This window comes from Lycorma delicatula, chromosome 12 (assembly GCF_047948215.1).
Source record: "Lycorma delicatula isolate Av1 chromosome 12, ASM4794821v1, whole genome shotgun sequence".
NCBI classification, from domain to species: domain Eukaryota; kingdom Metazoa; phylum Arthropoda; class Insecta; order Hemiptera; family Fulgoridae; genus Lycorma; species Lycorma delicatula.
In genome coordinates, this window is record NC_134466.1 from 60467231 (window position 1) to 60611409 (window position 144179).

General features: G+C 32.8%; 4 protein-coding genes and 1 long non-coding RNA gene across 5 annotated transcripts; 4 read left to right on the forward strand and 1 right to left on the reverse strand.

Annotated features, from left to right (window-relative positions):
* Nucleotides 1-6441: 6441 nt before the first annotated feature.
* Nucleotides 6442-25632, forward strand: LOC142333125 (uncharacterized). The gene is made up of 3 exons (XR_012758533.1): nt 6442-6642; nt 18492-18587; nt 25154-25632. It is a non-coding gene; the product is annotated as an uncharacterized LOC142333125 (long non-coding RNA).
* A 130-nt stretch (nt 25633-25762) lies between these two features.
* Nucleotides 25763-33423, reverse strand: LOC142333124 (uncharacterized). The gene is made up of 3 exons (XM_075380051.1): nt 33265-33423; nt 30792-30953; nt 25763-26138 (listed from the first exon to the last, which is right to left on the reverse strand). The coding sequence occupies exons 1-3, from the start codon at nt 33388-33390 to the stop codon at nt 26115-26117; spliced, it is 312 nt and encodes a 103-aa protein (XP_075236166.1). The 5' UTR covers nt 33391-33423; the 3' UTR covers nt 25763-26114.
* A 17494-nt stretch (nt 33424-50917) lies between these two features.
* On the forward strand, nt 50918-65121 carry LOC142332767 (uncharacterized). Its single transcript, XM_075379382.1, has 3 exons — nt 50918-50989; nt 53565-53714; nt 63463-65121. The coding sequence occupies exons 1-3, from the start codon at nt 50918-50920 to the stop codon at nt 65005-65007; spliced, it is 1767 nt and encodes a 588-aa protein (XP_075235497.1). The 3' UTR covers nt 65008-65121.
* An 8712-nt stretch (nt 65122-73833) lies between these two features.
* LOC142332768 (uncharacterized) lies at nt 73834-93973 on the forward strand. The gene is made up of 5 exons (XM_075379384.1): nt 73834-73891; nt 77710-77862; nt 82098-82247; nt 91394-91915; nt 92045-93973. The coding sequence occupies exons 2-5, from the start codon at nt 77713-77715 to the stop codon at nt 92897-92899; spliced, it is 1677 nt and encodes a 558-aa protein (XP_075235499.1). The 5' UTR covers nt 73834-73891; nt 77710-77712; the 3' UTR covers nt 92900-93973.
* Nucleotides 93974-117691: 23718 nt separating this feature from the next.
* Nucleotides 117692-132545, forward strand: LOC142332769 (uncharacterized). The gene is made up of 4 exons (XM_075379385.1): nt 117692-117790; nt 118474-118623; nt 129648-130533; nt 132541-132545. The coding sequence occupies exons 1-4, from the start codon at nt 117692-117694 to the stop codon at nt 132543-132545; spliced, it is 1140 nt and encodes a 379-aa protein (XP_075235500.1).
* Nucleotides 132546-144179: the final 11634 nt, after the last annotated feature.

Genomic DNA, 144179 nt, shown 5'->3' on the forward strand with positions numbered 1-144179 from the left:
AAGGGTTATGATACATCATTTTAAAGAGCATCGAAAAACAAAAGTTTTGATATAAAAATGATCCTACAACTCTGATTAAAATGAAGGCCATTTAATACCTTTGTGTACTACTTTTGTTAATATAAAATATTATTATTGAAAGAACTTACCTAGTTTATATGCCAAAATTCTTTTCTAAACGATTGTTTATATTCATATAAAATACTCCTATGTATACTGAATACGGTAATTACAAATAATCTATAAACGAAATTTGATACTGTTTTAAAAACGCCACTACAGTTCGCAAAGAAATAAATATTATTTACTGATTTGACAACGTTAATAATACTTAGATTAATAAGTTATCAGAAAGAAAATATTACAATGTCAGTTTTGTTTATTTTCACTACATCGCTTTATACATTGGAAGCAGCTAATAATATTATAAAGTGATATAATTTTTCATCAATGTAACACATAGTTTGACACTGTTGACAAAACACATTCATATTTTGACACTGTTGTCAAGTTGTTTTGACGAATAAGGCGCCAAACCGCCTGGGATGGACGTGTGAAGAATACACTTAGCAGTTACGTAATCATCACTACTCAAAGTTACCACAATTTTAATTTTTTTCCACTATATCGTTCAGAAGCCACCTTTTTATTTTATACTGTTAGATTTTTTTTTTTACTATTATTTCCTTATTAATCTGCATTAATTAGTTTTAATGTTCGAGTTAATAGTTTTTATATTAAAATACTTTTAAACTATTATCAATATAATAAATTTAAAAATGTATTTTTTAAATGTGTAATTAATTTTTTTTTTTACAAAAAAAAAAAACAAGGATTTGTAACTGACAGTTCGATTTGGTTCGCTTTTAATTTAAAAAACTCTTAACTAGAATTCTATACAGAAGAATTGAGAGGAGAGTGGAAAGAAGTGTTAGGAGAAGACCAATTGGTTTTAAGAAAAGTATAGGGACAAGGGAAGCAATTTTAGGGCTCAGATTAATAGTAGAAGGAAGATTAAAGAAAAACAAACCGACATACTTGGCATTTATAGACCTAGAAAAGGCATTCGATAACGTAGACTGGAATAAAATGTTCAGCATTTAAAAAAAATTAGAGTTCAAATACAGAGGTAGAAGAACGATTGCTAACATTTACAGGAACCAAACAGCAACAGTAATAATTGAAAAACATAAGAAAGAAGCCGTAATAAGAAAGGCAGTCCGACAAGGATGTTCCCTATCGCCGTTACTTTCTAATCTTTACATAGAACTAGCAGTTAACGATGTTAAAGAACAATTCAGATTCGGAGTAACAGTACAAGGTGAAAAGATAAAGATGATACATACAGGGAAAAATCGGAAAAGTAAAAAATCAAAAAAGGGAAGAAGGAGAAAACGGGAAAGGAAGAGGGAGGGAGATAAAAGGAAAGAGAAACTGGGAAAAGGAAAAGGGAACGTGATAAAATTAAAATTGGGAAGCGGGAAGGGAAAAGTTAAAGAGAGAAAGGGTAAAAAGGAAAGGTTAAATTTTGTATTTTTCCGTAATGATCATTTTGTTAATGCTTCTAACTTACAATTGTGTTCTTATATATATATACTGAAATCTAGCGTAGTGAAGCATAGTCTGCTAGTTAAAATTAATAAATTATTTAAAACAGATAAGAATATTTGTTTTAATAATGCGTGATGAAGAGATAAAAAAAAGTTGTTTGCAGCGGTGTCTAGCCGGCTTTCGTTGTTTTGTAAACATTCCTCACTCCACCGACTACGAAAGTTCAAGGTTAACACAGAGTCTAGTGCTTTTATAAATCTCTTACGCAATAGCAGGATTGATCTTATAAAACAATTAAATAAATTCAAAAATTTTTGGATTAAATTGTTTTATTCATTTAGAGCCAAGTATTGATTAAAAACGACGAAATGTATTTTTAAATATCTAAATAAAATAAAATTAGGCTTTACATGTATAATAAAGTGAATTAATAAATAGATCTACGGGTGTATGTACGCGCTTACACACATACTATATATATATTTTTTTAATTCCTGATTTGATGTTTAAAAAATATAGTAACACTTAATAACAAAATTGTATGTGCGCGCGCGTGCGGGTCCGTATTTACATCTACTATATCTTGAGCTTGATTACGTATATAAAATAAATATTATATGTAATTAAATAATAAGTAAAAATCTCGTTATAACCCCTTTGTATATGGTTGGCTGTTGTAGTAATATGTCCACTTATAGTTTAAGGGAAAATTAATTCTCTTTAATATTTTATCTAATTATAAGTTCGGCAAGATTGATAGTAAATTTTAAAAACAATTAAATATTAGAGGACGTGTAACCGATGGTCAAATGTAAAAAACAATTGACGGTGAAAGAAACAGTTTGCGAACCGAATTTTAGATGTAATAATTTTTCATTTTTTGTTGTTGTTTAAAACAAGTGGTTTTGTGTCTTTCGATGACTATCGATGTCGGTTGATTCCGTCTGGGCGGGGGGAAGATGGAGAAGCGCATCATGAGTGTAAACTAACGAAATTCACCGAGATGTTTTGTCTCGTAGTTAGTTATTGGCGGGAATTATCGGTAGATAGGCGACTGAATACGTAGTGCAATTACTGCCTTCACATAGTGTTTAGTCTAACCTAATCCACATGTAACGTTAACCAAATTTCATCTTTTTATTGAGATATTCCTTATTACTGATTTAAGGTGAGTTTTATTTATTTTGTTAATATTATTACAATTTTTTAAACAATAATTGGCAATTGTTTTATTCTGTGTATGTATTATTCAAATTATTTATTAGATTAAAAATGTTAGATTCCGTTAGAAATGTTAACGCCGATTGATTTTTACAAAATAAATTAATAAATTGAATAATAATAAATAAATAAAGAGAAACAACTTATATGGTTGTATTTTAGGTTATTTGGCCATTAACGGTGTATATATTTAACTAAACTGATATAAGCAAAAGGTATTTCGTGAGTGATATATTAGATATATTAAGTTTTAAGTCTGGTAACGAGAATAAATCGTGCTAAGCGAGAAAATAATTCGCATCTGTATCGTTATAAAGAATATTTTGATTGACTGGAGGTCCTGGGTTCGACACCCAAAATAGCTTACCGTTTCTTCACCGATTTCAGTTAATGTTAAATATTCATAAATGAATGTATTCTCGGGAATAACACAAAAATTTGAAAAAAATAATTTTTGATAGGAAAGAAAGCTACAAATAATCATTTTAATAAATTCGTAAAAATATTTTTAGAAATCTATCGGCGTATTTTTTATTTAACATATATATTTAACAATAATTAATCGTAAGAAAAGAAAAAAAACATCGGTAGCGAGTTTGTAGAAGGCGACCGATATTTATAATTTATGTGAGGTTCTGAGTTCGACACCGAGTAATTGTCATATATCATAATAATTATGCGTACATAGTATTTAAAGCAGAAATTATTCGTAAAAAGTACGACATATATACAACAAACAGTTCATTAAAAATTTTTATATTTAACATTTCCCGTGTTTAATTTATATTTTTTAAGCTAAATTAAAAAAAAACACAACATTGTTGAAAATGTATAGTCGATCGTTCTTTTAGAGGAAAACTATTTTTAAGAAAGATATAACGACCCTCCTTAGATCGATCGGTTGATAAATTAAGCGACTGATATACCGATAATCCTACGTTCGAATCTCGGCATCGTTTGGCATTCCTTATCGGTTACAGTTCATATAATTCTTTACGTACAATTATAAACGACGCGAAATAAAGAAATTACAAAAAAAAAACTGTTTCTTTGGCTGATCAAAGGAGTACTGAAATTAAAAAAAAATTGAAGTAACATAATTTAACGATGTACTCGTATTTTCGAAATAAAATTCTATACGCGTAATTTTTTATTACTACAAACGACGTTGTAACTTTTCTTCTCGTCGGGAAAAATCTTTGGATCAGACTAATTGCGGGGCCTTTTATCCGGAGGTCCCGGGTTCGAATTCCGATGAGGCATGGCATTTTCCTCCGCTACAAAATTGCCATCTCATCTCATCCTGTGATGCAATACATAACGGTTGGCGCTGTGGAAATGAAAAAAATTGTACATACTTTGTATGTTGTCAATACGAGTAAAATAAATTAATAAAAAAAAGCTGGTTATTTAGTGTAACATAACTTATATAAATCATACTGCATCATCTGCGGAACTGCTCGGCGACGGCTGTCTACAATCCCGTTGCTACGAGTGGTACCCCCACCCTTCACAACAGCTGTGTTGAAGGTTAAACTGCATAAAGCAATTTTAACAGTATAATAATTAACGAATTTATAATACTGACTAAAATAGAGCCTTTCGGTTCATTTTTTTTTCTCACACCACCCGGCATTTTTATTTTTTTTTTATCATTTTTATTTATTTATTTTGTATTTTAAATACACGTATAAGCAGCACGGATGTAAGTCAATAATATCGAAACTTAGTTCTTCAATATCCTTTTTTGTTTTTTTTAATTAGCTCTAAATAAATAAATTTAACTGTATGGAGACTAAATTGATTCTAGGCGAAATATTTTATAAATATTATAAATGCGATTATGTTTTGAAAAGGATTATGTTGTGAGAGTCGACCTAGGATCTTCAACTTAGATTTTTTTTAATATTGATACTCGGATATACATTACGAATTGTTTTAACTATTGTTTTTTTATCGTTAATAAACAGTATTTTTGAATGAAACTGTGTTAAATAAAGTAAAACTCTGTTTTGGGGGAAGATCAAGTCTATTCTTTAACGTTATGTAATATTTATTTTAACGTTAAGTATGTGATTTTGTGCGGAAACGAAGAATCGAAATCGCGACTTTCAATTTGTCAGTCTTTTTTTTTTTTAAACTGAGAATCGAACCTCCAGATTTTCATTATTTAAATCCTTTTTCTTTCGTTTTTAATCTTTTTACGAACTTATTTTTAAAAAACTTACATCAGAAAAATTGAACTCTGTGGTAATCAAATTGAGTTTAAATTTTTTTTTTATAACGATTATGCGTGCAATTGATAACAACTCTATAATCGAATCTTCAATTTAATTTTTTTTTTTTAACGCATAAAACTCCCTACAAGTATTACATATATGGAGTGATTCCCGAGCTGTAACCGTACCCTAAAAATTAAATATAAATTTAATACAAACATTTAATCTTCTTTAAAAAAAATCCCAATTTTTTTTTTAATAAAGGACGTTTAAGAAATTATAACGAAACGAACTGGAAATTATATGAGGCTTTAACTCGACAAATACAAAAACCTGACCTGTTCTGCTCGCGGAAACGATAATACTATTTTAATTCAATAATTTATTGTTATTAAATATTCACCATAATATTAGGTTGGTGGTTGTGTGTAGAAGTACGGTATTTCAATTCTAAAGCGAATTAAAATTTAAAGCCTGACAGGGATATGAACCCGGGACCTTTCGGATAAAAAGGGAAGACATTACTACTACACCTCGGCGACTGGCGAGGTGATTAGTTGATACGTGCTGAAGTATTAATTACCTGTGACTTTCAGTATAGTCAGTTTCACTATTGCGTTACCGAGGTGACAAATCGATTACAAAAATGCAGTGAGACGCGAAAAATTATAAGTTACTTTGTAATATCTAAGTATAATTTTTGAGATAAATCCATACTAAATGTGTGTTTGCACGTTTGTGTTCGCGCGCTTTTTTGTATTATAGACGGGCTGGGCTCTACTGTGAAATACGGTAGTCGGCTTGCTGAGATAAATTTAGAAATAATCCTTTTATATCATAACCCCCTTATGTACTAATTAATATTTCTTATGTATATTAAAATAAATGATCCTGTTTTTTTTTGTTTTTTTTCTCTGTGATAAGTTACTAAATACGATATGGTCTAAGTTATTGTAAAATTGTGTTCAGATCCTGACAGGGAATTGAACCCGACACCATTGGTGTAGCAGGCAAGCATGCTACTTTATGTGACACTAAAGTGGTGACGTAACATTTTTATTTTTATTTACGCTATTACGTTTTTTTATATTAAAAGAAAATAGCAATATTTAGTAAAAAAGATGAACGGGCGCTCTCTAGTTTTTTTTTAAATTAAAATAAAATATGCGTGAGTGTAAATTATATCCGTAAATTGAATATTAGGTAAAACGAAATAACTGAAAACCTTAACATTACAGTTTAACGTTGGTTACGTTCCTTTGTTAACTTTGTATACATAGGTTTAAGCGAAAATTTGGTTTCAATTATTATTTTGTAAAATTAAAAGTTTTCAAATCTGTAAAACATTAATGCTATACTGTCGGTTGTTATTATGAGAGGAGAAACAGTACAGTGTAGGCAATGCATTTTAGTTGGCGCGCTAATTTTCATAATTTATTTTGCAGGTTTGTTGTTCGGACGTTGTTTGAAGCTACAGAGAAATAACGTGCGTGGCAGAGAACGAAAGCTTATGGAATCTAGCGACATTACAGATGGCGTGCAATATGCAGTTCAATTTGGATCCTCGTGTCTGCGGTCATTCTTGTTTAACTATTTCTTATACGTTGTTTATTTTGTTTTGGGTGTTTAATGACCCTCATTATTGATGGAGGTAAGTTTTTTTATATTAATATTATTTTAATATAGCTTAAAATAAGTGTTATTATTTTTGTTTTCTTATCACTTACTGCATTTTCTATTTATAAGACCGGCTACATAGTATCCCAAAAATAAGCAAAAGTTACACGCTTCTTTATAAATTTTAGGTTAATCAGCCGATAAATAATTAACCAAATAAAATAGAAAAAATAATTATTGCACAATCTAAACGTACCGTACTCGTGGGTTAAGCAAAGTACGGTTAATGTGTGTATTTCATGTGTTAATATTTATTATTTCATCCGAAAGATGCGTCGCATTCGCTTTGAGAATTCTCGGCCCATAGCCCAACAGCCTGCCGATACTGCAATCTGTATCCGAAAAGTCTATCCATACGGTGCTTTTAATTTCACACTATAACGTATTTGGGTTTGCTTGCAATATGATGGTTTTATTAATTTTATTCTGTATATAGTTACTGATATCTTCAATTTCATAACTATCTGTTGGTATTGTTATGTATGCTTTTTTGTCAACACATAATTATTATTTTCATCTTTTATGACATCCTTTTCCAAAGCGAAACAAAATTTATTATTTTTATTTTCCTCGACGTGTGTTGGCGGTCATCTACCATTTGAGACCCAATTCGTATTGGCCTTTTGAAAGGTCGATCGGAGGAAAAAATGATTTTTAATCATCGAACTGTTACCATCACTTGATAATAGACGCAACATATCTTTTTACAAAAAGTAAAAAACAAAAAACGTGTAATTTATTCGGATAAAAATTCTAAACATAATCGACCGCAAATCACATCATCGTCGGAATGATATCTATTGTAATTGTACGTTACGTTGGAGTTTCTGAAATAATTCATCAGTTCTGGAGGCGGATGCGCATCGCCTATGCTATCAAAATAATCTACATTTTTATCGATTTTTCGGAAACAAACCCAATGCGTACCGCGGCCCTTTGAGGCGTCTAAATTCACTATCGAGCATTCATTTTCCCAAATCTTTTTCGGGAAAGAGTCCAACATAAAAAACACCGCGGATCGTTTTGCGATCGTACAAAGCGCGATTTGGTATTGAATTGATTATTTTTTTTCTTAGCCGTACCGTCGCATTTCTTCAATCTCAATCGATCGCCAAATTTGGATTTAAGTTTCATCGCGTTAGTTACTGCGTAGGCGGCCGCTCTTTCAGTCAAACTGCTATCCGGCGCGAGCACACGTTTCCACGCCCGTTCGGCAAGCGCTTTATCGGCTTGAGATCTTGTTTTATTATCTGAATATTTCGAATAAGATATATCGCGCAGTTTACACGCCTCATCTAATTTATTTATGCCTCTACTGCATTTTATATCACTCCTTCTTCGTCCGTTTTTAGTAATTCTACTTCCCAAATAACAAAATTCTTCTACCTCCATAATCTTTTCTGTTCCTATTTTCACATACAGTGGTCTATCTTCGTTACATTTTTTTTTCTTCGTATTTCTTCGTTATTTTTTCATCTTCGTTACATTTTGTTACTTTCGTTTTGTTCTTGTTTATTTTCATGCGGTAGTTCTTGCGTAGGACTTCATCCATGCCGTTCATTGTTTCTTCTAAATCCTTTTTACTCTCGGCTAGAATTACTATATCATCAGCAAATCGTATCATCTTTATCTTTTCACCTTGTACTGTTACTCCAAATCTAAATTGCCCTTTCATTAACAGCTAGTTAATGCTAGCTAATCGTATCATCTTTATCTTTTCACCTTGTACTGTTACTCCAAATCTAAATTGCCCTTTCATTAACAGCTAGTTCCATGTAAAGATTAAGTAACTAGGATAGGTAGAAAAATAGAAAAAATAGAAAAGGAAAAAATAGAAAAGTCCGACAAGGATTGTCGGACTCCCTTTTTTATTACGGCTTCTTTCTTATGTTCTTCAATTATTACTGTTGCTGTTTGGTTCCTGTAAAGGTTAGCAATCGTTCTTCTATCTCTGTATTTGAACCCTAATTTTTTTTAAAATGATGAACATTTTATTCCAGTCTACGTTATCGAAAGCCTTTTCTAGGTCTATAAATGCCAAGTATGTTGGTTTGTTTTTCTTTAAACAAACAGTTTTTGGTTCAAATATATATTTTGAATATGAATCGTACAAAATTATTTCGTGCTACGTATTGCTCACAGAAATCTAATTCTGGCTTTCTATATAACAAGTTACCTTTCAAATTACTACGTGAAAACCTTGAAAATCTTTGAAAACGTATCCAAAAACCAATTTTGTTTCCTCTAACTCCGGTTTCTGATAACCGATTCATTTGAAATTCATTAGGGATGTATTTTCAACAGGTTTACATCTCCCCCATCAATTTTCTTCAAAATCGGTTAAAATTTGCGTCCGGTAGAGCGGGTGAAAAAATCTTTTAAATGTATATATATGTATATAAACGTTGCAGAATCGTTTTCAGGAGACACCAAATCGTACAGAAAAGTTTGTTTCCCTCCTTCTCTCAGCGACATGCTCTTAGAAAATCTGACCAGTAGCAATAGCGATTTCTATAAATTCTTGGTAAATCCGCTACTTTCAAGTTCTCCATATTAGGGTTTGTAATAGTAGATGCGGGATGCGTTTTTCCATTATTATACAATCGTTAGTGGTAAAGCAAAAATTAATAATTGTACTAATTAGTATAAAAACACATAACCGAAAACATTAAATTGTAATTAAAAAAAAAAATTAATTCCAAGATACTTTTTTGATATGTGTAGATTAATAAATGCACGTATTAAATTAATAATATATTCAAGGATACGTATACACGCTACAATTTGTTTCCAGGCGAACAGTTTTTTTATAAAAATACGGTAGCATTCTCTCTCTCTCTCTCTCTCACTCCCCCCCTCTCTCTCTCTCTCTCTCTCTCTCTCTCTCTCTCTCTGTGTGTGTGTGTGTGTGTGTGTGTGTGTATTGTATCTGAGAGGGATAAAAACAAAAAAAGAAAGGCAGCTGAAGTATAGTTGTTAATTTTACTTTTATAAGTACAGATAAAAACATCTTATCCTATTGTCAAGAGTATAGAATAAAATCTGTGTTGTTTTGATGGTAATATTTAAAACAAAAAATGCCGTTTAGTTAATGTTCAAGGACAAAAATGAGTACGTGCTATAACAAATAAAATACATACCACTATAGCTTACAATAAAAAACATATAGAAAGAGTGGAGAGGGTAAAATGAGAAACGAATAACTGGGAGATAGACAGACGTGACTCAATAGACAGACATGCGTTTTATCTTTTTAACTGTTTTACAGTAGCAAATGTTCAGCTTTGTAAGGAAGAAATAAATCAATCTCGTTTTATATTATTTTAAAAGTTAGCGTACACGAGTACATGTATTATTAAATAAATTAAAAACTGTACCATTACAATAAAAAAAAGGTTATCAGTAAATCAAATAAATATTTACGCACGGATTTAACTTATCTTTCAACAACCGACTGCTAAAACCATACTAAGCGAATTTGAAATTTTCGAATTTCTTCAACACAAATGTTTTAATAAAATGTATTTTATGAATAATATATTCTAAGGTATTCAATTAAAATAAAAAATAAAAAATATATATATGTCTAGAAAATAATTTATAACCAAATACATTTTATATTTACCAATTTTAATTGATCAAATAATACCGTTTTCAGTCTTAGAGAACATAAAATATTCTCTTTATTAAATTTTCTTTCTTACTTTTCCTAATTGAAAATATAATTATCGGTGTATAAAACGAAAGTTCAGTTCTGTAAATTACTATTCAAAAAACAAATTTGTTAATTTTCAACTAGATTAGCAATTCTGATAACGAATGTTTTTATTAAATAATATTTTAATGCAGGTAAAAAAATAAATAAAATCATATTGAAATTAGATTCTAATTTTTATTTTAAAGTATATATTTAAAATTCAAATTTATATTTTAAACAGGGGGGTTTGAGTCACGAGGGGGTTGTTAGTGCGAGTAAACAATTGTAACATTCATTCAGAAACACCGAAAAGTAATTAAGTTCTTTTTGAATTCTTTTAAACTCGTACCAAATCCCTCAAACGAGTCGCTCGAGTCTGAGCGAGTAAACTCCTCTAATATCACCGACCGATCAGACACACAGAAAAGTAAGAAAGTTGTTTGTAAATCTTATAACGTCGTGCCGATTAAGAGACATCTCAAAGTCTCGTCAAATCGCTTACCTTTATGCGTGTCGTTTGTATAACTGAAGAATTTTCTAGAAAGGAAAAACCACACAGTCTAGGACATTATTTTAAAGTGAGGAACATTTGATTTATTTTATTGTATACAACATAGTTTTTTTTTTTAATATATCGGTTTAAAGTTAAATATTTATTTTTTCATTTATTGCTTGATGAAAACTAAATTAAAATTTCAACATGGTTTTTAATAGCTCATTGCTAGAATTTATACGATCCACTTTTTTAAATGAAATCTCGTTTTTAAATTTAAAATCTATTCTATTTAAATAATAAACTTCCAATTTACAAAATTTGTTCTATTAAAAAAAAAAAGGGTGATTTGATTTTTTTTTTTTTGATGTGATACATCAATATGGAGAAATTTTTGTATAAAAATAATTGATCAATTTTATGTATGAACTAAAATGAATTTTATAAAGAAAAGGAATATAAAATGTCTTTCATGTTTTCTATAATTTTATAGGAATTGCCTAATTTTTATATTACATCTAAGATACATTAGTTGTATAAATAGTAAATATAATTTATGTATATTGAACAGATCTGTTTTTTCTTTTGGCTACCATTAAAGGCCTACTGAAAATAAGTACAAATATCTTTATATAATGAATATCTTACAGGAACTATCTTAATTTTACTGTTTTATGGATTGAATACTTTTATTATTCCTGAAATAGGAAATATTTTTTTAAAAACTGTATTAAAAGAGAAAAATGTATTTTAATTAGTTTTGAATTAGGAAAACAACAGTAATGTGCAGTTCTATATCGTATTTAAAGTACACTCATTCTTTTTTAGTTAGTATACTTTATTTACATTTTATTTTACACAGTAAAAAAAGGTAAGTAAGTTTAGAAATGCTAGTAACTGATCATGAACATCAGATCCAGTGGAATGTTGCCTAATGTAGCCCTTGAGAACGTGGGTGTCGTGATTCATTTGGTTAATGAATTATTTGGAATTATTGCTACATAAAATTAATCACAGTTGAAGTTTTAATATCACATAATTTGTTATTTTATCTTTCTTTTCAGATTATAAAAATTGTCTTTCCCCGCTAGAAAAATCAGAATCTTTTTTTAAACAAAATTGTTGAACCAAATATTACTAGACATTCACACATTTTCAGATCTACAACATTCAATTTCTTTCTTCTATGATTCTCTAGAAAATTCTAGAAATAAATGGCAATTATCTTTTATACTAATATTTTTCATTATTGCAGATATATTCATTTATTTCTCAAGATTTTATAATGATAAGCAATTATCTTGGGTATCATGGGTTATATGACCAACACTATAAATATCTGTCCATGTTCGGTTATGAAATAACCAAATAAATATACATATATATTTATTATTATAAGACCCACCAAACTTAGCCTACACTTGTTATGCTCGCTAACATTGACTAGCAGGTGAAGCGAGTGTAGGTTAAGTTAGGTTAGATTATATTTCTACTTAACGCATGAGACCTATTATCTTTTATTTTAATTAAAGATAATTTCAAATTTATTTTTGTTTCTTATGTTACTAGTTTTTCCTGTATGTCAGTTTTAGTTAACCGTATTCATTTCTGGGTCTCTCAATTGTAATCCGATATGAAATCTTTTGTAAAGGTGGTGTATTGCATAATTAACTGATCCTGTGTTAAATATTTTGCCTAAATTTATTTTATTTTTTTCAGTTCACTAATAAATATTACCAGAATATAATACACAAATATATTCAAATCTAAATCAAACTTGTTCTAATCCATTTTCAGTATTTTGGTTTGATCCAGTACCATCTTTAGTGAATTATCCACCTGCACACAAATTTCTGAATACTGTAATACATTAAAAAGAATTTAATCATATTTTTTAATTATTTTCAAGCAACTGCATGTTTTTTATTTATTTTTGATTATATGGGTGACTAGGTTGAAAGAAGAAATAAGCACATATTTTTTTTAATTACTAATTTTTCATTTTTCTAGTGTTTATTTTCCTAAATGAATTTTAGTTTATGTTTTAATATATTTTTTAGGTAATTATTAACTTTGATAGATAAGGTTTTTAGTGGTTAAAGTACTGATGTTCTATACCTCCCTTTTCATTAGATGCATATCATATAGCTAGCTAATTATTTTAAATAAAATTGTCATTGAAATCATTTATAATTTTTCACTCTATTTTTTTATTTTCCATTATTTTATTGAATTTATTTCATTATGTAGCCAATTGTGAAAATCTCTTTAAAATTCATAGAGGAAGAGACATACAACTCCAGTTTGTACTCATTGGTTTAATAAAGTAGTCAAAATGAACATATATTGTAAGAGTTCCATTTATTTTCATATAATTAAATTTTTTATTGTCAACAACATTCTACATACTTTTAATTAAGTTTTGTTTCTAATGATATTATCAAACAGTGTGATAAAATATGAAAATTCTTCAAAATTATTCAGAATTAAAAAACTGGCTTTGAAAATATTGAAACGTTTCATTCAAAGGATGTTTCCTTTGGGAAACATCCTTGGTATGTTTCATACAAAGGATGTTTCATAATACTACAAGTGTTTTATTATGAATACTACAGTTAAATTTTGTTTTTTGTATGAATTCTCAGTTTTTTAATGCATTGTAGATAATAGGATTTTTTAAAAATATTAAGTACTTTTTTCCTAACCTTTTAATTAAATATTTAACTCTAACCTCTTTGGAAAGACATAAATGTTTTTACTTGATATTTCATATACATATTATATTTACATGCTTTTGTTTGCTCATATGTAGTAATTTTAATATTATACATACAATAATTTTGTATACATACAATTGCATGTACTTTTTATGTAGCTTAGAAATATATTAACTGCTTTATCATAAAAAAATTGTTTTACTAATATTACATTAATTAACCTACTAAATAGTTCATTCATCAAATTGATGGGCATTTTATGTATATCATTCATTCTGCTGTTTTAAAAAAAAAAAATATATATATATATAGTGTGTGTGTGCGCGTGTGTGTGTGTGTGGGTAGTGGTCTGGTATGGATGATGTTTGCTTGTGGAGATTGAATGTGTATGTGGCCACTTCCTCCCTCCTGAAGTAATGCTTTATTAGCGGTTTCCCAGGAGGTGGGATCGCCAGGGGTGGAGGTATAGTTGGTAGTGTGCAGGAATATATATTCATTTTCTTTAACAGCTTGCGGAATCTGTTAGCGAGTCTGACACTGCTTCAGCACCTGTAAATGGGATTCTTCCACCTCAAAAAGTGAATTTAAATGGATTATCAAGTATTAACGTAGAAATGCATCTTCAAAGAGATTAAATTAAAATATAATTGATTTTAAGGAAAAGGACAATAATTATTTATTATTAAATGTTTTAACTACTAAATAGGCTGTTTAAATTAAATCCAAGATTATCTACATATAAACAAATTTAAGGATACAACATTTCATCAAATTCTTTTAGCTTCCATTTAAAAAGAGCTTCTTTCTTACCCTAAATATTTTAAAAATACATGGCATTAAAGAAATTATTTTTCTTTTAATCAAATGTAATTCTAAATAAAGAGTATTTGAAATATACTGGTCTCCTGCATAGAATATACAGTATATTGGTGAGGAATCATTTTAGTTTTATCTCTAAGGCACTTTACTATTATTATCACTGATAAATTTTACAGGAATATTAAAACTAAAAATATGTTACATTAAATCTTTTGTATGTACAAACTGCAGATAAAACCCCAATCCTGTTTTAGTCTTCTAGGGCACATGCCCCATCTTGTCTGTTGTGCCCAATCATTTTCCCAATTCATGTAAAATTAAAATTGAGCTCCTTCTCTTTTATTATGTGAGATTAAAATTTTTCATTTAATCATCCTGTTGCCTGATATTAATCATTCTTCCTTTTTCCTGTTTAGCCTCTGGGAATCACTGTCAGGTATTACTTCAGAGGATGATATGTATGTGTGTTAAGTAAAGTGTAGTCTTGTACAGTCTCAGGTCGACCAATCCTGAGATGTATGGTTAATTGAAACCCAACCACCAAAGACCACCGGTATCCACAATCTAGTATTCAAATCCATATAAAAATAACTGACTTTACTAGGATTCAAACACTGGAACTCTCGACTTCGAAAACAGCTGATTTGTGAAGACGCGTTCACCACTAGACCAACCGGTGGGTTAAATTAATCATTCTGCACCTACCACTGACCACACATACAATTTCTTTGTAATTATATTTCATATCTTTTTTGAAAAAGTACCTTTTCATGTATAACTGAATAAAAATAAGATTTAATGCTTTTCTATAATCCTACAGATAAAGGTACTTTTCTTATCAATATTATATTTAGTATTTGTATTATTTAATACCGCATTTTAACTTGGATTGTCATCCACATCAATCACCAGTTGATTCTATTTGCTGTTCATCATCAATAACTTGTCTTATTTGTAACTTAAAATTTTCCAGTTAAAAATTTAAAATAATTTTCATCAAAGATAATTTTTCTTTGTTTGTTTCAGTAATATAATTTATAAATCTCTTTTTTTTAATTCCTGACTGGACTGGCCATATTATGGTGTGAAGATGCATTCTTAAGAGAATAATAAAAGGGGTAAACTAAAAGGCTTGAATAGTAATGCATACCCGCTGCACAAGTACAAAAGAAAAAAATTAAATATAGAAAATAGAAGTAAATTCATTATGATAAATCTCTCTTGAGTATTTATTCTGTTGAAAAATCTTTTTATTTTAATATTCTTCAATACCGGAATAATAGAAAAAATCTTTTGGAAGTTATATCTCTTAAAATTCCTTAACATTTTTCTGTTGACATTTTAAAATAATGAAATCTTCCGAATTAATAAATACATTCCGCTAGATCAATGTTCTAAGTAGGTTTAATTTTTAAGATAATAGTTTAAAATTATATAGTGTAAAAACAACACAGCTTAAGGTGCTACACATAGTAAATTTGATTTGCTCTGATGCAGCTCAAGGTGTGCATTATTCAGATTATTGCTTGACAGATAACAAATTTTATTCACTCTGATGCAGCTCAGGGTGTATTATTTTAGATTCTTGCCTAACAGGTAGCAAATTTGATATGCTCTGATGTAGTATTGCTTAATATGTAGACTATTTGATATGTTCTGACAATTTAGGGTGTATTAGTTTTTTAATAGGTAGAAAATTTGATATGCTCTGATGCAGTTCAGGGTGTATTATTCAGATTCTTGCTTAACAGGTAAAAAATTTGATATGCTCTGACACATTTCAGTGTGTATCACTTAGAATCTTACTTAAGAGATAGCAAATTTGATAAACTCTGACACAGTTCAGTATATTATTTTAGATTCTTAGTTAACAGGTAGAATATTTGATATGCTCTTGTAAATTTCAGGTTCTGTTATTTAGATTCTTGATTAACAGGTAGAAAATTTGATAAGCACTGACCTAGTTCAGAGTGCATTCAGAATCTCGCTTTATATGTTGTAAATTTTAACAGGTACCAAATTTTATTTGCCGCAGTACAGTTCTGGGTATTTTATTCATATATTTACTTACCAGGTACCAAATGTACAAATTACACAATTTGTAATTTGATAATGATATTTTAAATGTCCATATTATTTAGACCACTTAGAAATGTATTTTTTAGTTTAAATTGTTTTAATAAAATTTTATTTAAAATATTAAAGATTGGGTTTTTAAAGTTAACTCTGTCTAAATTATTTAAATTTTATTTATTTCATTAAAGTTTTTTTTGTCATCAGTCATTTGACTGGTTTGATGCAGCTCTCCAAGATTCCCTATCTAGTGTTAGTCGTTTTATTTCGGTATACCACCTACCACCTACGTCCCTAACAATTTGTTTTACATATTCCAAACGTGGCCTGCCTACACAATTTTTTCCTACTACCTGTCCCTCCAATATTAAAGCGACTTATTCCAGGATGCCTTAGTATGTGGCCTATAAGTCTGTCTCTTCTTTTAACTATATTTTTTCCAAATTCTTCTTTCTTCATCTATTTGCCGCAATAACTCCATTTGTCACTTTATCCACCCATCTGATTTTATAACATTCTCCTATAGCACCGCATTTCTAAAGCTTCTAATCTTTTCTTCTCAGATACTTCGATCGTCCAAGTTTCACTTCCATATAAAGCTACGCTTCAAACATATACTTTCAAAAATGTTTTCCTGATGTTTAAATTAATTTTTGATGTAAACAAATTATATTTCTGACTGAAGGCTCATCTCGCCTATGCTATTCGGCATTTTTATCACTACCGCTTCATTCATCTTTAGTAATTCTACTTCCCAAATAACAAAATTCTTTTACCTCTATAATCTATTCTCTTCCTATTTTCACATTCAGTGGTCTATCTTCGTTATTTCTACTACATTTCATTACTTTTGTTTTGTTCTTATTTATTTTCATGCGGTAGTTCTTGCGTAGGACTTCATCCATGCCGTTCATTGTTCCTTCTAAATCCTTTTTACTCTCAGCTAGAATTACTATATCATCAGCAAATCGTAGCATCTTTATTTTTTCACCTTGTACTGTTACTCTGGATCTAAATTGTTCTTTAACATCATTAACTGCTAGTTCTATTTAAAGATTAAAAAGTAACAGGAATAGGGAATATCCTTGTCGGACTCCCTTTCTTATTACGGCTTCTTTCTTATGTTCTTCAATTATTACTGTTGCTGTTTGGTTCCTGTAAATGTTAGCAATCGTTCTTCTATCTCTGTATTTTAACCCTAATTTTTTTAAAATACTGAAATTTTATTACAGTCTACGTTATCAAATACCTTTACTAGATCTACAAATGCCAAGTATGTTGGTTTGTTTTTCTTTAATCTTGCTTCTACTATTTTCATTATATAAATTAGTCATTTAATTAAATATAACTACAAGTAATTTAAAAAATAAGAAAAATAGTTTCAATTTCCTAATTAAATCTAAATTTAATAGAAAAGTAAAACCCAGGCTTTTAAATTTCTTTCGGATAGATTATAATATACATTTATTTTTACAGTTTTTGTATTTAATTTGTATCGTTTTTTTTTTACTCTGATATTTATTATTTTACATAAAATGTTTCGTAATTTTTTTGGTAGGTAGTTAACCCAATTATAGTTACAGCATATCTATATTTATCTGATTCTAGAGGTGCCAAAATAAATTTTTTAATTGAGAAAAAAAAGTAACTTCCAAACTAAGTTTTTGTTGCCATCATTTTATTGACAAAACTTAAAGTAGAATGATAATTTGAAAAACTGCATCAAGAGTAACAGAAATCTAAATATCTTCAAAATTTAATTGTTTTCAGATGTAATATGTTTGTGTTGTATATTAAAAAGGCATGAACCGATCCTGGTTTTTATAATGTAATTATTCTATCTTAATTTGTGTAAATAAAGTGTGAAATTGATATATAAACATGATCAAAATGTGAAATTAGCATTATGTTACTTGCTATAAAAATATACAAACTATAAATCAAAATGACATGTAAAGTTGTGCTGTTTACTTATTTATATTCAAGATCTTGACAACTTTTTTTCATTTTATGGTATCTTTCAGCTTCAGAGTGCCAGAGTGACCAATTCATTCAACTGCTCAATGGATTAGCCATGGTGGTGATAAGTTAAAGTTGCGCAGTCAAATCATAAAATTAAGGTACTACTAATGCTTTACTATATTTTATATATGTATATGAAAAATAATATTATTATTCATTAAAAGACTTCATCCATTTATGCAATATCTCATGATTTGTATTAACAGTTTAATGCTCATTAACATGCCCCCACAACATTCATTTTATACGCTCACTCAACTTAAATAAAAAAATGTTGGTGCTACCTTGAGAACAACTGATATTTTAGAGAGTAGATCTATTCTGGGGTTCATAATGGACCTTAGTGACAGCTAGCTCTACCGTGTTACAGATAATAGTCATCAACCAACTCTTAGTAAAAGTTGAACTTCAGTTAGAGCAACCAAGTAATGGAGCTACTCACTGGCTTCAACCAGCCATTATCACTTACCCTCTCCCTGACCATAGACCCTGGTTTGTACCAGGATCTAGGGTCAGGAAGAGGTATGATACTTTTTGTCTTCAAAACCCCATTTTTTGCACGCCCTGGGCTGATGTTTGGTGATATCAAAAAACTTTACATATATAGGTTTTAGGCCCTTATCCAAAAAAAGTAGGAATGTTAAACGAATTCGGTATTTTACTTACCAAGAAAATTATGGCGATATTTTGTTTTTTCCGAAAAAGAACCTCATTGACCACCATGGTCAGATTTTGGCCATTAAAAAACTCGATCAAGATTTTGGGACGAGTTTAAGGAACAATTTGAAAGTGATTGGGTTATGGGTTAAGTTATCGTGTCCACAAGAAAGTGTTATATATATATATATATATAAAAACTTTTGAGTTGACGGTGGTTTTTGGGTCTGGGGATGTGAAACATGAAGAAGTTGAAATTTTCCGGAAGTTGAATCATGGTGCCCATTAGCTTTTTTTATGAAATCTACCTAAAATTAAATATATCTTTTCCAGGTACGTAGTAATTTTGCAGTGAGTTATTCTTTTAGTAATAATTATGAGTTATTTCAGTAATTTTTAATATTCAAGGCAGTGTGTGTGTGTGTGTGTGTATGAATTAATAGTAGATAGGCTATTATATTTTTAAACCTAAAACCTTTGTCTGAATCAGTTTTTGATATGATCAGCTTTTACCGCAAAGGATGACCAAAATACTGCTGGAATTGTAACAAGATGGGCTTGTTGTATGCTGAATATGTGAAACTTTTTTTCACATGCAACCATTGTCGTATTGATTAAATTTGAAGTTTTCCTTAATTTTATGGTTGAAATATTTTTTATCCTCTACTTAGCACCGGTGAAATCTATCTCCGCTTTCCGGCGTGCCGAAATGGATTTTTTAATATTTATCTCTTGTAAAATAAATATACAACATTAAGTACTTAAATCACTAGAAAAGGAATCTTTTAACAACCATTTTTATTATTTCATTTTCATCACAAATTTTAAACAATAAATGTGCGATACATTCTCCAACAAAAATTGAGAAAATAGATACTATAGCTAATAATTGGTTTAGAATATATTAATTTTAGGAAATTAATGTTTAGTATTGTCATTAGAGAAGGTGTAGTGAAAATAGTAGTGTGGGAGAGAGATCAAAACAAACTCTTCTTTAAAAATAATCTGCAATACATCCTCTTTATCATTCTAGAAAACAGAAATAGTTTTATACAAATCATATAATACTTTGAACCTAATTATTTTCCATTACCATTTTTAATCAGTTACTGATTCTTTTATCATTAGGGTTTCTGGTCAAACAGTATGTTATTTATTTATTTTTTTTATTTTTTTTAAGTAAACGTTGATAAACATAAGTAAAATTTTCTTTATGATTTTTTTAAATCTAAAAATTTGTTTATAACTTTTTTTACTTTCCTAGCCAGTATAGAGATATATTGTAAAGCTGTACAGTAAACTATAAAAGGAAAATTTAGGCTAATCAATTCAAATTTTGCCCATGTGTGTTTTGCAGATCTTGGTGTTTTATGACTAACCAAATAACACAATTTTAGCGTTGAAAAATTCCAGAAGCTGGATATTTCCTAATCGGATGTATCAGTTTGGATGAAATCTAGCACAATAATATCATATATGCAACTGCAATTAATTCTAGTCATGATAGATGCAGGAGGCAGGGACATAAGGACCTTATGGGTCTGTAACACCTCCACCAAAATATGTCACGAAGTCTCCAAACCACGTGACAGTGTCTGAAATTAAATGTGCAAAAATACTGGACCAGAACTCCAAAATACCAATGTCTGACACCAACTTTATTTGATGACAATCGCCTCCACCAATTTTTTTACGAACTACCCATCGGGTTTCTGCTATGCAACTGGAAAATAAATTTTGTTCGTAGAGCAACATACAAAAATTTGACTTCTCTCTCTGGTAATGCCAGGGGGCGGCGTAAATGCTTCCTTCTTCTTCGCAGAGGTTTGTGCACTGATTGTGAGTTCTCCTGGGACCGGGTCCTTTCCTCCTATTACTGCTTCCTAATACTTGGGGTACCTGAAAATTGGAATTTAAATGTTTTGGGAGTCAATTTTAAGGGAGTTTATAACCTATACTCAAATCGGGCCGTCTGAAATTGATGGTGGGGTTAAGTGGTTGTCTACTATCTGGTGAATGGTGATAACCCATTCTTACTTCTAACTGGTCGAACCGGATGGGTGAAGAGGTTTAGCTGAAGAGGCAAATCATTTCCATTATTTTTGACTTTTCACGTGAAACATGTTGTTAGTCGAAAGGTTGTTGAAAACTTTACGTGTTCCTTTTTTCAGTTTCTCAGGTGGGGAAGGAAGGATTTCCAGTCTACATAACCCTTTTCTTTCAAGAAATGTTAATTGCTGAAATTACTTAATCTTACATATTTATTTATCATTCTAACATTTATCTGGGACGTTTCAGATTATATTTAGCCAGTAAGGTTAAATGAACATTGCATATTCATTAACGCTCATCAAATAATTACATTATTGCAGGTGTATTCTGTATAGTTACGTAGTCTTCTCAAATTGTGTTTGGTAGTTCAATCAGTCAACATGAAATTTATATGCCTTGTTGAACAAATTACAGATAAAAATAATTCTGTTGCCATTGTTACAGAAGTATGGCATTCTCTGTAATTCGCGTAGATGTTAACGTGGTCATGACATGATTTTACTAATGGGTTCACAGGATGGGTGTACTCGAGGGACAGCTACAGGGAGTTCAAACAGCTGCAACTAGAAACATTTATCATTAGTTCAAAACTGCCTTTCTACAAAATTGTTTTTTTCATTTATTGTTGGGCTTTGGTTAAATTTTGAGAGGAAGAATTAAAAATAAATCGCAATACAATAGTCAACTGGTGCAAATTCATATGAGAGGTGTGCGCTTGTTACTTAATGAACAATCATCAAATATCAGATAAAAAATACAAACCAGCAAGCCTGGTATAACTGTTGAAATTGAAAAAAGCATATTTTCAAAGCTGTAGAATTATGTCGGCTGGATACTACCTCAGTAGTGGTTATTTGGAGAGTTCTGTAGAGAAACAAAGGAGTGCTTCACGTTCGTGGTACCAGGTAGAAGTGCTGATTCATTGCTATCATTGGTAACTAATTAGAGTAGTAATATATAAGAGCATGCTCTTATGTATTACTATTATTTCAGGTGAATAGGTATTGTATCATGGGATTCATAATCTGCTGGGGAATTACATTTCATATAATTGTGAATCGCTCAGAAAATATTTTTCATCTTCAAGTGGGTGCACGCACACATATACACACACTCCCAAACAATTGAATGCATGGGAAATTTGGAGAAGAATTGAATTAAGAAGCAGTTCAACACCCAAAGGCAAAAGATTGATTTGTACCTGACAACGTGAGTACATGTGGGCGTCAGTGTAATACTGAGCATGATTTATTTAAGAATTTTGCCGACCACTTTATTCCAAATGTTTTCATTCAATACTATCAGAGCTATAAAAAAGCTTAATTAATTAAAAGCTGTAAAAGCTTTATTAATTTTAAAATTTATTCTATATAAACTGGAGTGGATGTACATGTTTAACTGAAGAATCATTTAAATTATTTAATTTTTTCTGAACAATAAATATGTAGAGGGTAAAAAGAAACTGTTAGCAAAATAAACATCTAATAATCCCTTATTGAGAGCTTTTCAACGATATATCATAAGTGGTATTTATTTTCATTGGTTCCAGAGTTATAGCCAAATGAAATTTTAATTAATGAAATATTTGGATGTTACAAGGGGAAGGCACGTCGGTTCAAATCTGACTTCATTTCCATTCTTTTTTAAGAATTCTTTTTTTTTTTTAATTTAGATATATTGATTTGTTAAAATAAATTAACCTATGATTGTAAAAAAATGTTAACTAAAAAATGTAAACGTACCTGTATATTGAATACTAAAAAGGCTACCTATATGATAAACTGAAGTCAGTGCACTGGTTTTCAATAAAATTTCCAGTGAAAATGGTTATCAGTGGGCTGAGTAAAACTATTGATGAATAATGCTTTACTCTTCTTTATCATAATTATAAAGTGATTAAAGTAAAAATGTTATGCATGCAGATATATATACTTTTATATTTTGATATATAACAACGATTTGCAATTAATTCATATATTTAATGCATATCTAATAAGAATTGATAGCATTTTGTTCTACTAAGGAAACAGAAAATATAAGAAAACTACATAATGTAAATTGGAGCATAAAATTAAGTAAATAAGTACAAACAAACATTAAATAAAAACAGTATTTTATGTGTGTCCTTGAACTAATATTTTCAACAAAACAATTAAATCTTAAGTTTTTCATTTTACAAATAACAAATGATGATGATAATATCAATTTTTGAAAACATAAAATAATAAAATACTGCTTGTCTATGTTTAAAACAAGTTATCACATGAATATACATTCCATTTAAAATTTTTGAGCCGACTCAGCTTCACACCCACCTGAAAGCTGAACACTTTAAACTGGAGCTTACTGCTTCTCTTATTGAAGAAGATTTCTAAAGATATAATCAAGATATCTTATACAACAAGAAAAATAAACGAAGCATACAAACATAGTTCTACTATCTGAAATTAACACATTGTTGTTTTTTGGATTGGGTAATTAGAATTAAGTTTTAATTGCATCGTTTCTCTCATCTCACTGAGAAGTTTAAAATGATATCTTAAATAACCATTGGTCCCATTTGGAATTAAAATATATAAGAAAATAGAAAATGTATATATATATATATATATATTTTGTCTTCAGTCATTTGACTGGTTTGATGCAGCTCTACAAGATTCCCTATCCAGTGCCAGTTGTTTCATTTCGATATATCCCCCACATCCTACATCCTGAACAATTTGTTTTACATATTCCAAACGTTTCCTGCCTGCACAATTTTTTCCTTCTACCTGTCCCTCCAATATTAAAGCGACTATTCCATTAAGACATTCTGGAATAGTCTGGAAAGTGGCCTGTAAGTCTGTTTCTTGTTTTAACTATATTTTTCCAAATGCTCCTTTCTTCATCTATTTGCTGCAATACCTCTTCATTTGTGACTTTATCCACTCATCTGATTTTTAACTTTCTCCTGTAGCACCGCATTTCAAAAGCTTCTAATCTTTTCTTCTCAAAGACTCCAATCGTCCAAGTTTTACTTCTATATAAAGCGACGCTCCAAACATATACTTTCAAAAATCTTTTGTGACATTTAAATTAATTTTTGATGTAAACAAATTATATTTCTGACTGAAGGCTCGTTTCGCCTATGCTATTCGGTATTTTCATCACTACTGCTTCATTCATCTTTAGTAATTTTACTTCCCAAATAACAAAATTCTTCTACCTCCATAATCTTTTCTCCTCCTATTTTCACATTCAGTGGTCCATCTTTGTTATTTCTACTACATTTCATTACTTTTGTTTTGTTCTTGTTTATTTTCATGCGGTAGTTATTGTGTAGGACTTCATCCATGCCATTCATTGTTCTTTCTAAATCCTTTTTACTCTCAGCTATAATCAGCAAATCGTAGCGTCTTTATTTTTTCACCTTGTACTGTTACTCCGGATCTAAATTGTTCTTTAACATTATTAACTGCTAATTCTATGTAAAGATTACAAATTAATGGGGATAGGGAACATCGTTGTCAAACTCCGTTTCTTATTACGGCTTCTTTCTTATGTTCTTTAATTATTACTGTTGCTGTTTGTTTCATGTAAATGTTAGCAATCCCTAATTAATTTAAAATGCTGAACATTTTATTCCAGTCTATGTTATCGAATGCCTTTGCTAGGTCTATAAATGCCAAGTATGTTGGTTTGTTTTTCTTTAATTTTCCTTCTACTATTAATCTGAGCGCTAAAATTGCTTCTCTTGTCCCTGTACTTTTCCTGAAACCAAATTGATCTTCTCCTAACACTTCTTCCATTCTCTCAATTCTTCTGTACAGAATTCTAGTTAAGATTTTTGCATGGCTTACTATATATATATATATACATATAAGATATAACAATTTGTTTAATTATCTTTCATATTAAAATTAAATATCTAATATTTATTCGATAAAAATTAATAGATCATTGAATGGTTTTACAGTTAACTTGGAGAAGCGAAACCTCAGTAGCAATTAACTATTTTATATTTCCTTTATTCTGGCTGGCGTTGTGTATCATCTGCCGCTGAATGATAATGACAAATGGGCTTTTATGTAGACTGTGAAAAATTGCCATGTCTGAATGGGATTCGAACCTGGAACCTCCAGATGAAAGGGAGAGATGCTACCGGTCCACCACAAAGATCAACCCTCTCATATAAATAAAAAAAATGATAGGAGTTAAGTACTTCAAGGTCTGGTAGCAGAATATATTTTTATAATTGTAAGAAGTGTTCAAGATTTCTATTATTAATAAAAAAAAAACATATTATTTTTTATAGAGAGAAGAAATAAATCTGACGACTAGCTTTATAAAATTTAGTCTGCATTTATCCTTATTTTGAAATTTATTGTTGACATTCTATAACGTTTGTAATAGTATAAGCGAAGTGTAATTTTTTTTAACATACTTATGCTTTATAAGATTTGACATCATAAAACATAATTTTATTAAATATCTATTAGCTATCGAGAAAGTATTAATTACTGAAAAATGAAAAAGTCTGTCATTTTGAAAATGAAATTTATTTACGTTGTTGAAAGTGCTGTAATAAACATGCGTACATAATTTTTTTGTAAAATACTTTATCATATTCATAAAATATATATGTTTAGAAATCATAAAGTGCTGAAAATATGTTCTGGATATTTCTTTATAGGTGTGTTTCTTATTTCAATTCCCTTAATCATTTTATAAATGTGACATTTATTTATGTTTTAGTTGTTTTTATATTTAATACTTATATTTGTAAGATGTTATTCCTTTGGTAATACATCAAGTAAGATTTCAACACATGTCTCCAAAACTTTTCTGTTTCTTTTCATTGAGAAAAACTGAAGCTGACATTTTGTAATTCCATATGGAAGAACTGGTATATTATCTACTACGTTTAGATTGATTATCTAGTCTTTTAAATGATATACTCCCTGTGATAAAATTAAAAAACACAGCCATTAAAATGCAATAAAAATAGAAAAAAATAATTCTTAATGTAAACAAATATACACCAGTTTGGTGTAGTAGTAAAACCTCCATCACAAATAAGATGATTTTGGAAGTCAAAGATTCTGATTTTTAAATTCTAGTAAAGGTAAGTTATTATTATCTGGATTTAAATACCAGACAGTATACTTTGGGGTTCAGTTAAACAAATATCTCAGGAATGTTGGTCAAAGTCGTATATGAATATACCTCATTTACATATCATTCTCATCTCTTTGGGCCATGAGGGTGATTTATTATTCACAAAATGAACAGATCGCCATATATATAAGGAAAAAAGAAGTAGACAGTCACCTACATTCAATATGTTATTGACATAAGACACAAACTATTATTAAAGACAAAAATTATTTTAAAACAAGAGGGCATTAACTTATTATAATTTATTTTTTTATTTGAAGATAATTATCACATAAGTCGAAAACTGATACCATAAGAATATGAAATGTAAATTAAGTATTGTACGAAAAATTTCATGCCTAAACAGGAATAAAATGCGGGACATCAAGATGAAAGGCCAAGAGTTGCTATCATTCTGCCATGGAGATTGGCAGAGTAACAAACATTTTTATTGAAATATTAGTTGAAAAAAATTGGATTTGAGTTATTCTTAATAACATTTCTTTTTGTAGAATTACAAGCAAAATTAAAAGGTCAAATGTTTAACTGTCAGAAAATATGAATTTATTTGTTTGAATCTATACAATGGTAATTACCATTATGTCCAGATACATTACTATCTTTACAGCGGTCCATATCATTACTAGTAAGTAATATATCTATGTGAGAAAATGCAATTTTTTTTTTATTGCTTTTTCTTTGTTGTGATAAATCAAACTCATCAGGAGATACAAACAATATTCATGACCATTTTATCAGTCCATTTTTGGGTAGATGTGTTTTATTGTATCTAACAGTACATTCTCTATTCTACAGTATTTAATTTTTTTTTTTATTCCAACATCACTACTTTTTTTATTAGATCATGTACCAGTCAAAGAAATTTTTTCATCACTGAATGCCAATCTGTTATCAGAATCATTAAAATTAAAGCTTTCTTTTAAAATACCACAACCTAAAATATCATATTGAACTAGTAGGGAAAAAACTTTTGCCGGGATCAGTTCTTGATTTGAAATGATTTTGGATGTCTTTCCAGCCGATTGCATCGTCATTCCAGTCTTACATTAATGAAAAATCCTGTTTATGAACTGCTCTTAAATCGACAAGAAAAAGGTCTTAAGAGTTAACATTTCCCATACAAAACAAGGAATAATATAAAAAAGATCTTTGTTTAAAACCTTTAAACCTATTCTTATTAATGAGCTTTCTGAATAGGATTTGGCTTTAAGAAAAACCTATTTGTAAAACTTATCTAAGACATTTTCCTAATGTTCAATTACAGAAACCAGTTTTTTTTTCTGATGAGTGCCGTTAACCTGAGTAATACATTTACATGTAGTTATGGTTTAAAGAAAATTTTCAATTTTATGAGGAAATCGCAGACCACTGACAACGTACAATAATGTGGAGAGCAAAATTTGAAAAGCATCTGATAGGACCATTCTGAACGAACTCTTTATACCATAATATTCTTGAAAACTGTTTTATTCTTGAACTTCAATCAATTAGTATGGAAACAAACTGTTCCATCTTTCTCTAAACTGGCTGAGCTTTAGCTTGTTACGCTCAGTCGGCAAAGGATTTTTAAATGATCATTTTGAAGGATGATGGATCATCTCCAAAATTTGGTGACTTCCTTGATGGTCAGACTGAATAATTTATCACAGATAAAGTAAAAATCAAAGAAAAAATTTTCTTTATGTAGAGAATATAATAAGCGGAAGAGACCCAAATGAGGTGTTAACATACAGGGCAATGGGGAAGAGGGATATTGGTAGACCAATGAAGAGATAGTGATGGAGCTATTACTAAATTTATTGAATTTTTCATTAAAGGGAAATTTTTTATTAGTAACTTATAAAATCAACTTTTGTAGCCGGAACAAGTGTTACCACCTAATCCTGGTATTAACAAGAAGAAAACCTTCCATTTTCAACTAAATAATGTTAGTGAGCTGACATTTGTCATCAAATTGTTTTTACACCTTTTGTTAAAAATAAAAATTCATTTAATTCAGTATTGTTGTGTGGCTGGTTAATTGATGAAGGACAGTGACTCGGTGAGGTTAAAAAGGACAAGAAATTCAAAACGTTCGTGAGCCTTTTCATTATTATTACTATTTAAGTATTAATTTGTCGTAACGTGTATTACACATCATAATAAATACATTCGTTATATTAATAGTTATTTGTTAAAATTGTGAATATCTATAGCCAGCCTAAACACCTTTGATTCTTCAACATGGATTATCTTCCATGTTGAAGAATCAAAGGTGTTTATCATGTATAAATGCACTTCAAACTAAGTAACAGATAAAACTGTATGCAGAGAATAGAAGAACGCACATACAGATGTAATTTAAAGTAAATTTTTTGTGTTAAAATATCATATAAACTAACAACAAACAATTAGTGTTTATTACTTTTATGAAAAAGGTCTGCTTCAAAGGTTGTTTTGTACATGTATACTCAAAATAATTTCATGAAACAATTTTACCAAATTCAGGTTGATGATATAAAATTATAAACTGTGAACTACATAAAAGTAACAAAATAAAATCTGTAAGCTTTATTGAAAAAAATATAAAGCAAAATTAATGTGATGTAACTAACTTACACTACATAATTTTTTTGGAAATTTTTTTTGATTTCAAAATCTATTTCAGTTATCAAACTTATTTATCCTATCAACCAATGGATCTATTTTCACCCTTTAAATTTTCTTTTATTTATGAAATCCAGAAGAAATTAACAATGATTTTGAATAATTTTTTTCTAAGATTTACAATGTGTAATAATAACCGATTTCCGTTCAAATTTTACAGCAACAAAACGTAATCCTCCTGACTGAATTAATTTCTATGTTTAACATGCAATGAAAGCACGGGAAGTTGTTTACTTACAAGAACTATTAAATTCATCTAACACCAATCATTATTTACATGCACTATATAGTAAATTTTATTATTTACATTATATACATTCAATATTTTACACACTGGTAAAAAAGTATATTTTGATGTAGTATGGTTTTTTTTTCTTTCTTTCCATAGGGAGAGGAAAAAGCTCTGCCAGCCACCGTCAGGCCTGCACTGATGGCAGTGCGGGGCTCTCACCTGCTAAAAAACCTTTCCTCCTATCATGCAGGGGGAGGATCTAAGCCATATGGTATGTACAGCCCCTGCATGATCACCCAGGCACTCTACTATCTAAATCCGTATGACCGGAAGGCGTCTCCAGGGGCTGATCGACGAGCGACGACTCCGAGGAGCTCCCACCACCCACTCCCAGAAGCTGGCCTCCCTTGATCACCCCGTCATCCAAGTCTCTATAGATTCGCATCTGCTCAGTCTGTCGTCGCCTCTCTGCATTGGCCTTCTCTCCTATCATTGATGTGATCGTAGTCGAGACACACTCCCATTTATTGCTATTGCTGAGCATCACCTCCATTATATTGTTGGTCCCCTCCACACCCTGATCCTGGAGCACTACTTTTAAGTTGCACTATCTAGGACAAGATGTAGTAGAGTACAGTTCAAACAGTTTTCTATAAGAAGGGCAACCTTACATATTTTACACCACCGTACTGTCTCTGATCTTTTTTTGGTTGTTGTACAAACTTTACACCTTGTAGCATTAATTGCTTTAGAAGTTGGAATTTTTTCAATAAATGACCCCAGTTTTTTGCTTGAAGGCGTGTTGGTGTGTCCTCAGAAGTAGAAGGTCTACCTATTACATTATAGTTATCAGGAATTATGAAATTTTCTATTATTTATTCAGCTAGATTGACTCTGAAATCAGAAATAATTTTTACCAGTTTTCAATTTGTGAATAACACTGGAATTATATAAAGTTAAATCTAACAAATAATATAATTTTTTGTATCCCTTACTATATCATCTCATAACTGAAAAGCTATTCAATTTTTCATACTTATCAACCCCACACGTAAATTGTTTGTAATCATTAACTACATTGGGATTTAAAACTTTTAATCCTCTTTGAGCGGTTACTTCAACAGAGTCGGGAAAATAGTGAAGGTTGAAATAATAAATACTGGCTTCCCATCTTGCCACTTTAAGCTTAGTATATTGTTACAAGATGTGAATGTTGATTTTTCTTTATCTAATCTTGTAGAAAATAATTCTTTTAAAAAAAAATTTTCCATTTTTCGTAACTATCCCTACAACACAGGTGTTATGATCTGAGAAGGTTTTGTAAGAAGATTTTATAGAATGCAATAACCGGTGAGAATGGGCTTAATATGCAAATTCATATAATCCGGTCTCTATTTATTACTATTGATCTTTACTAATTGAAATATTAATCTATCTACAATAAACTTTATTTTAATATATGTAACTTTAAATCTTATATTATTAATTATAATTAAATTAATTATAAAACACTGAATCTTTATAATATAAATCTGTATATTTAATAATCATCACTCACTTTTAGGATAGGACATTTATATTTAAATCCAGCATTAGCAAGCATTTCCGTTAAGATTTTTTTTACATATCTCTCGATTACATCACAACCTTTCATATTTACAGAGACAATACTATTCCATTTGTCTGATCCTTTACGTTTATATTGAATAATCGCACGGATCTAAAGTAAAGGAAAAAAATAAGTGGTATAAAGTAAAGCTTTACATATGAAATTCAATATATTTAAATAAAAACATGTTGTTCAAGCGGTGATACGACAGTCATCCATAAATACCTTCTAAATTCTATTAATTTATCTTTTCTATTTTGTTCAAAATCTGTATTCTCCCTCTATACATTTACTTCCAAGAATAATTTGATAAATTCTTGAAAATTAAACACGGTTCAAAATTATATATGGTATTATCTTTCAGACATTTGTGGGAAGGGTACTTCAACCCATTTATTATGAATATACAGAGTGATTCAGGAGGATAAGGCAATACTTTGGCAACTCATTCTAGAGGCTAAAAATAAGAAAAAAGTTCATATAAACATAGGTCCGAAAACGCTTCGTTAGCGAGTTATACAGGGTGAAAGATTTCGCCCGAGTTTCAGTTCCTCCGGGTAAATTAAGGCATTCTGAAATTCTGGAAAGGTCAATTAAGGAACAAATTCAATTGTTTCTTATGGTTTTGGAGCTGGGAAATCGAAAAAAATAGGTCCAAGAACTTCAAAATCTCTCTTAGTTTCTAAGATATCCCATGTAAAACGCCAAAAATAGGGTCAGAAAACACATTTTTTTTACGTTTGACATACAATAACGTTGTTAAATTGGCAATAAATTATACATTTTTTAAACATAAATTGTAGAGAATTTAATTATAAGAAGATTGATGTAAATAATGTCAACAAAAAAGAAATAACATTTTAAACATGTCGACTTTTATTAACAACAAAACTGTCGAAAACTTAGGAGATAATGTTAGAAAAAAAGAATATCATTTCGGTAATGTATCCTGTGGATAATAATAGGACTTATTTTTTTCCTTTTTTTCATCAGTAATCATTTTACTTAATGTTTTCAGATTGGTTTAACAGATTTTTATGATATTCTCTATGATAAATTCTGAATTCGGGTCACTAATACCGTCTAATTTTGGTTAAATCAATTAAGGAGGTATGATGTGGACATCATAGATCTAGTTACTGAAATTTTTTTTCACTACTTAAAATTGCCAGATATTCTTGATGGTAACACTAATTTTGTGTAACTTAAATAACAAATTTTCCAGATGTGACTTTTCTACATGTTAATTAAGGATATTTGTTTAATTGAAAGGCGATCCTAACATTATTTATAAAGTAAAATTATTAATATTACTTTTTTTTTTGTCTTCAGTCATTTGACTGGTTTGAAGCAGCTCTCCAAGATTCCCTATCTAGTGCTAGTCGTTTCATTTCAGTATACCCTCTACATCCTACATCCCTAACAATTTGTTTTACATATTCCAAACGTAGCCTGCCTACACAATTTTTTCCTTCTACCTGTCCTTCCAATATTAAAGCGACTATTCCAGGATGCCTTAGTATGTGGCCTATAAGTCTGTCTCTTCTTTTAACTATATTTTTCCAAATGGTTCTTTCTTCATCTATTTGTCGCAATACCTCTTCATTTGTCACTTTATCCACCCATCTGATTTTTAACATTCTCCTATACTCCGCATTTCAAAAGCTTCTAATCTTTTCTTTTCAGATACTCCGATCGTCCAAGTTTCACCTCCATATAAAGCGACACTCCAAACATATATTTTCAAAAATCTTTTCCTGACATTTAAATTAATTTTTGATATAAACAACTTATATTTCTTACTGAAGGCTCGTTTAGCTTGTACTATTCGGCATTTTATATCGCTCCTGCTTCGTCCATCTTTAGTAATTCTACTTCCCAAATAACAAAATTCTTCTACCTCAATAATCTTTTCTCCTCCTATTTTCACATTCAGTGGCCCATCTTTGTTATTTCTACTACATTTCATTACTTTAGTTTTGTTCTTGTTTATTTTCACGCGATAGTTCTTGCGTAGGACTTCATCTATGCCGTTCATTATTTCTTCTAAATCCTTTTTACTGTCGGCTAGAATTACTATATCATCAGCAAATCGTAGCATCTTTATCTTTTCACCTTGCACTGTTACTCCGAATCTAAATTGTTCTTTAACATCATTAACTGCTAGTTCTATGTAAAGATTAAAAAGTAGCGAGGATATGGAACATCCTTGTCGGACTCCCTTTCTTATTACGGCTTCTTTCTTATGTTCTTCAATTATTACTGTTAATATGTAATATTACATAAATATTACATATTTATACTAAATTAAAAATTGTAAATCACTCAATTATGTAATATTTTTAAAATTAAAATATTATTCACATAATTTAAAAATTTCACCATTAAAAATAATAAGTAAATGCACATAATAAAAACATACCCACATATTATTATTTACTTCCGTATTCATCACTACAGTCCCAGTGAAAGCAAAATGAGTTTCATTGTATATATGTAGTTTTGTATCTTCCAACCAACTTGAATTTCGACCCAATTTTTCACACATTCTTAAATAATTATTTGATGGTTTTAATTTGTATGGCCCTTGAAAGATAATATTTGTAAATAGTTATTTTTGTTTCTACGGGGTTTACAAAAAGCAAATTGATAATTTGATAGTATTTTCAGAACATTAATAGTAGGTGATAGCTGTTTATTTATCAAAAAATTAAATAAACAACTGGTATGATTTTCTTAGCTGCATTTTCAGGCGGTAGAATTATGAAAATTAACTATATTTTCTAATGAAGCTAATGCTTGCAATGTCTAATAATTCACTGGTGTATGTTAAAAAAAATTACACTTTTTCTTGAACCAAGCACAGCAGTTTTTTTTTTTACCGAAAATAAACTTTTAAAATATTACAACTGGTAAATGAGAAACATTTTAAATATTAGTAAACGATTGAATCCATTTAACTATTTTTAAAAAGTTTTCAATTATAATGTGTGGCAGCTTTTAAACTGTTAAATAGAGAAACATGGTACTTAGCAAGAAGATTAGGATGACGATGTTAGCAAGATGTTTTCTACATCGAAACAATCTTGATTTCTGTATATATTTAGCGTATAGACAGAACACCAATTATAGTTAAAATTAAAAACATCTAAAAAAATTAATATAAGCTACTGATTCTGGAGTCGCCATCAGGAAATCATCAGAAGTCCCTTCATAAGTTGTCCTAGGGCGAACTTCTGTGATGTGTTTAACAGTTTGATTTTCAACACACTCGCAAAGGGGCGTCGGTGTTTTAACCCATTTATACATTAAATAGGCGCACTTACGATGCTGAGTTCGTATTCTGTTTAACGTTGACCATGTCTTACGTGCAAGTCAAAACCCGGTGGCTTTTGAGTAATACGAGGTGCGACAATAAACTAATGAGACTGATGTGAAAAAAAATGTTGCTTACCATTTTAGTCACGTTTTATCTCCTTCAAAGTAGTTCCCCTCTGATTGCACACACTTATTCCAGCGCTTCTGCCATTGACGGTAACATTTCTGGAACTCATCTTCTGCAATATCCTCCAAGACCCTCGTTAGAAAAACTTGAGTTCTTGACATAACCTCCTCTCCAAAAGCCTTCTGAAGCTTACCGTAAAAGTTGTCGTCGCGTTTTCACCCGATTTAACGCAAAAAAAAAATGGCATACCGTTGCACAATATTTTGCGGTTTCATTTCTGTGACGAGAGACACAAACACGTGTTCACTTATTACAGCACAACTCACGACTGAGCAGTTGCATCAATGTGCCGCTTGGACTAGAAGTAGCTTATAGACCTAGGTCAAAGATGGTGTGCCTACGCAAGCTGCAGGGTTACCACATCTTGCAAAGAAAAATCAGTCTCATTACTTTATTGTCGCATCTCGTACATGGGATTTGGTTATTCTGCTTTGTAGTCCGTTAATTGAAGCCAGGCGTCAGTCACGTTAAATCCTTCCTCTGTGGCAGCAATTGCTGTTTGGATAGGTCGCTTTCTAGTTCAAATGCGACCACGATTGGCGCCCTCATGTATCGGTAGGTTTCGATTGTCCATAATCTTCTTGTACTCTCTTATAAGAGCGTTCATACGGAGCAGGTTTGGGGGTAATACGTGGTTCAATACCGGGAGCCATTCCGCAGGGGTACACCTGATGACCCAGCAATCATTCTCATAGTGTCATTAAGTTGAGCATCAATTCTACGAACATAAGGGCTGTTAGCCACACTGACGCACAATATTCAGCAGCCGAGAAGACGAGGTACAGAACCGATGTGCGCAAAGTGGAAGCCGATGCTCCCCACGTTGTTCCGCAGAGCTTATGTATAGCGTTGTTTCTCGCTTTTAATTTGTCTACCGATTTCATTAGGTGTTCTTTAAATGAAAGCGTATTTATTTGTGTGGTATGACCCATATGATCGCTCAAAAATTTTAAACGAAAAGATAGAAATGTGAATCGTTTTAAACGTCAATAATTAAATGATCAAGCTATAACGATACTAACCAAAGCATTTTTCATCACTAATTTAAAGAAAAAGTGATCGGTAATTAAATTTACATAAATGATCAATAGTAAATCATTTCTTTTTTTTAAAAAAAGCAAATGCTCCTATTTTAAAACGAGAGTATTCTTTTTTGTGCGAAATCAGTACTTGAAGCGGCTGTAGGACATTTCAGAAACTAACTGATGACCACTTTGATTAGAGTTGTCCATTCGTTTATCTACATAAAAATTATTAGTTTTCATTGCACTTTAAAATGATAAATCACAATGGTATTTCTTTATATTTAAAATTTTTGAGTTTAACACGACGGGGGGATCTGATTGAAAAAAAATAAATAGATCGTTTAAAAAGTAGAGAATTATAAAAAGTAGCATTTATTAGTTGAAAAGTTATTTAATGGATTACCAATCCTTACGAATACATATATGAAAAATATGAAGAGAAGACGAATGAAAATCTTGAGTAATTACATCCACTGTATAAAAATCTAATTTCGCCCCAATTATTTACAAGTTTACAAATTGGTGAAGGAAGTAATTTGTCGCTGCTTAAGAAATTTTTTTCTTGCGTACTAAAATAGGTAATTATTTAACGATAAAGAGGAAACGTATAAGCCTGAAGCTTGTGCATAAAAATATGAAATTGACAGTTTATATTAAAAATGTCATGGCTGAACGATATTCAAACCTGTATCTTTTACCGGATGAAAAGCAAAGAACCAAAACACTACCGTTTCGCTATGGAAGTATGTGTTTAACGTATATTATTAAATGAGAATGAGACCTCGTTGTTTATTATCTTATATTTTGTAAAGATGAAGACAAACAAAAAATTCAAATTGTCTATTCAATCGCATAATTTTTCATTCAAAAATTATTCAGACGTCTTACCTATAAACAAACTTACCAAGCAAGATTCCTTAAAATATTTCCTTTAAAACATAAAATACATAATCATTAAACTCGGCTCATAATGTGGTAAAAAATAAAATTAAAAAAAATCATATAAAAAATGAAAGGTCTCCTTTCTTTTAATTAAAAAATAATTGTATCCGCAACAGATTTTTATTACATTAAATTATTTTAAATCTTTTGGATCTATAATTTTAAAAATTTCTTAAAAGCTGTATTTAGAATTACAAAAATGTTTGAAAACTATTTAAATCGAAGGGAAATAGAGTAAAATAACAAAAAAAATATATTCACTTTTAATAGTATGTTAATTTTTCGAAAAACCCTTTTTGGATTATTTATATATGGGTTGTAGGTAACAAATTAATTTTCTCTAAAATCCCTCTGAAGAAATCGAAATGGGGTTTTCACAATAATAAAACGAGGTTTGAAAAAAAATAATATGATTACTGTTCCATGTACAGAAATATTTCAGGCGAATTTGAAGAAATTGGTTTCGTTAATTCTAAGCCAAAAAGCACTGCGACACACGTTGCAGTGCTTTTGGGCTTATTGAGTCTTGACCAAATATATGTTTAGTCAAAAAGGGACCTAAAATAGAAATTTGCAAAAAACCTGATTCCTAATTTTTTTATATGATCACTATATTTTGCCATTTATCTATTTAATTTATACCTATTCTAGGTATATTCACTGGGGAAATACAGAGTGCCCCATATAAAACGCAACCCAACCTTATATTGGTAGGTATTGACATAATAAAAAGGCATGTGTAAATGTAAATGTAATTTTTATTATTACCATCCATTACCTTCCGTTTAGCGTAAATGTTGGAAGTGGCCGCCATCTTCTTGAATACAAGCTTCAATTCTTTTTACAGCGTTTCTTGCAACTTTTTTCAAAGTTTGTGGTCGGATATTTAATACAGCTTGTTCAATATTGACTTTCAGTTGTTCAAGTGTTCGGGGTTTGTTGCTGTAGGATTTTTCTTTGAGGTAACCCCGTAGAAAAAAATCCGCCGCAGTCAAATCTGGAGATTTTGGTGATCACAAGCCTCGACCGATAATACGATTACCAAAGAATTCCTCGACGAAATCAGAAGTTGAACCTGCGTAGTGCGATGTCGCACCGTCATGTTGTAGCCAGCAGTGTCTGTCTTCCTTTTCCAAGAGTGCGATGAACTGAAATAAAATATCCTGATATCGTTCTGCATTAATGGTGTACTCGAAAAAAATAGAACTTATTACTTTCTTCCGCGATATATCGCGCACCACACGCCCGACTTCTGCGGGTGTAATTGTTTTTCGTGATAAACGTGGCGATTTTCAGCACTCCAAATTCTACTGTTTTGGCTGTTTACGTAGCCGTCCAAATGAAACCGTGCTTCATCGGTGAAAAAAAAAACGAATTCATAACGTTAATTCCCTCACGCAGAAATCGACGGAACCGTTGACAATATTGTAGCCGTTTTTCTTTGTCGGGCTCAAGAAGTCGATGAACCGTTTGAATGCGATAAGGTCGTAATTGTAATCGTTTGGTCGCCCGATGAATAGTTGATTTAGACAAATTAATTTCAGCAGACAAACTTCTGATCGATTTATTTGGCGAGGCGAGTAATCGGTCTTTGATTTCAGCGACTGTATCTGTATTCAACACCGACTCAGATCTTTTGTGTTCCTTGTTATTAATAGAACCGGCCCCTCTAAATTTTGCAACTAACCTTTTGATGTTTTGTTAGGAGCTGGTTTATCCGGGTACTTATGGCGAAACAAATCTTGCACTGCAACCGCTGATTTCGTACTGAAGTACGACTCGACAATGAAAACACGTTCATCTAGCGAAAACACCATTTTGTCTATAGCAATACACTAAAAGTTATGATTGCATTGTTGTTACTATCGGTAGTGTTCTACTGCGTCGCCGCGATGTTCAGATGTTGGACGAGTCCATTTCAGTAACGAGTAAGGGAGTAAGCTTGACTTTTGAAATTTCATAGATGAGTGATTGATGGGTTGCGTTTTATATGGGACACCCTGTAGTATGGGTAATGTAACGCCCTTTTTTCAATGTTGTTGAAAATCAGGCCGAACCTGGATATACATAAAAAATATTTGTGATAAATTTCAATTATTTTGATAAACAGGTTTTAAAGATATCAGAAAAAACTGTTTAGAAATGATGTTGGATATCTATCTGCTTTTAAATCCTATCGATTTAAAGCTATGAAGTTTTAAATCGCGTAAAGACTTTCATCGTACTTAAAGCTTAATTTTCTACGATCGCTACAAAAAATTAAAAATAGTGAAAAGTACCCTTCTTCCTTTTTTAATTGTGTCCAAAATTTAGGACTTATGGGCAATAAATGCCCATAATTTAGGACTTATGGGCATATGGGCAATCAATGCCCATATGTAGAAATCTTTTTAGTCAGTATCGAAGAATTTAGACAAATCGGAGATAATGAATCAACACATTCACGTACAAACATCTTTACGAAAGTTTGATAACTTTTTATGCTCTTTATACTAGGGAGTCTTAAAAATTGACATTTGAAAAACCTGATACCTAAAATTTAAGCTGATCGATATAACGTTTGTTTACGGGTATGCTGTTGCATCAGTAATAGACGTACAACCAGGAAAGCGAAAAAAATTTGAAGTCGCTTAAAAATTTGACGCATTATTTTTTTTTCTTAGGTTTCGTTTTTTTGAATGAATCTTTTTTCTTATAACTACAGTAAACATTTTTAAAAAAATGAACTTACAGCTTTCTCTTCCCACAAACAAAACACAAAGTTAAAATATATAACATTTACAACAACAAATAATAATTTCATTTTGGATACTTTATGCAGTTTCTCCCAAAATATTAAAGTAGAAATGATATTTTCATAAGGAGAGAATTATAATAAACTGAAAAAAGTATAGGCTGTGTTAATAAGTCAATAATTTCAGCCTTTATGTTAAAAATATGATTACCGATTTTATATATTGATTACAATCATTAAAAGTAACAATAAAACAATGTCATTTTATAAATCATATCCTGTGAATTTTTTTTTAATATCCTGAATCAAAAATTAATACATTTCCTATTCACTGCCACTGAATATATATATATACATATACATATACATATATATATATTTGTCCTCAGATAAAAATATTAATCATTTTTTTGGAATAATATAGATATATTAGATATATTTTCATAGTTAGTTTTTTTTTCAAACGAGGAAATGGTTAAAAAAAGAAGTGAAAATGTATTTGTTGGTTAAAACTAAAAATGATGTGGACACTACAGGATTTCCTTGTACGCCTATTAAATTACATATATACATTTTTAAAAATTAAAAGTACATAAAACTTTATTTCATTAATAACTTCTAATTTTTACCATATTTTATTTATTGTTATTGAATTATTATTTATTGTATTTTTTTTTACGATGAGAGGTTAATAATCAATAAATTAAAATTAAAAAAAAAAAATGGAAATCAAGTCTGATTCGAGCCGACGTGCCATCCACTCTTAAGATTCAAATATTTCGTTAATTAAAATTTCATTTGGTTATAACTCTGGAATTAATGAAAATAAGTATCATTTATGATATATCGTTGAAAAGCTCTCAATGAGGGCTTATTACTGCAGTTAAGATAAAATCCAATTTTTTTTTGATTTTGAGCTTTTTTGGTCAAATCGATTGCAATCAAAAGAGGAGATGCACAACTAGATGGTACAACAGTCCTAAATCCAAAATTTCAACATCCGACAACTAATCGATTTTGAGTAATGCGAGATGCATACGTACAGACGTCACGTTGAAACTAGTCAAAATGAATTCAGGGATGGTCAAAATGGATATTTCCGTTGAAATCTGAAAACCGAAATTTTTCACGATTACAATAGTTCCTTTACTTCGTACAAGGAAGTAAAAATGGCAAAGTATTGAATGATTTGCCCGGTTATTAATATTTTTTTTTTTTTTGTCTTCAGTCATTTGACTGGTTTGATGCAGCTCTCCAAGATTCCCTATCTAGTACTAGTCGTTTCATTTCAGTATACCCTCTACATCTTACATCCCTAACAATTTGTTTTACATATTCCAAACAAAGCCTGCCTACACAATTTTTTCCTTCTACCTGTCCTTCCAATATTAGAGCGACTATTCCAGGATGCCTTAGTATGTGGCCTATAAGTCTGTCTCTTCTTTTAACTATATTTTTCCAAATGCTTCTTTCTTCATCTATTTGTCGCAATACCTCTTCATTTGTCACTTTATCCACCCATTTGATTTTTAACATTCTCCTATAGCCCCGCATTTCAAAAGCTTCTAATCTTTTCTTTTCAGATACTCCGATCGTCCAAGTTTCACCTCCATATAAAGCGACACTCCAAACATATACTTTCAAAAATCTTTTCCTGACATTTAAATTAATTTTTGATGTAAACAAATTATATTTCTTACTGAAGGCTCTTTTCGCTTGTGCTATTCGGCATTTTATATCGCTCCTGCTTGTCCATCGTTAGTAATTCTACTTCCCAAATAACAAAATTCTTCTACCTCAATAATCTTTTCTCCTCCTATTTTCACATTCAGTGGCCCATCTTTGTTATTTCTACTACATTTCATTACTTTTGTTTTGTTCTTGTTTATTTTCATGCGATAGTTCTTGCGTAGGATTTCATCTATGCCGTTCATTGTTTCTTCTAAATCCTTTTTACTCTTGGCTAGAATTACTATATCATCAGCAAATCGTAGGATCTTTATCTTTTCACCTTGTATTGTTACTCCGAATCTAAATTGTTCATTAACATCATTAACTGCTTGTTCCATGTAAAGATTAAAAAGTAACGGAGTTAGGGAACATCCTTGTCGGACTCCCTTTCTTATTACGGCTTCTTTCTTATGTTCTTCAATTGTTACTGTTGCTGTTTGGTTCCTGTACATGTTAGCAATTGTTCTTCTATCTCTGTATTTGAACCCTAATTTTTTTTAAATGCTGAACATTTTATTCCAGTGTACGTTATCGAATGCCTTTTCTAGGTCTATAAACGCCAAGTATGTTGGTTTGTTTTTCTTTAATCTTCCTTCTACTATTAATCTGAGGCCTAAAATTGCTTCCCTTGTCCCTATACTTTTCCTGAAACCAAATTGGTCTTCTCCTAACACTTCTTCCACTCTCCTCTCAATTCTTCTGCATAGAATTCTAGTTAAGATTTTTGATGCATGACTAGTTAAACTAATTGTTCTCTATTCTTCACATTTATCTGACCCTGCTTTCTTTGGTATCATGACTATAACACTTTTTTTGAAGTCTGATGGAAACTCCCCTTTTTCATAAATATTACACACCAGTTTGTATAATTTATCAGTCGCTTCCTCACCTGTACTGTGCAGTAATTCTACAGGTATTCCGTCTATTCCAGGAGTCTTTCTGCCATTTAAATCTTTTAATGCTCTCTTAAATTCAGATCTCAATATTGTTTCTCCCATTTCATCCTCCTCAACTTCCTCTTCTTTCTCTATAACACCATTTTCTAATTCATTTCCTCCGTATAACTCTTCAATATATTCCACCCATCTATCGACTTTACCTTTCATATTATATATGGGTGTACCATCTTTGTTTAACACATTATTCGATTTTAATTTATGTACCCCAAAATTTTCCTTAACTTTCCTGTATGCTCCGTCTATTTTACCAATGTTCATTTCTCTTTTCACTTCTGAACACTTTTCTTTAATCCACTCTTCTTTCGCCGTTTTGCACTTCCTGTTTATAGCATTTCTTAATTGCCGATAGTTCCTTTTACTTTCTTCATCACTACCATTCTTATATTTTCTACGTTCATCCATCAGCTGCAATATATCGCCTGAAACCCAAGGTTTTCTACCAGTTCTCTTTATTCCGCCTAAGTTTGCTTCTGCTGATTTAAGAATTTCCTTTTTAACATTCTCCCATTCTTCTTCTACATTTTCTACCTTATCATTTTTACTCAGACCTCTTGCGATGTCCTCCTCAAAAATCTTCTTTACCTCCTCTTCCTCAAGCTTCTCTAAATTCCACCGATTCATCTGACACCTTTTCTTCAGGGTTTTAAACCCCAATCTACATTTCATTATCACCAAATTATGGTCGCTATCAATGTCTGCTCCAGGGTAAGTTTTGCAGTCAACGAGTTGATTTCTAAATCTTTGCTTAACCATGATATAATCTATCTGATACCTTGCAGTATCGCCTGGCTTTTTCCAAGTGTACATTCTTCTATTATGATTTTTAAATTGGGTGTTGGCAATTACTAAATTATAGTTCGTGCAAAACTCTATAAGTCGGTCCCTTCTTTCATTCCTTTTGCCCAGCCCGTATTCACCCACTATATTTCCTTCCTTGTCTTTTCCAACGCTTGCATTCCAATCTCCAACTATTATTAAATTTTCATCTCCTTTTACGTGTTTAATTGCTTCATCAATCTCTTCGTATACACATTATTAGTTTCATAACGTATTGTTTTTATGATAGCTATCATCATATCAAGTCCGTTATCTTATTTTTAACACAAAGGCATTTAACTTTTAATTAGCACTTAACTTGTTGTGCTTATTAAATACCTATTCTTTTTCCAGTTTATTTTTGCATATGAAATATCATTTTTATCTTAATTTTTTTTATGAAACTACGTAAAGCATTCCAAAATGAAATTATTATTTGTTAATATTGTTATTATTTGTTATTATTATTATTATTTCTTCACACAGGAAGAAAAAATGTGCATGAAGCTTGTCGAAGAATTTTGACCGATGACCAACATTCTCGCCATGAAAATTTTTCAAGACATTTTGGAAAGGTGTGAAAATGAACCTCACATTTTGGACAATGTTATCACATTTCGGACAATGTTATGTTTTGGTGATGAAAAATGGATATTCCAGTACAACCCTGAAATGAAAATGCAAACTGCCGAGTGGCACACCTCGGCATCCCCTCACTCCAAAAAGGCTCAAATTAGCAAATCATAGATCAAGACCATGCTCATCGTGTTTTTTGACATCAAGGGATCATCCACCTTGATTTTATACCTCTTGGGACAACCATTAACTCTAAACTTTATGTAGAAGTCCTCAAGAGACTGAGAACAAGGATCTGGCAAGTCAGACCAAACATCAGTGGTGACTGGAAACTTCACCATGACAACATGCTAGCCCACACTGCCTTCACCATGAACCACCTATCCGGCCAAATCTAACATGACAATACTGCCCCAGCCACCCTACAATCCTGAATTGGCTTCCACAGACTTCTTTTTGTTTTCCGATTTTAAATTCTCCTGAAAGGACATTGTTACAGAAAATTTGACAAAGTGAAAGCAGTTTATAAAATGGCTTTTATAAACCCTTCATGGCCTTCCAGGATGCCTTTGCAGATTGGAAATACAATCTGCAAAGATATCCTCGAAGTCCTGCTGGCAAAGATGTACTGACACAGGAGTACATTATTTTGAAGAATTTTAATGTACAGGTATAATACTTGTACATTAAAATTCTTCAATAAATAAATTTTTTTTTTAATACTTGTGGACTTGGTGACATTACTTTCCGTACAGATCTTGTATGCTAAATGCTTGGTGTTACCCTGGCATCTGGCAATCCAAGATGTTTGTTAATGATTGCTATTAAAAATGAAATTAAACATGAAACGGAGCAAACAAAATATTTGCTTGTTCCTGATGTTACGACTGATGATGAATTGATAATATCTAAAACATAGAAAACATAGTCCAAAATATAATCATAATTTTCCACTAGGAACTGTTGAAACCATTCACAGTATCAAATTCATTTTCCACAGTCTGTGGCCAATAACTTGTGAATTGCTTTCAATTTATATGGATGAGACTGACTTTCAAATTGTCTTATTGCAGTTGTTTTTTCTGTTGAGACAATTTTTGCATGGATTTGTTGAGACTACATCATATAGTAGCTGATATGTCTTAGTTTTTTCTTCATCGACTATTGTTGGTCTACCACTTCATTCATAGCCCTTTACTGATCCCATCTCCCTGACATCTTCAATTAGTGCCTTACACTACATCTATTAGGAACCAGTGTACTGGGAAATCTAATGAAATACTAGTCTTTCACTGTCTGTGTATACTCTCCATGCTTATGAAGATGGATTAAATGAGAAATATTCACTATTCTGTGTGCACATAGAAAGACATGACTGTGTGGCTTAGTTTATAAAGGGTGAAAAAGATTCTTCCTCTTTCTTTGACAATTACCCTGAAACATAATCTTCAATTCAGAGATTGGTTTGCCCTATTAACAAATTTTACAAATCTCAAAAAAATAAAATTTACAAAATTTATTTACCAAGAGATACTTTCATCATTATTGCAAATGTGGTTAATATTCATTCATTGGTCAAGAATAAAAAAGTAACTTCATAATAAACTAATTTTTCTAAAAGATGCCTCTTTAAATTTGACCTTTATTAATAAGCTAATAAGTACATTCTTGCTTAAGCAGTAATGTTCATAACTATAGCGATTAATGTTTTCGACCAACGACTAATCTATAATTCTATGTAAAAGCAGTTTAATAGATTGAATTTTTTATATTGTTGTAAATAATATTATAAGAATGTTAAGTAGTTGACAACTACTAATTTTCAAAAATTGGTCGACTAATACACATTTGAATGTTGTTAAAATAATCGATTAATTTTAATAATCGACTAGCACGTACGACTAATTTTAGTCGAACTAATCCCATGGTTGTATGTTAGCTTATGAGATTATGTTTATAGTTTTTACAGAGTGAAAAAAGTGTATATTATTTACGTCTCGTAAGTATATTTATATAAATAAAATTCAAAAATATATAATAAAAATAATAACGTATTAAATAATAATAGAAACCTAAAATTAAATATATAGTAATAGGACTAATATTAGTATTGTTTATCCCGCGATTGTTTGCTAGCGGTTAAGATTATGCCTACAGATTTACCAGAGTGAAAGAAGTATTTATTATTTACGTGTTGTAAGCATATTAATGTAGCAAAAAATATTAATATAGTAATTTCTATAGTAAATCATTTCTATTAGCTCCAAGCATTCCACTTCATCAGATGTTACATTTCAGTAATTTATCATTAACTACACTAACTATTATTCAATATTAGTAAAATATTATTTTTATTATTATTATTGAAACCACGTGGTTTCAGTAACCACGTTATTTTAAGTTCCAGTATTATAATAAAATATTATTATCATATGTTTTTTTTGCAGAGTATGGATGCACAAACTTGTAATTCATTTTTGGAAGAAGATCCATTTTCCTTGCCTGTTAAAAAAGAAAACGTGCATGAAACAGAGCAGACAGAATATTTGTTTGTACCTCCTGCCAAGACAGATGATGAAACAATATTTAAACAAGTAAGCCATTTTCTATTTTATGTTGATGTAAATTATAAATATAAGACCTAGTTATTGTAAGAATTCTCAATTTTTTATTCATCGGGATATATTTATTTACTGTTTATGGCCCTCATGTGGTTTAGCATTCATGTCTAATATGAGATATTTTGATTTATAATATTAACAAAATTTATTAACGAAGTGTAGGGAGATAAATAGCTATGATAAACAGATTGTTCTTAACATTTTAAGGTAGATAAACATTTTGACGACAGTACATAACAAAGAAAGTACAGTGAGCCTCATGTTGTAAACAAAGCTGCCTAAACATTATTCTTTCTAGACCCAGATTCAACGTTGTTTACAAAAACTGTACAAAACTATCCTTGGTTTGGTGAAACATGTTCAGTTACAAGAAGGTTTATTATACTTTTTGATAGTCTTCATTCTAGGTCACTGCATAATTATTTTCAATCAAGACTGATTGTTTATATATGTTTCCAGCAGTGACATTATTTTATACAAAACCATTTAGATTGCGCTTAGGTGCAAACATTTTTCTATTGGTTGATAGCTAAATGCCAATACCTACAATATACGTGTGTTCCAGTGCTATCAAGTCTGATTATATACTGAAAGATGCCAGTTGCAAACTTCGAGGGCAGTTCAGGAAGTAGCTGACATTATTTATTTAAAAAAAAATAGTTACCTATTTTGAAAGGGACAATCTTAAAATTTGTCTATATAGTCACCATTTAAATTGCACTTATCATAATGATGCACGAGTTTTACAAATCCTTCTCTGTAGAAATCTGCCCCCTTAGATTTTTGGCACCTATCTTGCCCAAAACTTGTGATACGCAAGCTTCCCCAATACAATTGCTTGCAGTAGACTTTTGTGAAATTTGGGGGAAATGAAGCGAGAGTTCCGTAATCGAAATGCGGCGATTTTCACAAATTTTATTGTTGATTATCATTGTCCGTTCATCAGTCACAAGACTCGGCCAACCACTGAGATCGGCCTTCTTGATAAATATTGGTGCAGCGATTTTTAAACTGAATGCACCACTGCCTCATTCCACCATCACTCATTATTCCATCTCTGTACATCTCATAAAGTTGCCGATGAATTTTAACTGGTTTGAGGTTTTTTGCCAGTAAAAACCTAATCACTGAACACACTTCACAACTTGTGGGATTTTCTGCTGATGCGCACTTTTCAATAATTCACAACAAATACAGTAGGAAAGTCATAGTCCACAAGGCTATGACAACTTGGTGCGTACTAAGTGTAGAAAGGTTTAGACACTAATGGGAGCTCTATCCCCATCATCTCCATGCTAGACGCAAACGTAAGTTACTTTTTGGACTGCCCTCATTGTTACCTCCAAGCTCTTGACTTCGTCAGATGTTACATTTCAGTAATATTTTATTAACCGCACTTATTTTAAGTTCCACTATTATAATAAAATATTATTACCGTATATTTTCTTGCAGAGTATGGATGCACAAACTGGTAATTCAGTTTTGGAAGAAGTTCCATTTTCCTTGCCTATTAAAATAGAAAACACGCATGAAACAGAGCAAAAAAAATATTTGTTTGTAACTCTTTCCAAGACAAGTGATGATGGACAGACAGTATTTAAACAAGTAAGCTATTTTGTCTTTTATGTTGGTTTAAGTTATAAATGTAAGACCTAGTTATTATATGAATTCTCAACTTCTTATTCATCAGGATACATTTATTTACTGTTTATGGCACCCATATCGTTAAGTAATTATGTCAGACACAAGATATTTCGATTTATAGTATAAAAAACAGTTATTAATGGAATATAGGGAGAGAAATAGTTATGATGAACAGATTGCCCCTAACACTTTATGGTAGATAAACATTTTGATAACAGTATGTAACAAAGAAAATACAGTTTGCTGATGCTTTATGGTATAAACAAAGCTGCCTAAATGTTATTTATTCTATACCCAGATCCAACATTGTTTACGAAAACAGTACAAGACTATCCTTGCTTTTGTGAACCATGTTCATTTTCAATTACTAAATGGTTTATTATAGTTTTTGATAATCCTCATTGTAGGTCTCTGCATTTTTGTTTTCAAACAACATTGATGTGTTTCTTTATGTTTCCAGCAGTGACATTGTCTTATAGAAAACCATTTAGATTGTGCTTAGGTGGAAACATTTTTTTTGTTGATCGATTTATAAATGCCAATGCCTACAATATAGTGTTCCAGTGTTATCAAGTCTGATCATATACTGAATGATGCCAGTTGCAAACTACGAGGGCAGTTCAGGAAGTAGCTTATGTTCTTTAATAAAAAACCAACCAAATAAAAAAAAAGAAATGTTATTATCTATTTCAAAGGGATAATATTATATTTTTTTCTATGTATTCGCCATTTAAATTGAGGCACTTATCATAACGATGCACGAGTTTTACAAATCCTTCTCTGTAGAAATCTGCCCCCTTAGATTTTTGGCACCTATCTTGCCCAAAACTTGTGATAAGCAAGCTTCCCCAATACAATTGCTTGCAGTAGATTTTTGTGAAATTTGGGTAAATGAAGCGAGAGTTCTGTAATCAAAATGCGGCGATTTTCACAAATTTTATCGTTGATTATCATTGTCCGTTCATCAGTCACAAGACTCGGCCAACCACTGAGATCGGCCTTCTTGATAAATATTGGTGCGGCGATTTTTAAACTAAATGCACCACTGCCTCATTCCACCATCACTCATTATTCCATCTCTGTATACCTCATATAGTTGCCGATGAATTTTAACTGGTTTGAGGTTTTTTGCCAGTAAAAACCTAATCACTGAACACACTTCACAACTTGTGGGATTTTCTGCTGCAGCGCACTTTTCAATAATTCACAACAAATACTGTAGGAAAGTCATAGTCCACAAGGCTATGACAACTTGGTGCATACTAAGTGTAGAAAGGTTTTGACACCAATGGGAGCTCTATCCCCATAATCTCCATGCTAGACGCAAACGTAAGTTACTTTTTGCACTGCCCTCATTGTTACCTCCAAGCTCTTGACTTCGTCAAATGTTACATTTCAGTAATATTTCATTAACTGCACTTATTTTAAGTTCCACTATTATAATAAAATATTATTACCGTATATTTTTTTGCAGAGTATGGATGCACAAACTGGTAATTCAATTTTGGAAGAAGTTCCATTTTCCTTGCCTATTAAAATAGAAAACACGCATGAAACAGAGCAAAAAAAATATTTGTTTGTAACTCTTTCCAAGACAAGTGATGATGGACAGACAGTATTTAAACAAGTAAGCTATTTTGTCTTTTATGTTGGTTTAAGTTATAAATGTAAGATCTAGTTATTATATGAATTCTCAACTTTTTATTCATCAGGATTCATTTATTTACTGTTTACGGCACCCATATCGTTCAGTAATTGTGTCAGACACAAGATATTTTGATCCAACATTGTTTACGAAAAGAGTACAAAACTATCTTTGGTTTTGTGGAGCACGTTCAGTTACTAAATGGTTTATTATAGTTTTTGATAATCCTCATTCTAGGTCTCTGTATTTTTCTTTTCAAACAACGTTGATGTGTTTTCAGCAGTGGCATTGTCTTATACAAAACCATTTAGATTGTGCTTAAGTGGAAACATTTTTTTCTAGATCGATTTATAAATGCCAATGCCTATAATATCTTTGTATTCCATTGCTATCATATACTGAATGATGCCACTTGCAAACCACGAGGGCAGTTCAGGAAGTAGCTTATGTTCTTTAATAAAATACCAACCAAATGAAAAAAAAGAAATGTTATCTTTTTGAAAGGGATAATCTAACTATTTTTCTACGTAGTCGCCGTTTAAATTGAGGCTTTTATTATAACAACGCATGAGCTTTCCAAATCCTTCTCAGTAGAAATCTGCTGCCTTAGATTTTTGGCACTTATCTTGCCCAAAAGTTATGATAAGCAAGCTTTCCTGATACAATTAATTGCAGTAGACTTTTGTGAAAATTGAGGAAAATAAAGGCACAGTTTTGTAATAGTAATGCAGCGATTTTCACAAATTTTATCGGTGATTATCTTTGTCAGTTCATCAGTCACAAGGCTCGGCCGACCACTGAGGTCCTTATCATTAATATTGGTGCGATCATTTTTTAATGCACCACTGCCTCACTCCATCATCCCTCATTATTCCATTTCTGTACATCTCACAAAGTTGATGAATTTTAATTAGTTTGAGGTTTTTTGCTAGTTAAAACCTAATTACTTAATGCACCTCACAACTTGCAGGATTTTCTACTGAAGCGCTTATTTCAATAATACACAACGAACAAAGTAAGAAAAATCATAGTCCACAAGGTTACAACACCTTGATGCGTACTAAGTGTAGAAATGTTTTGACGCCAAGAAGATGGCTCTATCCCTAACATCTCCTTGATAGGCTCAAATGTAAGTTACTTTCTGGATCACCATTGTAATAATGAATGGAGGCCCTTTTAAACTTTTGAGGCTTTTTCCCTTCCTTTACTCTGGAAATAGTACGGACTTTTTCCCCTTGAATAATTGTATAGAAGTTAATAGGTTGAGAGTTAAGTTAAGAGTAGCCGATAATTCAGACTGTGATGTATGATTATGAACACCCCTGTAGCACAGTAGGAATACTAATATACATTCCTTTCACATGCTGTCATCTTTTGACACCCTCAGTAACCAATATATGAAATCTATTCTGTTAGATAGTGTTTGTTAGTGATTAAGATTATGTTTACAGTTTCTACAGAGTGAGATAAGTGTGCATTATTTCCATGTTTTAAGTATATTAATATATTTAAAAAATAATAATATAGTAATTTCTAAAATATCCCATTTAATCATTAATCATATTTGAGGAGCTAGGAGCTAAGTAAACCTTATGTATTTTTTATGAAATAATGGAATCTCATCTGCTACAGAGTCAGACTCGCCCTGTTAGCAAACCGGAAATTGGTCATGAACAACAGACAGATATTCAGAATGATTCTGAAAGCGAAATACGGGGGATATTCAATAAGTAAAGAGCTAAATTGATGTAGAAGTGAAACAGTTTGTAGGAGGAGTTTTGTATTTTCATGACTTTAGGTTGGCATCACTGGGATGATCTGAGAACAGGTGATGGATAAAAATTGTTTTGTTTATAACCTCAAAGTTGCATCTAACAATGGTGTGCCCACTTAAAGTTTCCACATTAGTTAAAGAATGTTCAGTGATCTGTTTTTTGCTTTCAGAAGGTGTAAGTTTTTTCTTGAATAATTTTACAGTATGGTGAAAGTTGTATGAACCGCGGATATTTTTGTAAGTGGGTAGAACAGTTAAAAAATGGTCAAACCTCAATGACTGAAGAGCAATGTCCTGGCCGGCCAGTTGAATTGTCAATTCCTTTACTTGAAACCTGCATTGATGACATTTTTCGTGAAGACTGGCATATTATAGTTGAACAAATAGAAAAAAAGTTACAGTAAGTGTTGGCACAGTTCATAATGTTTTCAGTAACAAGCTCATTTACAGCAAAACAAGTGCAAGGTGGGTCCTGAAGAAGTTAACGCAACAAGGAAACAAGACTCAAAGTGTGTGCTGATTTGGAAAATGTTATGAAAGGGAAGGTGATCCTTTTCTAAACAAGATTTTAACGTGTAATGAAACTTGGGTTCACAATTTTGTACCAGAGTCTAAAAAACAAAGCATGGAATGGAAGCATATCAGCTCACTTGTCCAAAAGAAATTCAAAATGCAAGCATCAGTGGGAAAAGTCATATTGACCGTCTTTTGGCATGCGCAAGCCGTCTTATGTGATTATTTGCAAAATAAGCGTACAATAAACAGTACAATACTCAGACACGCTGATGAAAAATGTAAAGCCAACAATGAGAGAAAACATCGCAGATCTCAAAGAAAAGGCGAATATTGGTACACGACAATGCTCGACGTCACACCGCATAGCTGACCCAAGAAACCATTGGAAAGATGGGTCGGGAAATACTAACACATCCTTCCTATAGTCCTGTCTTGACTTGGATTTTCATTTGTTTGTTACTCTCAAGGAGGAAAAACATTCACTATCAATGATGAGGAAACATCAAAGTCTATATACCCAGTGAATATGTTTCTTTTGCCAAAAATTGTATCTTTTTAGGTAATAAAAAGCAATGACCTCTACTGGTATTGCCCAATCATGTGTATTTTTTGAGATTTAGAAACTCATTGATCATTTTGCCTCTGGTTTTCATGTGGTGTTTGTTACAAACATAGACTATTTTTATAGTAACTCATTTCCATACATAACTGACACAGGCTGCTGCTTTGGAACACACTTTGATCCATAACATGTCTTAAATTATCTTTGACATTATAGGAGGGCTGTCCAGAAAGTAACTTATGTTTTGAAATAAAAAACCAACCAAGTAAAAAAAAAAAATTATTATATACATTTTAAAGGAACAGTCTTCAATCTTAAACTGTATTTCTACATAGTAGCCATTTAAATTGAGACACTTAATTGAAGTGCATCTCAATTGCACAAGCAAATCCTTAAGCACAGGCTTTTCAATTCCTTTCTGTAGAAATCTACAGCCTTAGATTTCAACCACTGGTTTACAACAAAGTGCTTTGTTGCATTGCGAGCCAGGTCTTCATCGCTGGATAGATGTGGTAATCGCCCAGTGCCAGATCCAGACTGTACTGTGGGTGATCAAACACCACCCCTCGAAAACCATCCAAGAGGTATCTGGCACAATTAGTCGACTGTGGATGTGCGTTGTGAAAAAACAACACTATGAGCTCAGTCTTCCTGATGCTTGTTTTGCATCGCTCTCCATAGATTTATCAGTGTTTCACAATATCTTTCTGAGTTAATTGTGTTGCCATTTTCAAGGAAATCAACAGAAGCACTCATTCAGCGGCCCAAAACATAGTTGCCATAATCTTTATGGCTGGCAATGGTTGAAAACATTTTACTGGTTTTCTGGGAGAACCAGTGTGACCCCATTCTATGGGCTGTCTTTTTGTTTCACAGTTGACATGCTTTACCCATGTCTCATTTTCTGTTACGACACGATCAAGCAGTGGATTACCATCCTCGTTGTAGGCTTCGAGGTAATTCAGCGATGCAGCAAGAAGCTATTTTTTTTGGTCTTTCAAGATTTTTGGCACCCATTTTGCACATAACTTGTGGTAGCCAAGCTTCCCTGTTACAATTTCTTGCAGTAAACTTTGTGAAATTTGGGGAAAATGAGCAATAGTTTCGTAATCATAAAATAGTGATTTTCATGAGTTTTATAGTTGATTTTAATTGTTATTTAATCAGCCAAAAGGCTAGGTCGACCACTGCGGTTCTTATCATGAACATTGGTGTGACCATTTTTAAACTGAATGCACCACTGCCTCACTCCACTGTTACTCATTATTCCATCTCCATACACCTTACAAAGTTGCTGATGAATTTCAATTGCTTTGAGGTTTTTTGCCAGTAAAATCCTGATAACTGAGCGCACCTCACACTCGCAGTATTTTCTATTGAAAAGTACATTTTAATAATTTACAATAAAAAAAGTAGAAAAATCACAGTTCACATGCTACAACATCTTGATGCGTTCTGAGTATAAAAATGTTTTGACGCCAGGATGGTAGCTCTATCCCCATCAATCTCCATGCTAGGGACAAATGTAAGTTACTTTTTGAACTGCTCTCATAGTTAGCTCCATGCTCTTGACTTTATCAGATGTTACATTTCAGTAATATTTAATTAACCACACTTATTTTAAGTCCCACTATTATAAAACAATATTATTATTACTTTATATTTTTTGCAGAATATTGATGGACAGACTGGTAATTCATTTTTGGAAGAAGATCCATTATCCTTGCTCGTTAAAAAAGAAAACGTGCAAGAAACAGAGCAAAAAGTAAATTTGTTTGTACCTCTTGCAAAGACAGATGATGAGCAGACAATATTTAAACATGTAAGCTATTTTCTAGTTTCTCTTGGTTTATGTTATAATTATAAGATCTAGTTATTGTAAGAATTCTCAATTTTTCTATTCATCAGGATACTTTTATGTAGTGTTTATGGCCCACATATCATGAGGCATTCTTGTCTGACATGAGATATTTTATTTATAATATAAACAATATATTATATGGAGTATAGGGAGGTAAATAGCTATGATGAACAGATTGCCCCTAACACTTTATGGTAGGTAAACATTTTTTACAACGGTACATAACAAAGAAAATACAGTGAGATGATGCCTCGTGGTATAAACAAAGCTGCCTAAACAATATTCATTTTATACCCAGATTCAAAATTGTTTAAATTGTACAAAGATAGTAAAACAGCAAATATAGATGTTTTTGAGCTCTTGGATTGTGTATAGCATCGCAATAAATGAATGAATGCAGGCCATGTTAAAGTTATGAGGCTTTTTCATTGCTTTCAGGCTGAGAACTACCGACTTTTTCCCCTTGAATAATAGTTTTAATAGGTTGATAGATACAAAAACATAAAAGAAGAGTAGAAGGAAATTCTTAAGTTCAGATAGACCGGATAATGAATACAATTCAGTGGTATTCATTTTTTAATTGATGTCCACAATGTTGAACTATTTTTTACATGCCATAAAGGATGTGTTAAATCTTTTTTCTGTATAATTTATTTGAAGTTTCAAGTTAATTTTTGTTTCTACAGTCATTTGACTTGTTTGTTGCAGCTCTCCAATATTCCCTATGTAGTACCAGTCGTTTCATTTTGTTATACCCCCTACATCGCACTTCCCTAACAACTTGGTTTTGATATTCCAACTGTTGCTTCCTGCACAATTTTTCCCATGTACCTGCCCCTCCAATATCAAAGCTACTATTCCAGGATGCTGTAATATGTGGTCTGTAAGTCTGTCACTATCCAACCATTTGATTTTTATCATGCTATAGCACCACATTTCAAAAGCTTCTCATCTTTTCTCCTCAAGTACTTTGATTGTCCAAGTTTCACTTGCATATAAAGTTATGCTCCAAGCATATACTTTCAAAAATGATTTCCTGATGTTTAAATTAATTTTTGATGTAAGCTAATTATATTTTTGACTGAAAGCTCGTTTGGCTTGTGCTATTTGTCAGTTATCACTGCTGCTTCATCCATCTTTTAGTAATTCTACTTCCCAAATAACAGAAGTCTTTTACCTCCATAATCTTTTCATATTTTTATACTCAGTGGTCCATTTACATTATTTCGACTATATTCCATTACTTTTGTTTTGTTCTTGCTTATTTACATGCAGTAGTTCTTCCGAAGGACTTCATTTATGCCATTCATTGCCTGTAATAAATCACTTTTACTCTCTGCTAGAATTACTATATCATCAGCAGATTGTAGCATCTTTATCTTTACACCTTGTACTGTTACTCCGGATCTAAATTGTTCTTTAACATAATAAACTGCTAGTTCTATGTATAGACTAAAAGTAACGGGGATAAGGAACATCCTTGTCGGACTCCCTTTTTTATTACGGTTTTTTCTTATGTTCTTCAATTATTACTGTTGCTGTTTGGTTCCTATAAATGTTAGCAATTAATCTTGTATCTCTGTATTTGAACCCTAATTTATTTAAATGCTGAACATTTTATTCCAGTGTACGTTATTGAATGTCTTTTCCAGGTATATAAACTCCAAGTATGTTGGTTTGTTTTTCTTTAATCTTCCTTCTACTATTAATCTGAGCTCTAAAATTGTTTCCCTTGTCCCTATACTTTCCTGAAACCAAATTGATCCTTTCCTAATACTTCTATTCTTCTCTCAATTCTTATATACAGAATTCTAGTTAAGATTTTTGATGCATGAGTAGTTAAGCTAATTGCTCTGTATAATTCACATTTATCTGCTCCTGCTTTCTTAGGTATCCTGACTATAACACTCTTTTTGAAGTCTGACGGAACTTCCCGTTTTTCGTATATATTACACACCAGCTTGTATAATCTATCCATTTCTTCCTCACCTGCACGCGCAGTAATTCTGCAGTTATTCAGTCTATTCCAGGAGCCTTTCTGTCATTCAGATCTTTTAATGCGCTCTTAAATTCAGATTGTTTATCCCCTTTCATCCTCTTCGACTTTCTCTTCTTCCTCTAAAACACCATTTTCGATTTCATCTCTTCTGTATAACTCTTCAATATATTCCACTCGCCTATAGACGTTTCCTTTCATACTATAAATCCGTGTACCATTTTTGTTTGACATATTATTAGATTTTAATTTATGTACCCCAAAATTTCTTGTTCATTACGAAAACCATTCCTGCCTGCACATTATTTGAAGCTCAGTTGATTATTGTAAAATCTCTAACCAAAAGTCGTTTTCTTGTTCTCTAGAATAACTATTGCTGGAATTACTATATCAGAAAATCGTAGCATCATTATCTTTTCACCTTGCACTGTTACTCCAGATCTAAATTGTTCTTTAACATCATTAACTGCTGGTTCTATTCAAAAATTAAAAGGTAACAGGGATAGGGAACATTTTTGTCCGACTTGTTTTTACTACTGCTTCTTTCTTATGCTCTTCGACTAATAATATTGCAGTTTGGTTTTCCTGTATAAATGTTATCAAATAATTTTCTATCTCTAAACTTGAATCCTAAATGTTTTAAAATGCTGATCATTTTATTTCAGTCTAAGTTATCAAATGTATTTTCTAAATCTACAAATGCCGTGTACATTGGTTTGTTTTTCTTTAATCTTTTTTCTATTATTAATCTGAGTGCTAAAATTGCTTCTCTCCCTTGTCCCTATAGTTTTCCTGAAATTTTCTGAAAACCTCCTGAGACGTCTTGGTCTTCTCGTAACACATTCTTCCACTCTCCTCTCACTTCTATATAGAATTCTATTTATGATTTTTGATGTGTGAGTAGTTAAGCTAATTGGTCTGTGTTCTTCACATTTATGTGCTCGTGCTTTCTTTGGTGTCATGACAATAACACTCTTTTTGAAATCTGACGGAACTTCCTCTTTTTCATAAATATCACACACGTTTTTATGATCTATCTATTGCTTCCTCACCAGCACTACGCAGTAATTCTGCAGGTATTCCGGCTATCCCAGGAGCCTTTCTGCGATTCATATCTTTTAATGCTCTCTTAAATTCAGATCTCCCCGTTCATCCTCTTTGACTTCCTCTTCTTCCTTGTTATCACCATTTTCTAATTCATTTCCTCTGTATAACTCTTCAATATATTTATTCCTCCCACCTATTGACTTTTCCTTTCACATTATAAATCAGTGTATCATCTTTGTTTAACAAATTATTAGATTTTAATTTATGTACCACAAAATTTTCCTTAACTTTTCTGTATGCTCATCTATTTTACCACAATTATCATTTCTCTTTCCACTTCTGAACATTTTTCTTTAATCCAGTCTTCTTTCGTTAGTTTGCACTTCCTGTTAATAGTATTCTTTGCTTAACAATGATAAAATCTATCTGATAGCTTGCAGTATCTGATCAGTCGTGGAAACAGCCTGGTGGCTTTTTCTAAGAGTATATTCTTCTATTATAATTATTAAACTGGGTGTTGGCAATTACTAAATTTTTCTTCACGCAAAACTCAATAACTCAGTCCCTTTCATTCATTTTGCCCAGCCCATATCCACCCACAATAGTAGGTCAATCAAATTAAATTTTGGTGCCAAAATTAACTTCCATTAGGTAAGACATGTGAAAAATAGGAAAACCTGTAGAAATGAATGAACTACTTTTCCAACCTCTTGTTCTTCAAAATCATTTTCAAAATAGCATTCAAAGTTGGAGAAAAACAATTTTTTTTGTTTTAAAAAAAAACTAGACGTTTTGCAAAAAAGATTTTTCAGTTCACAGACTAGCTGAGGACATCAAGCCAAAGTCTATCGTCCCCACATTAAATTCGGCACATCAACGTGCCGAATTTAATCAATATTGTACAGTGTTCAACATGATTTTGCTTACAGTGAAGAAAATGATCGCTGTGGAATAATTTTTATATTAAAGTAGAAGTATTTGAGTACAACGTGTGCATGTTTATCTGTACGTACTACTGACTAAACCAACACTACTGACTGCTCACAACCTTCTGGTACCACTAACAAAGGATTTCATCAGGAGGGGGGATCACCCTCACACTCGGTCATATGCTACATCACACTGTGCCAACAGTCACCAACTTCACACACACTGCACAGCACAACCATGCACACACTAACACATAGCTTACAAACACATACCATTAATTTACCAAAGCCTTCATCAGACCCAGAGGTGGAGTCCCCCTCCAACCTCATCACACCCAGGTGAACCCTACAAGCTCAGGAAGCTCCCTAGGCACTCAGCTGGGGGCCTGTCTGTCCCCGTGCCTTCCATCACCTCACTCTGCGTGTCTCATCCTAGCTATTCCAGTCCTTCAACACTGCTCTAGAGAAATTAGTAATTGTGTTTTAAACTTCCTTAGCATGTGTTCCCATATACGATGCTAACTTTTCCAGTCGCCTCTCTCTTCATAGCCGCATCAACCACAATCACGAGGTCGTCAGCTAACCCCATAAGGGTGACCTGGCAGCATTGGGAGGTGGAATACCTTATCATATGCAATATTCCATAGGGTCGGTCCAAGTACCGAGCCCTGGGGGACCCGCCCCTTTTTAGAGCATCCTCTATTAGTTTCCCCTCCACCTCGTAGATCAGTCTGCAACCAGACAAATAAGACTGCATCGGCCAATCAGATAATCCGGTACTGAGTTCTACCAAGGCACAGAGAATAGCAGCGTGTGTAATGCTATTAAAAGCATTCTGCACATTGACAGTTACTAGAACACACACACACACACACACATCCTTCTTGCGGCCTGTTCCCCACGCTCTCGAATAATGCTGTCCGCCATCTGGCTAACAGCAGAGACAGCATCAAGGGGTTGACCTACCCCAGCGGAACACAAACTGGCTTGCACAGAGGCCGTCCACAGCCCCAGCCAGTCTTCGCACCAGCATTCGATCGAAAAATTTAGCCAGTGCATCGATCATAGCCAGAGGCCTATATGATGAAGTGTTTCCTTGTAATACGCATTATACACTTCTCTTAGGGACTCCAGGCGCCCAAGCCTTCTCTTGTCCCAATGGCACTTCTTCCGTCCACCAATACACAGCTTGCGGGGGAGTGTCCCATTACAGGCGTTAGTGAGGGACTCAACAAGACAGGCCATCTTCCCCTCGGCTTTCGGGAGTCAAACAACTTCCCGAAGATCGATCACCCCAGCAAATGCCTCTGCATCCTTATTTCTGGTACTCCAGCTCATTGTCGCAGATCATCGTACTCGTCACATATCAATCTCCGCAATCACCGTAATAACAGCCCATTGATCACTAGCCGTGAATCCTTCCCATACCTTCCACTTCGGAACCCTGCTAGCTAGATCAGGTGTAGCAAATGTGAGGTCGACCACAGATCCTGACTCTCCTCTCCTAAGGCTGTATGTGCCCTCGCAGTTATTAGACAAACTAACTCAAGCGCCGCCACCGCATCGTTCAGGGTGGTGCCATGGGCGTTGGTTTTCGTTGAAACCCAGGAGGCCGACCAGTCGTTAAAATCTCCCGCCAGCAGTGCAGGACGACAACAAACCACATCTCAAAAAATCAAGAACACCAGTATCTCTCCAGAATGATGTTGGGCCCTCTGCTAGTTTTCTTTGTTGTCCTTCTTCTTTTTAGGGCATGCAGTGCTATCTGTCCTGTACCCCTCTCCACCACAGTTGAAACATCAAGCCACCCTGTCTGTGTCCTCACAGTTCCTCGCAAGGTGGCAAGTCTCCAGGCATCTATATCACCGTTGTGGGAGCTCGATGTATTTCCACTCTGTAAGAGACTCTCTCAGCCCAATATTGACTCGTCCCTGCAGAGCAACAGCGGCAACGATGGTCGTCGGATGCCGCCACGCCGGTCTCCCCATTTCCCAGCCTGACTGCCTATCCATAGATGATCTGACAATACCTACCCAGTGACCGCAACCAGCGCCTTGAAATTCTCACCCTGTTGGATGCCTTTCTCCAAATCATGAATCCAGAGAACGGCCATCCTCGTTTTCTTAGTGATAGACCCAACCTTTAAGGTTGAAATCAGATTTTGCCTTAGAGTGCCAGACTTCTCTCTCCACCTTAACTTTAAGTTCCATTCTGTCGTCTGCCTTCCTTACAGAAGGAATCACAGAAGTCGGCGGCATCATAATGTCTTTCCTGACCTACTTAATCCGGTCTGCATAGGTATCCGCAGACTTTACTTTGATCATTCTCCCCTTTTTTCCTCTACTGGTTCATCGCGCCTCCATGCAGAAGGAAGACTTCCAGTCAGAGCGATTATGTGACATCTGTAGCAAGTCGACCTACACTCACACCCTAAAATCTTGCACGCATATACGGCTGTATCCTGCAAGTTGATGTCTGCCTGGAGAGGCCGAAGGTCCACAGTTCTTCTTGATTCTGGCGAATACATGTACTAGGCCCTGCTCAAGATCCCTTCCATCATCAGAATCAACACATGCAATATGAAACATGTTGGAGACCGATGTTTCATCTGTTTCTGTGTCTCCCAACACGTCTTACCTCCAACATAGCCAGCACTACATTTCCAGCCCTAATGGGAGACTTACTAAGGAGCCAGGCCACCTGCGGGTGCCTGGTGGCCAGGGAATCCATTACCTTACTTTCTGCCAGAGCATTTATGTCTATAACTGCAACCATATTTAGGGCCCTGTGTCTCCGATCCAGAGCTCCTACCTGTGTGTTCCTGAAGGCCTTCTTAGGCCGTCCTTAATAAACTCAGTAACCTAGGGTGCAGGCACCGTGTTGTCCAGTGCATTCAGAATCGGACACCGAGTAACAACAAGCCTTTGAGTGGCCGCATCCGATGTGATTCTCTTTGTAGTGTCAACAGAGATATCATTTGCCGTTTTTCTAAGATCTGACAACATTTAGACAAGTAAGATATTTTCATTTACTATATAATGGCGTAAATAATATGTGGCAATTCTTGTTTAACATTAGATACTTTGATTAAAAAGAATGATGAAAACAGTATGTGGAGGAATGTAGCTGACATGATACTAGTTATAAGTCACTTTTGAAAACTCATGGCTTTTGAAAAAGAATAAACATTCCGTGCCAGGTTTTATAAATGGTTTCTTGTTTCTTTCTTCGTAGTAAAGAAATATTATACTTCTTTATGCCAATCCTATTGGTCTTTGATAAGAGCCATGAGGCTACTTTTCCAGGATCTATACTTCATGTGTAGTTTGTAGTGTGAAATTTCTGAGATTTCTGAGGGTTCCTAAGAATTTTTGATCTGGTTTTATGCCATTTCTCTAAGGTTTTCATTACTGATTGATTAGAATCTTTTTTTCATGTACATTGAATTATAACCGGTAATTATAATAAAATGAATATTCAGTATCGCAATATAAGAATTGCATAATATAAATCTGAAAATTATTGGATTGTATTGAAATGTCGCTACTTTTAAGGAAAACAAAATTTGACTTTTTGAAGCTGTAGAACGCATCAGCTTTTACAAAATATGGGAAACTTCTTATTGTTTCCTTTCACAGAAATTTTAATTCATATTTAAATGGCAGTTTCAATTAAATTTGTGCTTAAATTGTTGGCAGTCCATAAATATTTTATAGAAACTGTTGAAACCATTCCCAGTATTGAATTCACTTTCCACAGTCTCTGGACAATAACTTTTGAATCGCTTTATATGGGATGAAACGGAGCTTCTTATAAATTGCCTTGTTGAAGTTGTTTTTTGTGTTGAGCTAACCTTTGCACAGGTCTGTTGAAACTACTTCATATAGTTGATATGTTTTAGTTTTTTCTTCAAATACTAATGGTCTATCACTTCACTTATATATCTTTATTGATCCAATCTTCCAAAAGTCTTCAATTAGTGTTCTTACACTATATCGATTAGGAACCGGTGTACCTGGAAGTCTAATAAAATACTATTCTTTCACTGTCTGATACTCTCCATGCTTATGAAGATGGATTAAATGAGAAATTTTCACTGTTCTGTGTACACATGGAAAGACAGCCTCAGTCATTCAAAGACAATGAACAAACAGTGACAACAAAGAATCACATCTTCTTATGTTAAGACACATCTTGTCTCAACATTGTGATTGGCTCATGGAAGCTAACTGCACGCAATACAGGATTACCAACCTGTGTGAAAGCATTACTCATAGTGCATATAATAAAATTCTTCAGCCTATAATCATGTTTATATAGGTGCGCAGTTACTTTTTGAATGCTCTGGTTTATAAACATCCTGTTAGAGCTCATGCTTAGAATGATACATTTTCAGGTTAGATGGTACAATGAATTTACACTGACAAAATGTGATATTGCTAGATATTTTGTCTACAAAGATGCTAATCATATCACCAAAATAGCTGTGAAAGAAATGTCTGTGACTTTGTGTGAGCTATAGACTAAGAAAAATTCTTCATCCTTTAAAAATTTACTATAAAACTTAATCATCAATTCAGTGATTGGTTTGCCCTATTAACCAATTTTAGGGAACTTAGCAGTGAAATTTATAGAATTTATTTATGCTTTCATTACTACAAATTTGGTCGATATTGACTGATGAAGAAAAATAAGTAACTTCATAATCAAGTAATTTTCTCCAAATAATTTCTTATAAAATTTCCATATCAGGTGTTAAATACATGCCAAGTTGCTGCTGTTGTACTATTTTATCATGTTGTTTGGCCAAAACTGTGCAGGATTTTTTTGCCAAACCCTGACACAATGAACTGCAGCGTTGATGGAAACACAAATCCACAGATGAATCGAAATGATGTTCAGTAGGTAACACCAAATGTTTATTGTTAATGCTGCATGTTAATTAACTTTTTATGTTTGAAACGATCTAAATCTTATTACTCATAGTAGTGTTCTCTTGAAATCAGAAAAACAGTTTAAAAGTTTTTAAGTAAGACATCTAAAAGTAAAGTTTTTTATTTTTACCAAACGCTCAGCAATTATCATAAGTTTTTTTTTCTATTCTGTCACGAAATTAAGTTAAAACCTGGAACCAAAATTTGTCAAAAAAGAAATAATTTATAAATTATACCTCAGCAGGTTATAAATTGCATTACATACTTCCGGTATGAATTTGAATATATGTGATTTAGAAACAAAACATTTCTCAAGAAACATGTAGCTCACTCCTGTTGATAAATACTAAACAATTATTTTAAGTTTCATTGCAGCTGACATTGCTTTTCTTATGGCACCCATTTTTGTGTATCTGAATTGATTAAAAATTTATATATTTTTGATCTTCAGTATATTATTATTCTTTCACTATTAACTTGGCTAAATTCTTAATTCTTTTTTTTATAATTTTCTTTTTTTTATTTGTCATTATAAAATTGTCTGTTGTCAGACTAGTTTTAGTTCTATACTATGTAGCACACAGTTTACGGATTATGTTACATTTCGTTAATTATTTTTTAACTGCATTTACTAAAGAAGTTTTTATTTTTGCTCCGTACAAACAAACATATTGTGCTTGGTTAAATATGAAGATGAGATATTTATTATTAGTGTATAAGTTGTCAATTTGTAGTTGGAATTGTTAAAATTAACAAAGTTTTGTGATTGATTTTTTAATTAAAAATTATTGTAATTTTTTTAGGATAATGAAAAAACTATTGGTGATGTGGAGGAAAGAAGTACTGAAAGTATTTTACTGACATCACAATGTATGGTTTGCAATAAAATAAAAAATAACTGTACATGTGATAATGTTGTTAGTAAAGAATATGATCATTTAAACAGTTTTGCTTTTAAAGAAAAATGCTTGCAAATTACTAATAAAACAGATGAAGAAATGAACATCATAACTTCTCATCATCCTATTCACAGATGTACTTTTTGTCAGGAGTCTTTCACTCGAAGAAGTACCTTAGAGTCACACTTATCTATTCATGTTGTCAAAAAAAACTTAACACGTAATTTTTGTAAAAAAACTTTTTACAAAAGCAGTAATTTAAAGACACATCTCTCTATTCATACTGGTGAGAAGAAATTCACTTGTGATATTTGTAAAAAAACATTTACTCACCTCAGTACTTTAAAAACACATCTCGCTATTCATACTGGTGAGAAGAAATTCACTTGTGATTTTTGTAAGAAAACATTTCGTCTAAAATGTAATTTAAAAACACATATCTCTATCCATACTGGTGAGAAAAAATTCACTTGTAATTTTTGTAAAAAACCATTTACTCACCTCAGTACTTTAAAAACACATCTCGCTATTCATACTGGTGAGAAGAAATTCACTTGTAATTTTTGTAACAAAACATTTAATCAAAGCGGTAGTTTAAAAAGACATCTCGCTATTCATACTGGTGAGAAGAAATTCACTTGTCATTTTTGTAAGAAAACATTTCGTCTAAAATGTAGTTTAAAAACACATCTCGCTATTCATACTGGTGAGAAAAAATACACCTGTAATTTTTGTAAAAAAATATTTACTCGCTTCAGTACTTTAAAAACACATCTCGCTATTCATACTGGTGAGAAGAAATTCACCTGTAATTTTTGTAAAAAAACATTTAATCAAAGCGGTAATTTAAAAACACATCTTGCTATTCATACTGGTGAGAAGAAATTCACTTGTAATTTTTGTAAAAAAACATTTACTCACCTCAGTACTTTAAAAATACATCTCGCTATTCATACTGGTGAGAAGAAATTCACCTGTAATTTTTGTAAAAAAACATTTAATCAAAGCGGTATTTTAAAAACACATCTCGCTATTCATACTGGTGAGAAAAAATTCACTTGTAATGTTTGTAAAAAAACATTTAATCAAAGCAGTAATTTAAAAACACATCTCGCTATTCATACTGGTGAGAAGAAATTCACTTGTAATGTTTGTAAAAAAACATTTAATCAAAGCAGTAATTTAAAAACACATCTCGCTATTCATACTGGTGAGAAGAAATTCACTTGTAATTTTTGTAAAAAAACATTTAATCAAAGCGGTAATTTAAAAACACATCTCGCTATTCATACTAGTGAGAAAAAATACACTTATAATTTTTGTAAAAAAACATTTAATCGAAGCAGTAATTTAAAACCACATATCGCTATTCAGACTGGTGAGAAAAATGTTGCATGTAATTTTTATCTAAAAAGTTTACATGCAAGTCAAATTAAGTTGACAGATTGATATAAATTTTCTTTATTTGTAGTTTGTTGCTTTTTTTTTACATTATTGTATACACTATTTAAAACAAATTAGTTTATAAACAAGATCATTCAGAATCATTTATCATTTATGTAATGTATGTACAATTCATTAATAAAGTTTTGTAGTAGCTTATATTTTACATGATTAATATTTCCTTTATATCAGGTTGTCTAAAAAGTATTGAGCCTTTGGAGGCCAAAATTGAGAATACATGTATTGCTATTGAAAAATAACATTTTGAGACCACGTGCACAATTTTTTTCGATTACGTTCTGCCATTTTTCCATCAACACCATATACCCTGAGCTATAAACGTCTGTGGTTTCTGTTCATAAAACACACGGTTTTCACAGGCCTTCTTTAAAACTAATTTAACACCGTTCAGGGAGTTGTTGCATAGATTGAAACAATGATATGCTGATTGTGCTAGGTCTAGGCTATATAATGAATGCATCAAACCTCTCAGTCAAGTTATCTCAGTTGCTGACTGGTCGTTAAAGATGTATGCAGTCTGGCAGTATGCATTTTGGCAGTCTGGCGTGGTGTATGGCATCCTTTCTGTTGACCAATTTAGGGTGTTTCTTTTGAATTGCTCGCACCTAGCTTTGCATGATTGCACCAAACGTGCTAATTGTCGACAGTACATGCCTGAATCTATCATAGTTTGTCAGATCATGTGCCACCCAAACGTCTAGCTTGTTTTGTAGCTAGCTTTCTCCGATGGTTTAACAATGTTTGGTGATGGGTATTAGGTCACTAGCAATGTCATGTAGGTTTGCATGCTTAGACTTAGCCAAAATATCATTCACTTTCTCTGTTTTGGTCATCCACTGCCAGCAGCATCTTGGACATCAGAATCCCAAAACAAAAACGACTGAACAATCTTTTGGCTGTTGCACAGCCAGTTCAAAAACAAAGATTATTCAGTTGTTGCTAATATTCCAAGTATTCAGTATGTTGATAACACAGATAGTTATATTAATATATTTATTAATTGTAGAAAAAATTATTGATTAAACATTATCCTTTACCATTATTGCAAAATTATGAATATAAAAACATATTTATTTATATATACAATACAAACAATTTATTTATTCGGTGTACTAATATTGGGTTACTGTTTTCATAACTCCTGTATTTTTGTTATAATTAGATTAATCTAATGTCTAGAATGATGTTAAGTTATTTACAACCGCGATAAATATGTTGATAATTTATTTATTTAAAGTTGTTTTTTATTTTATTATGTTGATAATTTATTATATTATTTTTAAAAAAAAATTCAGATATAATTTTAAATAAAGAAAAAAATTTTAAAAGATTATATAACAAGTTATCATCGGATAATACACTGCCTCCCGTCAAAAATCATATGATAATTTATTTACTTTAAAATGAAATATTACAATTATAATGTTATAATTGCAAATGCATGTATTATATAATGGTATATTTTTCAACAATGTAAATGAAATTACCGCCAATATATTACAAGTAATAACACGATTAGAAATTACAAATAAGTTATATACAATGTATAATATAAGTGTGAAATACAAATATGTAAATTAAATTATGAGTGTTCATACAATATTTATGAGTATGTTGACATACATATAAAAATATAAATAAAATGAAATTACTATTAATTCGGAAATATTATTTAAATCGACCACTTGAGATTGTTAACATGCTTAAATTATGCAGATCTTAGACCTCTGCCCATGATGACGAATCATAATCGGATGGTTTGAAAGAATTTGTTTGCGGTAGTGGTAGTCATCATTAAAAGCAATGTAGTTCTGTTCTTTGTTTGAATGTTTTGATTGTGGCCTTACATCTTGATTAGGATTATGTTTATTATTACTATTGCTATTATTATCGTTTGAATTTTTATTATTTTGATAATCAGGATTCTGTTGTCCTTGTAAATAAGGTAACGCGTTTAAATTTATATTAATGTTAAGATTAGTTTTTGGTACAAGCATTATCTTCGATGAGAATTGACGGTTTTCGGTGGCATCCATAAGTCCTTTGTAAAAGCAAATGGTTCTTTTTTGTTAGAGGTTATAAAAGAGTCTTCCCTTTTCAGATACCGTTTACGAATATGTTCCGATTTAGAAATATTCTCTTGACAGGGTCTCTTTGTCCAATCCAACATCACAGAACAGTGTTCTCAAAGTAGGCGCACACATCTGAATGAAAGCGTGTAGGGCACCGTCTTATTGAATTATAGATGAATCGTCATTTAACAAAGCCCTAAAGGATTGTAAAATTTATTTGTCCGGAATCTCCAATTAAGCCTGACCAGTAACTGTACCTTGAAAGAAACGGTCCGCTCAGTCCTCTTAATGATAGTCGACATCAGACATTGAGTCCTGAAGATTCAAGTCAAGTAGACGGTTCAGTTCCGTATTTCCATATCCATTGTCATCATACGTCGTACGTTACAGATATTTTCATATGTCCAATATCAGTTAACAATGTTTTTTTTCTTGTCTCGAATGACAGTCGTGTTTGCACCATCGCTAAACTTTCTCAACTGATTACATCTCATCGCATTGATTAACTATTGGTGACCCAGATATTGGTTTTTGTAAAAAGAAAACAAAAAATGAAATCCATCACCTGAAAAATAAATTGTACAGCCTTTTCCAAAATGATTGGCAAGAGTGGGGATTCATATGAAAAAATAAGAAAACGGAGACAAAGTGAGACAAGTACGAACACTGACTGTTAGAATTGTATCAATCTTTTTTATGTCGACGGGAAAAATACAAGCCACTGCAACAAATTTTTGAACATTTATTGGAAGACAGTCTTTGATAATTTTTGGAAACTCTAATGGGTATAAAACGAAGTTTCAATATTGCCATCTGCAACCCTTACTAACTCAAAAAAGAAAATCCAAAAAATATCCTTCAAGACGTTACAAAACATTTACATACTAATTAATATATTCTGTTTGATTTGGTGAACGAGATTATCAGGCCGGGAGCCACGCTATCACGGTTAGGTAATGGACGGATGTGATACCGAATGAAAACACCAAAAGACTCAAACAGTCAGAATGTAAAATTTGTAAATCCTTTACAGTGTAGATGGTGTACAGAGATACCATTAAGTGTGGACACCAGAGGACTTCAAGTTTGACGGTGAATTTAGTAGGCAAGAACCCAATAATTTTACCAAGAATCTTGAAAAAAAATCAATTTTCGGTCTGTAAACTGTCTGCACGTTCACTATGTAAACTTAAGTGTTTATTTCATCCATAGTTGATTAATTCATTCATCTCGCCCTCAGCGTTAGGGAATTGTTCCTTTTCTTTTGTTTCATGTCAATTACAGTTGCCCGACTGAAGAGGCCTGTACTTTCCCTTGTGCTGCCTTTTCAGGGATCACAAATGTTTCTAAGGTTACAGTCTGTAATTATTTACAACTGGAAATACGAAAGGCAGACTAAAGAAGAACGAAGAATTAACTACATCCCATGAAGTCGAATCAGGTCCAGCCGTGACCGGGACTCGACCGATGCAAGTCGAAGAAAATGGCGAGAGTAAAGAACAGCCTAAGGATGTTAGTTAATTCACAACCAATCGACATTCCTCTGCCATAGAATTTTGGCTTACTGTTAGGATGCGCGACGCCCTCTGAAGAAGGGAGTACAATGAATGCTTCAATGACTAGCAACCCATTTTCATTTATATCTCGCTAAAAACGGTTCCTTTGCTTGAAATACTTTGGAATGACTTGTTGATTTAATGTATGGCCTTACAAAATTATCTATTTCATGTAATAATATCAACATTCTAATACAAATACTGAACTGTAAAATCTTTCAGGAGGTAGAGACTACATAATTTATTTCATTTTAAAACGGATAACATTTTTTTCTAATGAAAATCTAATCGTGATCTGTTCTACATTTACTATGAAACCAACATAGAAATTGTTTTACCGAGTAATAATTTAATTAAAAATGTTATACATGTTAATAGATGAAGGTGCCAGAGTGATACGTGTGATAGTAATTGGTAATTAATTTAACCAGCTTATTCATTCAACAATTTTCAATTTATTCAATATTTATTTATTATTCTAAATTCAAGTTCCTGTCATTCTAGATAATTAGAGAAGTGACTTAAAGAAATGTTAATCAATGCTAAAAAAAGTTTCAACAATCCAGAATAATTTAAAAAACCCACGGGTTGGTCTAATGGTGAACACGTCTTCCCAAATCAGGTGATTTGGAAGTCGAGAGTTCCAGCGTTCAAGTCCTAGTAAAGCCAGTTATTTTTACACGGATTTGAATACTAGCTCGTGGATACAGGTGTTCTTTGGTGGTTGGGTTTCAAATAACCACACATCTCAGGAATGGTCGAACTGAGAAAGTACAACAGTACACTTCATTTACACTCATACATATCGTCCTCATTCATCCTCTGAAAAATTATCTAAACGGTAGTTACCGGAGGCTAAACAGGAAAAAGAAAGAATAATTTTAAAATTCAATTAGTTGAGTGTTAGTTTAAAATCAGAGTAAATAAAAGAAGAGTCTTCATTATTACATTTATTATATCGTTAAAAAATAAAAATTAATTATTCTGCAGGGTTTTTATTAGACTGGTATCAGAAAGGTCTTTATTATTATTATTTTTTTTTAAGTGAAGAAATAAGGTTCAAAAGTTATTCAATTGTAGGGCGAAGTTATTCCTGAAAATTTAGTTTGTTAAATAGACAATACATGTAATACCTAATTGAAGCTGATGGTCTGTTCGATTAAAATATTAAATTAACTGAAGTATTAACCTCTAGACGTGAATAGTGCTCGTAATAGATTCATATCTATGAACTTGATTAGTACAGTATCGAAAAATTATCAGTTATGAAAGCGCTATTTAAATAGAATATAAAAATATAGGGATTGCTACGGTACAAAATGCATAATTTTTCTACCCTGAAGTAGAAAGATAGTTGAAATAATGCTTGCTTTGTCGGACAGGTATGAATGTTTTAAAAATAATCTGAATGATTTTCGTTTAATTAATCCGTTATTTTAAGTCAGAATGTTTGAAGTCAAGTTTTGTAATAAACTATGTAAAGTGATGAATTATACAAAACAGTTAATTTTCTAGCTGCCAATAAATAAGTTGGCAGTACTGTCTGTTTATCTCGACTCAATCACTCCAACGATAATTTTTAATTTTACTTAGTTGATAATTTTTTATCTTGAATTCAGTAAAATGTTAATAAAAAAATTATGTTTAATTTCAAATATTTCTCGAAAAATGTGAATACACACTGAACAAATGACAGTCATACACAACTGAACTGATACATCACGATCAAAATTCAAAAATAAAGTTTCAGTTAATAAAACTTAGCTTTATTTATTTATCTTACTGAGTTTTTTTAATTATTTCATTTCAAGTACATTATTAATTTTTAAATAAGATAATATTATTAATAATAATGTGAATTTTTTCACCATTCCAAAACAACAGATGTCCAAAATGCTGTGGCAAGGTTCTCAGGCAACATTCCAGAAATGTTAACCAGCAGTGGGAAAACCGTGGAGTAATTGTGTGTAGGCAAAAGGGAACTGCAAGTACTTACAAGGAAATTACACTACAGCCGATTAAAGCCAAAATAAAAAAAAACCTCTGAAATCTAAAGGAAAGACTTAATAACGGGAAAAATATCCAAGTTTCCATTGTATTATAAACAAAAATGTACTCGTATAGTCTTAAAGCCTATATGGCAATTTAAACAAAAATTACAAAAAAAAAGAAAACAGAACAAACAAAGCTGATCTCTTTATATTCAAACATATCTGTAAAGAAATGGACCAATCTATTCCAAAAAAACCTAATGTTACATTTGTTCTCACACATAGCAGACTCTGCGAGAGGCCACCGTGTTCGAGCACTATAGTATAGCATTTCAGAGATATCTGCCTACAGGATCCTATCCCCACAAGGTGTAAGGCCTCACGATGTCCTTGATGAACCACTGTGATTGACAAGATGAGAAATCGGATAATCCCAAACTATGCCCAGGGCCTCCCATCGACTGTTCTGCCCCTTTTTGGCGGTAGGCCCGAGCATGACACCGGAATAGTCAGAATGTGAGATTCTTACATACGTTCTGTTTGATTTGGTGAACGAGATTATCAGGCCGGGAGCCACGCTATCGCGGTTAGGTAATGGACGGATGTGATACCGAATGAAAACACCGAAAAGACTCCACAGTCAGAATGTAAAATTTGTAAATCCTTTATATTGTAGATGGTGTACAGAGATACCATTAAGTGAGGACACTAGAGGATTTTAAGTTTGACGGTGAATTTAGTAGGTAAGATCCCAATACTTTACCAAGAATCTTGAAAAAAAATCAATTTTCGGTCTGTAAGCTGTCTGCATTCCCTGAGTAAACGTAAGTGTTTATTTCATCCATAGTTGATTAATTCATTCATCTCGCCCTCAGCGTTAGGGAATTGTTCCTTTTCTTTTGTTTCATGTCAATTACAGTTGCCCGACTGAAGAGGCCTGTACTTTCCCTTGTGCTGCCTTTTCGGGGATCGCAGATGTTTCTAAGGTTATGGTCTGTAATTATTTACAACTGGAAATACGAAAGGCAGACTAAAGAAGAACGAAGAATTAACTACATCCCATGAAATCGAATTAAGGGACCGGGATCCTGCAGGATCCCGGTCCCGGAGTGTGAATGAAGTGTAGTGTTGTACATTCTCAGTTCGACCTTTCCTGAGATGTGTGGTTAATTGAAACTCAACCACCAAAGAACACCGGTATCCACGATCTAGTATTCAAATCCGTGTAAAAATAACTGGCTTTACTAGGACTTGAATGCTGGAACTCTCGACTTCCAAATCAGCTGATTTGGGAAGACGCATTCACCACTAGACCAACCCGGTGGTCCCATGTGAATATCTAAAGTGCCAAAGGTGTACGGTACGGTGGGTCAACAAATACGCCACTGCCACTGTTATTGTAGGTGCGATGTGCCTAACTGCACCTTCCTTCGATTAATTGCGTTAAAATAAATGACATATTTTATAAAAAGTGCAATAATTTTTAAGTTTATTATTTTAATTTATTCATACATTTGAAAATATTCAAACAGTTTTATTTTACATCTCGTTTGAGTTTAAAAAATACTTTCAATATCGGCTTGGAAACAAGTATGGATATTGTTTAGCCTGTAGATACAACTGTCGCGGAACAGAAATTAACTAAAATTTTTATGAAACTCGGTGCAGCAGTACTGTAGTTAAAAAGAATATAAAAATATTAAATGGAGACCCCTCCCACCATCACATGTTACTAAAGGTTTTCCTGTCGCACTCGAATAAAACAAAAAATTTTAAAACTAAATTAAGTTTTTTGAAAAGCTTTAAATTTAAAAAAACTTTACTACAACTAAATCTTTGCACCAATTTCAAAAACTCCTCACAAATTAGATAACTTACTCGGAAAAGGGAGTAAAATTCTGGCTACAGAGAGTTTTACTCTCAAAAGACTTACTGTTTAGGAGAAAATTAAGCAGAAAATTCAAGTAAGTTTCTTTGCCAGTTATCAGTGAAAGTAATTCACATTATGTATTAAGAGCAAAAAGTTAAGATAGAAAAACAAATAAATACATTTAAAAAAATCTCTTTAGCAAAATAATCAGGTGAGAGTTTAATTCTGATTTGATTTTGTAAGACTTTATTTACAGACACAGGAATTGATTCCCAAGCCATTTTAATTTCATTGTGTAGTTCCACTAGGTACTGGCTTTTTACTGTACACTACATTCTTGACTGTCCCCCACAAGTAATATTCTTGGGGGGTTAGGAGATTACCAAACCCGGAGATGAGCTACTGCGATTAGGTAACAGGCAGATTAGGCACAGATGTGACACCGGAAGCTCTGACAGTCAGAACATAAGATTTTTAAATCCTATATGTTGTACTTTGTGTACAGGAATACAATCAAGTGAGGACACCTGAGAATTTCAAGTTTGACTGCGTGTTAAAAAGGTAAGATTCCAACATTGTGACGAATCGTAAATAAACCTGAAATCAATAATTAAATAATTTTGGAGTCCCAAAAGTCTTGCAGGTATCATTTCTTCCCCTCAAAAACAAAAATTTCGGTAATATAAATAAAACAGTTTTTAACAAATGATATTGATATCAAAAGAAGTAAGACATTACATTTCTATTATCAAAATCTGTTATTTATTTAGAATTTTGTTTAAAAAATACATTTTAAATATATGTAATAGACAATAGATATACAATAATAGATAATAAACAATGTTTAAGCATTCTATGCAAAAAATAGAAAAATTTGTTACAACTCTCTTACCAGCCTGACTTAATTTATTAAACAACGAATAATTGTATTGTTTCTGTAAGTGTGGTAGGTATTATTCTCTGTTTAATAAATGAAATTAGTTATGTTGAAATTATGGTGGCATGGAATGTTGAAAGCCACTTTTATTAATAAGCTACTAAGTACATTCTTGCTTAAGCAGTAATGTTCATAACTATAGCGATTAATGTTTTCGACCAACGACTAATCTATAATTCTATGTAAAAGCAATTTAATAGATTGAATTTTTTATATTGTTGTAAATAATATTATAAGAATGTAAAGTAGTTGACAACTACCAATTTTCAAAAATTGGTCGACTAATACACATTTGAATGTTGTTAAAATAATCGATTAATTTTAATAGTCGACTAGCACGTACGACTAATTTTAGTCGAGCTATTCCCTTGGTTGTATGTCAGCGTGTAAGATTGTGTTTAAAGTTTTTACAGAGTGAAAAAATTGTATATTATTTACGTCCCGTAAGTATATTTATATAAATAAAATTCAAAAAATATATAATAAAAATAATAACGTGGTAATAATAATAGAAACCTAAAATTAAATGTATAGTAATAGGACTAATATTAGTATTGCTTATCCCGCGATTGTTTGCTAGCGGTTAAGATTATGCCTACAGGTTTACCAGAGTGAAAGAAGTATTTATTATTTACGTGTTGTAAGCATATTAATGTACCAAATAATAATAATATAGTAATTTCTATAGTAAATCATTTCTATACGTAACCGACTCAGGTTGGTGCTTTGGAACACTGATCAATAAATTGTCATAAATTATCTTTGATATAATAGTTAGCTCCAAGCTTTTCACTTCATCAGATGTTACATTTCAGTAATTTATCATTAACTACACTATTTAACTATTATTTAATATTAGTATTTTTATTATTATTATTTAAACCACGTGGTTTAATTAACCACGTTATTTTAGGTTCCAGTATTATAATAAAATATTATTATCATATATTTTTTTGCAGAGTATGGATGCACAAACTTGTAATTCATTTTTGGAAGAAGATCCATTATCCTTGCCTGTTAAAAAAGAAAACGTGCATGAAACAGAGCAGACAGAATATTTGTTTGTACCTCCTGCCAAGACAGATGATGAAGAAACAATATTTAAACAAGTAAGCTATTTTCTATTTTATGTTGATGTAAATTATAAATATAAGATTATTATTATTATTATTAATATTGTAAGAATTCTCAATTTTTTATTCATCATAATATATTTATTTACTGTTTATGGCCCTTATATGGTTTAGCATTCATGTCTGATATGAGATATTTTGGTTTATAATATAAAAAAAAGTTATTAACGAAGTGTAGGGAGATAAATAGCTATGATAAACAGATTGTTCTTAACATTTTAACGTAGATAAACATTTTGATGACAGTACATAACAAAGAAAGTACAGTGAGCCTCATGTTGTAAACAAAGCTGCCTAAACATTATTCTTTCTAGACCCAGATTCAACGTTGTTTACAAAAACTGTACAAAACTATCCTTGGTTTGATGAAACATGTTCAGTTACAAGAAGGTTTATTATACTTTTTGATAATCTTCATTGTAGGTCACTGCATAATTATTTTCAAACAAGACTGATTGTTTATATATGTTTCCAGCAGTGACATTATTTTATACAAAACCATTTAGATTGCGTTTAGGTGCAAACATTTTTCTATTGGTTGATAGCTAAATGCCAATAACTACAATATAGGTGTGTTCCAGTACTATCAAGTCTGATTATATACTGAATGATGCCAGTTGCAAACTTCGAGGGCAGTTCAGGAAGTAGCTTACTTTATTTAATAAAAAAAAAATAGTTATCTATTTGAAAGGGACAATCTTAAAATTTTTCTATATAGTCACTATTTAAATTGCACTTATCATAACGATGCACGAGTTTTACAAATCCTTCTGTGTAGAAATCTGCCCCCTTAGATTTTTGGCACCTATCTTGCCCAAAACTTGTGATAAGCAAGCTTCCCCAATACAATTGCTTGCAGTAGATTTTTGTGAAATTTGGGGAAATTGATGCGAGAGTTCCGTAATCAAAATGCGGCGATTTTCACGAATTTTATCGTTGATAATCATTGTCCGTTCATCAGTCACAAGACTCGGCCAACCACTGAGATCGGCCTTCTTGATAAATATTGGTGAGGCGATTTTTAAACTGAATGCACCACTGCCTCATTCCACCATCACTCATTATTCCATCTGTGAACATCTCATAAAGTTGCCGATGAATTTTAACTGGTTTGAGGTTTATTGCCAGTAAAAACCTAATCACTGAACACACTTCACAACTTGTGGGATTTTTTGCTGAAGTGCACTTTTCAATAATTCACAACAAATACAGTAGGAAAGTCATAGTCCACAAGGCTATGACAACTTGGTGCATACTAAGTGTAGAAAGGTTTTGACACCAATGGGAGCTCTATCCCCATAATCTCCATGCTAGACGCAAACGTAAGTTACTTTTTGGACCGCCCTCATTGTTACCTCCAAGCTCTTGACTTTGTCAGATGTTATATTTCAGTAATATTTCATTAACAGCACTTATTTTAAGTTCCACTATCATAATAAAATATTATTACCGTATATTTTTTTGCAGAGTATGGATGCACAAACTGGTAATTCAGTTTTGGAAGAAGTTCCATTTTCCTTGCCTATTAAAATAGAAAACACGCATGAAACAGAGCAAAAAGAATATTTGTTTGTAACTCTTTCGAAGACAAGTGATGATGGACAGACAGTATTTAAACAAGTAAGCTATTTTGTCTTTTATGTTGGTTTAAGTTATAAATATAAGACCTAGTTATTGTATGAATTCTCAACTTCTTATTCATCAGGATACATTTATTTACTGTTTATGGCACCCATATCGTTAAGTAATTATGTCAGACACAAGATATTTCGATTTATAGTATAAAAAACAGTTATTAATGGAGTATAGGGAGAGAAATAGTTATGATGAACAGATTGCCCCTAACACTTTATGGTAGATAAACATTTTGATAACAGTATGTAACAAAGAAAATACAGTTTGCTGATGCTTTATGGTATAAACAAAGCTGCCTAAATGTTATTTATTCTATACCCAGATCCAACATTGTTTATGAAAACAGTACAAAACTATCCTTGCTTTTGTGGAGCATGTTCAGTTACTATATGGTTTATTATAGTTTTTGATAATCCTCATTGTAGGTCTCTGCATTTTTGTTTTCAAACAGCATTGATGTGTTTCTTTATGTTTCCAGCAGTGACATTGTCTTATACAAAACCATTTAGATTGTGCTTAGGTGGAAACATTTTTTTTGTTGATCGATTCATAAATGCCAATGCCTACAATATAGTGTTCCAGTGTTATCAAGTCTGATCATATACTGAATGATGCGAGTTGCAAACTACGAGGGCAGTTCAGGAAGTAGCTTATGTTCTTTAATAAAAAACCAACCAAATAAAATAAAAGAAATGTTATTATCTATTTCAAAGGGATAATATTATATTTTTTTCTATGTATTCGCCATTTAAATTGAGGCACTTATCATAACGATGCACAAGTTTTACAAATCCTTCTCTGTAGAAATCTGCCCCCTTAGATTTTTGGCACCTATCTAGCCCAAAACTTGTGATAAGCAAGCTTCCCCAATACAATTGCTTGCAGTAGATTTTTGTGAAATTTGGGGAAAATGAAGGGAGAGTTCCGTAATCAAAATGCGGCGATTTTCACAAATTTTATCGTTGATTATCATTGTCCGTTCATCAGTCACAAGACTCGGCCAACCACTGAGATCGGCCTTCTTGATAAATATTGGAGCGGCGATTTTTAAACTGAATGCACCACTGCCTCATTCCACCATCACTCATTATTCCATCTCTGTACACCTCATAAAGTTGCCGATGAATTTTAACTGGTTTGAGGTTTTTTGCCAGTAAATACCTAATCACTGAACACACTTCACAACTTGTGGGAGTTTCTGCTGTAGTGCACTTTTCAATAATTCACAACAAATACTGTAGGAAAGTCATAGTCCACAAGGCTATGACAACTTGGTGCATACTAAGTGTAGAAAGGTTTTGACACCAATGGGAGCTCTATCCCCATAATCTCCATGCTAGACGCAAACGTAAGTTACTTTTTGGACCGCCCTCATTGTTACCTCCAAGCTCTTGACTTTGTCAGATGTTACATTTCAGTAATATTTCATTAACCGCACTTATTTTAAGTTCCACTATTATAATAAAATATTATTACCGTATATTTTCTTGCAGAGTATGGATGCACAACCTGGTAATTCAGTTTTGGAAGAAGTTCCATTTTCCTTGCCTATTAAAATAGAAAACACGCATGAAACAGAGCAAAAAAAATATTTGTTTGTAACTCTTTCCAAGACAAGTGATGATGGACAGACAGTATTTAAACAAGTAAGCTATTTTGTCTTTTATGTTGGTTTAAGTTATAAATGTAAGACCTAGTTATTATATGAATTTACAACTTTTTATTCATCAGGATTCATTTATTTACTGTTTACGGCACCCATATCGTTTAGTAATTGTGTCAGACACAAGATATTTTGATTTATAGTATAAAAGACAGTTAGTAATGGAGTATAGGGAGAGAAATAGTTATGATAAACAGATTGCCCCTAACACTATATAGTAGATAAACATTTTGATAACAGTATTTAACAATGGAAATACAATGTGCTGATGCCTCATGGTATAAACAAAGCTCCCTAAATGTTATTTATTCTATACCCAGATCCAACATTGTTTACGAAAAGAGTACAAAACTATCTTTGGTTTTGTGGAGCACATTCAGTTACTAAATGGTTTATTATAGTTTTTGATAATCCTCATTCTAGGTCTCTGTATTTTTCTTTTCAAACAACGTTGATATGTTTTCAGCAGTGGCATTGTCTTATACAAAACCATTTAGATTGTGCTTAGGTGGAAACATTTTTTTGTAGATCGATTTATAAATGCCAATGCCTATAATATCTTTGTATTCCATTGCTATCAAGTCTGATCATATACTGAATGATGCCACTTGCAAACCACGAGGGCAGTTCAGGAAGTAGCTTATGTTCTTTAATAAAATACCAACCAAATGAAAAAAAAAAGAAATGTTATCTATTTGAAAGGGACAATCTAACTATTTTTCTACGTAGTCGCCATTTAAATTGAGGCTTTTATTATAACAACGCATGAGCTTTCCAAATCCTTCTCAGTAGAAATCTGCTGCCTTAGATTTTTGGCACTTATCTTGCCCAAAAGTTACACCTTGATGCATACTAAGTGTAGAAATGTTTTGACGCCAAGAAGATGGCTCTATCCCTAACATCTCCTTGATAGGCTCAAATGTAAGTTACTTTCTGGATCACCATTGTAATAATGAATGGTGGAGGCCCTTTTAAACTTATGAGGCTTTTTCCCTTCCTTTACTTTGGAAATAGTACGGACTTTTTCCCCTTGAATAATTGTATAGATGTTAATAGGTTGAGAGTTAAGTTAAGAATAGCAGATAATCCAGACTGTGATGTATGATTATGAACACCCCTGTAGCACAGTAGGAATACATATATACATTCCTTTCACGTGCTGTCATCTTTTGACACCCTTAGTAACCAATATATGAAATCTATTCTGTTAGATGGTGTTTGTTAGTGATTAAGATTATGTTTACAGTTTCTACAGAGTGAGATAAGTGTGCATTATTTCCATGTTTTAAGTATATTAATATATTTAAAAATAATAATATGGTAATTTCTAAAATATCCCATTTAATCATTAATCATATTTGAGGAGCTAGGAGTTAAGTAAACCTTATGTATTTTTTTATGAAATAATGGAATCTTATCTGCTACATAGTCAGACTCGCCCTGTTAGCAAACAGGAAATTGGTCATGAACAACAGACAGATATTCAGCATGATTCTGAAAGCGAAATACGGGGGATATTCAATAAGTAAAGAGATAAATTGATGTAGAAGTGGAACAGTTTGTAGGAGGAGTTTTGTATTTTCATGACTTAAGGTTGGCATCACTGGGATGATCTGAGAACAGGTGATGGATAAAAATCATTTTGTTTATAACCTGAAAGTTGCATTTAACAATGGTGTGCTCACTTAAAGTTTCCACATTAGTTAAAGAATGTTCAGTGATCTGTTTTATGCATTCAGAAGGTGTAAGTTTTTTCTTGAATAATTTTACAGTATGGTGAAAGTTGTATGAACCGCGGATACTTTTGTAAGTGGGTAGAACAGTTAAAAACTGGTCGAACCTCAATGACTGAAGAGCAATGTCCTGGCCGGCCAGTTGAATTGTCAATTCCTTCACTTGAAACCTGCATTGATGACATTTTTCGTGAAGACTGGCATATTACAGTCGAACAAATAGAAAAAAAGTTACAGTAAGTGTTGGCACAGTTCATAATGTTTTCAGTAACAAGCTCATGTACAGCAAAACAAGTGCAAGGTGGGTCCTGAAGAAGTTAACGCAACAAGGAAACAAGACTCAAAGTGTGTGCTGATTTGAAAAAAACGTTATGAAAGGGAAGGTGATTTTTTTCTAAACAAGATTTTAACGTGTAATGAAACTTGGGTTCACAATTTTGTACCAGAGTCTAAAAAACAAAGCATGGAATGGAAGCATATCAGCTCACTTGTCCAAAAGAAATTCAAAATGCAAGCATCAGTGGGAAAAGTCATATTGACCGTCTTTTGGCATGCGCAAGCCGTCTTATGTGATTATTTGCAAAATAAGCGTACAATAAACAGTACAATACTCAGACACGCTGATGAAAAATGTAAAGCCAACAATGAGAGAAAACATCGCAGATCTCAAAGAAAAGGCGAATATTGGTACACGACAATGCTCGACGTCACACCGCATAGCTGACCCAAGAAACCATTGGAAAGATGGGTCGGGAAATACTAACACATCCTTCCTATAGTCCTGTCTTGACTTGGATTTTCATTTGTTTGTTACTCTCAAGGAGGAAAAACATTCACTATCAATGATGAGGAAACATCAAAGTCTATATACCCAGTGAATATGTTTCTTTTGCCAAAAATTGTATCTTTTTAGGTAATAAAAAGCAATGACCTCTACTGGTATTGCCCAATCATGTGTATTTTTTGAGATTTAGAAACTCATTGATCATTTTGCCTCTGGTTTTCATGTGGTGTTTGTTACAAACATAGACTATTTTTATAGTAACTCATTTCCATATATAACTGACACAGGCTGCTGCTTTGGAACACACTTTGATCCATAACATGTCTTAAATTATCTTTGACATTATAGGAGGGCTGTCCAGAAAGTAACTTACGTTTTGAAATAAAAAACCAACCAAGTAAAAAAAAAATTTATTATATACATTTTAAAGGAACAATCTTCAATCTTAAACTGTTTTTCTACATAGTAGCCATTTAAATTGAGGCACTTAATTAAAGTGCATCTCAATTGCACAAGCAATTCCTTTGCATCTTTTTCAAAGCGCTTTGTTGCATTGCGAGCCAGGTCTTCATCGCTGGATAGATGTGGTAATCGCCCAGTGCCAGATCCAGACTGTACTGTGGGTGATCAAACACCACCCCTCGAAAACCATCCAAGAGGTATCTGGTACAATTAGTCGTGTGTGGATGTGCGTTGTGAATAAACATCACTATGAGCTCAGTTTTCCTGATGCTTGTTTTGCATCGCTCTCCATAGATTTATCAATGTCTCACAATATCTTTCTGAGTTAATTGTGTTGCCATTTTCAAGGAAATCAACGGAAGCACTCCCTCAGCGGCCCAAAACATAGTTGCCATAATCTTTATGGCTGTCAATGGTTGAAAACATTTTACTGGTTTTCTGGGAGAACCAGTGTGACCCCATTCTATGGGCTGTCTTTTTGTTTCACAGTTGACATGCTTTACCCATGTCTCATTTTCTGTTACGACACGATGAAGCAGTGGATTACCATCCTCGCTGTAGGCTTCGAGGTAATTCAGCGATGCAGCAAGAAGCTAATTTGTTTGGTCTTTCAAGATTTTTGGCACCCATCTTGCACGTAACTTGTGGTAGCCAAGCTTCCCTGTTACAACTTCTTGCAGTAAACTTCGTGAAATTTGGGGGAAATGAGCAATAGTTTCGTAATCATAAAATAGTGATTTTCATGAGTTTTATAGTTGATTTTAATTGTTATTTTATCAGCCAAAAGGCTAGGCCGACCACTGCGGTTCTTATCATGAACATTGGTGTGAGCATTTTTAAACTGAATGTACCACTGCCTCACTCCACTGTTACTCATTATTCCATCTCCATACACCTTACAAAGTTACTGATGAATTTCAATTGCTTTGAGGTTTTTTGCCAGTAAAATCCTGATAACTGAACGCACCTCACACTCGCAGTATTTTCTATTGAAAAGTACATTTTAATAATTTACAATAAAAAAAGTAGAAAAATCACAGTTCACATGCTACGACATCTTGATGCGTTCTTGATGAGTATAAAAATGTTTTGACGAAAGGATGGTAGCTCTGCCCTTATAGTTAGCTCCATGCTCTTGACTTTATCAGATGTTACATTTCAGTAATATTTAATTAACCACACTTATTTTAAGTCCCACTATTATAAAACAATATTATTATTACTTTATATTTTTTGCAGAATATTGATGGACAGACTGGTAATTCATTTTTGGAAGAAGATCCATTATCCTTGCTCGTTAAAAAAGAAAACATGCATGAAACAGAGCAAAAAGACTATTTGTTTGTACCTCTTGCAAAGACAGATGATGAGCCGACAATATTTAAACATGTAAGCTATTTTCTATTTTCTCTTGGTTTATGTTATAATTATAAGATCTAGTTGTTGTAAGAATTCTCAATTTTTCTATTCATCAGGATACTTTTATGTAGTGTTTATGGCCCACATATCATGTAGCATTCTTGTCTGACATGAGATATTTTATTTATAACATAAACAATATATTATATGGAGTATTGGGAGGTAAATAGCTATGATGAACAGATTGCCCCTAACACTTTATGGTAGGTAAACATTTTTTACAACAGTACATAACAAAAAAAATACAGTGAGAGATGCCTCATGGTATAAACAAAGCTGCCTAAACAATATTCATTTTATACCCAGATTCAAAATTGTTTAAATTGTACAAAGATAGTAAAACAGCAAATATAGATGTTTTTGGGCTCTTGGATTGTGTATAGCATCGCAATAAATGAATGAATGCAGGCCATGTTAAAGTTATGAGGCTTTTTCATTGCTTTCAGGCTGAGAACTACAGACTTTTTCCCCTTAAATAATAGTTTTAATAGGTTGATAGATACAAAAACATAAAAGAAGTGTAGAAGAAAATAGACCGGATTCAGATAGACCGGTGTTATTACAATTCAGTGTTATTCATTTTTTAATTGATGTCCACAATGTTGAACTATTTTTTGCATGCCATAAAGGATGTGTTATATCTTTTTTCTTAAGGCTAAGGAACATCCTTGTCGGACTCCCTTTTTTATTACGGTTTTTTTCTTATGTTCTTCAATTATTACTGTTGCTGTTTGGTTCCTATAAATGTTAGCAATTAAACTTGTATCTCTGTATTTGAACCCTAATTTATTTAAATGCTGAACATTTTATTCCAGTGTACGTTATCGAATGTCTTTTCCAGGTATATAAATTCCAAGTATGTTGGTTTGTTTTTCTTTAATCTTCCTTCTACTATTAATCTGAGCTCTAAAATTGTTTCCCTTGTCCCTATACTTTACCTGAAACCAAATTGATCCTTTCCTAATACTTCTATTCTTCTTTCAATTCTTCTATACAGAATTCTAGTTAAGATTTTTGATACATGAGTAGTTAAGCTAATTGCTCTGTATAATTCACATTTATCTGCTCCTGCTTTCTTAGGTATCCTGACTATAACACTCTTTTTGAAGTCTGACGGAACTTCCCGTTTTTTGTAAATATTACACACCAGCTTGTATAATTATCCATTTCTTCCTCACCTGCATGCGCAGTAATTCTGCAGTTATTCAGTCTATTCCAGGAGCCTTTCTGTCATTCAGATCTTTTAATGCGCTCTTAAATTCAGATTGTTTATCCCCTTTCATCCTCTTCGACTTTCTCTTCTTCCTCTAAAACACCATTTTCGATTTCATCTCTTCTGTATAATTCTTCAATATATTCCACTCACCTATCGACTTTTCCTTTCATACTGTAAATCGGTGTACCATTTTTGTTTAACATATTATTAGATTTTAATTTATGTACCCCAAAATTTCTTGTTCATTACGAAAACCGTTCCTGCCTGCACATTATTTGAAGCTCAGTTGATGATTGTAAAATCTCTAACCAAAAGTCGTTTTCTTGTTCCCTAGAATAACTATAGCTGGAATTACTATATCAGAAAATCGTAGCATCATTATCTTTTCACCTTGCACTGTTACTCTAGATCTAAATTGTTCTTTAACATCATTAACTGCTGGTTCTATACAAAAATTATAAGGTAACAGGGATAGGGAACATCCTTGTCTGACTTGTATTTACTACTCCTTCTTTCTTATGCTCTTCGATTAATAATATTGCAGTTTGGTTTTCCTGTATAAATGTTATCAAATAATTTTCTATCTCTAAACTTGAATCCTAAATGTTTTAAAATGCTGTTCATTTTATTTCAGACTAAGTTATCAAATGTATTTTCTAAATCTACAAATGCAGAGTACATTGGTTTGTTTTTCTTTAATCTTTTTTCTATTATTAATCTGAGTGCTAAAATTGCTTCTCTCCCTTGTCCCTATAGTTTTCCTGAAATTTTCTGAAAACCTCCTGAGACGTCTTGGTCTTCTCGTAACACATTCTTCCACTCTCCTCTCACTTCTATATAGAATTCTATTTATGATTTTTGATGTGTGAGTAGTTAAGCTAATTGGTCTGTATTCTTCACATTTATGTGCTTGTGGTTTCTTTGGTGTCATGACAATAACACTCTTTTTGAAATCTGACGGAACTTCCTCTTTTTCATAAATATCACACACGTTTTTATGATCTATCTATTTGCTTCCTCACCTGCACTGCACAGTAATTCTGCAGGTATTCCGGCTATCCCAGGAGCCTTTCTGCGATTCATATCTTTTAATGCTCTCTTAAATTCAGATCTCCCCGTTCATCCTCTTTGACTTCCTCTTCTTCCTTGTTATCACCATTTTCTAATTCATTTCCTCTATATAACTCTTCAATATATTTATTCCACCCACCTATTGACTTTTCCTTTCATCTTTGTTTAACAAACTATTAGATTTTAATTTATGTACCACAAAATTTTCCTTAACTTTTCTGTATGCTCATCTATTTTACCACAATTATCAGTTCTCTTTCTACTTCTGAACATTTTTCTTTAATCCAGTCTTCTTTCGTTAGTTTGCACTTCCTGTTAATAGTATTCTTTGCTTAACAATGATATAATCTATCTGATAGCTTGCAGTATCTGATCACTCGTGGAAACAGCCTGGAGGCTTTTTCTAATAGTATATTCTTCTATTATAATTATTAAACTGGGTGTTGGCAATTACTAAATTTTTCTTCACGCAAAACTCAATAACTCAGTCCCTTTCATTCATTTTGCCCAGCCCATATCCACCCACAATATTAGGTCAATCAAATTAAATTTTAAGGGCCAAAATTAACTTCCATTAGGTAAGACATGTGAAAAATAGGAAAACCTGTAGAAATGAATGAACTACTTTTCCAACCTCTTGTTCTTCAAAATCATTTTCAAAATAGCATTCAAAGTTGGAGAAAAACAATTTTTTCTGTTTTAAAGAAAAACTAGACGTTTTGCAAAAAAGAGTTTTCAGTTCACAGACTAGCTGAGAACACCAAGCCAAAGTCTATCGTCCCCACATTAAATTCGGTACATTGATGTGCCGAATTTAATGAATATTGTACAGTGTTCAACATGATTTTGCTTACAGTGAAGAAAATGATCGTTTTGGAATAATTTTTATATTAAAGTACAAGTATTGGAGTACAACGTGTGTATGTTTATCTGCACGTACTACTGACTAAACCAACACTCCTGGGTGCCCACAGGTGGACCCAGAGGTGGAGTCCCCCCCCAACCTCATCGCACCCAGGAGAACCCTACAAGCTCAGGAAGCTCCCTAGGCACTCAGCTGGGGGCCTGTCTGTCCCCGTGCCTTCCATCACCTCACTCTGTGTGTTTCATCCTAGCTATTCAAGTCCTTCAACACTGCTCTAGGGAAATTAGTAATTGTGTTCTAAACTTCCTTAGCATGTGTTCCAAAATGTACCGGGCAAAATCTATCCAGACGCCCAACGCCGGGCTAGATTCAACTCGCTGTCCTTCCAGTGTAAGGATCAACCTCTTGGCCACAGTTATAGCCACGACCTCTGTTTTCTCCGAAGACATCCGCAGTTCAACCCCGCTCATCCAGTCTTTAATGATACCATATACGATGGTAACTTTTCCAGTCGCCTCTCTCTTCATAGCCGCATCAACCACAATCACGAGGTCGTCAGCTAACCCCATCAGGGTGACCTGGCAGCATTGGGAAGTGGAATACCTTATCATATGCAATATTCCATAGGGTCGGTCCATGTACCGAGCCCTGAGGGACCCGCCCCTTTTTAGAGCATCCTCTATTAGTTTCCCCTCCACCTCGTAGATCAGTCTGCAACCAGACAAATAAGACTGCATCGGCCAATAAGATAATTCGGTACTGAGTTCTACCAAGGCACAGAGAATAGCAGCGTGTGTAATGCTATTAAAAGCATTCTGCACATCGACAGTTACTAGAACACACACACACATCCTTCTTGCGGCCTGTTCCCCACGCTCTCGAATAATGCTGTTCGCCATCTGGCTAACAGCAGAGACAGCATCAAGGGATTGACCTACCCCAGCGGAACACAAACTGGCTTGCAGAGAGGCCGTCCTCAGCCCCAGCCAGTCTTCGCACCAGCATTCGCTCGAAAAATTTAGCCAGTGCATCGATCATAGCCAGAGGCCTATATGATGAAGTGTTTCCTTGTAATACGCATTATACACTTCTCTTAGGGACACCAGGCGCCCAAGCCTTCTCTTGTCCCAATGGCACTTCTTCCGCCCACCAATACACAGCTTGTGGCGGAGTGTCCCATTACAGGCGTTAGTGAGGGACTCAACAAGACAGGCCATCTTCTCCTCGGCTTTCGGGAGTCAAACAACTCCCCGAAGATCGATCACCCCAGCAAATGCCTCTGCATCCTTATTTCTGGTACTCCAGCTCATTGTCGCAGATCATCGTACTCGTCACATATCAATCTCCGCAATCACCGTAATAACAGCCCATTGATCACTAGCCGTGAATACTTCCCATACCTTCCACTTCGGAACCCTGCTAGCTAGATCAGGTGTAGCAAATGTGAGGTCCACCACAGATCCTGACTCTCCTCTCCTGAGGCTGTATGTCCCCTCGCAGTTATTAGACAAACTAACTCAAGCGCCGCCACCGCATCGTTCAGGGTGGTGCCACGGGCGTTGGTTTTCGTTGAAACCCAGGAGGCCGACCAGTCGTTAAAATCTCCCGCCAGCAGTGCAGGACGACAACAAACCACATCTCAAAAAATCAAGAACACCAGTATCTCTCCAGAATGATGTTGGACCCTCTCCTAGTTTTCTTTGTTGTCCTTCTTCTTTTTAGGGCATGCAGTGCTATCTGTCCTGTACCCCTCTCCAACACAGTTGAAACATCAAGCCACCCTGTCTGTGTCCTCACAGTTCCTCGCAAGGTGGCAAGTCTCCAGGCATCTATATCACTGTTGTGGGAGCTCGATGTATTTCCACTCTGTAAGAGACTCTCTCAGCCCAATATTGACCCATCTCTGCAGAGCAACAGCTGCGACGATGGTCGCCGGATGCCGCCACGCCGGTCTCCCCATTTCCCAGCCTGACTGCCTATCCATAGATGATCTGACAATACCTACCCAGTGACCGCAACCAGCGCCTTGAAATTCTCACCCTGTTGGATGCCTTTCTCCAAATCATGAATCCGGAGAACGGCCATCCTCGTTTTCTTAATGATAGACCCAACCTTTAAGATTGAAATCAGATTTTGCCTTAGAGTGCCAGACTTCTCTATCCACCTTAACTTTAATTTCCATTCTGTCGTCTGCCTTCCTTACAGAAGGAATCACAGAAGTCGGCGGCATCATAATGTCTTTCCTGACCTACTTAATCCGGTCTGCATAGGTAGCCGCAGACTTTACTTTGATCATTCTCCCCTTTTTTCCTCTACTGGTTCATCTCGCCTCCAAGCAGAAGGGAGACTTCCAGTCAGAGCGATTATGTGACATCTATAGCCAGTCGACCTACACTCACACCCTAAAATCTTGCACGCATATACGGCAGTATCCTGCAAGTTGATGTCTGCCTGGAGAGGCCCAAGGTCAACAGTTCTTCTTGATTCTGGCGAATACATGTACTAGGCCCAACTCAAGGTCACTTCCATCATCAGAATCAACACATGCAGTATGAAACATGTTGGAGACCGATGTTTCATCTGTTTCTGTGTCTCCCAACACGTCTTACCTCCAACATAGCCAGCACTACATTTCCAGCCCTAATGGGAGACTTACTAAGGAGCCAGGCCACCTGCGGGTGCCTGGTGGCCAGGGAATCCATTACCTTACTTTCTGCCAGAGCATTTATGTCGATAACTGCAACCATATTTAGGGCCCTGTGTCTCCGATCCAGAGTTCCTACCTGTGTGTTCCTGAAGGCCTTCTTAGGCCGTCCTTAATAAACTCAGTAACCTAGGGTGCAGGCACCCTGTTATCCAGTGCATTCATAATCGGACACCGAGTAACAACAAGCCTTTGAGGGGCCGCATCCGATGTGATTCTCTTTGTAGTGTCAACAGTGATATCATTTGCCGTTTTTCTAAGATCTGACAACATTTAGACAAGTAAGATATTTTCATTTACTATTTAATGGCGTAAATAATATGTGGCAATTCTTGTTTAACATTAGATACTTTGATTAAAAAGAATGATGAAAACAGTATGTGGAGGATTGTAGCTGTCATGATACTAGTTATAAGTCACTTTTGAAAACTCATGGCTTTTGAAAAAGAATAAACATTCCGTGCCAGGTTTTATAAAAGGTTTCTTGGTTCTTTCTTCGTAGTCCCAAAATATAGTGTTGTTCATCCCACAACAAACCTACTGAAATGCAGCTGATAGATTCTTGCAAGTGAATATATAATCTATTCACAGAATCCAGCTATTGATGAAAATTGTTGTCCTTACAAAAAACTACTTCGATGTATCTCTTATGGTGCTGTATATGTGTCACAGCCATAACAAATTGTTTACCTCCCAACAGACAGTTTGTTTCATTATTGCTGTTGAAACATCCATGAAACACAGAAATAAATAAATGTAAGAAATATTATACTTCTTTATGCCAATCCTATTGGTCTTTGATAAGAGCCATGAGGCTACTTTTCCAGGATCTATACTTCATGTGTAGTTTGTAGTGTGAAATTTATGAGATTTCTGAGGGTTCCTAAGAATTTTTGATCTGGTTTTATGCCATTTCTCTAAGGTTTTCATTACTGATTGATTAGAATCTTTTTTTCATGTACATTGAATTATAACCGGTAATTATAATAAAACGACTATTCAGTATCGTAATATAGGAATTGCATAATATAAATCTGAAAATTATTGGATTGTATTGAAATGTCGCTACTTTTAAGGAAAACAAAATTTGACTTTTTGAAGCTGTAGAACGCATCAGCTTTCACAAAATAAGGGAAACTTCTTAGAGTTTCCTTTCACAGAAATTTTAATTCATATTTAAATGGCAGTTTCAATTAAATTTGTGCTTTAATTGTTGGCAGTCCATAAATATTCTATAGAAACTGTTGAAACCATTCCCAGTATTGAATTCACTTTCCACAGTCTCTGGACAATAAATTTTGAATCGCTTTATATGGGATGAAACGGAGCTTCTTATAAATTGCCTTGTTGAAGTTGTTTTTTGTGTTGAGCTAACCTTTGCACAGGTTTGTTGAAACTACTTCATATAGTTGATATGTTTTAGTTTTTTCTTCAAATACTGATGGTCTATCACTTCACTCATATATCTTTATTGATCCAATCTTCCAAAAGTCTTCAATTAGTGTTCTTACACTATATCGATTAGGAACCGGTGTACCTGGAAGTCTAATAAAATACTATTCTTTCACTGTCTGATACTCTCCATGCTTATGAAGATGGATTAAATGAGAACTTTTCACTGTTCTGTGTGCACATGGAAAGACAGCCTCAGTCATTCAAAGACAATGAACAAACAGTGACAACAAAGAATCACATTTTCTTATGTTAAGACACATCTTGTCTCAACATTGTGATTGGCTCATGGAAGCTAACTGCACGCAATACAGGATACCAACCTTTGTGAAAGCATTACTCATAGTGCATAGAATAAAATTTCTTCAGCCTATAATCATGTTTATATAGGTGCGCAGTTACTTTTTGAATGCACTGGTTTATAAACACCCTGTTAGAGCTCATGCTTAGAATGATACATTTTCAGGTTAGATGGTAGCAATGAATTTACACTGACAAAATGTGATATTGCTAGATATTTTGTCTACAAAGATGCTAATCATATCACCAAAATAGCTGTCAAAGAAATGTCTGTGACTTTGTGTGAGCTATAGACTAAGAAAAATTCTTCGTCCTTTAAAAATTTACTATAAAACTTAATCATCAATTCAGTGATTGGTTTGCCCTATTAACCAATTTTAGGGAACTTAGCAGTGAAATTTATAGAATTTATTTATGCTTTCATTACTACAAATTTGGTCGATATTGACTGATGAAGAAAAATAAGTAACTTCATAAACAAGTAATGTTCTCCAAATCATTTCTTATAAAATTTCCATATCAGGTGTTAAATACATGCCAATTTGCTGCTGTTGTACTATTTTATCACGTTGTTTAGCCAAAACTGTGCAGGAATTTTTTTGCCAAACCCTGACACAATGAACTGCAGCGTTGATGGAAACACAAATCCACAGATGAATCGAAATGATGTTCAGTAGGTAACACCAAATGTTTATTGATAATGCTGCATGTTAATTAATTTTTTTATGTTTGAAACGATCTAAATCTTATTACTCATAGTAGTGTTCTCTTGAAATCAGAAAAACAGTTTAAAATTTTTAAATAAGACATCTAAAAGTAAAGTTTTTTATTTTTACCAAACGCTCAGCAATTATCATAAGTTTTTTTTTCTATTCTGTCACGAAATTAAGTTTAAACCTGGAACCAAAATTTATCAAAAAAGAAATAATTTATAAATTATGCCTCAGTAGGTTATAAATTGCATTACATACTTCTGGTATGAATTTGAATATATGTGATTTAGAAACAAAACATTTCTCAAGAAACATGTAGCTCACTCCTGTTGATAAATACTAAACAATTATTTTAAGTTTCATTGCAGCTGACATTGCTTTTCTTATGTCACCCATTTTTTGTGTATCAGAATTGATTAAAAATTTATATATTTTTGATCTTCAGTATATTATTCTTTCATTATTAACTTGGCTAAATTCTTAATTCTTTTTTTTTATAATTTTCTTTTTTTTATTTGTCATTATAAAATTGTCTGTTGTCAGACTAGTTTTAGTTCTATACTATGTAGCACACAGTTTACGGATTATGTTACATTTTGTTAATTATTTTTTAACTGCATTTACTAAAGAAATTTTTATTTTTGCTCCGTACAAACAAACATATTGTGCTTGGTTAAATATGAAGATGAGATATTTATTATTAGAGTATAAGTTGTCAATTTGTAGTTGGAATTGTTAAAATTAACAAAGTTTTGTGATTGATTTTTTAATTAAAAATTATTGTAATTTTTTTAGGATAATGAAAAAACTATTGGTGATGTGGAGGAAAGAAGTACTGAAAGTATTTTACTGACATCAAAATGTGTGGTTTGCAATAAAATAAAAAATAACTGTACATGTGATAATGTTGTTGGTAAAGAATATGATCATTTAAACAGTTTTGCTTTTAAAGAAAAATGCTTGCAAATTACTAATAAAACAGATGAAGAAATGAAAATCATAACTTCTCATCATCCTATTCACAGATGTACTTTTTGTCAGGAGTCTTTCACTCGAAGAAGTACCTTAGAGTCACACTTATCTATTCATGTTGTCAAAAAAAACTTAACACGTAATTTTTGTAAAAAAACTTCTTACAAAAGCAGTAATTTAAAGACACATCTCTCTATTCATACTGGTGAGAAGAAATTCACTTGTGATTTTTGTAAGAAAACATTTCGTCTAAAATGTAATTTAAAAACACATCTCGCTATTCATACTGGTGAGAAGAAATTCACTTGTGATTTTTGTAAGAAAACATTTCGTCTAAAATGTAATTTAAAAACACATATCTCTATCCATACTGGTGAGAAAAAATTCCCTTGTAATTTTTGTAAAAAAACATTTACTCACCTCAGTACTTTAAAAATACATCTCGCTATTCATACTGGTGAGAAGAAATTCACTTGTAATTTTTGTAAAAAAACATTTAATCAAAGCGGTAGTTTAAAAAGACATCTCGCTATTCATACTGGTGAGAAGAAATTTACTTGTGATTTTTGTAAGATAACATTTCGTCTAAAATGTAATTTACAAACACATCTCGCTATTCATACTGGTGAGAAAAAATACACTTGTAATTTTTGTAAAAAAACATTTAATCAAATCAGTAATTTAAAAAGACATCTCACTATTCATACTGGTGAGAAAAAATTCACTTGTAATTTTTGTAAAAAAACATTTAATCTCAGCAGTAACTTAAAAACACATCTCGCTATTCATACTGGTGAGAAGAAATACACTTGTAATTTTTGTAAAAAAACATTTACTCGCCTCAGTACTTTAAAAACACATCTCACTATTCATACTGGTGAGAAGAAATACACTTGTAATTTTTGTAAAAAAACATTTAATCAAAGCGGTTGTTTAAAAAGACATCTCACTATTCATACTGGTGAGAAAAAATTCACTTGTAATTTTTGTAAAAAAACATTTAATCACAGCAGTAACTTAAAAACACATCTCGCTATTCATACTGGTGAGAAGAAATTCACTTGTAATTTTTGTAAAAAAACATTTAATCAAAGCTGTAATTTAAAAAGACATCTCGCTATTCATACTGGTGAGAAGAAATTCACTTGTAATTTTTGTAAAAAAACATTTTCTCGCCTCAGTACTTTAAAAACACATCTCGCTATTCATACTGGTGAGAAGAAATTCACTTGTAATTTTTGTAAAAAAACATTTAATCAAAGCAGTACTTTAAAAACACATATCGCTATTCATACTGGTGAGAAAAATGTTGCATGTAATTTTATCTAAAAAGTTTACATGCAAGTCAAATTAAGTTGACAGAGTGATATAAATTTTCTTTATTTGTAGTTTGTTGCTTTTTTTTTACATTATTGTATACACTATTCAAAACAAATTAATTTATAAACAAGATCATTCAGAATCATTTATCATTTATGTAATGTATGTACAATTCATTAATAAAGTTTTGTAGTAGCTTATATTTTACATGATTAATATTTACTTTATATCAGGTTGTCTAAAAAGTATTGAGCCTTTGGAGGCCAAAATTGAGGATACATGTATTGCTATTGAAAAATAACATTTTGAGACCACGTGCACAATTTTTTTCGATTACTTTCTGCCATTTTTCCATCAACACCATATACCCTGAGCTATAAACGTCTGTGGTTTCTGTTCATAAAACACACGGTTTTCACAGGCCTTCTTTAAAACTAATTTAACACCGTTCAGGGAGTTGTTGCATAGATTGAAACAATGATATGCTGATTGTGCTAGGTCTAGGCTATTTAATGAATGCATCAAACCTCTCAGTCAAGTTATCTTAGTTGCTGACTGGTCGTTAAAGATGTATGCAGTCTGGCAGTATGCATTTTGGCAGTCTGGCGTGGTGTATGGCATCCTTTCTGTTGACCAATTTAGGTTGCTTCTTTTGTATTGCTCGCACCTAGCTTTGCATGATTGCACCAAACGAGCTAATTGTCGACAGTACATGCCTGAATCTATCATAGTTTGTCAGATCATGTGCCACCCAAACGTCTAGCTTGTTTTGTAGCTAGCTTTCTCCGATGGTTTAACAATGTTTGGTGATGGGTATTAGGTCACTAGCAATGTCATGTAGGTTTGCATGCTTAGACTTAGCCAAAATATCATTCACTTTCTCTGTTTTGGTCATCCACTGCTAGCAGCATCTTGGACATCAGAATTCCCAAAACAAAAACGACTGAACAATCTTTTGGCTGTTGCACAGCCAGTTCAAAAACAAAGATTATTCAGTTGTTGCTAATATTCCAAGTATTCAGTATGTTGATAACACAGATAATTATATTAATATATTTATTAATTGTAGAAAAAATGTATCGATTAAACATTATCCTCTACCATTATTGCAAAATTATGAATATAAAAACATATTTATTTATATATACAATATAAACAATTTATTTATTCGGTGTACTAATATTGGGTTACTGTTTTCATAACTCCTGTATTTTTGTTATAATTAGATTAATCTAATGTCTAGTCTGATGTTAAGTTACTTACAACCGCGATAAATTATGTTGATAATTTATTTAATTAAAGTTGTTTTTTATTTTATTATCTTGATAATTTATTATATTATTTTTAAAAAAAAATTCAGATATAATTTTAAATAAAGAAAAAAATTTTAAAAGATTATATAACAAGTTATCATCAGATAATACACTGCCTCCCGTCAAAAATCATATGATAATTTATTTACTTTAAAATGAAATATTACAATTATAATGTTATAATTGCAAGTGCATGTATTATATAATGGTATATTTTTTCAACAATGTAAATGAAATTACCGCCAATATATTACAAGTAATAACACGATTAGAAATTACAAATACGTTATATACAATGTATAATATAAGTGTGAAATACAAATATGTAAATTAAATTATGAGTGTTCATACAATATTTATGAGTATGTTGACATACATATAAAAATATAAATAAAATGAAATTACTATTAATTCGGAAATATTATTTAAATCGACCACTTGAGATTGTTAACATGCTTAAATTATGCAGATCTTAGACCTCTGACCATGATCGGATGGTTTGAAAGAATTTGTTTGCGGTAGTGGAAGTGCATCATTAAAAGCAATGTAGTTCTGTTCTTTGTTTGAATGTTTTGATTGTGGCCTTACATCTTGATTAGGATTATGTTTATTATTACTATCGCTATTATTATCGTTTGAATTTTTATTATTTTGATAATCAGGATTCTGTTGTCCTTGTAAATAAGGTAACGCGTTTAAATTTATATTAATGTTAAGATTAGTTTTTGGTACAACCATTATCTTCGATGAGAATTGACGGTTTTCGGTGGAATCCGTAGGTCCTTTGTAAAAGCAAATGGTTCTTTTTTGTTTAGAGGTTATAAAAGAGTCTTCCCTTTTCAGATACCGTTTACGAATATGTTCCAATTTAGGAATATTCTCTTGACAGGGCCTCTTTTTCCAATCCAACGTCACAGAACAGTGTTCTCAAAGTAGGCGCACACATCTGAATGAAAGCGTGTAGGGCACCGTCTTATTGAATTATAGATGAATCGTCATTTAACAAAGCCCTAAAGGATTGTAAAATTTATTTGCCCAGAATCTCCAATTAAGCCTGACCAGTAACTGTACTTTGAAAGAATCGGTCCGCTCAGTCCTCTTAATGATAGTCGACATCAGACATTGAGTCCTGAAGATTCAAGTCAAGTGGACGGTTCAGTTCCGTATTTCCACATCTATTGTCATCATACGTCGTATGTTACAGATATTTTCATATGTCCAATATCAGTTAACAATGTTTTTTTCCTGTCTCGAATGACAGTCGTGTTTGCACCATCGCTATACTTTCTCAACTGATTACATCTCATCGCATTGATTAACTATTGGTGACCCAGATATTGGTTTTTGTAAAAAGAAAACAAAAAATGAAATCCATCACCTGAAAAATAAATTGTATAGCCTTTTCCAAAATGATTGGGGCAAGAGTGGGGATTCATATGAAAAAATAAAAAAACGGAGACAAAGTGAGACAAGTACGAACACTGACTGTTAGAATAGAAAAATTGCTCCACTGTATCAATCTTTTTTATGTCGACGGGAAAAATGCAAGCCACTGCAACAAATTTTTGAACATTTATCGAAAGATAGTCTTTGGTAATTTTTGGAAACTCTAATGGGTATAAAACGAAGTTTCAATATTGCCATCTGCAACCCTTACTAACTCAAAAAAGAAAATCCAAAAAATATCCTTCAAGACGTTACAAAACATTTACATACTAACTTAACAGTGAAAGAAAACATAAACAAGTTAAGAAGTGTTAGTGAACACTTTCAGTGTGAAGTGAAGGACACAAAACTTGAAAGCAAAGTAGTAATGTAGCAGAAATTCTCATGTTGAAAAGACTCCATGTCAAGGAGGACACAGAATTTAAGAATAAGTAATTATGACATTATAAGCAAAAAAAAAAAGAAACCTCTCGAATCTAAAGGAATGCCTTCAAAATACCCAAGTTTCCAGTATACTATAAACAAATATGTACTCGTATAGTCTTAAAGCCTATATGGCAATTTAAAAAAAATTACAAAAAAAAAGCATACGAACATTAGTAACAAACAAAGATGATCTCTTTATATTCAAAAATATCTGTGAAGTAATGCACCATTCTATTCCAAAAAAATCCGAATGTTACATTTGTTCTCACACATAGCAGACTCTGCTACAGGCCACCGTATCCGAGCACTGGCATTTCAGAGATATCTGCCTACAGGATCCTACCCCCACAAGGTGAGGTAAGGCCTCACGATATCCTTGATGAACCACTGTGATTGACAAGATGAGAAATCGGGTAATCCCAAACTATGCCCAGGGCCTCCCATCGGCTGTTCTGCCCCTTTTTGGCGGTAGACCCGAGCATGACACCGGAATAGTCAGAAGGTGAGATTCTTAATATGTTCTGTTTGATTTGGTGAACGAGATTATCAGGCCGGGAGCCACGCTATCGCGGTTAGGTAATGGACGGATGTGATACCGAATGAAAACACCAAAAGACTCAAACAGTCAGAATGTAAGAATGTAAAATTTGTAAATCCTTTACAGTTTAGATGGTGTACAGAGATACCATTAAGTGTGGACACCAGAGGACTTCAAGTTTGACGGTGAATTTAGTAGGTAAGAACCCAATACTTTACCAAGAATCTTGAAAAAAAATCAATTTTCGGTCTGTAAGCTGTCTGCATTCCCTGCGTAAACGTAAGTGTTTATTTCATCCATAGTTGATTAATTCATTCATCTTGCCCTCAGCGTTAGGGAATTGTTCCTTTTCTTTTGTTTCATGTCAATTACAGTTGCCCGACTGAAGAGGCCTGTACTTTCCCTTGTGCTGCATTTTCAGGGATCACAGATGTTTCTAAGGTTACGGTCTGTAATTATTTACAACTGGAAATACGAAAGGCAGACTAAAGAGGTGCGAAGAATTAACTACATCCCATGAAATCGAATCAGGCCCAGCCGTGACCGGGACTCGACCGATGCAAGTCGAAGAAAATGGCGAGAGTAAAGAACAGCCTAAGGATGTTAGTTAATTCACAACCAATCGACTTTCCGTTGCCATAGAATTTCGGCTTACTGTTAGGATGTGCGACTCCCTCTGAAGAAGGGAGTACAATGAATGCTTCAATGACTAGCAACCCATTTTCATTTATATCTCGCTAAAAACGGTTCCTTTGCTTGAAATACTTTGGAATGACTTGGTGATTTACTGTACGGCCTTACAAAATTATCTATTTGATGTAATAATATCAACATTCTAATACAAATACTGAACTGTAAAATCTTTCAGGAGGTAGAGACTACATAATTTATTTCATTTTAAAACGGATAACATTTTTTTCTAATGAAAATCTAATCGTGATCTGTTCTACATTTACTATGAAACCAACATAGAAATTGTTTTACCGAGTAATAATTTAATTAAAAATGTTATACATGTTAATAGATGAAGGTGCCAGAGTGATACGTGTGATAGTAATTGGTAATTAATTTAACCAGCTTATTCATTCAACAATTTTCAATTTATTCAATATTTATTTATTATTCTAAATTCAAGTTCCTGTCATTCTAGATAATTAGAGAAGTGACTTAAAGAAATGTTAATCAATGCTAAAGTAAAGTTTCAACAATCCAGAATAATTTTAAAAACCTACCGGGTTGGTCTAATGGTGAACACGTCTTCCCAAATCAGCTGATTTGGAAGTCGAGAGTTCCAGCGTTCAAGTCCTAGTAAAGCCAGTTATTTTTACACAGATTTGAATACTAGCTCGTGGATACAGGTGTTCTTTGGTGGTTGGGTTTCAATTAACCACACATCTCAGGAATGGTCGAACTGAGAAAGTACAACAGTACACTTCATTTACACTCATACATATTGTCCTCATTCATCCTCTGAAGAATTATCTAAACGGTAGTTACCGGAGGCTAAACAGGAAAAAGAAAGAATAATTTTAAAATTCAATTAGTTGAGTGTTAGTTTAAAATCAGAGTAAATATAAAGAAGAGTCTTCATTATTGCATTTATTATATCGTTAAAAAATAAAAATTAAATATTCTGCAGGGTTTTTATTAGGCTGGTATCCAAAAGGTCTTTATTATTATTTTTTTTTTTTTTAAGATGAAGAAATAAGGTTCAAAAGTTATTCAATTGTAGGGCGAAGTTATTCCTGAAAATTTAGTTTGTTAAATAGACAATACATGTAATACCTAATTGAAGCTGATGGTCTGTTCGATTAAAATATTAAATTAACTGAAGTATTAACCTCTAGACGTGAATAGTCCTCGTAATGAGGACTATTCATAGCGTTTCCCGCTATGAATTAGTTATACATTTTTTATTGTTATTAGTTTTAAGTTTTTTAGTGATATCTTATCTGTGCTATTAGTTGTAAGATTTAGCTTTTAATTTTTAACATACGTTTAGTTATGTTTGTTAAATTTGTAGTCTTACCGTTATCCGGGTTAAGGCCCCTTTACACCCTTCTTGGACTTTATTAAATATTTTTATTTTTAGATTTACGCTTATATTTTTAATTTTATTTTTACAGCTGTGAAGTGTGACATTATACGTCATATGTTGGGCATTAACGGCTTATATTAAAATTAGATCAATTATATGTGCAGTGCTATTAATAAATGATATTAGTGATATGACAGAAGAGGGTTGCTCTAAAATTACAACTTCAGCAATAGTCTTGTGCTACTTTTTACAATTAAGACTCTTAAAAAAATGCTATGCCAAAAATAATTCCGGTTGTTACAATTAAAAATTTTTTTTTTTGTCTTCAGTCATTTGACTGGTTTGATGCAGCTTTCCAAGATTCCCTATCTAGTGCTAGTCGTTTTTTTTTTTTTAATTTTCTTGTGACCCCTTCCTTATTAGTCCCCACCCGGAGATCCGAACGGGGGACTAGTTTACCTCCGGAATATTTTACCAAGGAAGGCGCCTCCATCATTGCTATATGAAAATGCAGAGCCACATTTTCTTGGAAAAAAAGCAGCTATAGTTTTCCATTGCTTTTAGCTGCGCAGTACTCAGAGGACTGAGTGATGTTGATATGGCCGTTTAAGTCATTGTGACTCACGTCCCTAACAACTACTGAAAGAGCTGCTGCCCTCTTTCAGGAATCATTCCTTAGTCTGGCTCTCAACAGATACCTCTCCGATATGGTTGCACCTTCGGTCCAGCTACTCTGTATCCCTGAGCACTCAAGCCCCCTCACCAACGGCAAGGTCTCATGATTCATAGAGGAGGCTTTAAAAATATCATTTGTATTTTTAATTAAAATCATATATACATAAAACAACGCTTTTTTCACTAAGAATACATAATTTAAAACAGTAATTCACAATAGGGGACATGCATTCCAATAAGACATTGAGTGTGGCAAGACAGCCATACTCAATTGCTGTTGCAGTGGGATATTACAGGTAAGCGTGGAACAAAGCTGGATATGATCTTTCTCTACTATATACAAAAGCTATTTGTCTAGCAAACGAAGGAAGCTGGAGAATGGAGCAATATACTATTGTTAAATAACAATAAAAACTAATGAAGATAAGTTGTTAAAAATTTGTATATACATTTTTCTTATGATGCAAGTATGGACTAAGAAAGGATTTTTTGAAATTCAGAGTTTAGAGTTAAACTGGAGCAACAGTAAAATATATATCTTTTTAATTCTTACTAATAGATATCATCTTAATTTTTGGTATGTAAAAATCTTCATGTGAATATCTAAAGTGCCGAAGATGTACGGTACGGTGGGTCAACAAATACGCTACTGCCACTGTTATTGTAGGTGCGACGTGCCTAACTGCACCTTCCTTTGATTTATGTAATAAAATAAAAATATTGACTGCAATGTAAAATGCAAATAACCATATAGCGACCGGGATGCTTGTTTAATTTAGTAATAGGCTGACGCCCATTAAAAATTACTGAAGAACGATAAAAAATTTTACGCAATAAAAAAAAGCCTGTCTGGGATTCAAAACCAGAACCTTCCAAATGAATTTCAGACGCTCCGCCACTGTTATAACAACAGTACTAGTTATAATTTCAGTTCCGGTAATTCAATAAAGTTTGAAGCATAAACTATACTTAATAACACATTACAAATTAATCGCGTTAAAATAAATTACATATTTTAAAAATTGTTCCAATAATTTTTAAGTTTAGTATTTTAATTTATTCATATAATTTGAAAATATTCCAGCAGTTTTATTTTACGTCTCGTTTGAGTTCCAAAAATATCTTCAATATCGGCTGGAAAAAAGTATGGATATTGTTTAGCACGTAGATACAATTTTCGCAGAAGAGAAATTAACTAAAATCGTTATGAAAATCGGTGCAGCAGTTCTGTAGTTACAAAGAATATAAAAATATTAAATGGAGACACCCCCCACACATGTTCTAAAATTTTTCCTGTCGCACTCGAATAAAATATAAAAATTTTTTAAAGTAAATAAATTTTTTTGAAAAGCTTTAAATTTAAAAAAAAACTTTACTACAACTAAATCTTGGCGCCAATTTCAAAAAATCCCCCCAGAATTAGATAACTTACCCGGAAAAGCCAGTAAAACACAGGTGCAGAGGGTTTTACTCTCAAAGGACTTAGTATTTTGGAGAAAATTAAGCGGAACAGTCGAAAAGTTTGTTTGCTAGTTATCAGAGAAAGTAATTCACATTATGTATTAAGAGCAAAAAGTTAAGATGGAAAAACAAATAAATACATTTAAAAAATCTATTTAGCAAAATAATCGGGTGAGAGTTTAACTTTGATTTGATTTTTTAGACTTTATTTACAGACACAGGAATTGCTTCCCAAGCCATTTCAGTTTCATTGTGTAGTTCCACTAGTGACTGACTTTTTACTATACACCACATTCTTGACTGTCCGCCAGGAATATTATTTGTGGGGGACAAATTAAATTAGGCAAATGGAGGTGTACTCAATCGGGTACCTTTGTCCTATCCATCGTGGAACAATATTATCCAGGTAGGCGTGATGCACATCTGAATGAAAGTGCGTCAGCGCTTTACAGACGTTCTTCAACACCCAATACCAATTGGTAAAAAACTGACAAAGTTTAACAAAAACAAACACTGAGAGAGAGTGTGGGGGAGAAGCAGAAAAAATTCTGTAATATAAATAAAACTGTTATTAATAAAACGATACTCATATAAAAAAAGGTAAGACATTACATTTCAAAATCTGTTATTAATTTAGAATTTTGTTTAAAAAAATACATTTTAAATGTATAAAATAGACAATAGATATACAATAAACAATGTTTAAGCATTCTATGCAAAAAATAGAAAAATTTGTTGCAAAACTTATTATATGGAATGCTTAAACATTGTTTATTATCCAATATTGTATGTTATTCGTGTATTTTTTTTTTTAAACAAAATTAAATTAATTACAGATTTTGATAATAGAAATGTAGTGACTTACCTTTTTTGATATTAGTTTCATTTTGTTTAAAACAATTTATTTATATTACGGAAATCTTTGTTTTTCTGAGGGGTAGAAGTGATATCTGCAGGACTCTCACCGTACGGTTTACAATTTCATTGTAATTTTTTTGGATAAAATAATTAAGATATTGCCTGCTGCACGCAACTCGTTGGTTCTTTACTTTTTTGTAAATTATTGTAACCGTTAAACTATACTCGGTCTTTAACATTTGTTACAATTACTAAATTGTTGTGAATTTAATATTATTTTTACTATTTCTAAAATTCTATTCATTACAAAATAAGCAAAACTTTATAATAAAAAATGTAAAATAAGCCAAAAAAATGTATAATAAACTTTTAAGAATACTATTATAATCTGTAATATAGCCATATAAAGTACGGTACGCAAAACTACGAGTATATTATAAAAAATGTAAAATAAGCAAAAAACATATACAGTAGGCTGCCTCTTGCTTGGACACCTCGTGACCGGTCACTTGTCCGAATTAAAAAAATTCCGAATCAGCCGAAGTCGTGGAACAAAAGCCCGATTATGTGGATAAATGGAAGGCTGTTTTTATAAATGGGCAATAAGCAACATTATAAGACATTTTCGCTGTACAAAAAGAAAACTAGACTAGGACTATATTTAGTACTTTCCGAAACCCTGGTGTTTTTTTTGTCATTTGCCAGATAGAATGTAGCTTTCTCATTTTTGGCTCGTACAGCGCTTGAGAAACAGGTTGTGATTTGTCCGCTTGTCTCTCGTTACCAATCATTACGGGTACGGTGTGTGTCAACGAGTGCATGACGTATACACAGCTGGCCATCCGAAGTCCGAACGAGAGGGCGCCTACTATAATAAATTTTTAAAAATACTACTATAAAATCCGCTATAATAATGTTGACTGTAGCCATTTTGTAATAAATATTTCAAATCGTTAACTTTATTATCATCGAGAGGTAATTTCGTTTTGTAACCGCTTTTTAGATTTGGTAATATAATCACATTATTTTCACATTTTCGTGATGTGGTTTTCCTCAAAATAATTGACTTAAACTCATCATTTGAAAACGAACATTTGTAATAAACTTTTTACACTCGTATTTCATTTATTGATACTTTTTCATCGTTACTGTTGTTAAAACTAATTCCAAAATCCTTGTAGCACAACTAAGTCACATCATAAGGTAATCCCTTTTTCTTCGCCGTTCTAATTAACGTAATAAATTGGTCAGGTACGTAAGTAGGACTCTTCGATGCTCGAGACTCATAATCGCATTAAATGATTTGAATCCGTGTGAAGCACTTCATCATCAATCTCCAAGGTAGAAAGTAATGAAGTGTTTCTCTTTAGGCACCTGTAAGTTTCTTGCTTACCCCCTGAAAACAGCTGTGTTTCGAAAAATGTCCTTAAACATTCCAGTATTTAAATATTTAATTTTTATGAGGAAAATAGGGAGTTCGGGGATAAGATGAACTAAAATTATTTAACATTACATTCCTAAATTAATAAATAAATCTTTTATTCTGACAGTTCCATAATACAACAGGTTTCATGTGTTACTCCATAAATACAAAAGGAACCGAATGAGCATCTGTCTGGGTCGTTCAATGAAAAATGTGATAAAATCATGATCAGAACCGCATCATAAAATGCAAATTAATTTCAAAATAAAAATGTATGTACTTACAGTCAACATTAATTTTGTTAAATATAAACTAATGAAATAATGTTAAATTAAATAGGTAGGATACTAATTATATAAAATAATAATAAAATTACAATTAAAATTATTTGAACACATATATATGCACACGTTGTACCGAGATGAGAAAATTTACGGTCTTTTTAAAAATGTTTAATTAACCGTGCTTAGAAATTAATCGAAAGAGTAATACTGTTCCTGTAAAAGAAAATCTTTTAATTGTTTTAAATAAATCGGTGGTAAGATGTTTTAAATGGTTAGGTCATTTTTTTTTACACATTGCAATAGAAGGATAACAAAGCATTTTATCGTAATCTTATATGTAGTCCTGAGTTATATGAAAACATGTTTGTTGCCCGGTTTAACAGAGGTGGCTGAATAAAAGACTTATTAATGTATATGTAAACACATGAATAAACAAGTTAACACTTTTAGTATACTGTTGGGTATCCGCGGCTCGATCAGAATACTGAGATATTGACAATTGAAATGTTTATATAATTACAATTTACTGGTTTAAAAACATAAGTAAAACAAGACAAATCAGTAATAATAATAGTAGTAGTAATAAGTGACAGAAATAAACAACACACAATAATAAAAATAAATATCAATAATAAACAAATTATAATCGTAGTAATCACAACAGTAATAACAATAATAAGCAGTGATTACATACAAAACGGAATTTAAAGTAATAGTCAGGATTTATTTATTACTTCTGATGTCACCTTTATTGCGTGGAACCCAGATAATAACTCCTCTATTGTAGCACTCTCTCGCAGAACTCGCATCCCGCAGACAGACATTATAACCTCTTCAACTGATCTTCCCCAAAGTATTTATAATCCTCTCCTCTTTACCTGCCGGATCGGACCCACCTAGATGCGTGAGAATAATCGCCCGAGTCTTTTCGTTCCCACGCATTCCTAACCTGGGTCCGGTAACAATTCACACGGAACATCCGTTTAGGTGTATCGATGGGCAGTATTACAAAAGACGATTGTTAAACGGACTGTTGTTACCTTTAGTAAAAGGGTTTCTTTTACCTCCTTTTAGGATTCCTCCCATTATTATATTTTCTACTACTTTCTTCTTAATTGGAAGTAATCCGTTGTTCATTTCCGTTATACCGGTCTTGTTACAATACTAAATATTAGTCTACAATATTCACATTCATTGGCACCAAACAATGCACTGAGAGCCCTTTCTTATATCTTGAAAATGTCTGAAGCAAGCCGCAATGTATTTTGAAAAATATATTTTCGGATATTGTAATTTATGATAATCAATTTAAGAAGAGTAACTTTATTAATCTGCTTAATTTCAGGTGTAAGAGAGGCTAACTGTATGACACTGTTAGTTTTTTAACTATCGGCTTTGAAAATTAGCAGCTATTTCAGAAAAATCATTAAAACTAAGTAACGTATGCTTGTAAAAATGTATATAACAATCAGGAAAAATCATTATTACATTGCAGTAAGTGGACAAATGTAAATAAATATCCTAATATTGAGATATAGACAGCACTTTGTAAAAGTTGTAATGTGTTTGTATTGCGTGACTCATTACATTTCTATCCTTTATATAAAGTTTCGTAAGAATGCTTTTATTTTAAATTAAGTTTTACTTATTAAGATTATAAATATTTTTTTCCTATAAAGAAAACGCATTTTAATTATTTTGCTCAATTGTAGTTGCTCATCATTCAGATAGAACGTACATCTGTTGTGGTACATATACCTTTGTACCTACTATAATTTAATCTTGTCACATATGGATTTTTAATTGCGGAGAGCATTGGACCAATACAAATCAATTATTTTAAACGAATGTTATTTCTCTAAATCGAGCTGTATATTGTAGAATCACTCAGAATATATTAACCTGTTCAGCGGTAAGGTAAATCAATTAAAGATCCTTTAGACAGCTAATAACTATTATCTATTTCACATTTTAATCCGCAATAGATTAATAATTTAATGAGTAATATTTCTGAAGGAGAAATCTATTAAAATTACTTGAAAATATTAAAAATGATGAGGACAAATTTACGACAGCTTTATCATATTTAAATAGTTTGAAAATAAGCAATATTTATTTATAGTTTGCAGAAAAGTGATGAATAAATAAATGAGGGTTGGAGATTGAGATTTAGAACAGGTGGTTTAAATAGTTTTCTCATTTATGTAATTGATTTTGAGCTGAATGTTAAGTCACGATAAAATATGACATCATCATTTCTATAAAGCGATGGATTTCATGTTTTAAATCTACTTAAAATATTGTTAAGTAAATAATAGAATTAAATAAAACTTAATTGTGCGTGTATCTTTAAAAAATAAATAAAATGAACTATCTGTGACTGAATACTTACTCTACAAATCCGTATTTGTTTTCAATTGATATACACCTGTGATAGAAAACGAATATTTAATTAATTAATACTGATCAACAGTAATCTAACAAAAAGTGATCTTAAATATATTTTTTTTTTTGTCTTCAGTCATTTGACTGATTTGATGCAGCTCTCCAAGATTTCCTATCTAGTGCTAGTCGTTTCATTTCAGTATACCCCCTACATCCTACATCCCCAACAATTTGTTTTACATATTCCAGACGTGGCCTGCCTACACAATTTTTTCCTTCTACCTGTCCTTCCAATATTAAAGCGACTATTCCAGGATGCCTTAGTATGTGGCCTATAAGTCTGTCTCTTCTTTTAACTATATTTTTCCAAATGCTTCTTTCTTCATCTATTTGCCGCAATACCTCTTCATTTGTCACTTTATCCACCCATCTGATTTTTATAGGGACCGGAAACCGGTCCCCGCCGTTAAGCAAACGCAGTTCCAATAGACATGCCGTCGCCACAGACTAACACCCCCTAGCTTGGCCCTTCTACTAGGGCTTCTCCCAACGGGGTCCCCACGGTATCGACAGAGACCATAGACATCCCTCTTCTAGTATGCCCATGATCCCCTCCCCCATAGGGCTACCCCTCACATCCTATCCTATAATGGGCGACATGTCCTCATTACCCCTCGCGACCCATCTTGTTACCTCGAATGCCCCTAGTGCTTCATCGAGTAGCGCCGACCCACCTTCCTCTTACATGTCAGGTGGACCTTCACCCTCTCCACAAGAGGGCTGCCTCCCTGGCCCTAGACATCGCCACACTTCGTCCCCATGCCGTCCCCACTGCTTTTTTAAAAATTTTTAATTGTTTTTTTTATTTTAAGATTTTATATTTTTATTAGATTTGTCTCTTCTTCCCTTGTTTTTGCGCAGTGGACCGGGGTTTCTTCCCTCCTGGGTGCGACTTGTAACTCCCCATTACAAGTCAATGTCGATTGGGTGGAAGCAACTCGCTTATATCTACCTTAATTCTAATCACACTAATTAGTGCAGCTCGCAGGCCGCCTAACTTAACCTACACACTAATTTAATCTAATCTATGCTTGTTCATTGGTCAGGATGGTCTCCTGACCAGCACAAGTCCTTTCCTTAAAACCTATTAGAGCTTGCAGGCTCATTACCTAATTATAATGTCTAACCATGCCTGTTTAGTGTGGATGATACGGTCTTCTATCCTTCACACCCAGCACACGTTCATCATAGCACTCTTACAACTAAGCCACAGCACCCAGGCTGCCTATAATTATCTGCTTACCTATTGAGTGGTAGTGAAAGGCATCTTTTCACTACCACTCAGCATAAGTCCTCCACTCCAAACCTAATAATGACACACAGGTCATTAAGGAAGTGCTTACCAATTGAGAACTGCTGAGGATACCCCATAATACCCAGCACAAATCCTTCCTACCCACTCAAAGCACTCCATTTAACTTTCACACCCGGAATATCCATCGGGATGAACAGGTACCCCTTCCTGCTCAGCCCAGCGTACGTCCATTAGTGCCTATATCTATCCCTATGACTAAATGAATTACGCAGGCTTCCTAATTCTATACTTAAGATATTCGTGGGGAGACCCAGGTACCCGTCCCTATGCCTCCCAGCGCATGTCCTTTGTCCTAATACTAGACTTTAATCTAATATTTCTTTTGCCTACCCTATCTAAGGGTCATGCTCTAAAGCGACCCTGTGCAAACATGCTTCACCTAACAATTAACTAATTTGGGAAACTGGGCTGCCTGCCCATCAGGCCATGCAGGTCCAGCCCCACAGCCAGACTAGCACGACGCTCAGCAAAGAGTCTACTTCGCTAAAACTTTATGTTTCAAACCGGCAGTCACCCATACTCATCATCCGCAAAGGTGGACACAGAAAAAATAAAACAAAACAGAAGTAAAACAAAACAAGCTTAATCTAAATATAAAACTTCCGCACCTCATATCTAAGGTGCCTAAAGACCCTGGTTAAGTAGGCGAAGCATGTTCACCCATATTAATCTACTCACATATCATGTCGTTACACAATGAGACCCCGGCTTCCACCCTTGCACCCTTCATTTTCTTCCGGAAACCACAATTGGAAATACCATTGGGCCCCAGGACCGTCCTACCCAGATTCCTACCCGATGGCACCCCTCAAGCAACACAAAGACATATATTAAAATGATTCTTAAACCTAGCATACTTCCAGCCTGAGCCTGGCGTCACGCAGATGTCCCTCACCTTCCTTTGTTCACAGGATTGTGCATACCAGCTTCTCCACCTGGCTCTACTGCCTCTTTCCCGCCAGCATGTATGGTACCGTGTTGTCAGGGGTGAGCCATGTCAGGCCCTCAAAACCTTTTGAGGTATGCCTCAAAATCACTGTGCCCAGACAAGAACTGTGTCAGGTAGGGTATTACCTCACACAAATGAAGTAAGAAATAAAGTAACTTGATAGTTTTTTTGGTTGTTAAGTTTTACTGACAAAGAGATTTGAAAAAAAAATTTGTTTGGTGGTGCCGTTTTGGCTTATTATATATAATATATATTATGAAGTGCAATATTATAATATTTTTTAAAGTAACTGACTTTTAAACCAGTTTTAAAAATAACTTTTAGACAAACTACTGCATTTGCCATACTAATAAATAATATAAAAATAAATTTACAGTAGTTATTCTGTTTAATGCCTAAGATAATATTCTTACAAAAAAAAATCAAAAAGGAGAATATTTAAAAACATATTTATTAACTAATTTAAAAGATTTCATGAAAAAAATTGTGGGGATTACAAAATCAGTGTTCTGGCACTTCATTTTTTAGCATTATTTTGGTGGAGGAGATTGTCGTGTAATGTAAAATCTTAAACTTTTGAAATAGCAAATCATTTCTTAATTTGTAGAGAATTAATATATACCAGTGAAGCTGTTAAATATGTGCCATGCTCTGTTAAAACAAGATTGAACTTGCAAGAAAAAAGATTGATAATATTGAAATAACCCAAGAAAACCGTATTCATAATAAAGTAGAAATAACAATCATATATGACTTCTAAAATGAAAATGATGAAAGTTAAGGGGCTCTTGGCATAAGTAAAATGAAGTATTTACCTTCATAAACATGTACCAATAAGAAAAAAAGAAAGGCTAAGTAGTAAAAATATTTACTATTAACTTGAATACAAACCAATAAAACAGTAAAAACATTACTGAATATAATTTGTGAATGTTTTAAAATTATACCTTTAATTTTTTATATTTTTTCATTTATTTTGTATAAAACAGTATTGATGAAAAAAGAAACAATTTTTTTAGTGTTTAGTTTAAAATTTTAACTTTCCATATTTGTATAATGCTACCTCATTTTAAAAATGTGTACCAAAAAATTCAAGTCTGAAGTCAGACAAATGGAAAATTCTTATTTATTTTTAACCATAAAAATTAGAATTATTTTTAAATACTTGCTTGTAGTAAATCCAACGTAAAGAATCTTATCGGGCAATTCAATTATTTGGTGTATTACATTTAATAAGACCTTAAAAAAAGAACTGTAATAAAAAAGAATTCTCAATTTGAGCACTGTTTTTTCTTTGGTTTTTTGTTCAAAAATAATAATTCACATAAATATAATCCAATCTTACTTTTCTATTTTGTAAAAGTTTTTTTGATGGCTTTGTAAATTAACAGTAAGATCTTTTACTGAAAAAAGTTTTTTGATTTGAAGATTGTATTTTGTGTACTGTATTATTTTAGTGAGTGAGGGAGTGATGAATTCACATATTTTTGTTCAAAAAAATTTGTGGCAACTTCATATTTTAATCTTCAAATCAGTCCTGGTCTATGTATAATTTGGCATCTATTTTATAAACCAGCTTTTAATTGGCAAATGAAGTTTAATTTCATTTCAACCGATCCAGATTAACCACATAAATTTATATTCTGAACAACAAACCAAACTTTTCCTTTTTTTATGGTTGAAAACATTCAACAATATCCAACGGGATAAACTAGATTGAAATCATAGAAATCTAAAAAAGACTTGTACCTAAATCCGAAAGTGGCTAAAATATAGGAGATCGAAATGATTTGTTTGACTTAGAAAGAGAAGTAAGGAAAGAAAGCTGCTGCTTCTCGCTGATTTTGTTGAGGATTTGATAAAGAGAATAGAAATCACTCTGGGAGGAAAGATACTAAACTTTATAAGATGACTTTTTTATAGAAATGGAACCACATGTTATTAAAAATTTAAATTGGTATGGAATTGAAATAAATGTTTGGAAAAACTAAAGTAATGACGACAGGAAAGAATTAATTAGTTAATGAATGTCTGCACAAAAGAAGCAAGAATTGAACTAGTAAAACTTCAGTCTCCTAGGTATGACTAACAGAAGATTGGAAAGTGAAAACAAAATAATGGCAATTGAATGATTTAACAGAAAGAAATTGTTATTTATAAGACGCAGTTAAAGAAGCATCTTGTAAATTGTTAATTGGAATATACTTCTATATGGGTGTGAAACATCCACATATTAAGAAAGGCATGGGCACAGAAGCTACCGAATAAGATTAAATGAACTAAGTTATAGAGTGATAGGAGGTAATGTGAATAAGACATTGAATGCAAATTAGGTTTACAAGTTGACATAAATTGTATTTATTTGCTATATGGTCTTTGCAGTTAGTGGTTACTATTTTTTCATTATTGGATACACTATTCAAAACTAAATTAGCCCATTAATGCCTGGGATTGCTTTAGGACTCATAAATTGTTTGATCTTTATAGCCAGCAAAGGATGTCTTCAGCAGTAGTTCTGAAACATAAACCACAATTATCCGTTACAGCACAGTGTATGATATATCATACATAAATTAAAAAAAAATAGAAAAGAAACAAAAACTGATAATGATAAGCGTATTGTTATGTTAATATATTTAAACATATATTTTTAGCAAAATAATCATGTAAGTCTCTTAGTTGAATACAAATAAAAAATAAAAATTTTAGTTATTTAGACATACTTCCTTTCCATGGTAACTTCTCAAGATACACAAGTACATAGAACAACAACAAAGCTGTGAAGAAACTAAAAAAAGGTCTACCAACACAATAACCAATATTATCGTGAACCAAAAAGCAAATTGCAAAAAATATAAAACGTAAAAAATTTTATTTAGCTGAAATTTATTCCTTGTTTGCATTGCGCATGATATGTCATATAATAGGCATTAACGGGTTAGATTAAAATTGGATCATTTATAGATTTATATGTACAGTGCTATTAATAAATGATAATGATGACAGAACAGGGTTGTTCAAAAACTACAATTTCAGCAATAGCCTTGTGCTACTTTTAACAATTAAAACTCTTAAAAAAAGATTATGTCAAAAAAATTACTTGTTACAATTAAAAGTATGAGGTAAATATACATTTTTTATGGTAAACATAATTTACCTTACTGCTAAACATAGTGAAGGAAAAATGTAGGCCATGTTTATTAGAAAAGTAGAGATAGATGTTTGTTGTGAAATGCAAGATTTAAAAAAATACCATTTGTATTTTTAATTACAACCTTATATTCAAAAGAAATGCTTTTTTCACTAAGAATACATCATTTAAAACTGTTATTCACAATAGGAGACAAATATTCCAATAAGACATTGAGTGTGGCAAGACAGCCATACTCAATTGCTGTTGCAGTGGAGTATTACAGGAAAGCATGGAACAAAGCTGGACATGATCTGTCTCTACTATATACAAATAGCTATTTGTCTAGTAAAAGAAGGAAGCTGGAGAATGGAGCAATATACTATTGTTAAATAACAATAAACACTAATGAAGATAAATTGTTAAAAATTTGTATACACATTTTTCTTATGATGCAAGTGTGGACTAAGAAAGGAATTTTGAAATTCAGATTTTAGAGTTAAACTGGAGCAACAGTAATATATATATATATATTTTTTTTTTAATTCTTACTAATAGGTAACACCTTAATTTTTGGTATGTAAAAATCTTCATGTGAATATCTAAAGTGACAAATGTGTAGAGTATGGTGGGTCAAAAAATACGCCACTACAATTTCAAAAAATCCTCACAAATTAGATAACTTACCCGGAAAAGGGAGTAAAATTCTGGCTACAGAGAGTTTTACTCTCAAAAGACTTACTATTTAGGAGAAAATTACGCAGAAAATTTAAGTAAGTTTCTTTGCCAGTTATCAGTGAAAGTAATTCACATTATGTATTAAAAGCAAAAAGTTAATATAGAAAAACAAATAAATACATTTAAAAAAATCTCTTTAGCGAAATAATCAGGTGAGAGTTTAATTTTGATTTGATTTTGTACGACTTTATTTACAGACACAGGAATTGCTGCCCAAACCATTTCAATTTCATTGTGTAGTTCCACTAGTAACTGGCTTTTTACTGTACACTACATTCTTGACTGTCCCCCACAAGTAATATACTTGGGGGGTTACGAGATTACCAGACCCGGAGATGAGCTACTGCGATTAGGTAAGGCACAGATGTGACATCGAATGAAAACACCGGAAGCTCTGACAGTCAGAACTTAAGATTTTTAAATCCTATATGTTGTACTTGGTGTACAGGGATACAGATTCCAACATTGTGACGAATTGTAAATAAACCTGAAATCAATAATTAAATAATTGTGGAGTCCCAAAAGTCTTGCAGGTATCATTTCTTCCCCTCAAAAACAAAAATTTCTGTATTATAAATAAAACAGTTTTTAACAAATGATATTGATATCAAAAAGAGTAAGACATTACATTTCTATTATCAAAATCATTTATTTATTTAGAATTTTGTTTAAAAAAATACATTTTAAATATATGTAATAGACAATAGATATACAATAATAGATAATAAACAATGTTGAAGCATTCTATGTAAAAAATAGAAAAATTTGTTACAACTCTCTTACCAGCCTGACTTAATTTAAACAACGAATAATTGTATTATTTCTGTAAGTGTGATAGGTATTATTCTCTGTTTAATAAATGAAATTAGTTATGGTGAAATTATATGAAGTTATGGTGGCATGGAATGTTGAAAACCACTTTTATTAATAATCTAATAAGTACATTCTTGCTTAAGCAGTAATGTTCATAACTATAGCGATTAATGTTTTCGACCAACGACTAATCTATAATTCTATATAAAAGCAGTTTAATAGATTGAATTTTTTATATTGTTGTAAATAATATTATAAGAATGTTAATTAGTTGACTACTAATTTTCAAAAATTGGTCGACTAATACACATTTGAATGTTGTTAAAATAATCGATTAATTTTAATAATCGATTAGCACGTACGACTAATTTTAGTCGAACTAATCCCATGGTTGTATGTTAGCGTGTGAGATTATGTTTATAGTTTTTACAGAGTGAAAAAATTGTATATTATTTACGTCTCGTAAGTATATTTATATAAATAAAATTCAAAAATATATAATAAAAATAATAACGTATTAAATAATAATAGAAACCTAAAATTAAATATATAGTAATAGGACTAATATTAGTATTGTTTATCCCGCGATTGTTTGCTAGCGGTTAAGATTATGCCTACAGATTTACCAGAGTGAGAGAAGTATTTATTATTTACGTGTTGTAAGCATATTAATGTACCAAAAAATAATAATATAGTAATTTCTATAGTAAATCATTTCTATTAGCTCCAAGCTTTCCACTTCATCAGATGTTACATTTCAGTAATTTATTATTGAAACCACGTGGTTTCAGTAACCACGTTATTTTAAGTTCCAGTATTATAATAAAATATTATTATCATATATTTTTTTTGCAGAGTATGGATGCACAAACTTGTAATTCATTTTTGGAAGAAGATCCATTTTCCTTGCCTGTTAAAAAAGAAAACGTGCATGAAACAGAGCAGACAGAATATTTGTTTGTACCTCCTGCCAAGACAGATGATGAAGAAACAATATTTAAACAAGTAAGCCATTTTCTATTTTATGTTGATGTAAATTATAAATATAAGACCTAGTTATTGTAAGAATTCTCAATTTTTTATTCATCAGGATATATTTATTTACTGTTTATGGCCCTCATATGGTTTAGCATTCATGTCTGATATGAGATATTTTGATTTATAATATAAAAAAAAGTTATTAACGAAGTGTAGGGAGATAAATAGCTATGATAAACAAATTGTTCTGAACATTTTAAGGTAGATAAACATTTTGACGACAGTACATAACAAAGAAAGTACAGTGAGCCTCATGTTGTAAACAAAGCTGCATAAACATTATTCTTTCTAGACCCAGATTCAACGTAGTTTACAAAAACTTTACATAACTATCCTTGGTTTGGTGAAACATGTTCAGTTATAAGAAGGTTTATTATAATTTTTGATAATCTTCATTCTAGGTCACTGCATAATTATTTTCAATCAAGACTGATTGTTTATATATGTTTCAAGCAGTGACATTATTTTATACAAAACCATTTAGATTGCGCTTAGGTGCAAACATTTTTCTATTGGTTGATAGCTAAATGCCAATACCTAATATATACGTGTGTTCCAGTGTTATCAAGTCTGATTATATACTGAAAGATGCCAGTTGCAAACTTCGAGGGCAGTTCAGGAAGTAGCTTACATTATTTAATAAAAAAAAAATAGTTATCTATTTTGAAAGGGACAATCTTAAAATTTTTCTATATAGTCACCATTTAAATTGCACTTATCATAACGATGCACGAGTTTTACAAATCCTTCTCTATAGAAATCTGCCCCCTTAGATTTTTGGCACCTATCTTGCCCAAAACTTGTGATAAGCAAGCTTCCCCAATACAATTGCTTGCAGTAGATTTTTGTGAAATTTGGGTAAATGAAGCGAGAGTTCCGTAATCAAAATGCGGCGATTTTCACAAATTTTATCGTTGATTATCATTGTCCGTTCATCAGTCACAAGACTCGGCCAACCACTGAGATCGGCCTTCTTGATAAATATTGGTGCGGTGATTTTTAAACTGAATGCACCACTGCCTCATTCCACCATCACTCATTATTCCATTTCTGTACACCTCATAAAGTTGCCGATGAATTTTAACTGATTTGAGGTTTTTTGCCAGTAAAAACCTAATCACTGAACACACTTCACAACTTGTGGGATTTTCTGCTGTAGCGCACTTTTCAATAATTCACAACAAATACAGTAGGAAAGTCAAAGTCTACAAGGCTATGACAACTTGGTGCATACTCTAGAAAGGTTTTGACACCAATGGGAGCTCTATCCCTATCATCTCCATGCTAGACGCAAACGTAAGTTACTTTTTGGACTGCCCTCATTGTTACCTCCAAGCTCTTGACTTCGTCAGATGTTACATTTCTGTAATATTTCATTAACCGCACTTATTTTAAGTTCCACTATTATAATAAAATATTATTATCTTATATTTTTTTGCAGATTATGGATGCACAAACTTATAATTCAATTTTGGAAGAAGTTCCATTTTCCTTGCCTATTAAAATAGAAAACACGCATGAAACAGAGAAAAAAAAATATTTGTTTGTAACTCTTTCCAAGACAAGTGATGATGGACAGACAGTATTTAAACAAGTAAGCTATTTTGTCTTTTATGTTGGTTTAAGTTATAAATATAAGATCTAGTTATGATATGAATTCTCAACTTTTTATTCATAAGGATTCATTTATTTACTGTTTACGGCACCCATATCGTTCAGTAATTGTGTCAGACACAAGATATTTTGATCCAACATTGTTTACAAAAAGAGTACAAAACTATCTTTGGTTTTGTGGAGCACGTTCAGTTACTAAATGGTTTATTGTAGTTTTTGATAATCCTCATTCTAGGTCTCTGTATTTTTCTTTTCAAACAACGTTGATATGTTTTCAGCAGTGGCATTGTATTATACAAAACCATTTAGATTGTGCTTAGGTGGAAACATTTTTTTGTAGATCGATTTATAAATGCCAATGCCTATAATATCTTTGTATTCCATTGCTATCATATACTGAATGATGCCACTTGCAAACCACGAGGGCAGTTCAGGAAGTAGCTTATGTTCTTTAATAAAATACCAACCAAATGAAAAAAAAGAAATGTTATCTTTTTGAAAGGGACAATCTAACTATTTTTCTACGTAGTCGCCATTTAAATTGAGGCTTTTATTATAACAACGCATGAGCTTTCCAAATCCTTCTCAGTCGAAATCTGCTGCCTTAGATTTTTGGGACTTATCTTGTCCAAAAGTTATGATAAGCAAGCTTTCCTGATACAATTAATTGCAGTAGACTTTTGTGAAAATTGAGATAAATAAAGGGACAGTTCTGTAATCGTAATGCAGCGATTTTCACAAATTTTATCGGTGATTACCTTTGTCAGTTCCTGCATTATGACATTTTTCGTGAAGACTGGCATATTACAGTCGAACAAATAGAAAAAAAGTTACAGTAAGTGTTGGAACAGTTCATAATGTTTTCAGTAACAAGCTCATGTACAGCAAAACAAGTGCAAGGTGGTTCCTGAAGAAGTTAACGCAACAAGGAAACAAGACTCAAAGTGTGTGCTGATTTGAAAAAACGTTATGAAAGGGAAGGTGATTTTTTTCTTAACAAGATTTTAACGTGTAATGAAACTTGAGTTCACAATTTTGTACCAGAGTCTAAAAAACAAAGCATGGAATGGAAGTATATCAGCTCACTTGTCCGAAAGAAATTCAAAATGCAAGCATCAGTGGGAAAAGTCATATTGACCGTCTTTTGGCATGCGCAAGCCGTCTTATGTGATTATTTGCAAAATAAGCGTACAATAAACAGTACAATACTCAGACACGCTGATGAAAAATGTAAAGCCAACAATGAGAGAAACATCACGGATCTCAAAGAAAAGGCGGATATTGGTACACGACAATGCTCGACGTCACACCGCATAGCTGACCCAAGAAACCATTGGAAAGATGGGTCGGGAAATACTACCACATCCTTCCTATAGTCCTGACTTGACTTGGATTTTCATTTGTTTGTTACTCTCAAGGAGGAAAAACATTCACTATCAATGATGAGGAAACATCAAAGTCTATATACCCAGTGAATATGTTTCTTTTGCCAAAAATTGTATCTTTTTAGGTAATAAAAAACAATGACCTCTACTGGTATTGCCCAATCATGTGTATTTTTTGAGATTTAGAAACTCATTGATCATTTTGCCTCTGGTTTTCATGTGGTGTTTGTTACAAACATAGTCTATTTTTATAGTAACTCATTTAAAAAAAAAAAAATTATTATACACATTTTAAAGGAACAATCTTCAATCTTAAACTGTTTTTCTACATAGTAGCCATTTAAATTGAGGCACTTAATTAAAGTGCATCTAAATTGCACAAGCAATTCCTTAAGCACAAGCTTTTCAATTCCTTTCTGTAGAAATCTACAGCCTTAGATTTCAACCACTGGTTTACACTTGCATTAAGTTTTGCATCTTTTTCAAAGCGCTTTGTTGCATTGCGAGCCAGGTCTTCATCGCTGGATAGATGTGGTAATCGCCCAGTGCCAGATCCAGACTGTACTGTGGGTGATCAAACACCACCCCTCGAAAACCATCCAAGAGGTATCTGGTACAATTAGTCGTGTGTGGATGTGCGTTGTGAAAAAACAACACTATGAGCTCAGTTTTCCTGCTGCTTGTTTTGCATCGCTCTCCGTAGATTTATCAATGTCTCACAATATCTTTGAGTTAATTGTGTTGCCATTTTCAAGGAAATCAACGGAAGCACTCCCTCAGCGGCCCAAAACATAGTTGCCATAATCTTTATGGCTGACAATGGTTGAAAACATTTTACTGGTTTTCTGGGAGAACCAGTGTGACCCCATTCTATGGGCTGTCTTTTTGTTTCACAGTTGACATGCTTTACCCATGTCTCATTTTCTGTTACAACACGATCAAGCAGTGGATTACCATCCTCGTTGTAGGCTTCGAGGTAATTCAGCGATGCAGCAAGAAGCTATTTTTATGGTCTTTCAATATTTTTGGCACCCATCTTGCACATAACTTGTGGTAGCCAAGCTTCCCTGTTACAATTTCTTGCAGTAAATTTCGTGAAATTTGGGGGAAATGAGCAATAGTTTCGTAATCATAAAATAGTGATTTTCATGAGTTTTATAGTTGATTTTAATTGTTATTTTATCAGCCAAAAGGCTAGGCCGACCACTGCGGTTCTTATCATGAACATTGGTGTGACGATTTTTAAACTGAATGCACCACTGCCTCACTCCACTGTTATTCATTATTCCATCTCCATACACCTTACAAAGTTGATGAAAATTCCAATTGCTTTGAGGTTTTTTGCCAGTAAAATCCTGATAACTGAACGCACCTCACACTCGCAGTATTTTCTATTGAAAAGTACATTTTAATAATTTACAATAAAAAAAGTAGAAAAATCACAGTTCACATGCTACGACATCTTAATGCGTTCTTGATGAGTATAAAAATGTTTTGACGCCAGGATGGTAGCTCTATCCCCATCAATCTCCATGCTAGGGACAAATGTAAGTTACTTTTTGAACTGCTCTTATAGTTAGCTCCATGCTCTTGACTTTATCAGATGTTACATTTCAGTAATATTTAATTAACCACACTTATTTTAAGTCCCACTATTATAAAACAATATTATTATTACTTTATATTTTTTGCAGAATATTGATGGACAGACTGGTAATTCATTTTTGGAAGAAGATCCATTATCCTTGCTCGTCAAAAAAGAAAACATGCATGAAACAGAGCAAAAAGACAATTTGTTTGTACCTCTTGCAAAGACAGATGATGAGCAGACAATATTTAATCATGTAAGCTATTTTCTATTTTCTCTTGGTTTATGTTATAATTATAAGATCTAGTTATTGTAAGAATTCTCAATTTTTCTATTCATCAGAATACTTTTATGTTTTTTATGAGGTAAAGAAGATTTTTGAGGAGGACATCGCAAGAGGTCTGAGTAAAAAAGATAAGGTAGAAAATGTAGAAGAAGAGTGGGAGAATGTTAAAAAGGAAATTCTTAAATCAGCAGAAGCAAACTTAGGCGGAATAAAGAGAACCGGTAGATAACCTTGGGTTTCAGACGATATATTGCAGCTGATGGATGAACGTAGAAAATATAAGAATGCTAGTGATGAAGAAAGTAAAAGGAACTATCGGAAATTAAGAAATGCTATAAACAGGAAGTGCAAACTGGTGAAAGAAGAGTGGATTAAAGAAAAGTGTTCAGAAGTGGAAAGAGAAATGAACATTGGTAAAATAGACGGAGCATACAGGAAAGTTAAGGAAAATTTTGGGGTACATAAATTAAAATCTAATAATGTGTTAAACAAAGATGGTACACCAATATATAATACGAAAGGTAAAGTCGATAGATGGGTGGAATATATTGAAGAGTTATACGGAGGAAATGAATTAGAAAATGGTGTTATAGAGGAAGAAGAGGAAGTTGAGGAGGATGAAATGGGAGAAACAATACTGAGATCTGAATTTAAGAGAGCATTAAAAGACTTAAATGGCAGAAAGGCTCCTGGAATAGACGGAATACCTGTAGAATTACTGCGCAGTGCAGGTGAGGAAGCGATTGATAGATTATACAAACTGGTGTGTAATATTTATGAAAATAGGGAATTTCCATCAGACTTCAAAAAAAGTGTTATAGTTATGATACCAAAGAAAGCAGGGGCAGATAAATGTGAAGAATACAGAACAATTAGTTTAACTAGTCATGCATCAAAAATCTGAACTAGAATTTTATACAGAAGAATTGAGAGGAGAGTGGAAGAAGTATGTCCCTATACTTTTCCTAACAGGAAAAGTATAGGGACAAGGGAAGCAATTTTAGGCCTCAGATTAATAGTAGAAGGAAGATTAAAGAAAAAAAACCAACATACTTGGCGTTTATAGACCTAGAAAAGGCTTTCGATAACGTAGACTGGAATAAAATGTTCAGCATTTTAAAAAAATTAGGGTTCAAATACAGAGATAGAAGAACAATTGCTAACATGTACAGGAACCAAACAGCAACAATAACAATTGAAGAACATAAGAAAGAAGCCCTAATAAGAAAGGGAGTCCGACAAGGATGTTCCCTATCTCCGTTACTTTTTAATCTTTACATGGAACTAGCAGTTAATGATGTTAAAGAACAATTTAGATTCGGAGTAACAGTACAAGGTGAAAAGATAAAGATGCTACGATTTGCTGATGATATAGTAATTCTAGCCGAGAGTAAAAAGGATTTAGAAGAAACAATGAACGGCATAGATGAAGTCCTACGCAAGAACTATCGCATGAAAATAAACAAGAACAAAACAAAAGTAATGAAATGTAGTAGAAATAACAAAGATGGACCGCTGAATGTGAAAATAGGAGGAGAAAAGATTACGGAGGTAGAAGAATTTTGTTATTTGGGAAGTAAAATTACTAAAGATGGACGAAGCAGGAGCAATATAAAATGCCGAATACCACAAGCTAAACGAGCCTTCAGTAAGAAATATAATTTGTTTACATCAAAAATTAATTTAAATGTCAGGAAAAGATTTTTGAAAGTGTATGTTTGGAGTGTCGCTTTATATGGAAGTGAAACTTGGACAATCGGAGTATCTGAGAAGAAAAGATTAGAAGCTTTTGAAATGTGGTGCTATAGGAGAATGTTAAAAATCAGATGGGTAGATAAAGTGACAAATGAAGAGGTATTGCGGCAAATAGATGAAGAAAGAAGCATTTGGAAAAATATAGTTAAAAGAAGAGACAGACTTATAGGCCACATACTAAGGCATCCTGGAATAGTCGCTTTAATATTGGAAGGACAGGTAGAAGGGAAAAATTGTGTAGGCAGGCCACGTTTGGAGTATGTAAAACAAATTGTTGGGGATGTAGGATGTAGAGGGTATACTGAAATGAAACGACTAGCACTAGATAGGGAATCTTGGAGAGCTGCATCAAACCAGTCAAATGACTGAAGACAAAAAAAAAAAAAAACTTTTATGTAGTGTTTATGGCCCACATATCATGTAGCATTCTTGTCTGACTTGAGATATTTTATTTATAATATAAACAATATATTATACGGAGTATAGGGAGGTAAATAGCTATGATGAACAGATTGCCCCTAACACTTTATGGTAGGTAAACATTTTTTACAACAGTACATAACGCAAATATAGATGTTTTTGGGCTCTTGGATTGTGTATAGCATCGCAATAAATGAATGAATGCAGGCCATGTTAAAGTTATGAGGCTTTTTCATTGCTTTCAGGCTGAGAACTACAGACTTTTTCCCCTTGAATAATAGTTTTAATAGGTTGATAGATACAAAAACATAAAAGAAGAGTAGAAGGAAATTCTTAAGTTCAGATAGACCGGATAATGAATACAATTCAGTGGTATTCATTTTTTAATTGATGTCCACAATGTTGAACTATTTTTTACATGCCATAAAGGATGTGTTATATCTTTTTTCTCTATAATTTATTTGAAGTTTCAAGTTAATTTTTTTTTCTACAGTCATTTGACTTGTTTGTTGCAGCTCTCCAATATTCCCTATGTAGTACCAGTCGTTTCATTTTGTTATACCCCCTACATCGCACTTCCCTAACAACTTGGTTTTGATATTCCAACTGTTGCTTCCTGCACAATTTTTCCCATGTACCTGCCCCTCCAATATCAAAGCTACTATTCCAGGATGCTGTAATATGTGGTCTGTAAGTCTGTCACTATCCAACCATTTGATTTTTATCATGCTATAGCACCACATTTCAAAAGCTTCTCATCTTTTCTCCTCAAGTACTTTGATTGTCCAAGTTTCACTTGCATATAAAATTATGCTCCAAGCATATACTTTCAAAAATGATTTCCTGACGTTTAAATCAATTTTTGATGTAAGCAAATTATATTTTTGACTGAAAGCTCGTTTGGCTTGTGCTATTTGTCAGTTATCACTGCTGTTTCATCCATCTTTTAGTAATTCTACTTCCCAAATAACAGAAGTCTTTTACCTCCATAATCTTTTAATATTTTTATACTCAGTGGTCCATTTACATTATTTCGACTATATTCCATTACTTTTGTTTTGTTCTTGCTTATTTACATGCACTAGTTCTTCCGAAGGACTTCATTTATGCCATTCATTGCCTGTAATAAATCACTTTTACTCTCTGCTAGAATTACTATATCATCAGCAGATCGTAGCATCTTTATCTTTACACTTTGTACTGTTACTCCGGATCTAAATTGTTCTTGACCATCATTAACTGCTAGTTCTATGTTAAGACTAAAAAGTAACGGGGATAAGGAACATCCTTGTCGGACTCCCTTTTTTATTACGGTTTTTTTCTTATGTTCTTCAATTATTACTGTTGCTGTTTGGTTCCTATAAATGTTAGCAATTAATCTTGTATCTCTGTATTTGAACCCTAATTTATTTAAATGCTGAACATTTTATTCCAGTGTACGTTATTGAATGTCTTTTCCAGGTATATAAATTCCAAGTATGTTGGTTTGTTTTTCTTTAATCATCCTTCTACTATTAATCTGAGCTCTAAAATTGTTTCCCTTGTCCCTATACTTTTCCTGAAATCAAATTGGTGTTCTCCTAACAGTTCTTCCTCTCTCCTCTCAATTCTTCTGTACAGAATTCTAGTTAAGATTTTTGATGCATGAGTAGTTAAGCTAATTGCTCTGTATAATTTACATTTATCTGCTCCTGCTTTCTTAGGTATCCTGACTATAACACTCTTTTTGAAGTCTGATGGAACTTCCCGTTTTTCGTAAATATTACACACCAGCTTGTATAATTATCCATTTCTTCCTCACCTGCACACGCAGTAATTCTGCAGTTATTCAGTCTATTCCAGGAGCCTTTCTGTCATTCAGATCTTTTAATGCGCTCTTAAATTCAGATTGTTTATCCCCTTTCATCCTCTTCGACTTTCTCTTCTTCCTCTAAAACACCATTTTCGATTTCATCTCTTCTGTATAACTCTTCAATATATTCCACTCGCCTATCGACTTTTCCTTTCATGCTATAAATCGGTGTACCATTTTTGTTTAACATATTATTAGATTTTAATTTATGTACCCCAAAATTTCTTGTTCATTACGAAAACCATTCCTGCCTGCACATTATTTGAAGCTCAGTTGATTATTGTAAAATCTCTAACCAAAAGTTGTTTTCTTGTTCCCTAGAATAACTATAGCTGGAATTACTATATCAGAAAATCGTAGCATCATTATCTTTTCACCTTGCACTGTTACTCCAGATCTAAATTGTTCTTTAACATCATTAACTGCTGGTTCTATTCAAAAATTAAAAGATAACAGGGATAGAGAACATCCTTGTCCGACTTGTTTTTACTACTACCACCGACAATATTAGGTCAATCAAATTAAATTTTAAGTGCCAAAATTAACTTCCATTAGGTAAGACATGTGAAAAATAGGAAAACCTGTAGAAATGAATGAACTACTTTTCCAACCTCTTGTTGTTCAAAATCATTTTCAAAATAGCATTCAAAGTTGGAGAAAAACAATTTTTTTTGTTTTAAAGAAAAACGAGACGTTTTGAAAAAAAGAGTTTTCAGTTCACAGACTAGCTGAGGACATCAAGCCAAAGTCTATCGTCCCCACATTAAATTCGGCACATCAACGTGCCGAATTTAATCAATATTGTACAGTGTTCAACATGATTTTGCTTACAGTGAAGAAAATGATCGCTGTGGAATAATTTTTATATTAAAGTACAAGTATTTGAGTACAACGTGTGCATGTTTATCTGTACGTACTACTGACTAAACCAACACTCCTGGCTGCCCACAACCTTCTGATACCACTAACAAAGGATTTCATCAGGAAGGGGGATCAATCTCACACTTGGTCATATGCTACATCACACTGTGCCAACAGTCACCAACTTCACACACACTGCACAGCACAACCATGCACACACTAACACATAGCTTACAAACACATACCATTAATTTACCAAAGCCTTCATCAGACCCAGAGGTGGAGTCCCCCTCCAACCTCATCACACCCAGGTGAACCCTACAAGCTCAGGAAGCTCCCTAGGCACTCAGCTGGGGGCCTGTCTGTCCCCGTGCCTTCCATCACCTCACTCTGCGTGTCTCATCCTAGCTATTCAAGTCCTTCAACACTGCTCTAGAGAAATTAGTAATTGTGTTTTAAACTTCCTTAGCATGTGTTCTAAAATGTACCTGCGCAAAATATATCCAGACGCTCAACGCCGGGCTAGATTCAACTCGCTGTTCTTCCAGTGTAAGGATCAACCTCTTGGCCACAGTTATAGCCACGACCTCTGTTTTCTCCGAAGACATCCGCAATTCAACCCTGCTCATCCAGTCTTTAATGATACCATATACGATGCTAACTTTTCCAGTCGCCTCTCTCTTCATAGCCCCATCAACCACAATCACGAGGTCGTCAGCTAACCCCACAAGGGTGACCTGGCAGCATTGGGAGGTGGAATACCTTATCATATGCAATATTCCATAGGGTCGGTCCAAGTACCGAGCCCTGAGGGACCCGCCCCTTTTTAGAGCATCCTCTATTAGTTTCCCCTCCACCTCGTAGATCAGTCTGCAACCAGACAAATAAGACTGCATCGGCCAATCAGATAATCCGGTACTGAGTTCTACCAAGGCACAGAGAATAGCAGCGTGTGTAATGCTATTAAAAGCATTCTGCACATTGACAGTTACTAGAACACACACACACACACACATCCTTCTTGCGGCCTGTTCCCCACGCTCTCGAATAATGCTGTCCGCCATCTGGCTAACAGCAGAGACAGCATCAAGGGGTTGACCTACTCCAGCGGAACACAAACTGGCTTGCACAGAGGCCGTCCACAGCCCCGGCCAGTCTTCGCACCAGCATTCGCTCGAAAAATTTAGTCAGTGCATCGACCATAGCCAGAGGCCTATATGATGAAGTGTTTCCTTGTAATACGCATTATACACTTCTCTTAGGGACTCCAGGCGCCCAAGCCTTCTCTTGTCCCAATGGCACTTTTTCCGTCCACCAATACACAGCTTGCGGGGGAGTGTCCCATTACAGGCGTTAGTGAGGGACTCAACAAGACAGGCCATCTTCTCCTCAGCTTTCAGGAGTCAAACAACTCCCCGAAGATCGATCACCCCAGCAAATGCCTCTGCATCCTTATTTCTGGTACTCCAGCTCCTTGTCGCAGATCATCGTACTCGTCTCATATCAATCTCCGCAATCACCGTAATAACAGCCCATTGATCACTAGCCGTGAATCCTTCCCGTACCTTCCACATCGGAACCCTGCTAGCTAGATCAGGTGTAGCAAATGTGAGGTCTACCACAGATCCTTACTCTCCTCTCCTGAGGCGGTATGTGCTCTCGCAGTTATTAGACAAACTAACTCAAGCGCCGCCACCGCATCGTTCAGGGTGGTGCCACGGGTGTTGGTTTTCGTTGAAACCCAGGAGGCCGACCAGTCGTTAAAATCTCCTGCCAGCAGTGCAGGACGACAACAAACCACATCTCAAAAAATCGAGAACACCAGTATCTCTCCAGAATGATGTTGGGCCCTCTGCTAGTTTTCTTTGTTGTCCTTCTTCTTTTTAGGGCATGCAGTGCTATCTGTCCAGTACCCCTCTCCACCACAGTTGAAGCATCAAGCCACCCTGTCTGTGTCCTCACAGTTCCTCGCAAGGTGGCAAGTCTCCAGGCATCTATATCACCGTTGTGGAAGCTCGATGTATTTCCACTCTGTAAGAGACTCTCTCAGCCCAATATTGACTCGTCCCTGCAGAGCAACAGCTGCAACGATGGTCGCCGGATGCCGCCACGCCGGTCTCCGAATTACCCAGCCTGACTGCCTATCCATAGATAATCTGACAATACCTACCCAGTGACCGCAACCAGCGTCTTGAAATTCTCACTATGTTGGATGCCTTTCTCCAAACCACGAATCCGGAGAACGGCCATCCTCGTTTTCTTAGTGATAGACCCAACCTTTAAGATTGAAATCAGATTTTGCCTTAGAGTGCCGGACTTCTCTCTCCACCTTAACTTTAATTTCCATTCTGTCGTCTGCCTTCCTTACAGAAGGAATCACAGCAGTCGGCGGCATCATAATGTCTTTCCTGACCTACTTAATCCGGTCTGCATAGGTAGCCGCAGTCTTTACTTTGATCATTCTCCCCTTTTTTCCTCTACTGGTTCATCACGCCTCCATGCAGAAGGGAGACTTCCAGTCAGAGTGATTATGTGACATCTGTAGCCAGTCGACCTACACTCACACCCTAAAATCTTGCACGCATATACGGCAGTATCCTGCAAGTTGATGTCTGCCTGTAGAGGCCCAAGGTCCACAGTTCTTCTTGATTCTGGCGAATACATGTACCAGGCCCAACTCAAGGTCACTTCCATCATCAGAATCAACACATGCAGTATGAAAGATGTTGGAGACCGATGTTTCATCTGTTTCTGTGTCTCCCAACACGTCTTACCTCCAACATAGCCAGCACTGCATTTCCAGCCCTAATGGGAGACTTACTAAGGAGCCAGGCCACCTGCGGGTGCCTGGTGGCCAGGGAATCCATTACCTTACTATCTGCCAGAGCATTTATGTCGATAACTGCAACCATATTTAGGGCCCTGTGTCTCCGATCCAGAGTTCCTACCTGTGTGTTCCTGAAGGCCTTCTTAGGCCGTCCTTAATAAACTCAGTAACCTAGGGTGCAGGCACCCTGTTATCCAGTGCATTTATAATCGGACACCGAGTAACAACAAGCCTTTGAGTGGCCGCATCCGATGTGATTCTCTTTGTAGTGTCAACAGAGATATCATTTGCCATTTTTCTAAGATCTGACAACATTTAGACAAGTTAGATATTTTCATTTACTATTTAATAGCGTAAATAATATGTGGCAATTCTTGTTTAACATTAGATACTTTGATTAAAAAGAATGATGAAAACAGTATGTGGAGGATTGTAGCTGTCATGATACTAGTTATAAGTCACTTTTGAAAACTCATGGCTTTTGAAAAAGAATAAACATTCCGTGCCAGGTTTTATAAAAGGTTTCTTGTTTCTTTCTTCGTAGTACCAAAATATAATGTTGTTCATCACACATAAACCTACTGAAATGCAGCTGATAGATTCTTGCAAGTGAATTTATAATCTATTCACAGAATCCAGCTATGTGATGAAAATTGTTGTCCTTACAAAAAAACTACTTCGATGTATCTCTTATGGTGCTGTATATGTGTCACAGCCATAACAAATTGTTTACCTCCCAACAGACAGTGTGTTGCATTATTGCTGTTGAAACATCCGTGAAACACAGAAATAAATAAATGTAAGAAATATTATACTTCTTTATGCCAATCTATTGGTCTTTGATAAGAGCCATGAGGCTACTTTTCCAGGATCTATACTTCATGTGTAGTTTGTAGTGTGAAATTTATGAGATTTCTGAGGGTTCCTAAGAATTTTTGATCTGGTTTTATGCCATTTCTCTAAGGTTTTCATTACTGATTGATTAGAATCTTTTTTTCATGTACATTGAATTATAACCGGTAATTATAATAAAATGACTATTCAGTATCGCAATATAAGAATTGCATAATACAAATCTGAAAATTATTGGATTGTATTGAAATGTCGCTACTTTTAAGGAAAAGAAAATTTGACTTTTTGAAGCTGTAGAACGCATCAGCTTTCACAAAATAAGGGAAACTTCTTAGAGTTTCCTTTCACAGAAATTTTAATTCATATTTAAATGGCAGTTTCAATTAAATTTGTGCTTTAATTGTTGGCAGTCCATAAATATTCTATAGAAACTGTTGAAACCATTCCCAGTATTGAATTCACTTTCCACAGTCTCTGGACAATAACTTTTGAATCGCTTTATATGGGATGAAACGGAGCTTCTTATAAATTGCCTTGTTGAAGTTGTTTTTTGTGTTGAGCTAACCTTTGCACAGGTCTGTTGAAACTACTTCATATAGTTGATATGTTTTAGTTTTTTCTTCAAATACTGATGGTCTATCACTTCACTCATATATCTTTATTGATCCAATCTTCCAAAAGTCTTCAATTAGTGTTCTTACACTATATCGATTAGGAACCGGTGTACCTGGAAGACTAATAAAATACTATTCTTTTACTGTCTGATACTCTCCATGCTTATGAGGATGGATTAAATGAGAAATTTTCACTGTTCTGTGTGCACATGGAAAGACAGCCTCAGTCATTCAAAGACAATGAATAAACAGTGACAACAAAGAATCACTTCTTCTTATGTTAAGACACATCTTGTCTCAACATTGTGATTGGCTCATGGAAGCTAACTGCACGCAATACAGGATTACCAACCTTTGTGAAAGCATTACTCATAGTGCATAGAATAAAATTCTTCAGCCTATCATCATGTTTATATAGGTGCGCAGTTACTTTTTGAATGCACTGGTTTATAAACATCCTGTTAGAGCTCATGCTTAGAATGATACATTTTCAGGTTAGATGGTAGCAATGAATTTACACTGACAAAATGTGATATTGCTAGATATTTTGTCTACAAAGATGCTAATCATATCACCAAAATAGCTGTGAAAGAAATGTCTGTGACTTTGTGTGAGCTATAGACTAAGAAAAATTCTTCATCCTTTAAAAATTTACTATAAAACTTAATCATCAATTCAGTGATTGGTTTGCCCTATTAACCAATTTTAGGGAACTTAGCAGTGAAATTTATAGAATTTATTTATGCTTTCATTACTACAAATTTGGTCGATATTGACTGATGAAGAAAAATAAGTAACTTCATAATCAAGTAATTTTCTCCAAATCATTTCTTATAAAATTTCCATATCAGGTGTTAAATACATGCCAAGTTGCTGCTGTTGTACTATTTTATCACGTTGTTTGGCCAAAACTGTGCAGGAATTTTTTTGCCAAACCCTGACACAATGAACTGCAGCGTTGATGGCAACACAAATCCACAGATGAATCGAAATGATGTTCAGTAGGTAACACCAAATGTTTATTGTTAATGCTGCATGTTAAATAATTTTTTTATGTTTGAAACGATCTAAATCTTATTACTCATAGTAGTGTTCTCTTGAAATCAGAAAAACAGTTAAAAAGTTTTTAAATAAGACATCTAAAAGTAAAGTTTTTTATTTTTACCAAACGCTCAGCAATATCATAAGTATACTTTTCTATTCTGTCACGAAATTAAGTTAAAACCTGGAACAAAAATTTGTCAAAAAAGAAATAATTTATAAATTATGCCTCAGCAAGTTATAAATTGCATTACATACTTCTGGTATGAATTTGAATATATGTGATTTAGAAACAAAACATTTCTCAAGAAACATGTAGCTCACTCGTGTTGATAAATACTAAACAATTATTTTAAGTTTCATTGCAGCTGACATTGCTTTTCTTATGGCACCCATTTTTTGTGTATCGGAATTGATTAAAAATTTATATATTTTTGATCTTCAGTATATTATTCTTTCATTATTAACTTGGCTAAATTCTTAATTCTTTTTTTTTTATAATTTTCTTTTTTTTATATGTCATTATAAAATTGTCTGTTGTCAGACTAGTTTTAGTTCTATACTATGTAGTACACAGTTTACGGATTATGTTACATTTTGTTAATTATTTTTTAACTGCATTTACTAAACAAGTTTTTATTTTTGCTCCGTACAGACAAACATATTGTGCTTGGTTAAATATGAAGATGAGATATTTATTATTAGAGTATAAGTTGTCAATTTGTAGTTGGAATTGTTAAAATTAACAAAGTTTTGTGATTGATTTTTTTAGGATAATGAAAAAACTATTGGTGATGTGGAGGAAAGAAATACTGAAAGTATTTTACTGACATCAAAATGTGTGGTTTGCAATAAAATAAAAAATAACTGTACATGTGATAATGTTGTTGGTAAAGAATATGATCATTTAAACAGTTTTGCTTTTAAAGAAAAATGCTTGCAAATTACTAATAAAACAGATGAAGAAATGAACATCATAACTTCTCATCATCCTATTCACAGATGTACGTTTTGTCAGGAGTCTTTCACTCGAAGAAGTACCTTAGAGTCACACTTATCTATTCATGTTGTCAAAAAAAACTTAACACGTAATTTTTGTAAAAAAACTTTTTACAAAAGCAGTAATTTAAAGACACATCTCTCTATTCATACTGGTGAGAAAAAATTCACTTGTAATTTTTGTAAAAAAACATTTCGTCTAAAATGTAATTTAAAAACACATATCTCTATCCATACTGGTGAGAAAAAATTCACTTGTAATTTTTGTAAAAAAACATTTAATCACAGCAGTAGTTTAAAAAGACATCTCACTATTCATACTGGTGAGAAAAAAGTCACTTGTAATTTTTGTAAAAAAACATTTGCTTGCCTCAGTACTTTAAAAACACATCTCGCTATTCATACTGGTGAGAAGAAATTCACTTGTAATTTTTGTAAAACAAGATTTAATCAAAGCAGTAATTTAAAAAAACATCTCGCTATTCATACTGGTGAGAAGAAATTCACTTGTAATTTTTGTAAAAAAACATTTAATCAAAGCAGTAATTTAAAAACACATCTCGCTATTCATACTGGTGAGAAGAAATTCACTTGTAATTTTTGTAAAAAAACATTTCGTCTAAAATCTAGTTTAGAAACACATCTCTCTATTCATACTGGTGAGAAAAAAGTCACTTGTAATTTTTGTAAAAAAACATTTAATCTAAGCGGTAGTTTAAAAAGACATCTCGCTATTCATACTGGTGAGAAGAAATTCACTTGTAATTTTTGTAAAAAAACATTTAATCAAAGCGGTAGTTTAACAAGACATCTCTCTATTCATACTGGTGAGAAGAAATTTACTTGTGATTTTTGTAAGAAAACATTTCGTCTAAAATGTAATTTAAAAACACATATCTCTATCCATACTGGTGAGAAAAAATAGTCACTTGTAATTTTTGTAAAAAAACATTTAATCACAGCAGTAGTTTAAAAAGACATCTCACTATTCATACTGGTGAGAAAAAAGTCACTTGTAATTTTTGTAAAAAAACATTTACTCGCCTCAGTACTTTAAAAACACATCTCGCTATTCATACTGGTGAGAAGAAATTCACTTGTAATTTTTGTAAAACAATATTTAATCAAAGCAGTAATTTAAAAAAACATCTCGCTATTCATACTGGTGAGAAGAAATTCACTTGTAATTTTTGTAAAAAAACATTTAATCAAAGCAGTAATTTAAAAACACATCTCGCTATTCATACTGGTGAGAAGAAATTCACTTGTAATTTTTGTAAAAAAACATTTTCTCGCCTCAGTACTTTAAAAACACATCTCGCTATTCATACTGGTGAGAAGAAATTCACTTGTAATTTTTGTAAAAAAACATTTAATCAAAGCAGTACTTTAAAAACACATATCGCTATTCATACTGGTGAGAAAAATGTTGCATGTAATTTTATCTAAAAAGTTTACATGCAAGTCAAATTAAGTTGACAGAGTGATATAAATTTTCTTTATTTGTAGTTTGTTGCTTTTTTTTTACATTATTGTATACACTATTCAAAACAAATTAATTTATAAACAAGATCATTCAGAATCATTTATCATTTATGTAATGTATGTACAATTCATTAATAAAGTTTTGTAGTAGCTTATATTTTACATGATTAATATTTACTTTATATCAGGTTGTCTAAAAAGTATTGAGCCTTTGGAGGCCAAAATTGAGGATACATGTATTGCTATTGAAAAATAACATTTTGAGACCACGTGCACAATTTTTTTCGATTACTTTCTGCCATTTTTCCATCAACACCATATACCCTGAGCTATAAACGTCTGTGGTTTCTGTTCATAAAACACACGGTTTTCACAGGCCTTCTTTAAAACTAGTTTAACACCGTTCAGGGAGTTGTTGCATAGATTGAAACAATGATATGCTGATTGTGCTAGGTCTAGGCTATTTAATGAATGCATCAAACCTCTCAGTCAAGTTATCTTAGTTGCTGACTGGTCGTTAAAGATGTATGCAGTCTGGCAGTATGCATTTTGGCAGTCTGGCGTGGTGTATGGCATCCTTTCTGTTGACCAATTTAGGTTGCTTCTTTTGTATTGCTCGCACCTAGCTTTGCATGATTGCACCAAACGTGCTAATTGTCGACAGTACATGCCTGAATCTATCATAGTTTGTCAGATCATGTGCCACCCAAACGTCTAGCTTGTTTTGTAGCTAGCTTTCTCCGATGGTTTAACAATGTTTGGTGATGGGTATTAGGTCACTAGCAATGTCATGTAGGTTTGCATGCTTAGACTTAGCCAAAATATCATTCACTTTCTCTGTTTTGGTCATCCACTGCTAGCAGCATCTTGGACATCAGAATTCCCAAAACAAAAACGACTGAACAATCTTTTGGCTGTTGCACAGCCAGTTCAAAAACAAAGATTATTCAGTTGTTGCTAATATTCCAAGTATTCAGTATGTTGATAACACAGATAATTATATTAATATATTTATTAATTGTAGAAAAAATGTATCGATTAAACATTATCCTCTACCATTATTGCAAAATTATGAATATAAAAACATATTTATTTATATATACAATATAAACAATTTATTTATTCGGTGTACTAATATTGGGTTACTGTTTTCATAACTCCTGTATTTTTGTTATAATTAGATTAATCTAATGTCTAGTCTGATGTTAAGTTACTTACAACCGCGATAAATTATGTTGATAATTTATTTAATTAAAGTTGTTTTTTATTTTATTATCTTGATAATTTATTACATTATTTTTTTTTTTAAATTCTGATATAATTTTAAATAAAGAAAAAAATTTTAAAAGATTATATAACAAGTTATCATCAGATAATACACTGCCTCCCGTCAAAAATCATATGATAATTTATTTACTTTAAAATGAAATATTACAATTATAATGTTATAATTGCAAATGCATGTATTATATAATGGTATATTTTTTCAACAATGTAAATGAAATTACCGCCAATATATTACAAGTAATAACACGATTAGAAATTACAAATACGTTATATACAATGTATAATATAAGTGTGAAATACAAATATGTAAATTAAATTATGAGTGTTCATACAATATTTATGAGTATGTTGACATACATATGAAAATATAAATAAAATGAAATTACAATTACTTCGGAAATATTATTTAAATCGACCACTTGAGATTGTTAACATGCTTAAATTATGCAGATCTCAGACCTCTGTCCATGATGACGAATCATAATCGGATGGTTTGAAAGAATTTGTTTGCGGTAGTGAAAGTGCATCATTAAAAGCAATGTAGTTCTGTTCTTTGTTTGAATGTTTTGATTGTGGCCTTACATCTTGATTAGGATTATGTTTATTATTACTATCGCTATTATTATCGTTTGAATTTTTATTATTTTGATAATCAGGATTCTGTTGTCCTTGTAAATAAGGTAACGCGTTTAAATTTATATTAATGTTAAGATTAGTTTTTGGTACAACCATTATCTTCGATGAGAATTGACGGTTTTCGGTGGAATCCGTAGGTCCTTTGTAAAAGCAAATGGTTCTTTTTTGTTTAGAGGTTGTAAAAGAGTCTTCCCTTTTCAGATACCGTTTACGAATATGTTCCAATTTAGGAATATTCTCTTGACAGGGCCTCTTTGTCCAATCCAACGTCACAGAACAGTGTTCTCAAAGTAGGCGCACACATCTGAATGAAAGCGTGTAGGGCACCGTCTTATTGAATTATAGATGAATCGTCATTTAACAAAGCCCTAAAGGATTGTAAAATTTAATTTGTCCGGAATCTCCAATTAAGCCTGACCAGTAACTGTACCTTGAAAGAAACGGTCCGCTCAGTCCTCTTAATGATAGTCGACATCAGACATTGAGTCCTGAAGATTCAAGTCAAGTAGACGGTTCAGTCCCGTATTTCCACATCCATTGTCATCATACGTCGTACGTTACAGATATTTTCATATGTCCAATATCAGTTAACAATGTTTTTTTCTTGTCTCGAATGACAGTCGTGTTTGCACCATCACGAAACTTTCTCAACTGATTACATTTCATCGCATTTATTAACTATTGGTGACCCAGATATTGGTTTTTTAAAAAGAAAACAAAAAATGAAATCCATCACCTGAAAAATAAATTGTACAGCCTTTTCCAAAATGATTGGCAAGAGTGGGGATTCATATGAAAAAATAAAAAACCGGAGACAAAGTGAGACAAGTACGAACACTGACTGTTAGAATAGAAAAATTGCTCCACTGTATCAATCTTTTTTATGTCGACGGGAAAAATACAAGCCACTGCAACAAATTTTTGAACATTTATCGGAAGACAGTCTTTGATAATTTTTGGAAACTCTAATGGGTATAAAACGAAGTTTCAATATTGCCATCTGCAACCCTTAACTAACTCAAAAAAGAAAATGCAAAAAATATCCTTCAAGACGTTACAAAACATTTACATACTAACTTAACCGTGAAAGAAAACATAATCAAGTTAAGAAGTGTTAGTGAACACTTTCAGTGTGAAGTGAAGGACACAAAACTTGAAAGCAAAGTAGTAATGTAGCAGAAATTCTCATGTTGAAGAGACTCCATGTCAAGGAGGACACAGAATTTAAGAATAAGTAATTATGACATTATAAGCAAAAAAAAAAGAAACCTCTCGAATCTAAAGGAATGCCTTCAAAATACCCAAGTTTCCAGTATACTATAAACAAATATGTACTCGTATAGTCTTAAAGCCTATATGGCAATTTAAAAAAAAATTACAAAAAAAAAGCATACGAACATTAGTAACAAACAAAGATGATCTCTTTATATTCAAAAATATCTGTGAAGTAATGCACCATTCTATTCCAAAAAAATCCGAATGTTACATTTGTTCTCACACATAGCAGACTCTGCTACAGGCCACCGTATCCGAGCACTGGCATTTCAGAGATATCTGCCTACAGGATCCTACCCCCACAAGGTGAGGTAAGGCCTCACGATATCCTTGATGAACCACTGTGATTGACAAGATGAGAAATCGGATAATCCCAAACTATGCCCAGGGCCTCCCATCAGCTGTTCTGCCCCTTTTTGGCGGTAGACCCGAGCATGACACCGGAATAGTCAGAAGGTGAGATTCTTACATACGTTCTGTTTGATTTGGTGAACGAGATTATCAGGCCGGGAGCCACGCTATCGCGGTTAGGTAATGGACGGATGTGATACCGAATCAAAACACCAAAAGACTCAAACAGTCAGAATATAAGAATGTAAAATTTGTAAATCCTTTACAGTTTAGATGGTGTACAGAGATACCATTAAGTGTGTACACCAGAGGACTTCAAGTTTGACGGTGAATTTAGTAGGTAAGAACCCAATACTTTACCAAGAATCTTGAAAAAAAATCAATTTTCGGTCTGTAAGCTGTCTGCATTCCCTGCGTAAACGTAAGTGTTTATTTCATCCATAGTTGATTAAGTCATTCATCTTGCCCTCAGCGTTAGGGAATTGTTCCTTTTCTTTTGTTTCATGTCAATTACAGTTGCCCGACTGAAGAGGCCTGTACTTTCCCTTGTGCTGCCTTTTCAGGGATCACAGATGTTTCTAAGGTTACGGTCTGTAATTATTTACAACTTGAAATACGAAAGGCAGACTAAAGAAGTACGAAGAATTAACTACATCCCATGAAATCGAATCAGGCCCAGCCGTGACCGGGACTCGACTGATGCAAGTCGAAGAAAATGGCGAGAGTAAAGAACAGCCTAAGGATGTTAGTTAATTCACAACCAATCGACATTCCTCTGCCATAGAATTTCGGCTTACTGTTAGGATGCGCGACGCCCTCTGAAGAAGGGAGTACAATGAATGCTTCAATGATTAGCAACCCACTTTCATTTATATCTCGCTAAAAACGGTTCCTTTGCTTGAAATACTTTGGAATGACTTGGTGATTTACTGTACGGCCTTACAAAATTATCTATTTGATGTAATAATATCAACATTCTAATACAAATACTGAACAACTGTAAAATTTTTCAGGAGGTAGAGACTACATAATTTATTTCATTTCGAAACGGATAACATTTTTTTCTAATGAAAATCTAATCGTGATCTGTTCTACATTTACTATGAAACCAACATAGAAATTGTTTTACCGAGTAATAATTTAATTAAAAATGTTATACATCTTAATAGATGAAGGCGCTAGAGTGATACGTGTGATAGTAATTGGTAAATAATTTAACCAGCTTATTCATTCAGCAATTTTCAATTTATTCAATATTTATTTATTATTCTAAATTCAAGTTCCTGTCATTCTAGATAATTAGAGAAGTGACTTAGAGAAATGTTAATCAATGCTAAAGTAAAGTTTCAACAATCCAGAATAATTTTAAAAACCTACCGGGTTGGTCTAATGGTGAACACGTCTTCCCAAATCAGCTGATTTGGAAGTCGAGAGTTCCAGCGTTCAAGTCCTAGTAAAGCCAGTTATTTTTACACAGATTTGAATACTAGCTCGTGGATACAGGTGTTCTTTGGTGGTTGGGTTTCAATTAACCACACATCTCAGGAATGGTCGAACTGAGAAAGTACAACAGTACACTTCATTTACACTCATACATATTGTCCTCATTCATCCTCTGAAGAATTATCTAAACGGTAGTTACCGGAGGCTAAACAGGAAAAAGAAAGAATAATTTAAAAATTCAATTAGTTGAGTGTTAGTTTAAAATCAGAGTAAATATAAAGAAGAGTCTTCATTATTGCATTTATTATATCGTTAAAAAATAAAAATTAAATATTCTGCAGGGTTTTTATTAGGCTGGTATCCAAAAGGTCTTTATTATTATTTTTTTTTTTTTAAGATGAAGAAATAAGGTTCAAAAGTTATTCAATTGTAGGGCGAAGTTATTCCTGAAAATTTAGTTTGTTAAATAGACAATACATGTAATACCTAATTGAAGCTGATGGTCTGTTCGATTAAAATATTAAATTAACTGAAGTATTAACCTCTAGACGTGAATAGTCCTCGTAATGAGGACTATTCATAGCGTTTCCCGCTATGAATTAGTTATACATTTTTTATTGTTATTAGTTTTAAGTTTTTTAGTGATATCTTATCTGTGCTATTAGTTGTAAGATTTAGCTTTTAATTTTTAACATACGTTTAGTTATGTTTGTTAAATTTTTAGTCTTCCCGTTATCCGGGTTAAGGCCCCTTTACACCCTTCTTGGACTTTATTAAATATTTTTATTTTTAGTTTTACGCTTATATTTTTAATTTTATTTTTACAGCTGTGAAGTGTGACATATACGTCATATGTTGGGCATTAACGGCTTATATTAAAATTAGATCAATTATATGTGCAGTGCTATTAATAAATGATATTAGTGATATGACAGAAGAGGGTTGCTCTAAAATTACAACTTCAGCAATAGTCTTGTGCTACTTTTTACAATTAAGACTCTTAAAAAAATGCTATGCCAAAAATAATTCCGGTTGTTACAATTAAAATTACGAGGTAAATATACATTTTTTTACGGTAAACATAATTTACCTTACTGCTAAACATGGCGAAGTAAAAACGTAGGCCATGTTTATGAGAAAAGTAGAGATGGATTTTTTTGTGAAATGCAAGATTTAAAAAATTTTTTTTTTTGGCTTCAGTCATTTGACTGGTTTGATGCAGCTCTCCTAGATTCCCTATCTAGTGCTAGTCGTTTTTTTTTTTTTAATTTTCTGGTGACCCCTTCCTTAGTAGTCCCCACCCGGAGAACCGAACGGGGGACTAGTTTACCTCCGGAATATTTTACCAAGGAAGGCGGCTCCATCATTGGTATATGAAAATGCAGAGCCACATTTTCTTGGAAAAAAAGCAGCTGTAGTTTTCCATTGCTTTCAGCTGCGCAGTACTCAGAGGACTGAGTGATGTTGATATGGCCGTTTAAGTCATTGTGACTCACGTCCCTAACAACTACTGAAAGAGCTGCTGCCCTCTTTCAGGAATCATTCCTTAGTCTGTCTCTCAACAGATACCTCTCCGATATGGTTGCACCTTCGGTCCAGCTACTCTGTATCCCTGAGCATTCAAGCCCCCTCACCAACGGCAAGGTCTCATGATTCATAGAGGAGGCTTTAAAAATATCATTTTTATTTTTAAATGCAAATAACCATATAGCGACCGGGATGCTTGTTTAATTTAGTAATAGGCTGACGCCCATTAAAAATTACTGAAGAACGATAATAAATTTTACGCAATGAAAAAAATCCAAGCCTGACTGGGATTCAAAACCAGAACCTTCCAAATGAATTTCAGACGCTCTGCCACTGTTATAACAACAGTACTAGTTATAATTTCAGTTCCGGTAATTCAATAAAGTTGGAAGCATAAACTATACTTAATAACACATTACAAATTAATCGCGTTAAAATAAATTACATATTTTAAAAATTGTTCCAATAATTTTTAAGTTTAGTATTTTAATTTATTCATATAATATACATTTGAAAATATTCAAGCAGTTTTATTTTACGTCTCGTTTGAGTTTAAAAAATACTTTCAATATCAGCTTGGAAAAAAGTATGGATATTGTTTAGCCTGTAGATACAACTGTCGCGGAACAGAAATTAACTAAAATCTTTATGAAACTCGGTGCAGCAGTACTGTAGTTACAAAGAATATAAAAATATTAAATGGAGACACCCCCACACATGTTACTAAAGGTTTTCCTTTCGCACTCGAATAAAATATAAAAATTTTTTTTAGTAAATAAATTTTTTTGAAAAGCTTTAAATTTAAAAAAAAAACTTTACTACAACTAAATCTTGGCGCCAATTTCAAAAAATCCCCACAGAATTAGATAACTTACCCGGAAAAGCCAGTAAAACACAGGTGCAGAGAGTTTTACTCTCAAAGGACTTAGTATTTTGGAGAAAAATAGAAAAATTTGTTCCAAAACTCTTACCAGCCTGATTTACTTTATTAAACAACGAATAATTATATTATTTCTGTAAGTGTGATAAGTATTATTCGTTGTTTAATAAACGAAATTAGGCTGGGAAGAGTTTTGTAACAAATTTTAATTTGTTACAAAACTTATTATACGGAATGCTTAAACATTGTTTATTATCCAATATCGTATGTTATTCGTGTATTTTTTTTTTTAAACAAAATTAAATTAATTACAGATTTTGATAATAGAAATGTAGTGACTTACCTTTTTTGATATAAGTTTCATTTTGTTTAAAACAATTTTATTTATATTACGGAAATCTTTGTTTTCTGAGGGGTAGAAGTGATATCTGCAGGACTCTCACCGTACGGTTTACAATTTCATTGTAATTTTTTTGGATAAAATAATTAAGACATTGCCTGCTGCACGCAACTCGTTGGTTCTTTACTTTTTTGTAAATTATTGTAACCGTTAAACTATACTCGGTCTTTAACATTTGTTACGGTATAAAGTACGGTACGCAAAACTACGAGTATATTATAAAAAATGTAAAATAAGCAAAAAACATATACAGTAGGCTGCCTCTTGCTTGGAGACCTCGTGATCGGTCACTTGTCCGAATTAAAAAAATTCCGAACCAGCCGAAGTCGTGGAACAAAAGCCCGATTATGTGGATAAATGGAAGGCTGTTTTTATAAATGGGCAATAAGCAATATTATAAGACATTTTCGCTGTACAAAAAGAAAACTAGACTAGGACTATATTTAGTACTTTCCGAAACCCTGGTGTTTTTTTTTGTCATTTGCCAGATAGAATGTAGCTTTCTCATTTTTGGCTCGTACAGCGCTTGAGAAACAGGTTGTGATTTGTCCGCTTGTCTCTCGTTACCAATCATTACGGGTACGGTGTGTGTCAACGAGTGCATGACGCATACACAGCTGGCCATCCGAAGTCCGAACGAGAGGGCGCCTACTATAATAAATTTTTAAAAATACTACTATAAAATCCACTATAATAATGTTGAATGTAGCCATTTAGTAATAAATATTTCAAATCGTTAACTTTATTATCATCGAGAGGTAATTTCGTTTTGTAACCGCTTTTTAGATTTGGTAAAATAATCACATTATTTTCACATTTTCGTGATGTGGTTTTCCTCAAAATAATTGACTTAAACACATCATTTGAAAACGAACATTTGTAATAAACTTTTTACACTCGTATTTCATTTATTGATACTTTTTCATCGTTACTGTTGTTAAAACTAATTCCAAAATCCTTGTAGCACAACTAAGTCACATCATAAGGTAATCCCTTTTTCTTCGCCGTTCGAATTAACGTAATAAATTGGTCAGGCACGTAAGTAGGACTCTTCGATGCTCGAGACTCATAATCGCATTAAATGATTTGAATCCGTGTGAAGCACTTCATCATCAATCTCCAAGGTAGAAAGTAATGAAGTGTTTCTCTTTAGGCACCTGTAAGTTTCTTGCTTACCCCTGAAAACAGCTGTGTTTCGAAAAATGTCCTTAAACATTCAGTATTTAAATATTTAATTTTTATGAGGAAAATAGGGAGTTCGGGGATAAGATGAACTAAAATTATTTAACATTACATTCCTAAATTAATAAATAAATCTTTTATTCTGACAGTTCCATAATACAACAGGTTTCATGTGTTACTCCATAAATACAAAAGGAACCGAATGAGCATCTGTCTGGGTCGCTCAATGAAAAATGCGATAAAATCATGATCAGAACCGCATCATAAAATGCAAATTAATTTCAAAATAAAAATGTATGTACTTACAGTCAACATTAATTTTGTTAAATATAAACTAATGAAATAATGTTAAATTAAATAGGTGGGATACTAATTATATAAAATAATAATAAAATTACAATTAAAATTATTTGAACACATATATATGCACACGTTGTACTGAGATGAGAAAATTTACGGTCCTTTTAAAAATGTTTAATTAACCGTACTTAGAAATTAATCGAAAGAGTAATACTGTTCCTGTAAAAGAAAATCTTTTAATTGTTTTAAATAAATCGGTGGTAAGATGTTTTAAATGGTTAGGTCATTTTTTTTTACACATTGCAATAGAAGGATAACAAAGCATTTTATCGTAATCTTATATGTAGTCCTGAGTTATATGAAAACATGTTTGTTGCCCGGTTTAACAGAGGTGGCTGAATAAAAGACTTATTAATGTATATGTAAACACATGAATAAACAAGTTAACACTTTTAGTATACTGTTGGGTATCCGCGCCTCGATCAGAATACTGAGATATTGACAATTGAAAATGTTTATATAATTACAATTTACTGGTTTAAAAACATAAGTAAAACAAGACAAATCAGTAATAATAATAGTAGTAGTAATAAGTGACAGAAATAAACAACACACAATAATAAAAATAAATATCAATAATAAACAAATTATAATCGTAGTAATCACAACAGTAATAACAATAATAAGCAGTGATTACATACAAAACGGAATTTAAAGTAATAGTCAGGATTTATTTATTACTTCTGATGTCACCTTTATTGCGTGGAACCCAGATAATAACTCCTCTATCGTAGCACTCTCTCGCAGAACTCGCATCCCGCAGACAGACATTATAACCTCTTCAACTGATCTTCCCCAAAGTATTTATAATCCTCTCCTCTTTACCTGCCGGATCGGACCCACCTAGATGCGTGAGAATAATCGCCCGAGTCTTTTCGTTCCCACGCATTCCTAACCTGGGTCCGGTAACAATTCACACGGAACATCCGTTTAGGTGTATCGATGGGCAGTATTACAAAAGACGATTGTTAAACGGACTGTTGTTACCTTTAGTAAAAGGGTTTCTTTTACCTCCTTTTAGGATTCCTCCCATTATTATATTTTCTACTACTTTCTTCTTAATTGGAAGTAATCCGTTGTTCATTTCCGTTATACCGGTCTTGTTACAATACTAAATATTAGTCTACAATATTCACATTCATTGGCACCAAACAATGCTCTGAGAGCCCTTTCTTATATCTTGAAAATGTCTGAAGCAAGCCGCAATGTATTTTGAAAAATATATTTTCGGATATTGTAATTTATGATAATCAATTTAAGAAGAGTAACTTTATTAATCTGCTTAATATCAGGTGTAAGAGAGGCTAACTGTATGACACTGTTAGTTTTTTAACTATCGGCTTTGAAAATTAGCAGCTATTTCAGAAAAATCATTAAAACTAAGTAACGTATTCTTGTAAAAATGTATATAACAATCAGGAAAAATCATTATTACATTGCAGTAAGTGGACAAATGTAAATAAAAATCCTAATATTGAGATATAGACAGCAGTTTGTAAAAGTTGTAATGTGTTTGTATTGCGTGACTCATTACATTTCTATCCTTTATATAAAGTTTCGTAAGAATGCTTTTATTTTAAATTAAGTTTTACTTATTAAGATTATAAATATTTTTTTCCTATAAAGAAAATGCATTTTAATTATTTTGCTCAATTGTAGTTGCTCATCATTCAGATAGAACGTACATCTGTTGTGCTACATATACCTTTGTACCTACTATAATTTATTCTTGTCCCATATGGATTTTTAATTGCGGAGAGCATTGGACCAATACAAATCAATTATTTTAAACGAATGTTATTTCTCTAAATCGAGCTGTATATTGTAGAATCACACAGAATATATTAACCTGTTCAGCGGTAAGGTAAATCAATTAAAGATCCTTTAGACAGCTAATAACTATTATCTATTTCACATTTTAATCCGCAATAGATTAATAATTTAATGAGTAATATTTCTGAAGGAGAAATCTATTAAAATTACTTGAAAATATTAAAAATGATGAGGACAAATTTACGACAGCTTTATCATATTTAAATAGTTTGAAAATAAGCAATATTTATTTATAGTTTGCAGAAAAGTGATGAATAAATAAATGAGGGTTGGAGATTGAGATTTAGAACAGGTGGTTTAAATAGTTTTCTCATTTATGTAATTGATTTTGAGCTGAATGTTAAGTCACGATAAAATATGACATCATCATTTCTATAAAGCGATGGATTTCATGTTTTAAATCTACTTAAAATATTGTTAAGTAAATAATAGAATTAAATAAAACTTAATTGTGCGTGTATCTTTAAAAAATAAATAAAATGAACTATCTGTGACTGAATACTTACTCTACAAATCCGTATTTGTTTTCAATTGATATACACCTGTGATAGAAAACGAATATTTAATTAATTAATACTGATCAACAGTAATCTAACAAAAAGTGATCTTAAATATATTTTTTTTTTTGTCTTCAGTCATTTGACTGATTTGATGCAGCTCTCCAAGATTTCCTATCTAGTGCTAGTCGTTTCATTTCAGTATACCCCCTACATCCTACATCCCCAACAATTTGTTTTACATATTCCAGACGTGGCCTGCCTACACAATTTTTTCCTTCTACCTGTCCTTCCAATATTAAAGCGACTATTCCAGGATGCCTTAGTATGTGGCCTATAAGTCTGTCTCTTCTTTTAACTATATTTTTCCAAATGCTTCTTTCTTCATCTATTTGCCGCAATACCTCTTCATTTGTCACTTTATCCACCCATCTGATTTTTATAGGGACCGGAAACCGGTCCCCGCCGTTAAGCAAACGCAGTTCCCATAGACATGCCGTCGCCACAGACTAACACCCCCTAGCTTGACCCTTCTACTAGGGCTTCTCCCAACGGGGTCCCCACGGTATCGACAGAGACCATAGACATCCCTCTTCTAGTATGCCCATGATCCCCTCCCCCATAGGGCTACCCCTCACATCCTATCCTATAATGGGCGACATGTCCTCTATACCCCTCGCGACCCATCTTGTTACCTCGAATGCCCCTAGTGCTTCATCGAGTAGCGCCGACCCACCTTCCTCTTACATGTCAGGTGGACCTTCACCCTCTCCACAAGAGGGCTGCCTCCCTGGCCCTAGACATCGCCACACTTCGTCCCCATGCCGTCCCCACTGCTTTTTTAAAAATTTTTTATTGTTTTTTTTATTTTAAGATTTTATATTTTTATTAGATTTGTCTCTTCTTCCCTTGTTTTTGCGCAGTGGACCGGGGTTTCTTCCCTCCTGGGTGCGACTTGTAACTCCCCATTACAAGTCAATGTCGATTGGGTGGAAGCAACTCGCTTATATCTACCTTAATTCTAATCACACTAATTAGTGCAGCTCGCAGGCCGCCTAACTTAACCTACACACTAATTTAATCTAATCTATGCTTGTTCATTGGTCAGGATGGTCTCCTGACCAGCACAAGTCCTTTCCTTAAAACCTA

Bases quoted from the DNA above. Each gene is read 5' to 3' on its own strand.
- LOC142332768 (XM_075379384.1), top strand. From the start codon at position 77,713: ATGGATGCACAACCTGGTAATTCAGTTTTGGAAGAAGTTCCATTTTCC. The intron at 82,248-91,393 runs GTAAGCTATTTT...TAATTTTTTTAG, and splicing joins AGCCGACAATATTTAAACAT to GATAATGAAAAAACTATTGG. The intron at 91,916-92,044 runs TTAAAAACACAT...AAGAAATTCACT, and splicing joins CATTTCGTCTAAAATGTAAT to TGTAATTTTTGTAAAAAAAC.
- LOC142333124 (XM_075380051.1), bottom strand. From the start codon at position 33,390: ATGTGTGAAAAATTGGGTCGAAATTCAAGTTGGTTGGAAGATACAAAA. The intron at 30,954-33,264 runs GTATGTTTTTAT...CCTTTACTTTAG, and splicing joins AAGTAAATAATAATATGTGG to ATCCGTGCGATTATTCAATA. The intron at 26,139-30,791 runs GTGAGTGATGAT...ATTTTATCACAG, and splicing joins ATAAATGTCCTATCCTAAAA to GGAGTATATCATTTAAAAGA.
- LOC142332769 (XM_075379385.1), top strand. From the start codon at position 117,692: ATGTCTCATTTTCTGTTACAACACGATCAAGCAGTGGATTACCATCCT. The intron at 117,791-118,473 runs GTCTTTCAATAT...TATTTTTTGCAG, and splicing joins AGCAAGAAGCTATTTTTATG to AATATTGATGGACAGACTGG. The intron at 118,624-129,647 runs GTAAGCTATTTT...TGATTTTTTTAG, and splicing joins AGCAGACAATATTTAATCAT to GATAATGAAAAAACTATTGG.
- LOC142332767 (XM_075379382.1), top strand. From the start codon at position 50,918: ATGGTGTGCCCACTTAAAGTTTCCACATTAGTTAAAGAATGTTCAGTG. The intron at 50,990-53,564 runs GTAAGTTTTTTC...TATTTTTTGCAG, and splicing joins GTTTTTTGCTTTCAGAAGGT to AATATTGATGGACAGACTGG. The intron at 53,715-63,462 runs GTAAGCTATTTT...TAATTTTTTTAG, and splicing joins AGCAGACAATATTTAAACAT to GATAATGAAAAAACTATTGG.